Below are 144,179 nucleotides of genomic sequence, written 5' to 3'. Positions count from 1 at the left end.
AGCAAACAAACTAAAACCCCCAATAAACCCACAACAAAGTCACCTGTATTATATAGTAGTTTTATATAATTTTGGTAGACACATCAGGTTGCCAACATTGGAAAGTACCAAGTTATTTTACATATGAATATTTGGTGAATAAAGATACCTAGGACCAGCACAGACTCCTTATTCCCCAATACTCCCCCCAACAAACTCCCAATATGAAATAAAACAACTAAAAGTGAACTTGAATACTTCACAATGTACTGCAACAGGAGTTCAACAGTGATGTCTCAGATCAGACTTTCCATCCCCATGAAAATAGGAATATGAGGTACAATTATACCATACCTTTTAGCATGTATCTCTTTATTAGCTGCCATGTTTTTAAGCAATTCACAATCATTTAATTTTGCTAGTATTGAAATTAAGACACATTTCATATCAAATTATTATCTGAGCTTAGAAGGGGAGTCTTATGTTAATGATCTGTATGAGGTGAAGAAAGAAATCTATGATACTTCCAGTATCTCCTAGTAGGTTCAATAATGCTAGCAGGCAATAGCAGCATGAGGAGACACCACTGGGAAGCCTGCTGAAGCATTCATCCAGAAATAAATGATTTCTTCCAGGAAAAAAAAAAAGAATAAATCTCTTTTTATTTTGAGTATGTGAATTTTGTTGTCATTCCAGCCCATGATCTGATAATGCAACTAAATCTATGGACAATTTACCAGATTTTTACTAGGAAGGAATCAAAAGGAGAGGGGACATGAAACCACTATTCAGCAATCCTCTACGCCATCAAAACAGTCAGAAATAAACAAGTTCCAGGAAGTCAGAACATGTTTCTTGAGAGCACTGGATATTTGCTTTATACTGGCCCAGGAGAAAATCCTTGAAAGGGAAAGATTATTTTAATTAAAACACTCATAATTACTCCTTGGAATGCTGCCTCGACTTAAGGGTCCTATGATAGTTTACCAAATACAGTATGATCTCCTCAATACTGAAATGCCTTGTTATCTCATGTCTATTAACTGCATTGCACATATCCTTGGATAACTGAAGTCTTGATTATCCAGAAGACAGACTGTCTTATTAAATTTTTAGACTTATTACAAAAACTAAGACTTGAGCAAGGAAAAAAAAATGCATTCTGCTTTGGGAAAGATTTAAGTTAAACTTTCTCTCATTTAGAAGCAAATGCCTCTCTGTTAAGATGGTGTTCAATGATGAAGGACATCCAAGATTCATTCCTAGCTACCTCTGTGAGCCACTGTCTTGGATTGTACATACAGACACAGAATAAGATCGGAGTGTGAGTATATCCAAAAAAGGTACCGGGTCAAAAAATCATTGAAACTATACATGCAGTTCACTTCCACTAGCCTTGTATTTTGATTAAATTAGGTTTTAATACTCACCCTTTAGAGATGCTTATTTCCTTATTTTTAAGGGAAAAAAAAAACCAAAACAAACAAACAGAAAAAAAAATAATCTTGGGAAGGGAAGATATTTTCTTCAAGGGTGCCTGAATAATTAAAGCTTAGGTTCTGGTTTCTAGAGCCTAGGCAACTATGCCTATTTCTACAAGATATACTCTCTGTTATACTACCATAAATCCAGAATAACATAAACAATTGCAGCTGTAAGCTAATGTGAGATCAGATGTGTGACCAACAGGTCTCTATACAATCCTTTACTTGAAAGGTAATGCAATAATTTCGTAAATTGTAATTGAACAAAGACACTTCATATTGTTTATATATTGTCTCTTTATCAGGGAAGAGATAACTGGAATAAAGTAACCCATTTGGAAGTTGCTATTCCTAAAGATCTTAAAATAGTAACTTTTCATGCACCATCACTATTAACTCTATACAATAAAATTTTCTAGAGTAGATCTTCACAAAAATTCCATTTTGATTTATTACACCATAGTAGTTACAACTTGTAGAAGGACTTTTGCAAGGAAAATAATATGTTTTCAAAGGCTCTCATCATTGACCCAGAAATTGCACCACCTCACAAAGTTTGCGATTGGTCTGTTGTAAAAAATGTGTAAAAAGTGGTTACAGGGAGTTGTGAGTGATATAACCTATAAAGACAATTTTATTTTTATGATTTAAGAGCTGCTATTGAGGCACTAGCATACTGAATATCATTGTTAAGTTTTCATAGTTAAAGATATAAGCAGTGGTAGCTAAATCTTTAATTCATATAGCATGAACTTTAATGGAAATGTGTAAGTCTTGTATATGTTCTGCCAGGATCTAGATATAGAAATTAATTACATAAAATTAATCAATCTAATTGCTTCCTGAGAGGTTCACCTGAGAAATTGACTTTACTTACCACCCTTAGCATTGTCTTCAAAGGCTTTTGGTTTAAGACTGATTGGAATAGACAAAAATGTATTTAAGAACCCAAAGGGTTACATACAATGTTTTAAATCAGAAATGTGTCAAACATATGCAATCCCTTGATCCTATCATTTTATACTTCATAAGGGATCCCTTTTGATAAGGGCTCATGTGTCCCGACATATTTGGAAATATTCCTTGACAGAACAAATTCTTTGAGGACATAAATCAAAACTACAGCTGGTTCCCTAAAAGCTGTCAGTGATGATAACATCAGGAATTGGATTAAATAAGACCTGTTGAGAGACAGTATGTCCATTTCTACATTCAAAACTCACATGAATTATCAAAGAAAATCATTCCAAGAGTGGGAAACAGATGACTAGTAGGGATAATAAGGCTTTTCAGCATGCAGGAGCCCATTTAAGGTGCTTCCCCAGAGCAGAACTCCTCTCGCTTTCTGTAAACCTGAGTGTTTCTTTGAATAATGTGAACATAAAACCCTAACATATTCTAGAGGGTATGAATAAAACCTAACTGTGATTTCAACCCAGAATGGATAGGACAAACATATTCAGTTGCTCCAAAAACAGTAATCTGTGGTATAAGCAACAAAGGAGAAAGAATTCTACACAGAAGTGATAAATATGTGACTTGGGATTTCCAGGTGACAGCTTGTGTCAGCTCCCTCCCACTGTACTGCCTTTTATTTTCAGAAAAGGATTGCAACAATGTAGCAGTGATTTATACTTATTTACTTGAGAAGGAAAAATGTTGAAGCCTAAACAGACAACACTGGACTACCTAAGCTTATTCTCTTTAGGCTTCATGGTAGACCTCACCACTGCATTAGTTTCAGTATGAATCAATTTTTCAGCCATTTCTCAGTATTGTTGGCAACTGCACCACTACTGTCCTGGCTGACGCACACTTGGCCATTACCTATCAGTTTTATTTTTCTTTTTACCTTGTGTGATCCTATTTACACAAAAAGCAAAGACTTTGGAGAAAAAAACAAACAAACAAAACACCTTCTCTGATATCAGTGTGAGACATGATAAGAAGGAATAAATCTTTTATATGATTTATTAGCAACCACATTCCCTTATATTTCTATTTAGTTTGTCAGAGTGTTATAGACATAATGTACAATAAAATAGATTATTACCATAAATATTTAAATAACAAAATCTGAACATCAACCACAGCCAAGTAATACAGGGCCTGTCGTCTCTGCACTGGGTTGTGCCCACAAATAGGTTTATAGGGTATGCTTGGTTTTCTGCTTACACAGCTACCTAGGAAGGGTTGGACATGCTGCGTATAGACCATGCAGTTGATTTGCATTGCACTTCAGATATAGCTTTGCATTTTCTCCATGCCCCTACAACAATTTGCCTCAGTATGCCACATCATTATAATTACTGAGCTCCATTGCGAAGCATCTGTGTGAATGGGAGTGCTAAGGCCTTTAGTCCCCTCTCTATTGCTCTCCCACTTCAGTTAGCAATGGGTAGCAAAATACTCCTAGCCACATCATGCACCATAGCAGCTGCTCCAGCTCCTTCTCCCATCCTCTTCTTTCTCAGCAAATAGCTGTTTACCTCTGGGAAGTATTCATGCCTAAGGCTGATTGCCTCTGCACTAGAAGTAATTTTGCTTGTGTTAAGGAACCTGCTCTGTTCTTCCAAGATAAAAAACGAGAATCAAACATATATTTACAAAAAAATGTCTGTGATCTGTGTAATGTTTATAGCACAGACAGCTTAGCTGTAAGTTTTAGGATAAAAAAAAGAAAAGGAAAAAAAAGAACTTTTACAGATAAAATATCCTTTATACCTTTATTTGTTTAGCATTTATCAGGATATATGAAGTCAGGAGGATGAAACAGATTTTTATCCTTAGCTATGATGTATGCTTTAGGCTCAGAATCAGCACATTGATAAAATAGTTATTTCTGAATGCATGGACTATCCAAATTTTACCTTATATCTTCAGGGTCACAAGCCAAATGCTCATTTGTTACCCAAATGAAGATTCATTATTCTGACTGAAACAAACAGGATTACTTGTTTATCAATTCAAAAGTAATCTGGTTTTGTTTTTTGGGTTTTTTTTTTTATTTGCCAATATATTAAATTGTTAAGCAAAGAATTATCTTTCCATTGTTTATATGCCCAATATTTAAGAGGATTATTATTGTAGAATAATCATCTTGCTTTAATTACCAAGAGAACCACATCATTTTATTAATTTTAGGATTTATGCCAAGTTGGAAACAGAATGTAAAACACAGAATAAGTCAGTAGCTGACAGCAGCTTTGTTAACGTTTGTGCAAGATTTTTACTGGGAAAAAAAGAACCTAAAATTACAGGCAGAAAAGTAGTAGATATTTTTTAAATAAATCAAGCAGCCTCAGCAAACAATATGAACACACTTTCTTGTACTGTACATACCTAATGCACAAAATGCATGCACGTCTTTTCTTGATTATGAAGAACCAAAGTGACAAAAGAGTGACTAGATTAGTGACAGGGGCAGTACTACAGACTACATTGGCCATAGCAAAATGCATGACCACAGCCATCCCACACACAGTAACTGAGTCAATTCCTACCAAGTTCAGACTTTAGAAAGAACAGAACAACTTCAGCAACCCTCCGGAAACAGCCATTAAAGCAAGTTAAGGCTGATTGCCAGAACCTGCCAAAGCAGTTAAGCAAACACTCTTATTTTACTAATCCTTCAACTTGTCTTTCTCAGGTGGTAGTTGTATTAACTGGGAAATGAAGGTCTCATCCTGCACCTGGCTCAGCTCAAGAGACCATTTTCTTCTCTGGTGCTTTCCAATTGGGGCAGTGTCTTGTCTGATACAGCTGTATCACCAGTTATAGGACCAAGAGTGACCAAAGGCAAATTCTGAACAACAGGGACTACAGTCTCTGCATATCTATACAACTTTTAACCAAATAAGACTATTATTATTGCTTTTAAAAAGTATAACTATTACCATCTTTAAGCAGAAGTCAAACTACTAACTCAGATGACAACATCCTATTATATTCCTTTGAAAAAAAAAATAAAGTAATGCGCATAAAGACTTAGAACCTTGAAGAAAGCAAAATGCATTTTTTTCACCATTGTTCTTTCTTGGCTCAGTTGCTTTACCTAAGCCTTCCTCAATCATAAGGTGTTTGTCATTAGGAGGGCATATAGAATTTTGGGACTGACACTGCTCAAAATCTCTTGTCAGCATCATAGACAGTGAGATTAAGTCCACCTTCAACAAGTCTGCTAGTGACACCAAGCTGTGTGATGCAGTTGACACTCTGGAGGGCAGGGATGCCATCCAGACGGACCTGGACAGGCTGGAGATGTGGGCCTGTGCAAACGTCATCAAGTCCTGGGTCCGGGCAATCCCTAGCACAAAAACAGGCTGGGCAGGGAATGGATTGGGACCAGCCCTGAGGAGAAAGACCTGGGGTTGTTGGTCTATGGGAAGCTCACCATGAGCCGTCAGTGTGCACTTGCAGCCCAGAAAGTCAACCCAACACTAGGCTGTACCAAAAGAAGAGTGATCCGCAGGTTGAGGGAGGTGATTCTTCCCCTCTCCTTTGCTCTTGTGAGACACCACCTGCAGTCCTGTGTTCAGTTCTGGGGCCCGCAACATAAAAAGGACATAGACCTGTTGGAGTGAGTCCAGAGGAAGGCCATGGAGATGATGAGAGAGCTGGAGCGTGTCTTATGTGAAGACAGGCTGAGAGATTTGTGGTTGTTCAGCCTAGAGAAGAGAAGGCTGGGGAGCCAGCAACCTTATAGCAGCCTTCCAGTACCTAAAGTGTGCCTACAAGAAAGATGCAGAGGGACTTTTTACAAAGGCATGTAGGGGTAATAAAGGGGGACTGGCTTTAAACTGAAAGAGTATAGGTTTAGATTAGATATTAGGAAGAAGTTCTTGACTGTGAGGGTGGTAAGGTACTGGCACTGGTTGCCCAGAGATGTTGTGGATTCCTCATCCCTGGAATTACTCAAGGCCAGATTGGATGGGGTTTTGAGCAACCTGGTACAGTAAAAGGTGCCCCTGCCCATGGCAGCGGGGTTGGAACTGGATGATCTTTAAGGTCCCTTCCAATGCAAATCATTCTGTAATTCTAGGATTCAGGATTATGTCTCTCTCACTATTTCATAAAATATTGTAGACAACCTGCAAAATAGCATTTCAGCTCTTGTTTTCAGTGCCATTTTTGCTGGCTGACTCTGAGGAATTGATGTAACTGCACTTATGAATTGATGTAACTGCAACTATCTTCAAAAACAAAGGTATTAAAAAGAGTATTTTTAATCCCTATTTAAAGTCACCTTCTGAATGTCATCTTCTCCTGTTGTATTATATACACACAGGAAGGATCTTTAAAGATGGAGACAAAATAGTTGCCTTTTGTTTTCATGTTTGCCTTCAGCTCAAACCCTGTCAGCTTCAAGGAGCCCATCAGGCAGAGCTGGACTATCTGAGGTTTAAAAGATAATTGCTTAACAGAGGTTGGCACTAGCTGCTGCAGGCTTTTAAGTCCATTTATGCCCTCCCCAAGCCTCCAATTCTCATTTAAAATTCACAAGTTAATTAAATTAGAAGCAACAAGATCTTTGTTTTTATATAAGAAGAAACTATCCTTTAAAATATGAGAGATAGAAGTATTGTGCTGTCGAATTCCATAATCTCCAAGTCATTGAGTCTTCTGTTTCCACAGCCATCTTATGCATACTTTCAGCTAAACATGAAAACTTGATTATTTTTAGTATTTGAAATAGTAAAATAATCTTTGTCTCACATTCAGAAAATTAAGAATTAAAAAGGAGTTTTGTTTCATAAAATTAGGAGGGTTTTAATTCCCTGTTGCTGATTATAAGTGAATAACTGAAAGTTAAAACTTCAGTTTGTTTTTAAAAAATATTTTCCTCAGCTATTGCTTGTTCTCATTGATTTGTTATTTTAGGGTTGCTTATGATTGCTGACTGCTGCCATTGATTTGCATATGTTACATATTAAGAAAAAAAAGAAATGAAACCGTTTTTCTGGTTAAAAAAAAGTTGATTATGATCTTTTCAAAGGGAAAGAGGATTAAGATTTCATAATTCAAGGCCTCCTAAATTTGATGGTGTAAGCTAAGGTCACCTTTTTACTCCTGATTCAGTCCCGGAAAATACCATATTCTGGGTAAGTCTGTTTAGTAGTAATCAAGCAAACCAAAGGTATAATGAAGAGAGCTGAGCAAATAATTCACACTGAATAATTTACTCAAACCTTGTTTTGAGTTGTAGATTGTCAATTAACTGATTCCTTGAATTTTATTTATTCAGAAATATTCAATATATATTATTTTTAGCTGTATACATCAAAAGTTCACGAAGTCTATCTGATTTAAAAAAATTGAAGTCATAGAGCTAAACTACAGTTAATTGCACACATTTTTTCTGCTTCTCCAGATCAAGAAAATAGTGAAGCACCTGACATGAAAAGCAGAATTAAAAAAAAATACATATCCAGGATATTGAACTTCTTTTCTAGGATGTAAAAGAAGGAGCTTTAAAAAAAATTATGCTGTCTCCTTTTCAGACAATGATGCCCTTAGTCAAGAACAACATCTTTGAAGATGATTCTATGATTCTATGATGAAACATTAAGATTCACTGGTGTAAGGTTTTAATATGGTGCTCTCCTGCCACACTTCACACTATGCAGGTGTCCATTTGCTTTCTTCAAAAAGTGCATTTATGTTTTACCTTGATTTATTTAGAGTAGAATAGTTACAATAGAACAGAATATTTCAGTTAGAAGGGACCTACAAAGATCATCTAGTCCAACTATATTTAAATACCTTTGTGCTAGTGTTGTGAGGAAGAACAGGGAACAGTCATCCTCTTATATATGAAGCAGATAATATTACAGGTCTTTATTAATTTCACTGGTCTGAAGTTTTGACTAGCAGTTTTGTTGTGATGCACAGTTCATTGTGCAGTATGTAAAGATCAGTGTCTTATTTGATTGTGTAGCATCTATAGTAAGGCCAAGATTAAAAAAAAAGGTCTAAATCCAGCTATGTTGCTATACAGGACAAATGTCTATCTCATTTCTTCAATGTAGTTAAATTTATCTTTACGTTTTCTTGCATTTAGATATATCTAGACATGCTATATGCTTCACATTGCATGAATATCTACAAACCAACTTCAGCTTAGTGGAGCAAAAAGATTTGCCCATATTCCTAGTTGGATTTTGATTCTATACTCAGCTCTGCCTCAGTGATTACATTGCTGTTGGTAAATAGAGTAAAGCTATATCAAGTTACAGAAGTATGGGACTTCTACTCCATTTAAGTGCTGCACAGTCAAATATATGCAGGTTTAACATCTTGACTTTCTTATACCAAGAGGTACAAAACTGAATCTTATAGCATTTAAATATTGTTCTAAAATAGTAATTATTGAGCATCATTACATCTTTCTCCTACAGAAAATTTTATGGGTTGTGTAATTCTATAGAGAGGCAACGCTTATTAAAATTGATGGATCTTTTCTGTATATGTCAAACTGATATCCTGTGACAAGACATTGAGCTATAAATCAACATTTATCATTCCTTGTCTGAGAAGAGATAAGGCCCAAATTCGCTAATGGTTAAAGGCAACTCTCCTCCTCTCCTGCCCTTCCCCTCTCCCTCCCCCCTCCTTTATTAAATTATATAGAAATGGTTTTGCAAGAAAAGTATGAAACAAAAATACCAGCAGATCAGGTGGCACCAATATACATGCTTAAACACAGGAAAGTAGAGAAAACATGATCTAGTTCAAGATGTCCCTGCTCATTGTAGGGGGGTATCCTGGGTTCAGCAGTAGCAGTCATTCTTCTCCTTCTTAGTAGCTGGTGCAGTGCCGTGGTTTTGACTTTCGGCCTGGGAACAGCGCTGATAACACCGATGTTTTTAGTTACTTCTCAAATGTTTAGCCTGACCAAGGACTTTGTGAGTCTCATGCTGTGCCAGGGAGGAGGGGAAGCCAGGAGGAAGCAGAGACAGGACACCTGACCCAAACTAAACAAAGAGGTATTCCATACCTCAGGATGTAGAACTGTGGGCAGTTACCCGGAAGGGCTAATTCACTGCTGGGTCAGGCTAAATATCGGTCATCGGGTGGTGAGCAGTTGTATTCTCTTCCCTTATTATTTCCTTTATCATTATTATTATTGATGGTAGCAGTAGTGCTTTTGTGTTATACCTGAGTTACTGGACTGTTCTTATTTCAGCCCATGGGAGTTACATTCTTTCGATTCTCCTCTCCATCCCTCTGGGAGCAGGGGGAGGAAGAAAGGGGAGTGAGAGAGCGACTGCATGATTTACCGCTGAGCTTAAACTACGACAGGGGTTTGGACTATATGACTTTTGAAGTTTCCAACCCAAACCATTCTATGATTTTATGATTCTGTTATTCTATTATTTTCAAATTACTATGCTGTTACATTTACCTAGTGATAACAAAATGGATGCTAACATTCAGCTGTTCAAAAGATTGAGCTCTGTTCAATACAGAAAACCAAAAGATAAGGTTTCTATAGTCCTCACTAATGCTTTAGAATCCTAATGGGATTTTCTAAATGATGTAGAAATAAAAACTACCAACCATCTGGAGAAGAAACTAGTCAGAGAAAGCTTTACAGTCACACTGGATTGTATTTAGATTACTGTCTTTAGGCTTTTCATCCTTGGAAATACTGTGGGTTTGTTTATTCAGATAAAACATACAATAATAATTGCATAGTTAAAGACAAAAGATCCATACAGAACATTTTCCTCATTAGGGCTTTATATAGTATTTTCTTTTTCCTGTTTTTGCTTTTATATGCCTTTTATAGAAAAATTATCTGTTTTAGCACTATTGGGCAAAAAAAGCAGATTAACTCCTAAAATCAGGTTTTTAATTTCTCTTTGCAGGTCAGATTGATATCTTTTCTGAAAATTCACTTTATGATAGTTCAATTTCACAGTATTATTTAACTTTAGAATAAATCCAGAATAAATGAGGCCTCTGTTGGGAGACTAGTTTTACTTAAAAGTGTAGGACTAATAATTGTGTAATCTGGGACCCATTTCTTGTTCTGTCAAAGATTTTCTGGGCAATCACTTATATCCAGTCAGGCCCAATCTAATGAAATGAGCTATGGAACACTTCCCACGGGACTTAATCATCAAATCATTATACTGGCACATATAAAATGGAAAAAATAAACACTACTTTTCAGATAAGTTTTAAACATTCATTAAATATTTTAAATTGTTACAAGATACTTAATGTACAAAATATTATAGGAGTAATTTTAATATTTAATGTGCAGTATAGTTTTGGGGTTTTTTTATTCCTTTTTCCCAATCACGTTGCAGATAAGAAGTCCCTTCAGCTATTCATGAAGTCATTGTAAATCCACATGACAAAACAGGTAGCTGAATTTGTGTTAAAAGTTGGAAACATCGTTGGTGCTGCCTTCTCTATAACCCTGTTCTCTAATACAAGAAAATTACATAAATCTTTTTAAGTTTGCAGGGATTGTATATTCCCTGTATTTGCTAGAAAAACAACAAACTGAAGACTAATTACTCATGGAATGGTTTCAAATTATTTTTTTTTTAATTCAGAAAAAAAAATCTAAAAATAAAATATTTTATTAAAAATATGTTTTAAAGAATAAATTTATATCTTTTTTTACTAAAACCTATTTTCCTCCTGTTATACATTTAGCATAGAGTCTCTGAAGATGCACATTTACTTTTGTCAAAGTCATCATGGACCTAGTAGAGATATAAGTGATTCTTATTTGGTTTATCTCCCGAGATACATCATATATTTTCCTTGGATAAAGAATGACAGTGAAACGTAGGAAACTGTATGCAACAAAACCACATTTCTTCTTCAGTATTCAGCTTTTAAAATCAAATTAGCCAGAAATGTATTTGACAACCATGAACTTTATCACATATAATTAATCTACCATCCAAACAATTAGCCTACTAATGAAGTAACACCAAAAGGTAATGGAATTAAGTTTTATAATATTTTTAATATTCAAATTACAAATTTACCCTAAAATGGGCCACAGTGTTATGGAAAACTTTTTCAGTTGTTTAATTTTTGTTCCATGTGTGTTCAGCGCCAATTTATTCAATTCTGCATGATTTTGAAAAAACATTTCCACTGACCTAAGTTTGGCCTGGGAGGTCAGGCAGTGGCTGTGGAGCTAGATACCCCTAACAATATATATATTTATTTTCGTTTTGTGTTAAATAAGACTGACAGGTCTCCAGGCAAAACAGTTCAAGGCTGATTTCTGCAATACAGTACTGTAAGTTCTAAACAAGGTTTACTAAGGCTTACTTAATGAGTACTTGAATATACTTAGGTATATTCAAAAGAAAGATTGGTCAAAATAAATTATTGCTTTAAGCTGTATGAAACCCAAAAAGTGTTTCCTGAAATTTTGTTACTGAAATGTGTTCCATGGATGAATACATGAAAAATACCACAATGCTTTGACAAGTTTGCTTTAGTGAGTGCCAAACAATTGAGGTGTGGGTCACAGTGATTATACTGTGTATAGGGAAAGACTTTACAACAATGAAATAATTGAAAATAAGTTCTCTGATATTGAGGGAACTACCCTGTGCTCTGTTGTGCTGCTTTCATGCCAGTGTAACTGCAGGATAGTCAAAGGACCCACATAAAATGGATAGTGTGAAAAATGGTATTTTCAAAGACCTTTGTAACTTGATGTCAATTGCAGTTTCATCATTGCCTGAACCTGCTGCCATCAAAGCCAGTTCAGCCGTGTTTTCAGTTCCCAGAAGTGATGAAGAAAACAGTGTCTGACCCAGTACTGAGGAGATGCTTTTGATATTTGGCATTGTTAACAATGGACATGGTAATGAGACAAAAGAATAAAGCTTCCTACTGTGCGCAAAACATTTGGGGCACTTGTCTAATCAATGCCTCAACTGAATCCATTAAAAGAGCCCAAACCCTCTAAGAAGACTCAGATGTGGTATGATATTATTGTGCTTAAGAAGTCAAAGATGTGTTTTCCATTTTCTCGGCAAAGAACAGGAAAAGGAATTTTCAGAAGTTCACTAGCAATAGTATGTGTGTTTCTTTCTCCATCATAAACATTCATTTTTATTGTTTTGCATTCAGACAGCAGAGGAAAGCGCAGCTGAGAGATAGGGAGTCAAACAGAGGAAAAGGGATCCCTGGAGGGGTAGTGATGTTCAAGCAGATGGGGGAGGAGGGAAAAGAGAGCAGGAGCAGATGGGAGGGGGGAAGAGACCAGAAGCAGAGCAGATGTGGGGGTGGGAGGGGGCTAATTTTGGTTAAAGACAAAGGAGGACAAATATGAATTAAATTTGTAATTTACGTTTAGAATCCTTTTCTCATAAATACACTTTTTGTGTCTTACACTAGAGGAAAGTTTGAATAGCCTGCAAAACGTAAAAGGTAAAGTTAAATAACATCAATGTCACTTAAGCAAGCACTAGAAAATGGAGGGGTCTGTAAGAGTTACTTAGCCATGAGGTTTTGTCTCTAAAAACCTGGAAACTGAAAGTTTCCACCTGTACCGTACTCCACTGCACAAAGTACACATTTGGAAAGATATGCAGTAGCAGAACAATAAAGAGGAGACTTATGTACGTGGATAATGAATGGAACTTTGAATTTCCTGAATTAAAGAGGCGTAATAATAAATTTGAGTTACTGAGCCATGAGCGAATTACACACAGGTCTTCCTTATATTAATAATAAAAAGGAATAACCCATGTTCAAGTGCAGAACATTTTAATTTCCATGAACCCTCTATATTCTGTATAGTTCTATATTTTAAAGTTGCATTTCATCGCTGTGCTTCCTGGCAGGTTGTATTAGGTTGAGAGCAAAGTCTGACTGAGAATGCAGCTGAAAGTTAATTAGTGTGTTGGCAAGCTGTCAGCTAGACTTTTGTCTGTTTGCTTTTCATACAGAAATGAATGAGAGTGGATTCCAGAGGTGTCTGAGTACAATTAAGTATCTCACTCTCTAAAATAAATATTTTATATTACTGCATGCTTTTAGGAATCAGCCAGAATGTATCCACTGACAGCATTTTCCACTGATATCCTTAAAAGTAAATATATGTAAGTAGGTAGAAAATATGTAGTGCAATTGCATCTGTTTGGTAGAGGATAAAGTGCCAGATTCTGTGTTTCACCTAACGCAGAATAATCTGAAAACCTCCTCCAGGTTTGTAAAGGAATATTGGTGATAAGATTCTTGCCCAGATAAATTTGGCCTAATTTAATTGCTAGTTATAAAGCAGCCAAGTCTGTGTAAGTTGTTAAAAGTAGATTTTCCAATTCTGTGTTGAAAACCTGCTGGAAATCTTGGAATATGGAACAGTCTACACTAGTAATAAACCTTCACCCACAATAATGACCAGGAATGTGACAAAAGGATGGCTAGATTTCACAGCCAAAGATTAAAATGGGAAGCCTGGAATGGGCTCAGCATGGAAAAAGGAGGGCTAAAGGGGCAACCTTAATTCAGGCTGGAAGCAGCTTCCAGAGGGACAGGTTTCATCTGACCAGAAACAAAGAGCAGTTTCTCCATTTGCACGAAGGGAAGTGCTCCAGATATCTCAGTCCTCATGAGAGGATGGCACACACCAGCCCAAAACAACAAAAGTGAGTGCACTCAAATCTCTTCCCTGCTTCCGACTTCTGCATATGCCTTGCTTTTCTGTCTTACCTCTCTCCTTTACTAGAAAGCCCTTGCAGTTCCCCACAGTTTCCTCATAGAGCGTAAACCTCATGTTATGCCTGGAGCGATTACTGTGGGCAGTAGTGTCACAGCGTCAGCAGCCCCGAGGCTATTTCCTAGTGTTTTCACAGACCTTGGCCACTCACACTGGTGGACCTTCACAGGTGACACAGTGCTCCCTTGAGCCTTCTGCAGCTGTTGCCCTTTAGTCTGTGGATGACTGCATAAAGATCCCAGGACAGACTTTAGATTTTTCTTTACAGTGTATTTTATTTGGTTTTGCAAAACCCACACATTTTCACATTCACTTATTCCCCAGCTTGCAGAGCTACGCTCCCAGGACAGGTATTCACATAGTTTGGGCTTCAGACAACTCTTTTTCCATGATCCAAGGATTAGCTTATTCTGAGTGGGATGATCTGATTCCTCCTTCCCTCTTGCACAGCAGTTGTACAGAGGACATGATTATACCCAAACACTTGTGTCAGTTTCCATGTCCGTAGCCTCCCTGTAGGAATCAGCATTAGCTCCATAAATCACAAAACAAAATTCAGTTTTAACTTGTTTCTAGGAGAGTATATTCACCTTGGTTATTTAGGTATGTTTCAGTATGCCGCAAAAGTGCACACATAACCCCTATGGAATAGGAAATGACTGTGAAAAGCAAAGATTGTGCTGCAGCCCACAGTCTAGTTCTAGTGTTGTTTGTCTTGCAGCCAAGACCCCCCAGAATCTGATGTGTCCAGCCACGTGTGAGGCCCTAGTAACTTATGTCTTCCTACCACTGCACTGACAGGAGATGCTGGCCATCCACAGAGCACACTGAGTATCTCTGTGAGTAGAATTAGATTGTCCTGAACTAGTTTTATGGCCCCCTGAAGGAGCAAGCAGATGATACAGGTGAGAAAAATCTGCTACAGACAAGAATATTATCTGGAGGCACCACAGGATACAATTCCCAACAAACCTGAGTATCTGTTGAACAAATGTCTATTGCATGTGGCCGTGGTGTTGCAGGGCAGACAATATGTAGGACCTCAAAACTGGAACTTCTAAGTTCCTTGAATTGACCAGTAGTATTATAGATAGATAGATAGATAGATAGATATGCAATATAGATATATAATATTTTATAGTATAAAATTCTTTTCTGTAATAAAGCTGGCAAAACTTTCTGAAACCTCACAGCAAAGAAAGTCACTGAAACACCTAGGCAAAAGGAACTCGTGTTCTCTTGGGTGCAGTTCTCTTACTGTTTGCTTAGCTGGTTTGTAGATTAGCAGTGACTGGGCTAGATGCTAGTCCCTTTCTGAATCTTATTTCTGCTTTGTTTTGAAGTTCAGTGTGAAAGTGTGTCGTGGTTTAAGCCCAGGCCGTAAATCAGAACCACGCAGTCTACTTCCCCCCCCCCACTCCCCAGAGGGATGGGGAGGAGAATCGAAAGAATGTAACTCCCACGGGTTGAGATAAGAACAGTCCAGTAACTAAGGTATGACACAAATCACTGCTGCTACCACCAATAATAATAATGATAAGAGAAATAACAAGGGAAGAAAATATGATACCGCTCGCCGGAAAAGAGCCCGACCGAAAAGAGGACGTGCCCTTCCGGGTAGCTCCCAGTTACATCCCCGGGCATGACGTGCTGTGGTATGGAATACCTCTTTGGCTAGTTTGGGTCAGGCGTCCTGTCCCTGCTTCCTCCCGGCCCCTCCTCCTCCCTGGCAGAGCATGAGACTCACAAAGTCCTTGGTCAGTCTAAACATCAGTGTTATCAGCTCTGTTCCGAGGCTGAAAGTCAAAAACACAGTGCTGCAACAGCTACTAAGAAGGAGAAAAAATGACTGCTACTGCTGAACCCAGAACAGTATCCACCCCTTATTCCATACCATTCACATCATGCTCAGATCCCGCATTTTCCATATACCCTCACTCTCATTTCAGTGCACTGTTATCTTAGTGCACGGACCAATTCCTATAAAGCTACTGAGTCCGTTCGGTTCATGATGTTGGGCTCCATCTCTTGGAACAGTCTTTCAGAGCAGGAGAAGCTGTGTGCAGTGTTGGATCGTTGTCTGCTGATGCTGATCATTCCTTTACTGTAGAACTCATCCGGTTCTATCAAAGTTCATTCTCTGTTGGGATGATGGTCGGAGGGAAGTCAGGGCCAGTCGCTGGTGCCCTGCAGACTTCTAGTTGATGGCTATAGCAGGCAACAGCGTACAATTGAGTTCATTGTCTGTTTTCCCCTAAAATCAAATCCCCTTGAGGTACGCATCGGACTTCCCCATCTTCCTGCATTACCCACCAAGTATATCCAGGTCCCTGAGCAAAAGCAATCCCACGAGTGGGTTTGCCTTTACCTGAAGCAGGAATAACCCAGACTGTCTTCCCCAGCAAATTCTTCATGTGCACCACAGGAACTTTGTCCCCCTCTACAATATGTAAAAGTTCTGACTGTGCTGGGCCAGCCCTGTTGGCAGATCCTCTGGTGTTGACCAACCAGGTGGCCTTTGGTAAGTGTGTATCCAAATGCTTGAAAGTTCCCCCACCCATTACTCTCAGTGTAGTTTTTAACAGCCCATTATACCGTTCGATTTTCCCAGAGGCTGGTGCATGGTAGGGGATGTGATATACCCACTCAATGCCATGCTCTTTGGCCCAAGTGTCTATAAGGTTATTCCGGAAATGAGTCCCATTGTCTGATTCAATTCTTTCTGGGGTGCCATGTCGCCACAAAATCTGGTTCTCAAGGCCCAGGATAGTGTTCCTGGCAGTGGCATGGGGCACAGCGTATGTTTCCAGCCATCCGGTGGTTGCTTCCACCATGGTAAGCACATGGCGCTTGCCATGGCGGGTTGGTGGGAGTGTGATATAATCAATCTGCCAGGCCTCCCCATATTTGTAATTCAGCCATCGTCCTCCATACCAAAGAGGCTTTAACCGTTTGGCTTGTTTAATTGCAGCACATGTTTCACACTCATGAATAACCTGGGCAATAGTATCCATTGTTAAGTCCACCCCTCGATCACGGGCCCATCTGTATGTTGCATCTCTGCCCTGATGACCTGAAGTGTCATGGGCCCACTGGGCCAAAAATAATTCACCTTTATATTGCCAATCTAAGTCCATCTGAGCCACTTCAATCTTAGCAGCTTTATCCACCTATTGGTTGTTCTGGTGTTCCTCAGTGGCCCGACTCTTGGGTACATGGGCGTCTACATGGCGTACCTTCACCACCAGGTTCTGCACCCGGGCAGCGATATCTTGCCACAGTGCAGCAGCCCAGATGGGTTTACCTCTGCGTTGCCAGTTGCTCTGCTTCCATTGCTGCAACCACCCCCACAGGGCATTTGCCACCATCCATGAGTCAGTATAGAGATAAAGTACTGGCCACTTTTCTCGTTCAGCAATGTCCAGGGCCAGCTGGATGGCTTTCACCTCAGCAAACTGACTCGATTCACCCTCCCCTTCAGCAGTTTCTGCAACTTGTCGTTGAGGACTCCATACAGCTGCCTTCCATCTCTGATGCTTTCCCACAATACGGCAGGACCCATCAGTAAACAGGGCATACTGCTTTTCACTTTCTGACAGTTTATTATATGGTGGGGCCTCTTCAGCACGCATCACCTCCTCCTCTGGTGACATTCCAAAATCTTTGCCCTCTGGCCAGTCCATGATGACTTCTAGAATGCCTGGACGACTGGGATTTCCTATTCGAGCTCGTTGTGTAATTAGTGCAGCCCATTTACTCCATGTCGCATCAGTTGCATGATGTGTAGAGGAGACCCTGCCTTTGAACATCCAGCCCAGAACGGGCAACCGGGGTGCCAGGAGGAGCTGTGCTTCAGTGCCAATCACCTCCGAAGCAGCTCGAACCCCTTCATAGGCTGCCAGTATCTCTTTCTCAGTTGGGGTATAGCTGGCCTCAGATCCTTTGTATCCCCGACTCGAAAAGCCGAGGGGTCGACCTCGAGTCTCCCCTGGAGCTTTCTGCCAGAGGCTCCAGGTAGGACCATTCTCCCCAGCTGCGGTGTACAGTACATTTTTTACATCTGGCCCGTTCCGGACTGGTCCAAGGGCTACTGCATGAACTATCTCACGTTTAATTTGCTCAAAGGCTTGTTGTTGCTCAGGGCCCCATTTAAAATCATTCTTCTTCCGGGTTACATGATAGAGAGGGCTTACAATCGAACTGTAATTTGGGATGTGCATTCTCCAGAACCCCACAGCACCCAAGAAAGCTTGTGTTTCTTTCTTATTAGTTGGTGGAGACATTGCTGTTATTTTGTTGATCACATCTGTAGGGATCTGGCGACGTCCATCTTGCCATTTTATTCCCAAAAACTGAATCTCCTGTGCAGGTCCCTTGACCTTACTCCGTTTTATGGCAAAACCAGCTTTCAGCAGGATTTGGATTATTTCCCTCCCTTTCTCAAAGATTTCTTCCGCTGTATCACCCCACACAATAATGTCATCAATGTACTGCAGGTGTTCTGGAGCTTGCCCCTGTTCCAGTGCATTCTGGATCAGTCCATGGCAAATGGTAGGGCTGTGTTTCCACCCCTGGGGCAGTCGGTTCCAAGTGTACTGGACGCCCCTCCAAGTAAAAGCAAACTGTGGCCTACACTCCGGTCGGATCTGTCGTTATCTCAACCCTTCGTGCCCCACGTTGGGCGCCAAAAAGAACTGTCGTGGTTTAAGCCCAGGCCGTAAATCAGAACCACGCAGTCTACTTCCCCCCCACACACTCCCCAGAGGGATGGGGAGGAGAATCGAAAGAATGTAACTCCCACGGGTTGAGATAAGAACAGTCCAGTAACTCAGGTATAACACAAACCACTACTGCTGCCACCAATAATAATAATGATAAGAGAAATAACAAGGGAAGAAAATATGATACCGCTCGCCGGAAAAGAGCCCGACCGAAAAGAGGACGTGCCCTTCCGGGTAGCTCCCAGTTACATCCCCGGGCATGACGTGCTGTGGTATGGAATACCTCTTTGGCTAGTTTGGGTCAGGCGTCCTGTCCCTGCTTCCTCCCGGCCCCTCCTCCTCCCTGGCAGAGCATGAGACTCACAAAGTCCTTGGTCAGTCTAAACATCAGTGTTATCAGCTCTGTTCCGAGGCTGAAAGTCAAAAACACAGCGCTGCAACAGCTACTAAGAAGGAGAAAAACTGACTGCTACTGCTGAACCCAGGACAAAGTGCCAGCTTACAGCCTTCCCAGGTTGTCTCTACCTTTTACCTGAAGAAGAAAAGCTCCCTTGTGCCCTCATCAGTAAACACATGTGTGAAGTTTAGAGTGTTAGTTTATATACTTTTAGAAAGGATGTAAATTATTTGGAATAGAAATGGTTCCCAAGAGTTCGTATATAGCCCACTAGGATTCATATTCATCCCTATCCCACTAATCCTGCAGTTTTGATAGCTTAAAAGCCTACTACTTTAGAATTCTTTGTGTCTGTATCCCCAGCTGGTCCTTAATTGTTTTTTTTCTCTACACATACTCCAGATCATGTGTTGGTATACAATGTCTTTATCACAAATTGATTTAAATCTGTTCGGCTCCAACTCTCAGAATACATCAGCATAAAACAAAGCATTTATTTCCTGTCCATCACACAATAGTGCTGAAGCAGTCATGACTTCTAAACTCCAAAACACATCAGCACATAAATTATTTAGTGCAATTTATGAGAACAGATTCATAACAAGTACGTTTCTAGCAGCACTGTATTAAATGGGAATGTTTAAGTCAGGGCAGCTTGTCCCTCCAGATTGTCAGTCATTTTCAGTCACAATGAGAAGTGAAAGCAATTTAAGGAAATATAGGATTTTTTTTAGTTTGAGCCTTTTGTTTTAACAAATGTTGCCAAGGTAGAAATGATGCCAACAGAGAATTTGTTAAGGTTTGCCAGTTTGCCTCAGCTGACCCCAAACCATAAGCTTCTGAAAGCACTGAAATAAAGAGAGACCATTGTTAATGCAGCTGAGCTTTCCAGAGGGTCCTAAAGAGACCTCTGTTATCTTTTATAAACACCAGGAAGATCTAATCCAAGTGCCACAAGAGGCAGGTTATCTTCATTACAGGGATGAAGGAGTGAACATGTAACAGCCTGTAGGATTAATACTGCTCAAAAGAAAAGTTACGGCGTACTTTTTGGTATAAGCACCCTGTTAGAACACGTTTTGCCTCAAGTTTAAAGCCCATTAATCTTGTGAAGAGCCAGAAATCTACAATCCATGTCATCTAGCTGGCATGAAACACAAACTGCTTCATGCAATTTAGATCTAGAGAATAAGCTTGTGAATGAAACATGGACAACCTTAGCAGTTTGTTGCTTCTGGTAGCTGCTATCTCTAGCTGCTCTCCCGTTTTTTCTTCCCTATCATTGATTTAGCAACATGCAGTGTATTTTTTCTCGACTCACCTGCAAAGGTAAAAGTGCCATATGAAGTAATACAACAAAGGTTAAAGACAACGTGTTTGCCCTTTAAGTAAGATACGCTACCAAATAATAAGGCCACTTTATCAATGTGCAGGCTTGGAGAATTCTAAAAAGTTGCTCTTTAAAGATTTCTCTGAAGCTGCGTGTGGGCAGCTCTGCAACCTTTGCAAGGCTACCCTGCACCCTGGGACTCCACTCTTGAATGTGTTGGACATTATGTCCCAAACACCTCATGTGGAAGAAAAATAGTGGATCAGAAAGCATCTGATGCAGAGGCACAAGTGTCTTGCAAATGTCTACTAGCTTAAAAGCGAGTACTGTTTCCCAGCCTGGCCATTGCTAATGGTCCCTGATGGGGACTTGCTGTCCCATCCCACCTGCCAGACTAATTTCTACCCTTCACTACCTGCCCTTAAGGCATCAGTAATTTCTGCTGAAGACATCCCTAGACACCCCCACGCACAGCTCAAGATGGGACAGCAAAGGTGACAGAGGCCAGCTGACAGTTTGACCAGGGTCTCACCTGAAACTCGGAACAGCCAATAATTCATTGGTCTTGGGTCCAAACAAGAACACTGCTGATTTGCACAGAAGGGGTAAAAAAGACCAAATAGCCTTTAGAGGGCTGGCTATTTAATACTTCCTCTATCACTTCTCCCAAAGACCTCTGTGCTGTGCAAGAGCAAGTCTGAACTTGCTGTGCAAGTAGCCCTCCACTTTCAAGTATTTACCTCACCGTATTTGGACTTCAAGCATTTCTCTGCTCTGAGATTCCTATGGAGGTTAGCTACACTTTGAAAATGATGCTGAGAACAGGATGCTCAGAAAAGGTTTTCTTATGATACAGTTATTGCACACAAAACCTAAGAACAATTTATATGGTAGACAGCTTCCTATGCCTAGAAAATGCTGCTGCATGCCATTTCCCTGTATTCCTTTGTAAGTTCATTCTTGTCAGAGCTTGTTTGCATGTTGCTATGGGCCGTGAGTGCCACATGTTGCTCCGTGCTGGGCTCTGCAGAATGAAACACCTGAGACTGTGACCTTCCAGATGCTTTCAGGAAAGCAAACAAAACATTTCAGGTCAAGACAAATCAGAGAAGAGAATCAATGGAAAAGGAGATGGAAAACAGTCATTGATCCTAAAACTCGCACAATAAAATTTGTAATAGCTTGACCCAGGTAACCAGGCAGACTGGTTTAACAGCTTTTTTTTTTTTCTTTCCCTTCTCCAAGCACTTTTAGACATATGGTGTCAGAAAATAAAGGACCATGGGTAGATGATAAGAAGTTATTTTAATTTCATATGGTAGAGTCACAAATCACCATATACGAATATTTTTTTCTTAGTGTTGGTAAAATCTCTGAATTTTAAGAACACAGTGGTTTTGGTTTAGTGATATTTTCCCCTATTTTTTAATTTTAATACCAAGAGCCTTTGTTTTCATGTTTAATTCAGTCCTTTCTATCAACTACAGGTGAAACCACAGCTGGAATTAGAAAAGACCAAACCACCAGATTATCAAAAGGTAAACGAATGTTCTCTCCCAAAAGACCATTTTACCCAGCACATCTAGCATTCAGAAAATCCATTTATGTAGGCTATTTTCAGGGGCTTACCTTCCTGTCAGAGAAAATCAATAGCTCTCATCCCAAAAAAACTCAACAGTGGTCAACACACTTTTCAAGAAGCCCATGTCATACAGTAACAGGTAAGGACTGTTACAGGTAAGGGCTGTACTCTGCTGTTCACAATAAGATATTATTGTGTGCACTGAAATTAATTTTTGTGTTATATACAGGTAGTAGAATTCAATTTATACTGTAAAGCTTGCTAATAATCAAAATACTCTCACATTTCTCTTTTTTCTCTCTGTATTTGTGTATATGGATACATGAATTTTACCAGGAAAACATCTTGAAGTTACGGTATTTGGACGGAGAAATATATTCAAATCATAAATTAAGCAGGAATTTTTATGATAATTTACTGAAGAAAAATACATTTACATTTTCAAATGCAATGATTTATTGAAGTAGCTTGTGTTGAGACATTGCCAAGGAGCTGACTGCTTGCTTGAGTTCATATTTCAGCTTGTGAGCACTCATGAATGAACCTTAGAATTTTGTTTTCAGTGCTGCTCAGTACTGTCAGTCTTTTAATTCTTCACAAAGTTCTAATTACTGGAAACACTTTTTGATGAATATCCCTAAGGCTTACTTACAGTAAGTGAAAATCTGTATTTAGAAAAGCTAGTGAATGCAATCGTCCCATTAAGGCATGATTAAAAAGCAGTGTTTTTCCTGTTTGTTGTTTGTTATCAGTTTGCTTATTGTAATAGCTCTTATATCTCTGTGTGTATTTTATGCTCACTATACTCTGTAGTACTTTTGTACTCAATAGCATTGGATAAATCAATACTTTTAATGTTTGTTTTTGCCTTGATATGTATTTGTAAATCTTATTACCATACAGATTGAAGAGGAAAATACACACCAGAATTAATTAAATTAATATTTTATTTGTTATATTTGCTTCTCTTACTGACTGATTCCATATTTGGTCTTTAACCATTATTATTGGTTAAATCAGTTGGCTTAAAAGTATTCAAGACTCTGTCTAAAAGCTCTTTTTACTGCAAATTTAAATATATTATACAGATATATTCCCAGTATCTGGCCAGCTCTATCAGAGGGAAAATACTAATATGGTACACTGAAGCATGCACTTCCCCATGTGTACCAGAAAAGTGACACACTTTCAAAGAAAATTCATCGTACCTACAGGAAGGCAGAATAATCAAGGTCTCTGCATAGCCTTCTTTAGAGACACATGGGGAGGCAGCGAGGCTCTCTTTTCCTTTCCAGAAGACTCAGCTGGATCCTGCACACAGGAACCACAGGATGCTGCAGGCTGGATTCGTCTGAATTCTTCTTCTAAAATGTCTCCTATGGAACTAGTGGAGAATAAAGAGAACACACTGAAGAATAAAAACATCAAACACCACTCTCTTAAGGAAAGGGAAGGTTGCTGTTAGGAACTTCTTTACTTAATGAAATTTAGTTCCAAGAAGAGGGGAAAAAAAAAAATTACAAAATGGGTGACTGTTCAAAGTCTTCTCTCCTATAGATACTTTGCATGTGTATATATTTAGCCACAACAGCTTTAGACTGTGTTTGTAAAAATTAATTAGCAGATGACAGTGCCATGACTTACACTGGAGACTTCTACAAGTTGAAAGCTTTAGGCTTGTAATTTATGTTTAATAATTTAACACATTGATAATATTTTAGATTTGGATTATTGAACATAAGCATGGAGATTATTTAAATGAATATTTAATTTTTATTCACCTTGCAAGAAGACAGAATGTGGTTTTAATTGCCAACAATAAAAAAGTGGAAAAATTATCAGTAAAGAAAGTCTTGTTACAAAGAATTCATGGGTTTGGGTTATTTTTTGCTTTCTGCCAATCAGAACAATTACTGTTATATACAAAATTAATGTGGGATGTGATTTTTGGAAGATGATAAAACAACCTTGTCATAGGAGCTTCAGCATTGAAAGCTGATATCTCTGAAATATTATCAAGATATTTAACTGAATCAGCTTTAAAGTTGTGATAATTTGCATTTGCACAGTTTCCTGCTAATTTGTCTGCATTAGCACAAAATAACGTAGGTTGTTTTTCATATAGATAGTTACCGTCTTTCCCACTTTCTGAAAGTATCTCTCAAGCTTTACATGCTGTGATTCTACCCAAAAGACTGAGTTTCTTGAAAACCAGACAAGCCCTGCTTCTAGCTATTTGCAATGTGTTAAATGTAATCTTGAATCTGACACTTGGGATGAAACTTTGAAAAGTTTCTGAAATTCTTTTGTATGTATATATATATATAATTTTTTTTTCTTATTATGTATTTGTTCTTCTGTTATTGGAGAAGCTATTGGTTTGTGGGTATTTTCCTGAATATTTTTTTTTATTTATTCTTGTCCTTAGGAAGCAATCAAATCAACCTCTGTGGAACAGTATCTTATTTTTAATACTGTTTCTCTGAAGCTATTATTTGAGTGAATTTCAACCCTGTGACCTACCTTTCTTTAGAATTTAGACACTTTAATTTCCACCTTTTGCCTCAAGCTCATACATTTTTGGCTTTACTTGTTCTTAGTTTCTATATTTCTTAGAAATTGAGGGGCATTTTTCTTCCCAGTCTCCTAAACACTGAAACACTGAAACTCCAGAAAAAAAAAAAAAATCTCATCCTTCAGAATTTTGCAGCAGTGTTTACAACCAATTACTGCTAAACTAAATAGCTTGTGATGCAGTATGCCAGAAATCATGCATATCTTTTGTGGGTACCTAATATGAGCCACATATGTGCAGTTTCTATTCAAGTTCCCTTCTGTCTAGCCAAATTATCAGATCATTATCGTTCGCTTGCCTGTTTGGGCTCCCTTCCAATGCATTTTGCATTTGTATATGTTTTTTTTTCCTACTGGTCACTTGCTCTGCTGGAGATTATTTTTAGTATTCCTAACTCCTCCTCTCATTTAATACTTTTCAGGTATGTAAAACTCTGCTGCAAAGAGAAAGGGAATAATCTCTTCCCCATATCCATGGTGGACAGGACAGAAAATAATGAGCTTAAGGAATAGCAATGAAGATTTCAATCAGAAAAGATTTAAAACACAACAAAAACAACAACAAAAAAAAAAAACCAAAATCCAACAAAGTAAGAGAAAAAAAATAATCTTTTCCAACTAAAAGGAAAGTTAAGCATCAGGGTATATTGCTTGGGGAGGATATGGGATGTCTGTCATAGAAGGTTTCAAAAAACATGTTAGACAAACATCTGTCAGGAATGGTTTAGGTATAACTCATTCTGCCTTGGGGCAGAGGGAATGGATGACATGACCTCTCAAGGTCCCTTCCACCTTTATTTTCTATTTATTTCCAATATATATATATATTTTTTTTTCAGCCTGGATTTGGAAGGGTTCTGCAATGCACTTTCCATTTGCAATGGATGGTCAGATTTCTGTTTATAAAATACAGATGGGGTGTTGCTGTGAGGAAAGATTCAGTGAAATAGAAATTATAATTTGGAAAATGTTGATTAAAAATATCATTTAAATGCAAAAGAGGGAAAGAATTTTTAGCAAAATTGGTAGAAACTAACAGGAAAAGACACAGAAGGCAGCACTTGAAACCATTAATTACATAAGGGGTTTCAAACATTCATTAGACTGTACCACTTGTCCTTGTATTGACCCTTTAGAAATGAAGTTGATCCAATACTTTCTACTATAACTCCTCTTAGGGATTAGGAGATTTCAAGTATTTTCTCTTGTGATATTCAGTCCTTGATAGCTTAGAGCCAAAGTGAATTAATTCTTCCCATACAAAGAAACTATCAAATTCCAAGGAACGCGGTTAAGTATATATAGTACATGCGTAACAATCACAGAGTCAAAAAAATATTTTGTGTGCTTAGTTGGAATCATCTGGAGTCATGTAACCCTTTAATTCCTGGAGCATCATTTCAAAAGATTTATTTTTGTTCCTCTAGTACTGCTGTTGGGGGTGAAGGAAACTTGTCACATTCTCTGATTCCTGGTAGAGTCTGTGACGAACACTGATCAATGAGAGACCAAAATTCTTGTAACAGGCTTGTGTAAAACGATTTTTGCCACAAAATATTTGCTGGGGTCTTTCTACCTAAGGAAAGATGAGTAGATTTCTGCCTCAGAAACCCAGAAAGTACTGCCCATGGGTAGAATCAACAAAATTCAGTTGCAGTTGGATCTGCTGACTTCATTCAACTTTCTTTTAATATACTGTAAATATAATTCATTCAAATCAGATGTATTTTAAAGATATTTTAAATATAAATTAGATCATATGAAAAGCAGTTTAGATGCTTTATACATATTTATCATTGTAACATGTCATATGTCCTATTTCAGATTAAAAATTCACAAAGCTCAACATATTTTTTATCTCAATCAGTTTGTGAGTTGTCAGATTGGCTTGTTATTTATTTATAAAGGCTTGTAATTGAGCCACATCATGCAGGTGACTGGTGAGCCAGGAAGTGACACTGCAATACTGCAACGGACAAACATGCTTGTATCACATGAAGTTTGCTGCAATAAGCTGTCAGTTTTATTAGCAAGCACAGAACTCTTATGTATGTAGATGTATTTCTGCTGACAACACAGTGGTTCTGCTCTTGATTTAATGCAGTCTCAATGATGAGAACATACGGTTTCCTTGAATGCTTTGGCTCAGCCCAGATGTTAGACTTTTGTCTGCATGTCTAGTTAAGAAAACCTTTGAAATAACTATGGAATGGTCTCTTTTGTTTTATTTTACTGTTTCAGATCTGCTTTCTACTTCTTTTCCTACATCTTCCTTGAAACACAATGTAATGTTGTACTGCAAGACTTTAAGATACTGGGAGATGCCGCTGATTTCTGTTTCACTGAGGTAATGGTTATGCCTAGTAAATCTTGCATTACACATAATACAGAGAGATTTTGACATTAAAAATATTTTTTCTCAGATTTTAAAAGATATTAGAAATCTGCTGCAATGCTGACATAGTAATTCCCTTTCATTTTAACCTAATTTTTTGTACCTAATTATTACCACACTCATGCATTCCAGGATGACCTAAGAACTAGAATTCCAGATATTTACTATTAATTTATAATTTTTGTTTATTGTTGATTCCAGAGGTGTATTATAATTCCTTCTGTTCCTCTGTATGCAAACACTGGGCTCTGCTGTTCATGAGCTGTTTCTGAGTGTTAGTGAAAAGAGCAATCCAGGCCACAAACAAACTGGAGACACACAAAAATCCAACCCTAATAACTGACACAATTGAGAAGGTGCTAAAAGAATTTTCTTTTCTTGTACTGTAGAACAGCAAACTACTGTATCCTTTCCCATTATTCAATAGACAAATCATTGGTCAGATCATACTTGTTTTCTGACTATTTTTATGCCTATAAATGGGAGCATCCTCTGCACATCAGAGATAAGTTACCAAACAGAGCAAGCCAGTTGTGTAACAAGAACACAAACCCACCATTTCATTTGACCCACACTGTCTACCAAACAGAAATATCATTAACAGGTTTAGATAGATAAATCTCATTTAACTTCTCAATCAGTTTATGCATTTTTCCTAGCATCTAAGCAACCCTCTGCAATTTATGTACTTACTAAAAGTACATACACCTCCACACATAGTCCGTTAACTTTGAAAAATAATGATTGTGACATTAGATTATTCTTTTTACTGAAAGTAGAAATGAGTTTCTTTGAAGAGCTGTTAAAAAGTACATTTATGATTGTTTTCTCTTCTTGATTCTTTGAACAAAGGAAGTAATGTAATTTTGTTCTGAAGATTTTTCAGTTAATATCACATGTGGCATCAGGTATAAACATATTTCTTCCTCTCTTTAATTACAATAGCCATAACTGAACATCTAGATCAGAATCACAACTAGAGACACTATTACTGCTGCTGTTGCAAAATTGCTTTGGTGGTCTTTGCTAAATTTCCACTAACAGGCAAATGAAGCACACTAGAGATTCAAATGCTTTTCTTAAATGCATCTTGTAGTCTAGATTTATTGTTCACTGTATCTGCTTCTCTTTTGAAATTTTAAAGGCTAAAGGAGAATGATAGGCCCTTGGTGTAGAAAATTGTGCTGAAGCAGAAAGTAACTCAACGCTGCAAATGTTATCTGGTAAACACGGCCCACAGGCTCAATGTTTATAACCCAGTACATGCTTTGCAGTGCACTTTTCTGCCGTACGTTTGTGGAGACAAAAGCAAAAAAAGGGATCAATAGGTCAAAACAATCTACTGAAATTTTACCTCAAAGCACAACAAACAAACAAACAAACAACACCTAGCTGAAGACTCATAGACCTGTTAATAGTATTTAAGACTTTCTTATTCTGTCCCTGGCATTAAAAAAATAAGCATCATAATATTTAGTGAGGGGAAAAAAGTGCGGTCACGTGACCCAATTTTACCTCAGATTTACATCAGATACTAGTCTGATATCTTCCCGCCTTTTCACAAATACACTTTATGAAATTGCATGGCTTTTCAGTAAGTTTTATTGAAAATATCCAAACAAAACAAACAAGAAAAAGTTCCAAACAAAAAAGCTTTGTTCAGAAAAGCAGTCCGCACAATTTTGTAAATCACAAAAGAGATTCTTGTTTCTATGTAATAGAAAAGATTGTTTATATATTATTTATTTTTTACTTTCTATTCACAGCATTGAAGTTACAGGAGTCAGTCAGCATTTTCTAATTGTTTGCCTGTTTGTCACGTAAACCTGAGATATAGATTCTTTTTTTTTTCCTTTTAGCTCTGTATATGTCTCATCCAATGAAACTGTAAGATCTCTGGGAAAGGCTTTTTAAGCTAAGTTTATTTACCTAATATTTCTCCAGATATCTACTGGATTTACATGATACCATAATGAAAATAGCAAGTCACAGAAAGTTCTGATATTTCCCATAGTTTTCTGGTAGCCCAGAAGTGCTTATTTGCAGATCATTAACAAAATTGAAGGTGAAATTATTGAGAAGTTGTGCCAAAACCAAAAAAGCTTTCATCCATCAAATTTGATTTGAAGTTCTGTAGTGTTTATTTCTATACTTCAGAGGAAAATCACTGGAAATGCTATACACATTTTGATCTATGATTCAAGTAATTCTCATGTTATCTGCCAAGAAGACACCAAGGAAAAGCACGCTGTTTGACTGGAGAAAACTGGCTGAATCTTGCATGTGTGTTCCTAGAACAGTCAGGAGGATTTCAAGGCTGTACAAAACCAGAAGGTGAATAGCTCCCAAACTTTCCATTTCTTTCTGAAATTAGCTCCAGTGCTGAATTTTGAAGAGCTTATGCACAGCACTGTAATATTTAGTTACCAGAGTGCATATCAGAAATAGTCATTATAGCTAAAATCCATAAGGTATATTTAATAATTTTGTGTTTTCCAAGATTTCCATTTGTGCTGTGGTTTGACAGCAGTCAGCTTACCACGCTTTTACATTAACAGTGCTTATAGTACCTAAATGCCCCATTAGTGATTTCAGGTGAGGAAAGCATATTTTGAGAAGAATTATTTTAGCTCCAAAGACTAAAGATTAGCTAAATGAAAATATTGCAGAAGGAAGGTAGCATGAAGAATGCAAGATTTTTCTAAACACACTATATTTGAAGAAATGACTTTGTCCCTGGTTAATAAAATATATCTCTGCATTCTTAGCATGAGGGAATAGGCAAACTTTATTCTGCCTATGTTCTACTGTATTTAGTGACATGGAAAAATAAAAGTTTCACATGGAAAAAGAAAAGATGATCATGCACAAGTAAAAGCACTGATCTGTAAAAATTTCTTGAAAGCCAACATTTTTACTCCATTACCACATTGTTAGTTCAAGTTGGGTCAAGGCTTACTCAGAAAGGATTATATAATTACTTCAGCAGGGTATTAATCCACTCTAAACTGATATTTACCCACTTTTCTATGCTACTGAGCAAGTTTTTAAGAAGGACTTGAATTAGCAAATGATAGTGGTTTGGCAAATAGGTATACTGTGAATTTGTTAATATTCTTAGTAATGGATATTAGAAAGAGTAGCCATGTATCATAAAAGGAGTAAATCACTTGAAAGGTCAAAGAGTAGAACCACTACCAGGTGAAGCAGACATTCTCCTCAAGCAAAAGTGGAGAGCAAGTTACTTTTGGGAAGAGAAGAAAAATGATATTAGAATAATTTTGAGAATAAATTAAAAATTTCAAATATCTCTACTTTAATGAAAAGAAAACTACTGATTGTGTTACAAGAAAACAAGGTTATTGTTCTCTTTGGAAGGTATCAGAAAATCTGATTAAGTTGTACTTGGCTAGATCTATTATACTTTGAAATCTGCTGAAAGCATCTGAGTAAAAGCTATATGAGACAATGATGCTGGAGAGGGACTCCACTAGGGACTATAGTGATAGGACAAGGGGTAATGGGTTAAAACTTAAACAGGGGAAGTTTAAATTTCATATAAGGAAGAAGTTCTTTACTGTGAGGGTGGTGAGGCACTGGAATGGGTTGCCCAGGGAAGCTGTGAATGCTCCAACCCTGGCGGTGTTCAAGGCCAGGTTGGACATAGCCGTGGCTGGCATGGTTTAGTGTGAGGTGTCGCTGCCCATGGCAGTGGGGTTGGAGCTAGATGATTTTAAAGTCCTTTCCAACCCTAACTATTCTATGATTCTCTGAAATGCATAGAACTTCAAAATCTTCAGCTCACTTATTTCATCTTATCGCCTGTATATAATGAATTCCAATTTACCTATTTCTGGGTCACCTCAGAAAGGGTAGGGAACTGAATTATTTTTATATCACCTACATAAGTCATTTTTCCAGTTGAGCTGAAAGATGGACAGACAGATATAGTGAAATGGAGAAATGTCAAGATCACAAGCACCAATCATTTTGAAGGTCTAAGGGTTTTAGAAAGGTGTTCCTTTATCAAAAACTCTTCTAAATCCAAAATGTTCATGAACATTTAAGTAAATAGAAAAAAACTGTCAGAACTTTTTTTTTTCTTTTCAGAAAGAACCTCAAAGCATTGCTAAGGATTTTCTATTTCCTGCTGATTTTATTTTTCTAAAAATGTGTGTAGATTTCTTCTACCTCAGAGATTCATAAATGCTATTAAAAATGAATAGCGGGCCTGATTTAAATTGAAATGTCAGATGGTTGGTTTCTTACTAGTTAAAAAGTAATGACACCTGCATAAGAAGCAAACTAAAATAAAAAAAGTTTGGGGGTTAAATATGGCAGGGGGGTTGGAACTAGATGATCTTAAGGTCCTTTCCAACCCTAACTATTCTATGATATGAATAACAAACTATACAAATTGAAATAATATTATGCATATAAAACATATTTACCCACATATGTGGATTTAATAATATGACATTATGAAAGCCCAGGTTGACTAATTCTGCAGCCCATTTTGTTCATTAATCATACTGTACTTGCTTTGCTGTTCCTGTTCCAGCACCACACCTCAGAGGGGAAGTATGTTAATTATACCAGCTCTGCTGTGACTGCTGCAGTCACTTAGCACACTGGGAGGTAGCAAGCACAAGCTAGCGCTCCCTTAAGACATTGGTTTGCTTCCCCACTGCTCCTGATAAGGGCAGGAATCAGACTTCACAATATCAGATCTCTTTGGGTAGAAGGGTCACTGTGCAGAGCCCCCAAAGGCAGAACAGACTTTCTCCATATCTAGCTACTTTCACGCTTTGAATATTTCTGCTAAGAGGAACTGAGTTATGTCCCTTTGTATCCGACTTCTGCATTTTAATAAATTGATAGGATCATCTACCAATATGTTCTAAACCTGAATTTAGAGCAGCTTAAATCCTTAAAATATTGGAAACAATTTTATTACTTCTAAAATTAGATTAAAACTGTCACAGCTCTAAGGCCCTCTTTTAGAAGCAAAAACTCCTCTGCATACTGTGAGTTAAAAATAAGATACACAATGTATCCCCCCCTCCATTAAACCAGGGGACCCCATACACCTTTATCAAGGGCAGCTCTTATACAAATACTCTAGAAAAGGGGCAATATGAACATAGACCATTTGCAGGAAAAACTCCAGTACTTAAAGTGGTACAGCTTAGACTACGAGAGTGTGAGATACTGCAGAAAGTCATACCATTAACGTTCACCAGTCTTTCAAGTATTTAAGGTTTAAGAAGTACGTGTAAGACATTACATGCTCTGTGACCTGACTTTTAGCTTGTGCAAGAGAAATGATGCTCTACATTCTAAAGACCTTGAATGCATAGTGAAAAAGTGACCTATTGCTACTATTCCATAGATAGACAGTTAATATCTTGATGTGCTCCAACCTGACATTCTCAGATATTTTATACATACTCACTAGTAATACACAGCTTTTTAAAATATTTATAAACTAAAAATGAATTTTCAATTAGAAATATATTTATGCAAACATAAAGAGTATATCTTATTACTTGGTGAAGCAAGCAGCAAGAATAGCCTTAAGTAACATGTACATACTGTAGAAAATTTTTTTCTACACAGGAAAAAAGAAAAGACTAATAGATCCCAAATAACACATTTATAAACTTACCCTTCTATTTCAATCTTTATCTAAAAGAAAACAAGATTAGAAGCCTTGAGTTAGAAGTGACAGTCGTTGAATACTGAGTAGTAATACGAACTACATAATGTTCTAGAATTTAAGCTACAATTGTTAGTTAAGCATCAGGTGCCATTATCTCAGGAAAATAACCCCCAAAATTAAAAGTTTTAATAGAGAAAGCCATTAAAATATTCCTTCCTGATTAAAAAAAAACAGCATTAAAGCTGGAAGAACAATACCCTAAATTACCTCATAACCCCTTCTAGCCCAAAAGAACAGTGCCTTGCTGAGCCCAGTTTTATAAAATATCCTGGTGAGACTAATTGAGGGGGGACTAATAAAAAGGCTTAGGCCAGCTGTGAGGTGTGTGTACTGAGGAGAAGAAGCTAATCCATCTTGTGTAAGGCACTTAGGAGAAATAGGATGATTGGGATTTTGTCAGCTGTTTTGTAATTCATTCCTTTTTTTTAGAAGATTTTTTGGTTTCTTTGCTTTGTATTACTTATGAAAATATTTACAATTTTAGAGGATGTAAGGGTTTATTCTTTTATAGTATACTCTATAGCCTACTTCTTGCTGAAAATGAAGACTTTTACTGCAGTTGTAGCTAGGCAATATTTAAATTGCTGCTTCCTATGAACAGGTGTTCGTGTTCTTTCTATTCTTCTATATTGTTGAGATAAAAGTTACTAATTCTTTAATTATCCTTATGAAGCTTGTGAGGTGAAAGTTCTGTAGCTGATCATATGAGACTTTGTGAGAAATAGAGTCATTTTGAAAAGGCTTAGGTCTCTTGGTCTATCTTCTGTTTTTCAGGTATAAACAAACTCATTTTTATTCTTAAGTTCTGACTTTGCTTTCCTGTTCATAATTTGGATAACTTAGAACCAGATTAAATAAAACTTTCTATGAAAAAAGAGATCCTGTAGGATCTGTTAAACGTTCCTTCAAAGAGTTTGGCTTTGGTTTTGGTTTTTTGTCACCCTTTTCCTAAAAACTTCACTGTTATGAAACCTAGGTTATTATTAAGTTACCTGAATGGCTGTTTCTTCAGAAAATGAGCTTGTCTTTCTGGCCTTCTCATTACTGTACTGTATTCTGATGTTTTCATAGAGTTGAACAACCAAATGATACCTGGCAATATAATGTGATAAATATAATGGTAATAATGCTGTAAATCTACAAGTCTTGGCTGAATTATCAAGACTGTATCAATCAATGTCACCCTGTAGATCTGCATACATCAGAACAGCAACTTGACCCTGCAGGCAGGACAAAAATTTGAAGGGTAACCTGACATCAGCAAAATATTTTAAAATTGAGCAATCAGAGGTTTTAATTTGAACTGATAAAGGTGGTCTCAGTCAGTTGGAACAGATGTATACAGCTATATCTGTATTTCACAATTCAGAGATAAAAGAGGGCAAAAAGGGCAAAACAGACAGAAGTGAAAAAGTTTCATATTCTAAAGCTTCCTATGGCTTAACTTTTTCGTATATTGTATTATACCAAGGCATTCTGAAAAACTAAGCAAATTCAGTTGAAATTGCTTATGATTATAATGCAGGTTTTTGATATTTCAGACCTGTTATTTATTGAGCATTTGCTGATGTGGTTTTGTTTCTTAGAACTGCATACTCAGGTATATAATAGTGGTGACAGACCGCATTTAAGTTACATCAGCATATCTAGTGAAAAAGTCTTTTAAGGGAAGAAATACATTATTTCACAGTAAAGGATATAAATCTGTCTCTTGATACATAAGTATTAACTTAGGATTGTGAACTTGCACTCTTTTCAAGGCCCAAGGTGAATAGCAGACTCTGTGTAGTGGAACAAATTCTTTAATACCTTCACAAGGCTCCTATTCCTGAGAAGCATTGATAATAGGGAGATATATACCTTGCTTTTCAATTAGTAAAGCTGAAACAGGGTCTTTAGGAAGTGGTGAACAAAAACAATCCCAGTAAGTAGGAGTGAATACAGAAATCTTAACTGACCCAGCTGTGCAGCAGGCTCAACTTTTAATTGCCTTGCTTTATCGCTCCAAATGATTGGAAATTAAGTTGAATGCATATCTTTATTCATCAGAGCACTACATACATAGTGTTAATTTCCAGAGAACTTCAGTATGGACATTACTGACATTATTGAAGAAACGTCAATATCTTTTTATCAATTGATCAATTCAGACAGACTCCTGTTTATTTTATTTGGGTGAGTTTGTGGAGAACAAAAGGAGTCAGGCAAATGTAACTGAAAGGTTTGTATCTGATGTCTGTTTTGCAAAACATCCCAAGGCAGATACAGTTTCCAATTTTCCTTTGTAATAGTTAAAACTTTATACCTGGTTTAGCTAATTAACATATATTTCTATCCCTTCAGGGTTAGTGTGCATTGCTATCATGGAATTTTGCTTTCTTTTTCAACTAAATAATTTGCTTGAAATGTAACTATTTGTTTTCTTTCATTAAAATCTTGGGCTTTTATTCCTGTCCTAATAGACAAAAGTGCACTTGTTACGGAAAAATGTCCAAATTTTTCATAAAGTAGTTCAAGAAAATCTGATGATTAAGACAATCTTCTGAGAAGTAGTCACCTTGACTATTAAGGGTGCATTGGTCTGCTCCTGGTAGTGGTCTACTCTTCCCCTGTATCTATGTGGTCTTAACCATCCCTCAAACCAGAGATACCCTGAACAGTTTTAACTGAGAGGCTCCACATTCCTTTCCTTTTATTTTTTCTGTGAATGAAACTTTCATATTAACACTATCATCTGCTGAAATAGCAGTACCATATAAGATATCTCATTTTTTCATTACTTGCTATTCATCACTCCTTTCATTTATGGATAGGTAAGAAGAACCTAATCCATTAAAATAACATTAGACTAATATAACCACGTAAAAGTTATCTATGCTGTGCTATTAGAATAATTTCCTTTTGAACGCTATATTGATTCTTCTGGCCACCAAGGGAAAAAGTTGCATTGGAGGTAGAGTGTTTGACCGCACAAGTGCTCATTTTCAGATAGTGATGTAGGTGGTACTGTGTAAACAATATACCTATTTGGCTGATTACAATGGGTTATGACAAAATCTATCATTTATCAATTTATCATTTTTACACCATAAATATTAGGAGCTGTACAGCCATGCAGTAAGAAACAGTTGTGAAAAAAACTTAAAATGTGAACAAAAGAAATGCTGTGAGAAAGAAAACATTCTTATGCCTATTGCCCTTGTAGAAAATGGAAAAAATACAGCTTTTACCACTTAAGCACCTGATCCAAAAGATTACACTCTTCCTTGCCTACCTTCCTTAGCGACCTCTTTTGTGTGCTGTGGAAATTAGGCAAGGACGTTTCTTGTCTGAGTGTTTGTTTTCTGCTAGCTTCACCAGTTCTATTAGCTAGTTAGTCTTCAGTAACTGAATTTTCATCTCCAGGGCCCTGTGAAGAACAAAACAAACTGAAACCATGACTGACATCCTGTTGCCTAGTGGTAATTCCTCTTGATTTGCAAAATAACTTGCTAAAATTGTCTCTGTCTAGACATGGGAATTTTTTATATTATTCTGACTTGGTATATGATTTCTTACCTTATTATACTCCAACACTGTTACCTTGGACGGGTAGCTCTGAACTGTCTCACCAAGTAGCCACCAAACTTGAGGGGAACTTTTTTGGTCTATTTGTCTCTTGAATTTCTTCTTTTACACGCAATTCCTCATTTCTTTTTTTTCCTGAATTATGAATTCTTTTGTCCATAGATTCCTTTTTCTATTACAGGATATTTATTTAACCTTCCTCAGTATGAACCCTGACTAGTAGTTGTTTCCATGCTTGATGTTAACTCAGTGATTTGCAAAGATATCTTTTTTAATACTTTTTTAATTTTTTCTGACATAATTTTCCATGCATTAAACTTACAAAATCAAAATTAGCTGTAGCTAGGGAATTCCTAAGGTTCTCTGGATAAAAATGAAGAGCTATATATTGATTCATAATACACATGTGAATTTTATTCTATTTTGATAATTTTTAAATGTGTTTTTCTTGGTCAATATATATAACTGTGTTTAACAGTGCTTTACTGAACCTTTTTACCAGAAACTGCATCTGTACTCAGTACAGATTAGGTTAGGTCAGTAGGTTAGGTCAGAAGTCTAAAGACAGCAAAATGATTAGCACTGTCAAGATTACTACCTCTGAAAAATAGTCTGTCTTAGAATACATCTGATTAAATGAACACTACCATGTCCCAGATCCCAGGATGACATCAACCTTACAGTTGTGTTAGATGATGCTTTTGTGTAGACTTATGTGTCACCACAGATGCCCTGTCAATATTCATGTCCTTGCATGGGAACTTGTTAGTGTACGATGGGAAGAATGAGACTAATGAAATGTTTTCTTGCTAGGGTATCAATAAAAATTTTTCCCCTCACCTCTCCACCTACCACTACTTGCAATGTCTAGCTCAACCAGCTGGACTATTTAACTCCTACACCAAAGGTACTTTTTATTCCTTCTGTATCTTGAGTACACATATGCCTGTGGTCATCCAAAAATTTGGTCCATACTGTGCAACAAGATCAAAGATACAATAAGCAGCAAAGCTACACACTTAAATGTACGTTTCAGATTTGGCTGAAATACACAGTGAAAGTGAGATCAACCATTTTTTTATAAATTAGTCTTATAACTGTTCTGAACTACAGTATTACATAATTACAACTCTGATAGTTAAAAACAAATTCTAAGGTAGGCACAAAACACATTTTCTTTTTTTATAGGTGAGCATTTAATTTCAACTTCACAAACACCAGGTTTGGCATGTGGAGTCTGATTCACTCAGTGCTTTCACGCTGTCACAACTTGTGGAGCTTCAAGTTGGTTGTTCAAGAAGTGAGAATGCTAAAATTGTAATTTCAATTTTTCTGCATTTAATTTTAAATTCTTTTTAATGATGTGGTTACACTGGCCACAGCATAAATAAGAAAACAGGATTTGCATTTAGAATGCTGTAAAATACTGTATTCCTTTGGGTACACTTAGAAAGATACCATATACTCATTCGTATAAATCAAGATAAGAATACTGAAAGCAAAGCAATTTGATTAGATACTAAATCCAAAATGCTACAAGAATGTGGTCTAACAGGCACTAGGAACTTGAGTCAGGCTACTTACACAGCACTGTCTAGAGTGCAAATTAAAATGACAGGTTTAAGAGATAAAGACAATCTCATTCTCATTCAGCTTCAGGGTTCCTGCCAGTTTCTTTCTTATGAGGTGTAATGTAATATTACATACACATCTACTATAAACACTGAGACTTTTATAGATATGTCAAAAGGATACCATCTGATGTAAAATAAAATAAATTACATCTTGTAAAAATTCTATAATTTATTCTTATAGGCATTTCCTTCTAAGAGATATGGAGCAAAAAGTAAAACCTATATATTTTACCCAGTGTATAATCAAGGTAATAAAGTATAGTTTTCAATTATGGGAGATAAAAATTCTGCCCTTAGCTAAACTAATAAACAATGTCATTAGAGCTTATGAAATTTTTATTAATGAATATTCAAAGTTTTAAACCATTTCATTTCTGGTTAATAGGCTCAGTGACACATGCATGAGTATGCAGTTCTTCTCTTCCTCTTTTCCTTTATGTTACTTTCACCTTCTTTAGATTCCAAAGTTGTAAAAAGTTACTCTTCTTTTTTCCCCATTCTTACTCATCTGACTCAGTCATTACTTGATTTTCTCACAATCATGAAGAAATTCCACTTGAGGCGACAATAGATGATTGCAGACTTTCTCTAAAACAACACAGCCTCCTCCCATCTCCTTCTGATAATGACATCAAAAAAACATTTATGGTTTAGAAATACTTGGCAAGTAACTGCATTCCTTTCCTATCAAGTTTTATGGCTTTTATACAGCCGGCATAGCCCATTTAATCTCATACTCATTCTATACATACTCTTTTTACTGGTATTTTCCTGCATACCCTCTTATAATTAGGAACTAGGCCCCTGAGGGCCTAATTAGCCAACATGTGAATGTAATTATAACCCCTGAAATGTTTTTTTCCATGTGTGTCTGTGATATGACTTTGACCATGCATAATGTGAATCTACTCACAAGGAAAGTTAATCTCCTAATCATTTGTAGAGAAAGCCTTTCTCAGATTTATAGAAGGAATACAAATGGTTATAGAATAATCATACTCTAGATAGGGTATTAAATATGTAGTGCTCCTATGGCAGTATTGAAGAAATAATACAAATTTCAGAGCTCTTTACTACCTCTCTATTTCTATTGAATTTTTAAGTTCTGTGATGCTGCTAATGTGTCAATAATACCTGGATTTGCTTTACTTCTGGAATTTTTAAACTTTATTTAAATAGTTGAGATTTAACCTACACATTATTTCAATGTTTCTTTGAGGCAAGGAGTTACAGAAACTCCCATTCTCAGGCTCTAAAGTGTGGGGAACGTAAACCCTAAACTTCTGAAGTGCTATTCCCAATATTTTCTGAAGCCTGTTTTTTAACATTATTTTTGTCGCATTCTCTGAATTAGTGCTGACAAATGTCCCAAGCATCTGGATATTTTTATTTTACTTTCCATGACTGGGCTAAGCCTTTATTGAAATACTTTTCAGATTTTTAAGGACTGATACTGATATGAATAGTAAATATTAACTTGCACGGACAAGAAAGTCTGATACAGAATTGCAAGTATTCTAGGCTAATACCTAGTTATTTTATGCTGGTTTCCTTACTAAATGTCTACACGATATAAAACCTCACAAGAAAATAAATCTCTTCGATTTTAGTGTCTAGTAATGTGTTGGTAATGTCCTGATTGGTTTTGACTTGGTTAGGAAAAAAGCCATGTGCCAGCTGAAAAGAGAAATGACAATTTTCTTTGAAAAGAAGTTTACCTCTGAATGCAGATATTGTACATGCATGGAAAACCAACTAAACCAAATTCATGAGAATATATTGAAGCTAACAGTCTTACATGGAAGCTTAATTGTCAAAATGGCCTGTTATTGGGTCTTTCTTGTTTGTAGGGGTTTTTTTTTTTTTACTTCATCTCTATGGGCATTTAATCATAAACTTACAAACAAGTCCTAGAAATATGTGGCTGCTTAAATTGACTCCTATGAGACACAACAGGCTGGCATTATGGGAAAGACTTGGCATATCAAAACTACTTATGGTTGGCACCTTCCATTTTCATTAAAAATGAAGCACTACAGCAGATGGGCTTCGAAGATATTTTTAAGATTTACATGCCAGCCCATGGGATGGTTCCAGTGCAAACCGTTCCTTTACAGAGAGTCAGAACATGCTAAGTCAAGGGAGGGGACTAGGCAGCCTGTTCGACACACGTTAGGATACTTTCAAGTGTTTGGTGTTGCTAAATTTCATTCTGTCTGTACAAACAAGTAATTTTAATAGGGGAAGCTTACATCTCTCAAGTATTTGTCCTGTACCAAATGTAGAATTTAAAAACACATAATAAAATAAAATTCACTGAAATAACACTCTACAGATATGGGGTTTAGTCATGAGGCATCCTGGCTGCAAATGGCATATTTGATCTCAGGATTAATTTCTCAGTTTGGCTCTCTCCTGAATCCACTGAACAAGATGGGAATATTGCCACTGAATTCATTTGGTGTTAGAAAAATCAGTCCCCTTATGATAAAAACTTCTTTTCAAGGCAGTCTACCAGTGCATGTCACAACATATAAACAAGGGAACTATGGAGCTATTTAAGTATAAATTGTGTCTTAAGCTACAATGTAAAAGCACAGTCCTTTATTAATTTCTCTTTAATTTACTATATAAAGAAGTTGTTTCTTTCCTTGATTTAATTGAATTAATGATTTATACTACCTACAATCCTACAGTATTTAAATAATAAAGCTATTGGGAATCCTTGCAGAGTTTAAAAATGTCACCAATTTTGACAGTTACATCTATGAGTTCTGTTAAGTTTTCACATTAAATATTTACCAGACTGCTGCAACAGGCTGAATTTGCTTGCTGTCTTCAAGGTCTAACAAAAAAATCCCAGTGTCACACCAGTGCATCTCCAAACATCCTCTTTGTGCACCTCTGATGGTATGAGCTTTCTGCTGTACCACTTAAAATGTCATGTTCAATTGGTCTTTGCATAGAGCTTCTGAGAAAATCATTGGTCTTCACCATGTATCTGGATGTAAGCCTCAAAAAAAGGAAAACAAATCACTGATCATGCGAGGATATTCTTTGGGACATCATGGACCTTTTGGGGACATCATGGCCTTTTTGTGCATCTTAGCCTGCATTTTTGAACCTTGCAGTTTTTCATTTCTGATTCTTGCTCCACATTTAAACAACGACCCTCTGTAGTGCTGTGAAAGCAAAATTAGAATTTCCCTCTACAGTCCCAAAATTCTAAATCCTGCCACAAGTCTGTTTTTCAAAGCTTTCAGAGTTTTTATCTTTTTCCTTACCAAAACTTTCAGGGTATTTTTTTCTGTCTTTGGAAATTGTTGTGTGGAAAGACACCAACCTCTTGCAGACAGGCATGAGAAAATTAGCTCTCCTGAGAAGTATACCTTTCATCCAAAGCTGTTTCAGTCTCTACAGACTTCTATTAAGATTTAGTAACATATCTGTGCTCAGATCTGTGAGGGTTTCTAGGAGCCTTGTCTGAGAGTTCAAATACCTAGTTGCACATACTTACAAGAAATACTGTAATGTTCTAATTCTGTCATTAGTTCATTAATTCTACAGAAGTTCCCTAAATTACGACAAATATCAACTGCACTAATGACAGGGGCTTTGTGTGCTGCCGAAGTCTATTAAAAAATGAATAGAAGACAGTGTCGTAGTATCTTGCTAGTCATTAGATCTTTATGATATTAAGCTGCCTATAAATGAGATAATCTATGTCTTGGTTTAAACAGTTGATATCTTTCTAGGTTCCTAAGTTGTTCAGAAGGAGTATTTGTGGCTATGAAGATTTTAGCTACTGGACATAGATCAAAAATATTTGCTTATGTTTTCTGTCTTTTTAAAAATATGTTAATCTTACTTTGTTCTCAGGGGTTTTTAGGGTATCTCTGTTCATTAGACAGAGCCATACAATGTTAAGTGCTCTAAATCACTGCAAAAACCTGGAGTATTTACAAAGGGATAAATCTAAATATGCCTGGGAATCACTTACTGGAAGATAATGCAATAGTCATGACACAGTTTGGCTCTGGTAGTGACCATTTGTGCTACCAACCTCAATTACATCTGAGTCAGAGATGTCAATAAAGCTAAGATCCTTCCTGAATCACTTTTTTAAAAACACATGGCTATATCAGTTAACTTCAAAAATATCCCTAACCAAAACCTAGGTCTTTAAAGAATTAAGACACAGGGGCACTTCCAGGTCTTGTTTCCAGGACTTGCTCACAGTGCTCTGTTGTGGTATACCTCCTTGTGGTATTTGGTGACCACCAGAAATTTTATTTCCTGTTTGTGAAATTACAGGTTTCTTCACTAGACTGCTAAAGAGTTTGTTTGTGTCTATATCTGTGGATTCATCTCACATTATGCAGTTGGACCAACAGCAGTAACTGTAGCAACAATACATCTACCAAGACTGAGGAATCAGCAGAAAGCAACAGCAAAAGCCAGTTATTCGTCATAATCATCGTCAGTAGCAGAAACATAAGATCCAGAATGAATTCCTGAAGGACTCATGTTGTTATAAATAGCGTAAATAGCCAGTGTTTTGGATGGGCAGTGTGTTGTTTTTGTAAGGCTTCCTCATGAACTTAAAGGAAGTAAAATGAATCTGTTTTGGGAAGGGAGGTTGTTGAGTTTTTTTTGTTTTCTTTTTTTTTTTTTTTTTTTGGGGGGGTGGTGGTGGTGGTTGTTTTAAATTAGAACAGGTATTTTAAACCTTTTTATCCGAAGTCATTATTTCTCCATACAAAAACACTAAGTATAAACTGCTGCTTGACTAATAAGAGTTTTGTCTATTAAAATACTAATTTTAGGGAATGTAACATTAATTTGTTGACAGTGAATATTAATTTACTTACGCAATGAGTTGAGAAAAGTTGGATTCTGACTGCCTTGAATCATGGTCTAGGGAAGCCATGCTGTCTCCTTCGGCTATGAAGAGATCTTCACTCTGTTAGATGTCACTAATAATAGCAGAAGTGCTCCTGTTTGCATTAATGAAGTTCTAGCTACGTATGCAAGAACAAATTTTATGAGTGAATCTGTATCAACAATGTACATAGTTTGTAATGCAAGAATAAGGCTCAGCATACTAAATTCTAGGGTACAGTAACACAAAACAAAAGAAGAAAGATGTCAATAGAGCTGAAAAATCTACAACATTGACATTAGATGGGAAAAATGACATCTTAATTGAGGTTTCAGTTGCACAAAAGGTGGAATAGTAAGAAGAGTCTGAAGAGTTACTTCTAGTCATAAAATACCTATATTATTAAAGTATACTAAACAAGTACATAAGGTCTTCTGTGTGAGTTAAGTAAAGGATTCTCCTCCAGACTGCTGAATTGCCAAAGTCCTTAAAACACAGATGAAATAAACAGCAGTTACCAAGGAAGAACCTGACTGGAAAAGAGAAAATTCATGCTGCAGCTACTGGCTCAGTTGTCTCTGCACTACATTGAAAGTGCTACAAAGCAGCCCTCCCTTCATTTGAGTTTGGCTTTTTTGACATAGCATTTCTTTGTTCTTATTTTAAGTAGGGGATGTTTTTTTATATTTGGAGCTGACTTTGACTTACAGCATGGCCAATTCTCATTCCTCCCAAAGGAATGCTTGCCTAGAGGCTTTATTTCCAATCTGAAAATTCATAGAAATGGAAAACCTACACTTTTGCTGCTACAGAATCTCACAAAGTTCTTTTTACCGTTAACCTGTCTGTGGTTAAAATAAAAAATACTGAACTTAACTGGAGACCAAGAATCAAACCACTGGCCTTTCTACTGCAGAGATAGGGTTTGCAATGCATTATTGCCAGGATAAGCATGCATAACTTTTAAATTTGTTGAAGCATTAACATTTTCATTACTGATAATTAGCTATGATCTATAAACATTTACCTGTGATCTATAAATATTTACTAAACTATATTCACTTGTTTTCAGTGTTCTGTGTTCTCACTAGGCCACAGCCTGACCAAAGGGACCTAGTGAACAAGTGTATTCCAGGTGTAAATACTATGCTTTGTCCGAAAAGTGCAGAATTTTAAGTGTTACATGTTGCGTACTTACAGGGTCATGCCATCACTCTCTTCTAGATGAGTACTTTGGAATCAAAGACGAATTACCTCAAAAGGAACATTCTGGAGGAGTAGTTTAAAATTCTTTCTAAGGAAAAGAATCATACCTGATGAATCCTATCAGCTTCCATAGATGCTCTTGAAATTTAAAATGAAACAATTTATCAGCCTCCTAGCAGTGTGAATCACTAAGTACCTTGTGTGATCCTATTTACACGCTTTTCAAAGAATGACAGTTGAAAAAGATTTTTGTCTATTCTAACATGTTATAGAAATATTTGGAAAAAACCCAAACACAAGCAATTGAGTGTTCTCAAGCTCTAATATCTGAATACTGGAGAGACTTCAATTATTGAAAGTGTGGAGAATAAGACACATGATGAAAGTGTGTTCAGAAATATTGAAAGGCGTAGTGAACACTGATCAGTTGTGCTTTCTTCTCTGGTCAAATATTTTATTAGAGTAAGGGGATCTTTACTGAAATAAGTTCACAGCAAAGTTAGAACTGATATTTATTACATGAGCTATAATCACTGTAGAAGTAGCATCTATTGCTTTAGCTATAAAATTTAAAGTGTTTTGATGGCTGTATGAATTTACATACAGCATTCACTGTCTTTAGTAATCTATAGCGACCTTACTCTATACACAGAAAAAGTAGAAATAAAAAGTTAGGTGCAAAAAAATTACTAACATTTTAATAACAATTTTTTTTTTATGCTGTTCCTTAAAGCATAGGAACATATATTCATGAAAACATATTTTATTAAACAGAAAAATAGAAAAAGAGACATAATCCTGAAGCATAGAATCATAGAATGGTTTGAGTTAGAAGGGACCTTGAAGATCATCTAGTTCTAACCCCCCTGCTGTGAGCAGAGACACCTCACATTAGACCATGTCACTCAAGGCTCTGTCCTACCTGGCCTTGAACACTGCCAGGGATGAAGTATTTACCACTTCTTTGGGGAACCTGTTCCAGTGTCTCACCACCCTCACAGTAAAGAACTTCTTAATAACTAATTTAAATTTACCCTCTTCTACTTTAAAGCCATTCCCCCTTGTCTTATTCCTATCTGCCCTTGTAAAAAGTTCCTCTCTAGCTTTCTTGTAGGCACCTTTTAGGTACTGGAAGGCTGCTATAACATCTCCCTGGGGCCTTCTCTTCTCTGGACTGAACTGCAGCTCTCTCAGCCTGTCCTCATAGAAGGGTGCTCCAGCCCTCTGATCTTCTTCATGGCCTTCCTTTGGACTTGCTCCAACAGGTCTATATCCTCTTCATGTTGCAGGCCCCAGAGCTGGACACAGTACTGCAGGTGATGCCTCACAAGAGCAAAGGGGGAGAATCATGTCCCTTGTCCTGCTAGTCACATTTCTTTTAATGCAGCCCAGTGTATGGTTGGCTTTCTGGGCTGCAAGCACACATTGTTGGGTCATATTGAGCTTTTAATCAACCAGCAGCCACAGGTCTTTCTCCTCAGGGCTGCTCCCAATCCACTCCCTGTGCAGCCTGTATTTGTGCTTGGGATTGCCCCGACTCAGGTGCAGGACCTTGCACTTGTCCTTGTTGAATTTGATGAGGTTTGCACAGCCCACCTCTCCAGCCTGTCGAGGTTCCTTTGGATGTCATCCAACAGATATTTTAAAAAAATGTTAAGAATGCTAAACTTGCTGTGAAATTCAACTTTAGCAAATGCAAAATTAAGTAGTACTTGAGAAATGTATTTCTAGTAAGATTCCAGCTATGAACATATTCAGTGATAAGGGGTATCAATCACTTTTAGCATCATAGCAATTTCTCTTCTGCTCACTTTCTTTTCACTTAACTGTCAAGTAAAATAGAATCAAATGTTGAAACCAGCACACCATTGAGATCAAATGCTCCTTTTTTACATCTGTATGCCAAGAAATCTGAAACATGCTCCTTCAAACACAGAGATTGTGTCTATTAAGAGCTCCTGTTTGCCCTAAATAGTTCTTGAATTATATCACAGAGATGTAAGTGGGTTGAGTGAAATGAAATTAAATTAATTATTATGATCAATCATGTTTCAGATGGTAGTGGCCAAGTAGAAACTGTTGCGGTAGATGAGGTACAGAGGCAGAGGAGCAAACACTTTTCCTAAACTGCTTATAATCTAAACAGATGAGATGAAAAATATGGGTTAGGGGAAAGATTTAGTGAATGGGTGGCCACAGATTGTAGAAAGTGGATGTAATTTGCTAAATTTTTAATATTAAAAGAAATTAAGGATTTACCAGGAGGGGATCAAGTGAAAAGAACCCGCAAGAAAAGTGAGTGAGATCTGTAAGGGTAAGGTAGGAGTAGGGAAAATGGAAGACAAAGGCAGCATGGCAGGGATCTGAAGCAAATGGACTGTAAGGAGAATTCTTAAAGTTGTTTGTATTTGCCTGAGTCCATCCAAATACCTTTTCTTATTTGGGTTTTTGTCTAAAGCTGTAAGGAGAAAGATGAGTGGTAAAAGAGGAGTGAATGAAGGAGGTATCACCTTGGTTCCAGTCAAAAAGGGAGTTCTTTGGCATGGTGTCAGCCACAGGTGGTGGGAGTAAAAAAAGAGGCTTACAGAAACACTGATAACATCTCTATTTTATGCATTTTTAAAGGGTATGTGTTCATTGGGAGATCTGCATACACAGTCTGTAAATGTGGCTCAGCTGTCTGTCCAGGATAATATAGGCACTTTTCATTGGGGAAACTTAAGTGGTTCCAAAATATATGCTTTGAAAATTTTGGAGATCTCTTAGCTAAAGCTCAATAATGTTTTACTTTCAGAAGCTGAAAAAGAAACATAAATAATAAATAATATAGTGCTCTATCCATGGTATTTGACTAGCAAGTAGATTAAAATCTTAAAATACTGCTGAAGTTATCAGGGCAAAAAAGAGGCAAATGTAAGGGCTGAAACCAATCAAAGCTTTCAGTGTCAGGCAGCAGTATTTTCTCCAGAGCTAATCTATGCATGTTGCATTTATCATCTAAACGGCTCTAGTACTACATCCAGCGATGACATTATATCACCAAAAGAAAGGGGAGAAAAAAAATCTTAGGGATGATCATTTATCTGTGTTCTCGCTTCTCCTTTTCTTCTTGTAATGCCATTTACATTTAGTTCACATTTTAAAAGAAATGGAAAGCAAAAAGAGGACAAGGTTCCAAATTTGACATCAATCTTTCTATCCCCTCTTTTTTTCTCTTTGTTTTCTGCAACACTGTTTTAATTTTAGAAAGAAATTCTAAATTGACATTTAAATGTTGGCAGGGCAATTCTCATTCTCTGCCTTGTGAAACGGTCTCTGAAATGTACAATTATGCTGTCATCTTTAGCACTCCACATTGGACAGAGTTTAATTATTAATGTGTTTCCCTCAGAGAATGACTCGATCATGTCACAACTCTAGACAAATACAGCTAATGCAAAATCATAAAATATTCACTTGAATACTGCTGAACTGACAGGAAATTAATTCTATGAACACTTTTGATATTACCAGAAAATTAGTTTCAAATGCATAAGACTGAAATAAATGTGTTCATAATTTGCTCAAGGGTAACGCTCATCTTGCAATCAGTTGGTGTCTTTTTATAAATGTTACAAGTATTCAACATGGCTTTATGATAAAGAGGACAGCTAATGTAACGTATTATTTGTAGACAGTATTTCCCTTGTAAACAGGAGGGAGTGAAGAATTGCTCTCTCAGAAATATTTAAACTCTAGAAATATTCTGCAATTTACCATTTTGTGATACCAAAAATACACCTAGTTGTGAGTAGTCCCAGGAGGGTGCAGGAGCTCAGGAATTTTGTTATAATGACATGATAGTCTTTCACATCTAAATTATTGAGCTGAGTTTTATTAGCCAGATTGGAAGTGACTGAAAGGCATTACCACTCTGAAAGTTGCAACCAACATAGTGCAACCAACATGCTCTCCTTACACGCAAATGTTTTTGTAGCAAATGTCACTATCATAGTGTACTCTCCAGCTGGATGAATTTTGACAATTTTCATGAACAGAAACAGCAAGGTCAGTTGTTGTTACTTGTGGTGTATCATTTACCAGAATTTGAAAAGCCTGAAACCTAAAGAAAATAATTTCCAACAAAAATAATTATCATCTAAGATATAGACATGTGTGTGCATTACATGCTTTCACCATTTTCTATGTGTCTGTTTTTAAATGTTTGTTTCTGGTCTGACTTTTTATCTGATTAACCATCCTGACTGATAGTATGTGCAAAATCACATACAATGGGTTATCATCAGGAGCAGGCAAATGCTTGTAACTAAACCAGAGCTGGAGATTTTATCTCTTAATCTACTTGGCAGATAATCCTAAACAACAACAGGACCTGGCTCAGGAGTCATTTTCAACCAGGAAAAAATATTTGGAATAAATATTATTCACAATTAATAATTTAACAGCTTTCATGGGCACCTTTGGAAAGTTTCCTCACAGAGGCCTAGGATTAAATCACCATGGAGACCAAATTGTTTTTCAGGGCTAATCCTGCATTCCTTTTTGCAACACTAACAAAGGTTACGCAAAATGTGAAGGTATGAAAGTAGTGGAGCCACATTAACTGGGAGAGCTGGTATTACAGCTAACAACAGCGCAAGGACCATCCCAGATCCAGTCTGCTGTTCTAGAAGTACATGAGGTGATGTAGCTTACCAAAATATTCAAGAGGAGATGATCACAAAGCATACCAAAGATGGTTGTCATAGAATCATAGAATCATAGAATAGTTAGGGTTGGAAAGGACCTTAAGATCATCTAGTTCCAACCACCCTGCCATGGGCAGGGACACCTCACACTAAACCATGCCACCCAAGGCTCTGTCCAACCTGGCCTTGAATACCGCCAGGGATGGAGCATTCACAACTTCCATGGGCAACCCATTCCAGTGCCTCACCACCCTAACAGTAAAGAATTTCTTCCTTGTATCCACTTTCAGCTTAAAGCCTTTCCCCCTTGTTCTGTCACTACATGATGTTGTAAAAAGTCTCTCTTCAGATTTTTTTGTCAGCCCTGTTAGGAACTGGAAGCTGCTCTAAGGTCTCCCTGGAAGCTTCTCTTCTCCAGGCTGAACAAGCCCAGCTCTCTCAGCCTGTGGAGCATTCACAACTTCCATGGGCCACCCATTCCCATTCCTCACCACCCTTACAGTAAAGAACTTCTTCTTATATCCAATCTGAACTTCCCCTGTTTAAGTTTTAACCCGTTACCCTTTGTCCTGTCACTACAGTCCCTGATGAAGAGTCCCTCCCCAGCATCCTTATAGGATCCTTCAGAAACTCGAAGGCTAGAACTGCACACAATACTCCAAGTGAGGTCTCACGAGAGCAAGTAGAGGGGCAGGATCACCTCCTTCGACCTGCTGGTCACGCTCCTCTTCATGCAGCCCAGGATACAGTTGGCTTTCTGGGCTGCAAGCGCACGCTGCCGGCTCATGTTCATTTTGTCATCGACCAACACCCCCAAGTCCTTCTCCACAGGGCTGCTATGGATTGTCAAGTCAATTGCTTCTGTTCATAGAAGGAGGTGGAGTGGTTGCTTGTGTCCAGTTTTGAAGAGGTAGAGTAGAGCAGAAGGGAATGAGGGCTGATTTCCAATGATGATGTGTCCTACCAACAGAAAAGCCAAATATCTATTTATCCATATTTCTGGAAAACATTTCAATGTCGAAAAAGACGAACCTTCAATTTTCCAAAGCGGTTCATCTGAAAATTTCCTAAACACTACATCTATGTACAAGACAAGGTGTTTTTACATTTTGGCTGTGGTGTTTGGAACTGGAGACTAAAAAAATATCCTCAGAATATCTTTTATCCTCTGTCTGCATGGCTGCATAATAAATACAGCATTAAAATACACATTGCCATTAATGAACACCAGTGGATTGCACAGTTTAACTGCTTAAACTTTTTATTAAAAATTAGAGGAAATGAGAGTATGCATTATACTATAATGCTGATGCCCACCATGACAAATAGGACTAGTTCTTAGGATCAAGATGCCTGTATAATAGGGAAAGTACAGCACAGTAGTGAGGGTATTTACGCTGTGTGGGCACTTTCAGTTAGCATTTCTCAAATAGGGTATCAATAACTAGTAACCTGAATACTAGTCCACACTCGATTCCATATTAGAAGTAAATTATGAAATATCAGGCAATGGATGTCAGTGAGAGACTGGCTAAGAACATTGAAAGTAATTACACACAAGTAATTCTACAGAATTTTTTAATTAAAATAGAGAAATTAAATTTAAAAAATGCAACCACCAAGCACACAACCAAACCAAACCTCTGCCTTTCAAAAGGGGAAAAAAACCACAACCCAAAACCAAACCCTGGAGTGGCTGCTTTGCTCTATGGTGGAAGCAAAGCCTCTCTAATAGGGGAAAAAGAGGTGATATCTGAAGGTGAATATACTGGGCAATAGGCAATAAAGGAATAAGCTGCTACCTACTCGACTAGAAAAACAGCCTCTTATTAACTTCAGCTATCATTCACTCATCTCCCCAGCCTCATAGCCAAGTGAGCGTGGATTTCTAGGCAAAGGAGCATATAGATGGAACCAATATCCCAGTCTTCATGTACTTGAAGCTTCAGTTGAAAGTGCTTGTCACTGTACTTATTTTATAACTCCAAAATATTCCTCAAATGTTTAAATGACTTAATTCTAAGAATAGGTTTCATTAAGAAGTGGGGAAAATTTCCAGTTTATGATTTCATAAAGTTCTGGGTGGAAATTTTTTTCCACCAGACAGTATCTAATTTTCAATGAGTAAACTCAGTATTATAAAACATACAAGTTCAAGAGATTAAATTTGAAAATTATATGTTATATTCAGCATATGCTGTCAGTGATAGAAATGCTTGAAGTAATTTTAAGATATTCTTTTGTTCACATGTCATCTAAGTTATGAAATTAAATGCATATCACAATTCTGCTTAAAGAAAAAAAGAAATTAGTCATTTTGAAAACTTCCTTCAGATTTAGAACAATAATGTATTGAAAGCACAAGATTTTTAGAATAATTATACAAGCTGAAAGAAGAAAAAAGAAAGAATAATTGGTTAGGATTGTATTTAGCTGTCTTTAGGGAGATAAAAACCTCAAGTGGGATGAACTGTCATGTTGCAATCTACTTCAGGCTGACTACTTCTGATAGGAACAGTGTTTCTCATTTCATTTTTCTACAAATTGTGAAACCTCCTGTAATTTCTGAGACTTTCAAATTCATAGAAAGCACTGCTACTCATGTAAAATACTACTATATTGTAATAGGAATGTATATATTTACTCAGAGCGTAGATATCTTCTTAGCAAAATGGGGCTTGTGTCTTAACATGAACAGAGAATATGTATGTAAGATATACTTCCTATAAATGTGAGTCTCAGGACCTCAATGCTTGCTCTTCATTGTTTTTATTCTATTTCCTGGCTTATCATTGCTTTGCCCTCTGTCTCCCTCTTCCCCTCATTTCTTTTCAGATCTCGTTTTCTTTTAACCTCTTTGGATTTCACTGAGAATAAACTTACTGGAACAAATGAGAGGAAGCTGTGAATCGCTCTGCCAAGTGGGAAAAATGAAGTTACAGTCTGGCCACTTTGAATTGCATCAGCATCTCCAGATGTGTATTAGCCAAGGCTGTGGAAGTTCTGACCTGGTTGTCAGCAACATTTCACTAGTCTGCCTTGCTATAGGATCTTAAAAGCATCAGCTGGAAAGTGGCTAGGAGAGTAAAGTTTGGGGCAAATCACGTTCAGTGGCTGTGATGCAGGACATTATATATTGAAAATAGGGAACTGCATATCATAAAACTACTACCAGGACTAAACATTCAAAATAATGTATCATTAATTCAATTGGGAACCTCAAACAACCCCTTCTGATCACTTAGAAAAATGAGTAAGCCTGTTTATAAGGTCTCAAACAAGTTAATTTAGGAGATTCCTACTATATGCTCTTGCTAACTTAATTTCCCATTGATAAGATCTGCATAAACATCCTCCCAAATGATGTTTTTTAATTACTTTTATTTGTTCAGAGTCTGCATGCTACAAAATCAGTGCTGGGTGGCTTGTATTAATGGCTCATGATGCACTGAGGATGAGTCTGAACAGCAGAATTGCCTTGGCCATTCCATGATTTGGCCAGGGCAAACGATCCTGCAGAGATAAGGATGATGGGCTGTGCAGCTGCTCTTCATTGTGCTGTACCACCTCAGAAATGCCAGCCTTTCTAGCCTTCTCTCTCAATAAATCCAACCCAAGCTGAGGCTGAAATTGGCCACTAAAATCAGTATTACACAGAGACTTTCAGAGGGAAAAAAAAAAAAAAAAAAGAAAAAGAAAAAAATAATGTTTTACAGAAAGAGGCTTTCATTCCTCAGTCCAGTTCTGTTTACTCCTTTTCCTACTGTCTTCTGTCATCTTTTGGCAACTTTCTCTCTTATGGTAGAATGACTTTGTGGCCTACTCATCAATTTCACTGCACAGTTTAAAAATCCATGAAGCAAAAATAAAATCTTTACAGATTACTAAGGAAAAAAGCCAGCCTCTGCTTCAGCCCTCTGATGTCAGAACCAGATGGGACTTCAGCATAATGATTTCAGCAAAGGACCAGGGAAGGCATGGCATAGATAACATTAGTGGAAGAGTCATTAAAGGGTTTATTTCTATGTAAGTGACATGTCATAGTTTTAAATACCACCAAAATGTAGGATTTTAATGTACCAAGGGAAGATTTTTATTCAGAAAGAAAAAAAAATTTGCTCATTTTAACAATATTTTTTCATAGAATTCTCACACCAACCTGACCGAATTAGTAGATTGCTGCACTCTTAAGAGGAATATCTTTTAGTATCATGGGCATTTGTTTTGAAGCACATTCCTATTATTTATGGCACATTATTTCATAGTGTGCACTGTTTTGTGAAGAATGAAAAAAACTATAAGATCTCCTTCAGAAAGGCTGGCCCAGAACAGCTGAATGTGCTTCTTAATATACAGTTTGGTTTTGCATGTGGTTTTGGGTGTTGGTTTTTTTTTTTCCTAGTGCTTTTACAGAGTAACTTAAATGTATTACTTGAAAATATAATAACATTCCTATCCTGATATTTCATTTTTAATACTGAAGAAAACTATAGGAAGAATAACAAAACCAAGGGTCTACATAAAAATTTTGATTATGTATGGACTTATTTCTCCTCATAATGGCTGTATCTGAACAAAAAAGACCTGACTTCAACTGGTTGAAATCTCTATTGCCTTATCATAGGGCCAGCTGGGAATATTTTGACAGAACATTTTATCAGAGATTAGAAAATGCCAATGCATCTAAGCAAAATGCTTTACAGAAATTTGACAAATTCGACAATTTTATTTTGGGAAGAAAAAGACATTCTGTTAAGGTCCGAAAATTTTGTTTTGACACTTTCAAACTGAAATGTTTGGCAAGTTATTTTAATGATTTTCATTTGAAAATTTGTTTTATATTGAAGTTCAGCCTTCAAATCAGTGTAAAATGAGAACAAAAACTTGTTTCATGGAAAGTTTTGACAGAATCATCATTATGCTCAGTATGGTATGTGATGAAAAACACTGAAATTCTAGATAGACATTTGCTTCTTGGGGAATTCCATATGAACTTCAAAGTACCTGGATTAATACACCTGAAGATTTAATTCTCCTAAGGCTTCCTTTACACCTAAGAGAGAGAATTTCCTGTATCACTAGGAAGCAGTAACAGGCAACAGCCAGCAAAGACGCTGATTATGAATACTACAAAAAGAGGTGTCTATGAGGACCCATGTGCATGTAAATGTAACTCTACAGCAGATCAACATTTTCTGTTGAACTTTAAAGAGTGGAAATTGCCTTTAAATGCCTCTGTGCAAGGAAAATTTGAAAGGGTGGGTAATACTGACCCTGTTTTGGCTGCAACTTTAATCTTCTATTGGGAAGAAAGATTTTATTTCACTGGTTTGTTAAAGCTTATTTTATATGATGATAAAAGGTTGTGCCAAAGTCTCAGTTTTAATGGGTTATTAATATTGCCAATGCTGTCTCATTCAAAAAGCAAATTGATGGGAGAGTTCTGTCCAGTGAGCACACTGCAGTTAACTCTGTCCCAGAAAGCCACAGCAAAAGGAAAAGTTATTTGGAAAGGTGTTCTACAATTTCCGGAGCTGTACTACATATAAATGTTGCAAGCATTTGAAGTATTTCCATCTCTACTCTTCCTGTCCAAAAAGCCTTTGCAATGAGTGTGTTGAGAGGAAAATGAGCTGAGTATCACAACAAATGCAGGATGGAACTGATAAAAGCATAAAGCATGGTTTCTATTAAAGAATGAAACACTGTAAATTCCATTCATGTGTTTTATCTGAAAAGGCAATCTTGCAAGCAGTAAAAATCCAGCACCAAGTATTAAAATATGTCTGTCTGATATGATGCTCCCTCCCTTAGATGAGTCTGTTGCTCCTCCTTTTCTACAGTTTCCTCTTTCCTTTGGAACCATAGAAGGGATGAGGGTCACTTTTTTTGTTTCAGAATGAGTAGCTTTGTGCTCCCTTTATACAGATTTCCAGACTACACTTTCTGATCCTCTGTCACCTTTTACCTCTAGCCTCCCTTTCACTTTTTCACCTCAGCCTGCTGCTTTGCTTTGTGCTTGAGGCCTGTCTCTTTTCTCTCACTCCTTATAGATCTTCTTTCACTTTTCTGGTGTCACCACCCCACTGTCTCCTAATGCTTTCCCGCCTCTTGTAATGCAAACATGCTTAGTTTTGACACACTTGCCATTGCTCCTATCCTCCACATTGGTGATATATGTGTAAAAGACTGTTCTTAATGAATATAATCCATAATAAAACCTCAGTTATATAAAACTCTACTTATCTAAAATCGGTTTTCTGGCACAAAAATGGAAAATATGTTTCCTGAGTAAATGGGGCAGGAGTTGCACTATTATTTTCATAGCTGGCATTAAAACCAGAAAAAACTCTGACTTGTTTGGGAGGCAGGTGTTTCAGAAGGAAGCATTTTAAGTCCCTGTGAGTTTGGCAACTAAGTTGGAAAGGGCTGTGTCATCAATGTAAGCATTTAGGAACCCCCAGAATATCTGTCTTGTAAATAAATGGATTTCAAAAGAAACCCAGTTTCATTTCTGTTAGTTACAAATGTAGGTTGATGAGAGTTAATATTTTAGTTTCTAGATATTTTGGAGACCACCTGGGTCATAGAACATTCAGCTAGCTTCAAAAAGAAAAAAACAACCAACAGTCTAAAGTTTCTTATTTTATGTAAAACTCAGTTTTGTTTTGGCCTGCAAATCCCATGGAATATTGCAGCTAGATCTAGTCAAATAATTTGGACACCCAGGAAATATGATCATTCTGATGTTTCATGAAATCAGTATGCAGGAATAATTAGACATGTTTCACTTGTATTTGTTCAAAAATCTAAGTTTGCATTAGGTTAAGTCCTGATTTATTAAACTTGAACTTTTTAGTTTCTTTCATTGGGAAGGATCATACTTTCTGTATTTTCCACTTCTCCTTCCTATCCTTTGAAAAAAACATTTCCTGAAAACATGTTAATGAAATCATGATATTGTCATTTTAATATTGTTCTTGATATTGTAATATCAGTTCTCCTAGGAATGCGTACTGTAGATATCTATATTTTTATTAAAAACCAGACATGTACATATATGTATATATATAACTATACTTATATAAAATTGTAGCCATTTGTGACTTACTCCATATTTCAGATGACTGAACTTTTAATGGCACTATTTTAAACTAAAAGGTAATCAGACAGATGAACCCTGTTAGCTTGCAAGAAAAAAAGGACTTCCATGATTAATGTATAGATTAATGCTAAATTTGGAGGCAGCCATTAACACAGTTTATCATAAAAATATGCACTGTTTGTTAGAAATGCTGGTTTTCACACATTCCTAAAATGATTGAGATGATTGCAAAAAATCGTCCTTTAACTATGGTTTTCACAGAACTGAGGATCCTGCAGCAAATTAATAGATTATTTTCCCTATTCAAGTATGTGTAGTGAAGTTATTGTATAAAGGCTTAAAGTTTCATTCTGTTTAAAATTATCAAAATGCATCTGCTTTGGGAATTAAATTGCAGTAACTATTTTGAAGCAAGCAGCATAGTAGGTTAGGACAGTAGATGTGAACAACTGTCTTTATTTTGAACCACAGATTTAGGCTTCAGCTCAAGGCATTAACTACCTTCACTGCACCCAAGACATTAGGTCTGAACACTAAAGTTGTTTCTTGTTTAGTAACTTTAAGTAATTACATGCTTTTTATACATCTTATCTAAAATACCAGAAGATACCAGCGTGGTGTTAGTGTCCACTAAGTATTATTATATTTTCATGTTTATGGAACCAGACAGTAAGTAGCATGTTATGAAGACAGGCTAAGAAAATTGGGGCTGTTCAGCCTGGAGAAGAGAAGGCTGCGTGGAGACCTCATAGCAGCCTTCCAGTATCTGAAGGGGGCCTACAAGGATGCTGGAGAGGGACTCTTCATCAGGGACAGTAGCAATAGGACAAAGGGTAATGACTTTAAACTGAAAGAGGGGAAGTTCAGGTTTGATACAAGGAACAAGTTCTTTACTGTGAGGGTGGTGAGGCAATGGAATGGGTTGCCCAAGGATGTTGGGAATGTTCCACCCCTGGCAGTGTTCAAGGCCAGGTTGGACAGAGCCTTGGGTGACATGGTCTAGTGTGAGGCATCCCTGTCCATGGCAGTGGGGCTGGAATTAGATGATCTTAAGGTCCTTTCCAATCCTAACCCTTCTATGATTCTATGACTCTGTGGTGTGTTGGATTACCTATATTGCTGTTCACTATCCTTATAGGTCCTGAATGAAAACTTCAGTAACTCAACTTCTGACCTTACAACAGGATCATAGCAAAAAATTCTGTAGCTGTAAGACACTGTTTGAAGAAATATTTATGCTTTATTTTCAAATAGCTTAAAAACTATCACTGTCTTTCATAATAGACAATTATTGGGAACAGCAGTCAGAAACACTAGTCTGCACAATGACAGTAAGTCACAACTGATGTTACAACTTTTCATGGATTTCAGGAGAATTTTATTTAGGACTTCTACAGTCATCTCAAAAAACAATCTAAATTAATGAAATTAATTACACCACTGAAATAAAATTTTATTTCAGAACATGTGTTTGAATTAATTATTTCAGTTTAGGAATACCTGTTGTTGGAGGACATGACATATGACTCAACATAATACAGAGCTGAAACATTCTGGGACTTACTCCATGCAGTTCAGATTATTGAACTATTATTTTCATGATGTTAAAATAATAGTTGTGATTTTTAATCACAAATTAACATCAGATGCAAATTTACGGTAGATAGATGCTAAAAAAGTAGTTCATAGTTACCCTGCAGATTAAGGTGGTCCTGCATTTGAGACAGAATAATTTTACTCTATTCTGTTCCTGCACTCAGGCTGATCACCTCAGCCTCATTATGGATGTTGTCATACAAGACTGTGGTGCTAGGCTCAGTGCCTATAAATATCTAACTCTTTCTTCCCAAGGGTAGGAAACTGAAGTAATTTGAGAACCCAACTATTTTCCAGCGCAAGCACAATTATGAAAGACAAAGCAGCTGGAGGAAACCGATTAATATAGTAATCCATGGAATAAAATCATAATTATTAGATAAGGAATAGCCAGGTTTCCATTGTTCTGTTTCATCTGCTAATTTATGATTACTTCAGACAGTATTAAAAAGAATAGCAAATAAAATTGAGAAATGGTGCCTAATGAGTGAACAAAGAAACGTGCGTTACAATGTCTTAGAACTCTGCTTGGTTCTGCCATCCCCTTACTGCGTAACCTTCACTGAATTGTTCAGCCTGTGTTGCCCTACAGCGTTGATGGTAGCCATCAGACTTTTTAAAATTAATACTCTGTCATGAAAGTCTCTCAACATAGGCAAATGGTTGGTTTTTATATAATAATAATGCCATTTCTTGTCTGTCACATCTCTGATGTTAATGTAACTGCATTTTTTTCATGTGTTGATGTGAAAAACATTTCATGTGTTGATGGCACTGTTAATGAGATAGATATACAGATCTACTCAGAAGAAAAATAGGTGAAATAATAACCTATTCTGAGCTAAGTAACTCCCCCAAAAGGGTTTATTAAGCTGGGTTATGGCTCTTACTATGTTAACAGAAAACTCTGTTCAGGTTATAATTGCACCAAAATAACTGATGACTGGGATACTTCTGAGAAATAATTGTGTTGGATTATTGTATAAGGAGGTTATAAATGGGAGAAAAATCTTTTAAGGGTTTGGATAAAACAAGCTGAGATGGTTGTATTTGCTTTGATTAGAGTATAAAGGAGAGTAATTAGTGACTCATAGTGCATGGCTGTACAGAGTGGTTCAATGTTTTGAAACTCCCATACAGCTTTGTCTGTAATTGGTAAAGTTTACTTAGAACCAGTTTGGCTGCTCCTACCTCCTATTAGTGCAATAAAACGATGTTATTCTTTGGATATAGATATGGGAACATTTTTGTTATTGAAATAAACAGTGTTTTGGTGGCATAGTTATACAAATGTTCAGAAATGGTCTATTATCGTTCTATGTACTTTTTTTTTTCAAGTAGACTGCACCTTCCCCCAGATGGACAGATTTTTTGTGGATTCCCAGCATCGCAGTCCTAGAACTGCATCATAGTGAGAAGGACAGAAATGCCAGAGCAACCTTGGATCTGCAGGCAGAACAGGTGGCTGTGACACAAATTAGAGAAACACTGATATTGCTCAAGCTTATCCATTAGGGATACCCCTGAAACTAGAAGCTGCCAAAATCATCCTTTGCCTTTCAACAGACTGCATGACCATGCCAAGCAAATGTACTCTATGATTCAATGGGATCTTTACACCATATTCTATGTTTAAAACAGGATGCAAAGAAAACCACTCCATTTTCTGTGCTATTCCTTCAGTACCTGGTGTTCTGACAAATTGCCTGAATTATCTGAAAAGCTGCTTACTTCCAATGTTTTAACAAACTTCTCATTTACTTTCAAGTTTGCTTAGCTATTGTTCTTTTCCCTTTTAGCTGTTTTAACATCCATCTTCCATTTAAAATGTCACTTCCTTTTTGTGCTGATTTTCAATGTCTAAAATTTCCATAATTTCTTTTTCTACTGGAAATTAATTAATGTCTTTTCAAATGACAACATGTCTTCCTAGCCTGTGTATTGATTATTGATGTTCCTCTATATGTGTGAAATATCAATCGTTGACAGTCTCAATCTTTCAGAAGACCCATTTTTTCAAGATCACCTCATATATTCACAACCAGGCAGTCTCAATAGAAAGCCCTAAAGAGAGCTGTCCACTTGACCGGAGTCCAGAAACACTAGATATCTTGCTAGTTCATTATCTTTCTTGTCAATGGCCAAAAAAAATTTAGATCTTGGAATACGAATGAGATTGCAAAACATGCTGTTACTAGCTTACTAGGGTACAACAAACTCCCATTTTCCTTGCCATGAACTAGCAGGCATCAGACTGAACTTTGTTTGTTTGGTATTTTTTTCCTCTGATGACCTAAGCAAAATGAAAACTATTAGAACAAAACTTGAAAACAACCATATTCTTTGTCTTGCTCTTTCATATCAAGCCCCAAACATTTTAAATAATTGGAAGCTTGGAAGCTGAATCATAAATTCAGGTAAGGACATCTATGTTCCAGGTTTGTGTTTTCTTTGCTTGTCTTTCCTCTTTTCATTACACAACTTCTTAGCTCCCTTTGCAGTAAGCCTTGCTGTTGTACATTTAAAGTGACTTTACACAGATCATTTTCAACTTACTGTGTAAAATTTTACAACTTACACATTCCCATTTATATCTAAAATTGATTTCCTTCAGGCTTGATATGTTGAACCTCTTGACACTTTTTACAAGTAATATCAATTTTGGCATTAAGTATATGACCTGTGATAGGGTCAAAGATAAATATATAGAAAACAGGAGAATGTGTCATATGAACTCACTTAATGATTTTAAAAGAAGCATTAAGAGATTCCATGTGAGGAAGAGGATGGGGAAGAGCATGTTTGGAATTAAAAATAGTCCTCTGTGACAGATTAGGTCAAGGTCATTCCCAAAAAATGAAAACAGCCCTAGTCCAAAGATTTAAAACACGCTGAAAATTACTTGCAAACCAGGCTTAATGAAACTACTGTACTTTATGTTCCACTTTTAGCAAAGAAAGAAGCTAAGTTTCTTGCATTGGTTACTGGTGGTGTACTTCTCATACTGTATTGTTCTCATATTATACCAGACAACTAGGATTTTCACTGAGTAGTCCCATCAGAAATTCTACTGGCACCATAGCCTAGAGTCTGAAAAAAAATAACTGTTTTGAAGATAGAGTAAGAATTTCATATTAAATGGCATATAATATCTTTAGAGTCCTTATTTTATCATATAATGATATTCCATCCAACATCAGTCTATAGTCAACTATAATGTATTTCAAAGAATTGAACTGAAATAACATTGCAGTGGGGAACTACAATTCACTTTCACAGGTAGCGCATTCATATCTGGTCTGCACTGACTGCCTGCTAGTGGTTTTTTATAGACCAGGTTGAAAATAGACTAGGGACTACATAGAAAAACATGAAAATCTGAGCTGAAGTATAAGTGATTATTTATGGCATGCACTTGTTTTCTCATATAGGGCAAAATACAAGGTAGCCTTGGGAAGCCTGTGTTGATTCTATACATTTATAGTTCTTTCATCCAGCCACCTAGAAGGACAAGTCATGGGCAGATTTTGATAGATTCCTGCAAATTAGATAGGTTGTCTAGATCTTGGTAGAATTACATGTAAATGTTATTTTTTTTTCTACTAAATTTGGACTGGAAAATTAAACAGAAATGCTTGAACTTTATGCTTTTTGATTTACTTCATTGTATGGATTCTCAGATTAATCATGTGTGAAAGATTTTGCAGGATTGAATTTGCTTACAGTGTGTTTGCATTACATATTTTGAATCTCATCTTAACATACCTTCCAGAAATAAAATACTACCACTCTACTTAGAGCCATGTATTTGTAAAATTCCAGCCTAATGAGCAATTCCTGAAAAACTGATCCTTCTGTGTCACCATATTTTCTGACATCTCTATTACGAGTTATATCACTTAGGAATTTACCACTGCAGTGGGAACACCTGCTAGCAAAACAGTTTAAGTGCAGGCTCTTCTATTACTCAGTTCAGCTAACAAGGTGCTTTTAAATTGCCTTCAGATAGTAGTGTAACACTAGTGGTTTTTTTTCTGTTCCTCCTTTCGGGACATATAGTGGAGAGCTATTCATCAGTTACAAGGGTTTCACCCTGTTGATGCCTGCTGTGAAAGCTAGGGGAACATAGAACATTGTATCTATGGTTTCTGTTTTTAAAAAAATAAATTTAATATAATGATCAGAGGCATACATCTGCATAGAAATAGAGAATGACCTGCCATGATATAAATCTTGATTTTAACTCCCACATTTGTCAGTTTTCAGTGTTAATATCTAGTCTATTTTTATAGTGCACATCAGGATATCGCAGTTATCTTATTAATAACATGCATAACTACAAAGAATAAAATCCTGAATTTTCACTGCCATTTTAAAATCTATTTGTTCACCATGAAACTTCTCTTAAATTATTCTATACTTTTTTGCAACACTGAATACACAAGCAGAGGATACAAATGTTGAAGCCAATAATAAACCATTTGTTTACAAAGAGATTCTGCAATGTAAACTGCATTTCTGAACTTTAATGTTTTCCACTTAGACATGTGCAAGTGTGATTCATGCTTCAAGACTGCTCACCTCACACAGAGTGATGTACTGTCACTATTTCATTCATTCTTAATGCAGTATCCATAAGGATTTAGAGAGTAGACATCACCATAAATCAATGTTATTGGACAATATTTTCAAACAAAACATTTTACAGACACAGACATCCTACATTCCATACTGATCATGAAACACTTGCATGAAGGTCAGCTAAAGTCAGAAACAACTTATGGATTCATTTTCTGGAGGAATAAAAGAGGCCCATGTAATTTTTTTTCTGAGTACATTAATAGTAGCTTAAATCTATGCAGGATTTCTGTGTAGAATTTCTAATGGTCATAAGAGCTTTGTAAGGGCTGTAAAAGAAACAATATTAAGGAAACATGTAAGCATTTGAGGTTGTCTTTTCTGATAAAGCTCAGAAGGAACTCAGACACTATGCTGGATTATATCACCACTTTGTAAAGCATGTAGGAACATTAATAGCAGTAAAATTTACTCCTCTGTGAACTTTGATTCGTTTGAAGACACTTGTAAAATATGTTGCTCAGAAACATAAAGAAAATCCAATTAACTTAAATATGTGGTACCTTATCACATCAGTGAATCCTTTGTATAAAAAGCAGGGCTGTGCTGTCAGACTTGGGAGCTCTTTCCTGCTTCTGCAACATTGTGTGCTCTGATGGTGTGTGCCTTCTTGTTAAATTGAGAGGTAGCCCAGCTGCTTGGTTTGCATAGGAAGAGTCCACAGATCACATCAATAACTGGTGTCTGGGAACCAGATTGTGCTGCACAGCATGCCAACCTGCATTTTGTTCTGTCAGTGGTCCCCTGTTATTTTGCAGTCTTGGTTGGGTTTTTTTCTGGTAAAGATACCTGGAGAGTTGGGCATGGATCTATCTCTCTTGATACTAGGCTAGGCCAAAAGTAGGCTTTTGTCTACTTGCCTACATTTTTTATCCAGACTGATGGGGACTTATGAAGACATGAACAAGCTGTTGTGAATAGCTATTTCAGATAGGTTACCCCCTCATCCCAGAGTAGCCCTTACTGTTATTTAGCAAAACTTGTCTGGTTGCACTGAAGTCTGACAACTCCTGCCTTGGTCTACACTGAGTAGCGAATTGAAATTTCTGCTTTGTGTGGCCTTACGTAGAAATTTTCTAGACCAAAATCCAATTGTTTTTCCAGTTTTAATGGTGCTTTGACCTGATGTTTCTCACTGGGGTACTCTGAAGACTGCTTTGAAGATCCGAAAACGAGGTCAATGAGGTCTTTGTATTAAAAAATCCCCAACTTCTTAATGTATTCAGATACACCTAAGCAAATCCTAGAGCTAGATGTAAGTGTTCATATTTCTAAAGCTTGAACTAAAAGACCTACTTTTATGGCTAGTGAATGTATTGAGCCTATTATTACAGGCTGCAAGAAGGTTACACAATAGAGTTTGTAACACTTTGGGCTAGTATGACAGTGGCAAGGGAAACCAAACTTAACTTACTTTAAAAAGAGCAAGGATTCACTTGTGCAAAAATATCATGACATGTACAGAGCCATTAATGTAGAAAATCTTAAAAATATGTTGACCAGATTTTATTTTCTTAAAGTTTTACCTCAAAAAGCAATTCATGAATGACTCTCTTTAAACGCTGAAATCTTTAAAGTAACGAAGTAGGGTAGTATTAAATGACACTGCTAGGGATTAGATCTTGGCAGATCAGTAAATATGCTGTTTTACCGATTCTTAATATGTATTTATTGCTTTTCTAATCTATACACACAGTCTGGAAGCAGATTGGAGAACACAGAGTCTGGTTTTCTTCTACTAAAGAACTTTGATCCATCTTTATAGAGTTGAGTACAGATATTTATGCCAGAACAGATCTTAGGAGCAGCCTTGGGCTATAAAAGCTATTTCATTGGAAGAATCCTCAGCCGTCTAGTTAATTTGGTCTTCCCAGAGCATAGGTCAAGATCTGTCCTTTATAACTGAGCAAAAGAGAAATGTCTGCTTGTGTGTAACAACTAGTAGTAAAATTTCTTGAAAAGCTCTCAGGCTGGACAGTCATCTCTGATCCATGAGAACATGGAAAGTTTAATAATAAATTTTCTATCTTTGCATTTTTAGCCCAAAATTATGTTAGGTTATCTTGTAGCATTAAAAAAAAATCAACAAACAAAAATCTATAACAGCAAAAAAAAAAAAAAAAATCATTTACTATAAGATAAAAAGACTTCTCTATAATGGAATTCATAAACTGTAATTTAATGAAAGGTCTGACTAGAATAATACATTATTTTTGTAAAGAATATTGCAGTACATTGGAGGTACAGAAATTTATCATATACTGGAATTTATATGTTACATAGTGATGAAATCCATCTGTTAGTTGCTCACTTATACCACATAATGTAGTGAAAGCAGCCATCATCAATCACACATTACTCTAATCCTACCTCCATATTCTACTACTCCTGGGTCACTGAAGAAAGGCAATGGTAATGATCAGACCTGTAATTACAGAGTAAAGTAAGTATACTGCGTTCCAGTGAGGATAATGATGTTTACTTTTCATCTCAAGATAAATCTGGTGCAATCAAAATTCTAATAATGAAGTGCCAGCTACAGAATATCTACTATGGACAACACTGTTATACCCAGGTATTGCAATTATTATAAAAAAAAAAAAAAGCAGTCAACTTCATTTTGTGAAGTGCTGCTGTTACGAGAAGTTAGAGGCAGGCATCAAAAAAAAAGGATTTTTGAAGACCTGATGTTATTCCTGACATTTATGTTATTCCTGACACTTGCACTACCTAGAGGAACTATACCAAAAGGAAAGGAGTTACACAGAGATAAAAACAGTATAGATTTTCTGGGAATCCGACTTGCCATCTGGCATGTTTAAGTAAATGTGTTACAACACTGAATACATTTTAGCAATTCAAAACTAGCAACGTATTTTCATGGCACAAATTTGTACAAAAGGATGCAATATTAGGGCAGCTTCAAGAACAAAAATAAATCTCACTGAATCCAAAATTTAAACCCAGGTAATGAAAATAAAATATTTAAAGACCAAACTTAAAACCAGAATTTCCAGGATGTGGTGAAATGGAGGGGAGGAGAGAAAGCCCATTATTCATTTTAGGTAATCTTTACTTTTCTCCTGAAAATAAGTGCTCTGGGTTTAATGCTTTTAATTAGTTTTTTTTTTTCTTTTTACATTTGGGTTAGTTTGTAACAAAGGGGTTGTTTTTAATGAAAAGCAGTGAAGTTTTAGGGCTTTTTTAAAGATCTTTTTGTACTTTTTTTTTTTTTTTTTTGCAGTAGGAGGGCATAAAAAGCAGCTGTTGAATGACTAACAGTATCCCTCCTGAAACTCAATTTATTAATCAGCAAAATGATTCACCCAGCATTTGTTCCCATTGAGAGACATTTGTATCATGCCTTAGTTGGTGCTATAAAATCAATTGGTTCTCATCAAGTGTGCTCTGTGCAAAACAGTGATAATGAACATATGCTTGCAATAGTGTGCAGTGATAATTGCATTAGCCTCAGCCTCCAGCGGTATTCTGGACATTGAGGCCAGCAGTGTGTCAGAAAACATGCTTGAAAAGAAAATACCGGCAGGCCAGGTAGAAGAAAAATTAAAGTTGTGGCATAAACGTTAACCAGTGGCTGTTTAAAACCAACAGGTCTTGTCCAACACAAACTACATGGCTAAAGTACTGAACAGCTTTTCATGCATTTAGAGGTTACGCAGACCTGCACAACCTGTAGAAGTAACTCAGGAAAGGTTAATTCTTGGGCATAAGTATTTAAAATTTCATCATTAGAGTCAACTTTAGCAATTTCACCATCCTTACTGCAATATCATATGTAGCAGTGTTATTACAGGTTTAGGAGAACCAAAAAGTAAATTGATGGGCACATGTATATGTGCCTCTGTGAACTGATGCATCTTTCTGTCTCTTAAAAAGCAACTACTGATTTTATTTGCAAATCACTTGGAGATTACAAGACAGAAGAACAGATCACAAAACATGATATGTATCTTCAAGATTTTTTGAAGGGGAAAGTGTTCAGAAAGCAGTGGGAAAGGATGAGGGGAAGGTGACTGAGGCAGAAACCTGCAGGGAGAAGAAATGGCGCCTCTGTTCATCCAAGGTCTCCTGGTGAATGAGATTTCTTCCCTCAACTCCCTATCCTGCAAGGACCAGAAGAAGGGACCCAGGCCAGAATTTAGGATTTTGTGGCTGAGAACAGTGAGACACATTCAGGACTTCCAGCTGACTCTGATTGTTTTGGCTTTCTGCACTACCCATGCTTGCTCCCCTATAAAATCCTGCATCCCATGTTCCCCGAAACTCTGCTATCACCAATTAAAAAAAAGAAAAGAGTAACAAAATAACAAAATAAAAAAAAAAAAAGATGCAATTTTCAAACAGGGAGAGAAGGTGACTGGAAGAGGCACATAGGGGAAAGAATTAAAACTCGTGGCACAGAGAGAGCAGACTATATAAAAGTTTGTGGACAAATATTAAAAGCCCTTGTAACTGAGATTTGGCTTAGAACACTGCACAAGTATGTACTTTTATTTCCTATGAACAAACTCAGATTGTGATCTCAATGATGTGTGATAGGATGTGTGCCAAGGAGGGTTTTTCACTGAAGTCATGTCAGACATTCAGGACGTCTACAGGGCATTCTTTGTGACAAGACCCATGGTCCATATAGCAAGAGCCACCAAACAGGTCTCAGTCCCACCAGGAACCCCTGGACAGGCTGCTGGAGAAGCAGCAACTGATGCAGAAATTGGGGAGAAGTGGAAAAAGCTGCACTCCACTACAGGGTTCTTTGACAAACCCCATGTCTGGAAATAGGGCTGGAAGTCATCTGAAAACAGGCAGCTCAGTGAGATTCCCCCTGCTGCCTCTCTCATTTGAGTGGGAAACACTGTGAGAACAGCCCTTAGACTGATTATTTGTGCTTTCAGTTCTTATCTAGGCCAGGAGCCAAAAATGCAGAGGCGTGGACATATGCTACCAGAAAGTTTCGTAACCTTGAGAAAGGTTCAGCCCAAGTTCAGTTCTAAAAATACACGAATGATCAGTGGGGGTTATTATTCTATATGAGCAGTCATCTCCATCCTATGGACAGAATCTTCCCTTTTGCAGTAGTTTTACATTCATGCAACTCCACTAATTGGAAGGCAATTATTCATTCTTAATATGAGGGTAAATGTGAACACACTCAGGCTTTCAGCATTATGCAGCTTTATTGGCAGTATGCCTAAACCCTGTAGACCCTCTAATCTGAGCCCCCACTCACCTCTGTCAGTAGCTTTGCCTGACACAGGACTGTGTGCTGTGGTTGTATCAAGGCTGACAATGTTGTGAAAAGTTTCATCTCACCTTTACTGAAGTTTACAGCTTTATTAAAAAGTCCTGTACTAACACATCCTGAAAAATCCAGCCTTTCTTCAGAGTTGTTCTGCCAACCACACTGAGGATTGTCTGGTTTTATTTTGCTGGTTCAGAGTGGAAAAGAAGGAGGTAGATTAAAATGCTAAAATAAAATGGCACTTTAAATCTTCAGGTTTTAGAGATTCCCTTGCTCTTATAGTTTCTACAGGATGGAGTTGTTATTCCTAAGATATCACTTTTAGCAGTTAAATCTCTTTTATCCTCTGAAGAGAATAATACTCCCTAGATTGAGGATATCCCCACAGAAGTTGCATAATTCTAAAACAAAGAACTCTAGATTAGGTTTTATTTTGTTATTTGGAAAGCATACAGTACAATTTGCACTCAGCTTTGTGTTTTCTGAGACGCTGTAGTGAAAATTTTGAAGTATCTGGAACCTGTAAAACATTTTGAGCTTCAATAGCCATTACAATAGTATATTATGCTGAACAAAGGATTTGAAAACTCCCCTTGCTTTGCCAGACAATTCCAGGTAATTAATTTCTATGTCCAAACAAGATGCACAGATGTGCTGACGTAATGTTCAGTTTCCAAACCTTTGCAGATATTGCTTTTCTTATTACTTGTGCATTCTTAGCATTTTCTCCTAGGAAGGATTAAGAGCCCTATACTGTCTTGGTATAAATTCAAGGTAATTACAGTTAAATCATGGTGGCTGCATTGTGAAGAATTGGTATGAAAGCAATTAGGTTTCATAGTTCACAATTTGCGACCTCAGCTTTACTTTATGTCATTGTGCAAAACTGAATTTGCTTTAAAACTGCTAGGTGCATTCTCGCCATGTATTCATGCTAGAAATGACTTGCATACTTTCATAAATATGTGAAAGTTTGGTGTTAAAAATGGCTGTTTTCTCTGATCAGATTTGGTGAATTTGTATCTTATCATGTCAGCCTAACAAACCGACTAGGCATCAGCTTTGACAGGCTGCCTGACATTGTACAAGATGGAAATAAAAGACTCAGGGCAAAACTGCGACCCCATACAAGTCAATGGCAAAACTCCTTTTGCTTTAATGGGTCCAGGATTTCATCTATGGCTCTCTGCCTCATCTTTCACTCCCAGAGACAAAAAGCACACAGAGTATAGCAGGGACTGCAGATATGAGGCTTTCTTCAGTGTATAATGAGGCATTAAGTGAGTGAAGTCAGAGCTTTTAGGATCTCAGCGGAGAAGGGGTTTTTTTTAGAAGAGAGTGAATGAAGAAAAGACAAACACATAACTGACTGGAAGGAAAAGCCACTCCAGTGTATACCAAGGGAAAGTAAGAGATTGCTTAGGTTTTATTTTCATTTGGTTTTTCTCTAGCTTCTTGAAGTCACTTGACAGCCTACTAGAAAAGACTCACAACCATTCATAGGCAAAACACAGAATAATATCACTATTGAAAAATACTCCTTCAATGAAACTCCCACATGCAGAATTCAGATGGTGCCATAACTTAGGGGAATTTACAACAGCCTCTGTCAAACATCCTCCTCTCCCCCTGCTGATGATCACTTCATTCCAGGATAAAGTGTTTTAATTATGGGGACTTCAGAGGGCAAAGGTGGGTTAGTAGCTTGCTTTGTTTTATGGAACATATGTATCACTGTGTTACAAAATATTCCCTCCTGGCCCATTACTCTGTTCAGAGTTTTGGTGCTAAATAAGTGTGAGATAAAGATCTCTTCCTGCACTGCCTTCACCTCTGCCACCCTGAAGCTCCTCCTGAACAAGCACCAGATCCTAACACAGTGCAATCAAACCATTAATATGGTCAAGATATTTCAGGGTTTTCTTAACCTGGAGTTGTCTTTTTCCTCATAAAATTGCTTCAGATTGCTCCTCCAACCACCTCCCTTTGGTTGCATGGGGGTGGTTTGCTGGGCAGCAATACAGACGGCAAGAATAAAGGATTGGTGCTGGACCCAGGAGCCCCCAGCTGGTTTCAGCCTGGAGCCCCCTGTGGACAGATGCCAGGATAGAACCGTGTGGTGGGCAGCAGCAGGGGAAGACCCCAAGAGGGAAATCAAATGTGCATCTCCTGTTAATGATGCCTTTGCTCATTATTTTTTATATAAACAGTGGGGGCCTTTACTCATATTACTCTTAGTTGATGTTCCCTGACTGAGGAGGGACCAAGTCCAGGCTTCAGGAGCAGCCTGATCAGTATTCATCTCCGTTTACACATCAGATTTTTAAATCAATTTGAATGAAAGAAAATAGGTGGGATAGTACCCTTCGCCTCCTGATTTCCACTTATATGGGACCTTTTATAGAAAGGTTTCCACCCCTCTTGTGGTGTGGAAAGGGATAAAAGAAGTGGGGTGGACTGGCAGGGCAGGAGCCACAGCCTCACCATTCCTGACTTTCTCCTCACAGAGTATCTCAGGGAAGACATCTCCTGCTATGCAGACAGCTGAACCCTGCTGACATGGGGTTCACAGAGGCAGCTGATCAAATATTTGCAGAGAGTAGAGTGTCCCTTCACCCTCCTGCCTGAATGCCCTGCCTGAATGCCCTGCCCGAATGCCCTGCCCACCCCTCAGCCTCACACATGCACATGTGCACACAGAGAGGTCTCCATAGCAATCTGCACGCTTTTGTCCAGCTCTATGTTCAAACCTATCCCTGCCCCATTCAATTAAATAAACACATGTGCTATTTGTGCTGAAAGGACATCCAGAAAAATGTATATACGAGTAGCTGTATGCTGAGCTGGAAGCCTAAATCTTGCTTTATCCACCTGATGGAGGAACAAATAAGAAATTACATGAGATGTTTGGCAAATCTCCCAGAAAATGAAATATGGAGTTTCTTAGTGAAGTTTTCCTTGCTAGTCTTTAGGTAACTTCCCATTGGCTCTGAGGCAGTAGGACTTGAACCTCTGAGTAAAACTGAAGCTGCAGGGTAAGTCTTAACATTACCCATACAAGTCTAAGTAACATTGATTTCACCTCAATTTACAGCAGAATAGCCAGCATCAGAATCTGGTGCTGAACAGTACCTTTGGAAGTTGAAGCTGTGAAATGGAGAGGGCCATGTCTTTAGCTGTTGTTAACCTGAGGTCAGTGGGTCTCTGCCCACTTTAAATCAATTGTGGCACTGACACAGTCTTTCGTTCTTGGGATAAAGTCAGTTAACTGTGTTTGAATGAGTGATTTCTTTCCCTTTGACATGGACCAGGCACTAAACAAGGAATGTTTTAAAAACTAAAACTGAGAGTTAGATAAGGCCAGAATTAGGAGGACAATTTCTGTCAGTGGAGTACTCGTGCCCTTCTAAGATAGCAGTGCAACTTCTGAGGCACCTGTGTTCTCAGACTTCAAAAATATTGGAACATACATTCTTAGCAGAAGCACAAAAGACATTTTTTTTAACTTCGTGTCATATCTCATCACATTATGAAGGACTGTGCTGCATAATGTAATGAGATGCACATTTTAACACACAGGCCTTTTCTTGCTATGTCAAGCAGGAGAGACTCTTAGGGAGCAAATTAGGTCACTCACTGCCGAACTAACTGGTCAGCAAACCAATGTAATGACTATTTTCAAGTTTGCTCTTAAATTTGTCACTTTCCTGCCTCCCATTAAATCAGGCAGAAAATATAGCTGTATCAAAAATTAGGTACTTGCCAAGAAATTGCTCCTCTTTTTGTTCATTTTTCTTTGGCATTCATCATAGGGAAAGGAAAGAAAAAAGTCCTTTTACCTAGGATATTTTCACCACTTTGACCATAAATGAAAAGCAGCTTCTGTCAGCAAAGTGCTTTTTGCTGCCTGATGGGTAATGTAATGTGTGAGTCAGTGTGGAAAAAGAGTTGAAGGTCAAAGCTGTAAGAGTATTTGCTGTGTCACTTGGTGTCCTGATCTGAATGTTACGTATGTCATTTCCCTAGCTCACTGTCAAAGAAGAGAAGCCATGCCATGGCTAGAAGTTTGCATGAGTACTGAAGAATAAGTCAAGAAAATTATTCCTTCAAAATGTGCCAAAAATAAGGAAAAGAATAATTACTTATTTACATTTCTCACAGAGTGTGTGGAAATTTGCACATTGTCTTCCCTGAACACCATTACCTGTCTTTTCCATTTGTGAAAGCTTGCAACAAATACTAAAAAGTGAAATACTAATGAATTTGCCACTGACTTGGGAGAGGTTGGGACTTATCTAGAAACAGCTCACAGAGCAAAGGAAGGCTTGCAAGAGAGTAATAGAAAGTTTAAAGCACTTGAAAAATCCCTGTGAATTCCTTTAATCGGCATTGCTATTATGAGTGCAATTTTGAATGAGATTCTCTTTCATAGAATCATAGAATCATAGAATAGTTAGGGTTGGAAAGGACCTTAAGATCATCTAGTTCCAACCACCCTGCCATGGGCAGGGACACCTCACACTAAACCATGCCACCCAAGGCCTCATCCAACCTGGCCTTGAACACCACCAAGGATGGAGCACTCAACCTCTCTGGGCAACCCATTCCAGTGCCTCACCACCCTCTCAGTAAACAATTTCTATATCCAATTTAAACTTCCCCTGTTTAAGTTTGAACCCGTTACCCCTTGTCCTGTCACTACAGTCCCTGATGAATAGTGCATTCCAGCACCGTTGTAGGCCCCCTTCAGATACTGGAAGGCTGCTATGAGGTCTCCACGCAGCCTTCTCTTCTCCAGGCTGAACACCCCCAACTTTCTCAGCCTATCTTCATGCGGGAGGTGCTCCAGGTCCCTGATCATCCTCGTGGCCCTCCTCTGGACTTGTTCCAACAGTTTCATGTCCTTTTTATGTTGAGGACACCAGAACTGCACACAGTACTCCAAGTGAGGTCTCATGAGAGCAGAGTAGAGGGGCAGGATCACCTCCTTCGACCTGCTGGTCACGCTCCTTTTGATGCAGCCCAGGATACGGTTGGCTTTCTGGGCTGCGAGCGCACACTGAAGCCGGCTCATGTTCATTTTCTCATCAACCAACACCCCCAAGTCCTTCTCTGCACGGCTGCTCTGAATCTCTTCTCTGCCCAACCTGTAGCTCTGCCTCGGATTGCTCTGACCCAGGTGTAGGACCTTGCACTTGGCATGGTTAAACTTCATAAGGTTGGCATCAGCCCACCTCACAAGCGTGTCAAGGTCCCTCTGGATGGCATCCCTTCCCTCCAGCGTATCAACTGAACCACACAGCTTGGTGTCATTGGCAAACTTGCTGAGGGCACACTCAATCCCACTGTCCATGTCACCGACAAAGATGTTGAACAAGACCGGTCCCAACACTGATCCCTGAGGGACACCACTCGTTACCGGTCTCCAGCCAGACATGGAGCCATTGACCACAACTCTTTGGGTGCGGCCATTTTTCCATGGAAAATATTGCTGCAAATACTCTGTTTGTTGTTCAGCAACATTAACCTTTTAAAAATTACACTTATGCTCTAAAATGAAGCGTGCCTATGCACGCTGATTTCCTTGTTTTTCAGCAGGACCTTTTATTACCCAGGCTCTGGGGGTTTTTAACACTGAAAAATGTAGAATGAAAGGTTATTTTAAAGAACCTTATCTTATTTACTGTGCACAACTGGACATCAGTAAGTTTGCCCACTCTTTTTTCTGGTTTTGGAGATTGGGTTAAAATATTGGTTTTGACATTTAAAGCCCTTAACTGACTAGGTTTCAACAACGTGTCCTCCTGAGCTTCTGGCACTTTGCATACCACTCCCTCCTTTTGGGTCAGAAGGGGCAAAACTCTTGGTTTTGAAGGTCTGCAGAAGTAGAAAGGGCAGTGTTAACATTTCTGCATGTTCAGCTACAGATCACAGAACAGTCACCTAGCTGACTTTTCCCAGGATTTCGTATTTCCTTTTAAGGGGGGAATTGCAATCTTTTTTACTTCAGAGAGCTCTGACTGGTCTTTGTTTAACCTGGTATCACAAAATCATTTTGCAATTTGTGATAAATAGCAATTGCGAGTTTTTTCTCCCCCCCCGCCCCCCTTTTAAATTACCAGAATGTGAAAACCTGTAATCAAAGGAAAGCAGCATACATTTGTCTTGGCTCCTAGTGTGATTTCACTTGATTAATTCTGCAGCTCCTAAATGCTTTCTCTCAGAAACAGATCCAGCACAATTTTTTCAGGTTTCCTGTTTCGTAGTTTTCCTCATCTGGGATCTGCCCTTGCGAATGTCTCAGTATGTAACTAACTCAACTCTATTTCTTGTGTAGAAACTCCCCATGCTCCTAAACCCAAATAGGTGGATCTCATAAACAATTGCATGTCTTATTTTTCAGGCTACTGATGCAAACTGCATATCTGAGAGATTTATTTTCAAGGGCCTTAGATATCAGAGAGTTAGACGAATGTGTTAAACTCATCAATGTTTTTGTTCTGCCTTGATGTTTCAGTTTATTTTCCTATTAATAGTTCATGACTTTTTGTAGCAATGTAAAGTAAGACTGAGACTAGTAAAGAATCATTTTAAGTTACAACAATAGTAAGCAGACTTGCAACAGATATCAGTATTATAAATCACAAGATGTCTTCCCTCATGGCTTATAGCATTTTTCACAACTTACTGGCACTGAGGAAGAAACATAATTTAATAGTGAAGTTAGGTTTACAGGCATTTAGTGAAAATGTTTCATAAACTGAAGTTTTAATAGACTGTTTCCATAGATTGCTTAAGCACCTTTTGTAGATATCCATTTGAAAAACATAATTTTCATCAATGAATTTCCTAGCACTGTATCTTAATGTAATTTTATTTTAAAGTTACTGAGAGAAAGAGACATAATTATAACTGAAGTCTTTCAAAATCACTCTGTTATAATTAAAAAAATTACTAATCCATGTATCTTGGTCATATACTAAAGAAAAGCATACTAATTCTGTAAAATCTTGCACACAGAGCCTGTCTGAAATCCATACACACCAAATATAAACTGTGCAATATAACTTAAGAAGAAAACTCCCTCATTTCTATCAAAAGACTGAATCATTCATAATGGTTCTGTCTATGTTAGGCATACTCAAGCATGATAGTAGAACTATAGAACAACAGCTGGTGTGGATGTCTACATTTGGGGAGGGGTTGTTGGCAGTTCCAATGAACTGTATGCCCATTATCAGCCAGAGTGCATTGGATTTGCTCGTGGAGCTTTGCTTCTGGTTTATTTTTCATTTGAAAGGAATCCAGCTCATAAGCTCCAAGACCACTCAGTGATGTGACTCAAATCTCAGCAAATGGGAACAAAGGAGGTATTTACTTGAAAAACTGCATTCTTGATCTAAATCAAAATGTTAATGTAGATTCAGCCATTTACTACATTTTGGAGATTGTGAAGAGACTTTTCCCAATAAGGAATAAAGACAGAACTACTAGAATAATAGTAAAACATTTTGTCCTGCTCAGCACATGTTAATATCTCTGGACTGTTCCTTTCTTCCTTCCTAAAAAGTTTTAAAACCCAAACTGCTTACAGATGATCTCAAGTGCTTGTCTTTGGCTTTATTGTGCTCCTGGGAGAACGAAAGCCCTTCACTGCAGGTACGTGCAAAGAATGCACAAGCAGATAACTTATTTATCAAGGAATTTATCAAGGTATCTCAGTTTCATATGCTTGAGCTGCGTAAAAAATTTCTAAGGACGTATACTACAGTACACGTGCAGCAGTGCTGCAAGAAAGTGGATGAAGCCATCTCCATCATTATTGAATTATATGAATCACATTATCTCCCATGCAAGCTTATAATCTAAGACTTACTGTACCTCTTCCCCTGTAGGGGTTAAGTTTGCAAAACATTTTGTGATGGAGTAGTAAGAACCACGTTTACTGAAGCCTGTAGAAATCTTGGTACAGAGAGATGCGAGTGTGAAGCTGAAGTAAATGCAGGGCTCTCACTCAGTTTGTGTCTGCCAAGGAACTGCAAGAGGGAGGTCCTCTGCAAGGGAGGGCACTGACCAGGACCATGTCCACACCAAAATGAGCACAGGCTGGAAGGACCCTGATGTTTGGTAATTACAGACAGTTCAGTAGCTGCAGACAGTGGATGTGAGACACACCCTGCACAGACATTAACCCTGCCACCAGCTGATATTGATTGTGGAAAACCTCTGGCTAAAAAAAAATCAGCATGATTGGAAATGTGGCATTCTCAGCTCAACACAGCAACAGCTGAAACGTCTGGCTGAAAATGAACATTGATGTGCTGCACTCTTATCTCAGGTTCAGTACAGCCAACATAAGCCAATCTGAAGATGCTTCAGTTCAGAACCTGAGAAAGGATAGCAGAACAAAGTTAATGTGGAAATGCCGCTACTCTGCTGTCACAGAAATGTTATTTGGAAGAAGTAAGGAAAGATAATACACGTTTTCTAATTTGTGCAGCTCTATGATTTCCAAATACTTCCCCCAGCCAACCAGAAAAGAAGATGCTGCAAAATCTTACTAAAATACAGAATCTTTTTCTGCAAGAGGTGGCTATATACTTCTGTTGGAATGTTATTTTGATCACATGACTGTCAAATTTTAAGGGTTATTCAACCTTTATTAAACAGCAGAGTAAATATTTATTGAAGGCTTGGATTAATTCTTCAGTACACAGGGCTGGTCCTATCCAATGTACTGTAACATATAGAGAGCTTCTTTTCTTCAGAAATTATATGCTCTTTATTTGCCTGGAATTCTGTGCACAGATTTTCTTTTACAACTAGGAAGTACCTCTACTTTCCTAACTCCAAATTCCCTCCTACTTGAGTCAATTTTTGATTAACCCCAAGGGAAAAAATCCTCTGTAAATCTGTATAGTGCAGCATGCAACTTGACCTATTGTTTCTTCATTCTTGAAACAGCTGTGACTCTGGTAACAATAATAAAAAGAATCCATGACTTTTCCATCCTAATAGTTCCTTCAGGTTTGATAGATTACAATGAATTAATCATGTTAGGATTTTCCTAACATTTTTTATTATGTTGATTGAAGGGATTCACTTGAGATGACAGTTAACATGGCTCACTAGCCAAAAGCTTTTTAGCACAACTGTAAGTCTATTCACTGTAGCTGCCATTCTTGAACAACCCAGAGGAAGGGGCTAGAGTGAACGATATATCACTGGTGACGTGTTTCACTCTACAACTATGTAATATTCCAGTAACTGCAATTAAGCAAACACAGTTTCAGAAGAAAAACATTTTGTTTAATTTGAGACTAATCCCCCCAAACTATCTGCCACATTAAAAATTAGTATATGGTAGTTGACTCTTTCAAACTTATGTTATTTAATTGCTTTGTGTGAAGTAACCCTTAGTTCTTCTTGGCTAGTAGCAGTACTCTTCAGCTTGTAGTCTGTAGCTAGAATATCAGATCCAGCTTTACGTACCATATTTAATAAAAATGTGGACCAATTAGAGCTAGTCAGAAGATTATAACTAGAAGTCTTAGATGTTTATACAACATGACCTTGGAGAACAAAATGAATGAACTGGATTGTTTAACCTGAGGAGTAGAAGACTGAGTGTGACAAGATAACAGTCTCCAGATACACAGAAAGGTGCTGCAAAGAAGCAGGGAACAATCTGTTGTCCATGCTTGTGACAGATAGAAAAAGAAATAAGGAATTTAAATTGTGTTAAAGATAATTCAAGTTACATATTAAGAAGAATTTTTGAACAGCGATGATACTGAAGGAAACGTTAGGGTAGATTGCCTCGGGAAGAATGTCCATCAATGAAAGCCTTTAAGAAATAGTTAGACAAATATCTGTCAGGAGTGACATAGAATCGATCCTGCTTTGACATAGAAAGAGATCTATGTTATGCTTTTAAAAATTCATAGGTTATTAGTCATTACAGCTGTATATAGCCTGCAATGTGTTTGCATCACTTTTGTATATACATTTCAATATGTTAAAAACCTGTTGAGTTCCAAATCTCATCCTTAAAGGATTATATAGCAGAATTAAGGCCAGCTGTTTAACCCTTATTTATTTCCCCACTATGTTTTCACTATGATACAGTCTTTAATTTCCTTGTCACACGTTGGTTTATTTCCACAACCCCTCTCTTTCATTAGTCTGTTGTATAAATTCTACTCAGGGAAAGCACGTTAGTTTACATATACTGTAATGTCCAGTGGGTGTTTCCAATATTTTACTACCACACACTGTCCAGACTTGCTCTGAAGACAAAATTGCTGTATTTTCAGGAAGATTTATAAGGCTGTTTTCAGCGCGGTGTTTGAGTGATATTTTAACATTAACTTACCCTCCCAGCATTGCTCTGACATCTGTACAGTCAGTTGGGAGCTCAGTCTGACACTGATTTTTCAGTGTAATCACTATTACATAACACCACAGATGTTCAGAATAGAATTATAATACAAATTGTTTAAAGCTCAGCAACTTTAATAGACCTGTTCCTAACTTTTCAATGGTGATATTACAGTCTCATTGTACTCAACAAGAACTTCTGTATACGTATTCTTCTTGATGCTGAGCTACTAATTTAGGTTTTTAATAGCAAACTCTTTTACGCAATATCACTTTGACAACAAGCAGGGTTCCTCAGCAAAGCAAAAACTTTTGGATTCACAACATGGCTGATTTCTAGCAATACAAGACTGTCATTCTCCATATGTATCATCATTAGTGTGGAATGAGATACATGTTTGGTTATTTAGCTTTCACCTACACTTATTACAGCAGACTACAGGAATCTCAGACTACAATCTTGATTTGGCAAGAAAGTATATTCTATTGAGTGCAGGCAAGAGATAGCCTACCAACCCTTTTCAAACTTCAGCATCACTTGCTGCTAAGATCTCTTATGACAACCCTGGATCTTTTCAAACACATGTGAGAACTAGGAATAGTAATAAATAGGGCTGAGATCTGCTAGTGTCAAGAAGGAACTAGGAGTGGCAGGATATAGATTTAGGACTGAAGAGAAGATGGCAGAGTACTTCTGAGAAGAGATGACCCCAAGTCATTCTGCCTCTGCAGAAACTGCAGCTGCTGGTTGTGTTAATCTTCTTGTCCTTGGGACTGTGAGAGGCTGATCAGCCCTAAAGTAGAACTGTTCCTCCTCCATTCCTTAAATTTTGATGCTCTTTGTAACTCTGTTCTACCCACTGATGCTACTGATTCTTTTATCATTGACTTTCTTTTCTGGTTTCTCTGATACATGATCCCCAATTTCTTTTTCAAGACTGTTCTATGCTTTAGAGTCCTTATATATCTCTTACTTTTATCTACAGCCTCCTTGCCTAGCCATGTCCCCTGTCCTTCAACAGCTCTTCATCAGACACTGATCTTTCACCTATCTGGCCTCTTGGTGATCTGCTGTATTCTCCTGAAGAAATCACCTAATAGGAACCTTTTAAACATAAATACTTGAAGTTAAGTTGTTTTAAGAAACAAAAACATGACCACTTTATCTACAGGCAGCACTGTAAGTCTCACTTGTGCCATACAATTTTTACAAAGTTGAGTATGTGTGTCAGTTTTACATGTGTGAACTGCTATTGACCTTAAATGCACACCATATTGCTTCTGTATGGGTAAGCAGAAGAAAGGAATTTCAATTAGCTTCAATGGGTCCAGCTCTTGTGTATCTGAGGTCATGATTCTGGAAAAGTTACCCATGTAGTCTCTATGTTAAAAATTCAGTTGAGTTGTTCAAATGTCTTGTAGTTTCCTGAACACTCATTGCTTTCTCAGAGCACGCCCGTGGAATAATCAGTTGTGTTGTATTATTTTTCTTGCCTAGAATTGAAATGCTTTATTTGTATAAGGTGTTCTGTGCATTTGCATTTTCTTTTTTTTTTAATACATCACACTTAATTTGATATGTTCTAGACCTGCATATGCAAGCCTAATTTGTATATTTAATGGTCCTTTGTGAAACAAATATTTAAACCTTTAATGTAATAGATACACTTGATTTATTAAACAATGTATGTGCTGACTGCAATATGGAAAAATATATATAGTCAAACATTGTAGTTTTGCAATATTAAAATTGCAACCAATTTCCTTGTATGTAATTTAAAAAAAAATGTAGCAAATAAAAATGAATAACAGGTCAAATTCAGGATGTTTTATAGTTGTAAACATATGATGTACAGGTAAATCTGGGGTGTCATTAATTCAGTATTTATGAATGGGAAAGTTATACTCTTGACTTTATGTATATAAACCAGATATATTTTTGTTTGATCTGAGTCATATTTGTTGTACCTTTTCATATCCAAGCAGCAGAAGGTCTTCTACTTTTTCCTGACCTGGGAAAAATAATTAGTTTGAAACTACGTTTCTCAGAAAGAGCTTGATTTAGGATTAAACATGAATACTTGATGCAATCTTTTCTTGCCTGGAGTCTGGCTATCCTTTCAGCCTGTAGAGGAAATATTAATACAGTAGCTGGAACAACTTTCCAGTATTCTCAATAGATAACCATCACCTACCACTACTTATGAAGTGTTCAAGAGGTCAAGGAATCTGTACCTTGAAATATAGATGGATGGTTTTCTTTCCTTCTATTCTACCTCTTGATATGTTATATATCCTTCCCTTCCATACAGAATATACTGTTGACATTTTAAAGTAGTATGGTGCGGATTAGCTACATTATAATTAAATTTATAAGAACAATATAAGTATTAGCAGAGTCATGAGCTGACTTTTCTGCTGTTTATTCACAATCTCATTTTGTAGGTTAGTTTTGTTTTCTGTTTGAGCAGCTCTGAAGAGGAGAATTGTTATGATGGAAATATTTTTGAGCTCTCAAATGCCAGCAGGTAACGGGTAATTTGTCATATGAAGTGGGTAGGATCTTTAACCTGTTAGTTACCCCCACAAATTTAGTAGTATTATTTGTGGCTAAAATTATTTCTTTAGTTGACAAAAGAGATCACAAAAGGAAATTCTTAGCAAGAAAGCCATAAAAGCATTACCTTGAAAGTGGCTTCTTTTATGCTGCAGAACCACTTATCATTCAAGTGTATATTTATTAGAAATGCCATAGGTTAGAGAAAGAATAGAAGAAAATAAAAGAAGATAAAATGCCCCATACCAGGATTTGGATACTAAACCTTTAAAAGGAAAGTGAAATGAAGGTACCAGGCTACAAGCTCCTATGGGAAGGATGCAAGCAATTATTAGGAACCAGTGAATAATACAGCATAAATATAAGACAGAAAATATGGGTCATGGGAATTGTTACAAAAAAATCCAGAAATAAAAAGTGTTCTGTTGACTTATTATTCTGTTCATGTTTTGTTATCTCATAAAAAGATTTAAAAACCCTTCTCTTTTTAGAATGCAAGTAAATTGTGATGGAGATAGAAAACTAGAAACACATGATATGAATTAGTCATCATAAAACAAGCAGTCTTATTTTCATCAAAAAGTAACAAATCACAACTCCCAAACCACTTCATCTGTACCTCTTCATTCCATAATTTTCCAATTTTAAATATAGTCAATAATAAAAAAATGTCCAGTTATAATGACTGCCTTCACAAAATAAAATCTTAAGCATTTGATTAGGAGTGTTCTTTGGTTGCAAGAAGCGGAATTCAAATAAAACCCTTAAAAATGTTTTGCATGGGATTCTGAAAAGTATCCTGAACTGTCCTAAATCTATTCCCACTGAAATAAATAACAAAACTTCACAGCCTCTCTGAAAACTTAATTAAACTGTTATGAGGGCCGCCAAAATTCCCACTTTTTATAAATGAGAAAAATAGAATATATGATCTGTAAAACTCAATTATGTAGGTCTACAGGTATTATTAATGACTAATGAGTACTAGTTACATTTTGGACAAAGACCTATGAATAATCCAGTGCCATGAATAAAAATGGATGTAGCTGTAAGGAGAACTGGCTACCCTGGATTTAGAGAAGGCTGAGGTTCTTAATGACTTCGTTACCTTGGTCTTCACTGGCAAATGCTCTGACTGCACCACCCAAGTCTTGGAAGGCAGACACAGGGACTGTGAGAATGAAGACCCTAGGCCCACTGTAGGAGAGGATCTGGTTCGAGACCATCTTAAGAACCTGAACATGCACAAGTCCATGGGACCTGATGAAATCCATGTGCGGGTCCTGAAGGAGCTGGCAAATGGAGTTGCTAAGCCACTGGCCATCATATTTGAAAAATCATGGCAGCTGGGTGAAGTTCCCAAAGACTGGCAAAAGAGAAACATAACCCCGATTTTCAAGAAGGGGAAAATGGATGACCCAGGGAATTACAGACCAGTCAGTCTCACCTCTGTGCCTGGCAAACTCTTGGAGCAGATTCTCCTGGAAGACGTGCTAAGGCACATGAAAAATAAGGAGGTGGTTGGTGACAGCCAGCATGGCTTCACTAAGGGGAAATCCTGCCAGACCAATTTGGTGGCCTTCTATGATGGGGCTACGAAACTGATAGACAGGGGCAGAGCAGTTGACATCATCTACCTGGACTTGTGCAAAGCGTTTGACACTGTCCCACATGACATCCTTGTCTCTAAATTGGAGAGACATCAATTTGATGGGTGGACCACTCAGTGGATAAAGAACTGGCTGGATGGCCGCACCCAAAGAGTTGTGGTCAATGGCTCCATGTCCAGCTGGAGACCAGTAACGAGTGGTGTCCCTCAGGTATCGGTGTTGGGACCGGTCTTGTTCAACATCTTTGTCAGTGACATGGACAGTGGGATTGAGTGCGCCCTCAGCAAGTTTGCCAATGACACCAAGCTGTGTGGTTCAGTTGATACGCTGGAGGGAAGGGATGCCATCCAGAGGGACCTTGACACGCTTGTGAGGTGGGCTGATGCCAACCTTATGAAGTTTAACCATGACAAGTGCAAGGTTCTACACCTGGGTCAGAGCAATCCCAGGCAGAGCTGCAGGTTGGGCAGAGAAGAGATTCAGAGCAGCCCTGAGGAGAAGGACTTGGGGGTGTTGGTCGATGAGAAAATGAACATGAGCCGGCAGTGTGTGCTCGCAGCCCAGAAAGCCAACCGTATCCTGGGCTGCATCAAAAGGAGCGTGACCAGCAGGTCGAAGGAGGTGATCCTGCCCCTCTGCTCTCATGAGACCTCACTTGGAGTATTGTGTGCAGTTCTGGTGTCCTCAACATAAAAAGGACATGGAACTGTTGGAACAAGTCCAGAGGAGGGCCACGAGGATGATCAGGGGACTGGAGCACCTCCCGTATGAAGACAGGCTGAGAAAGTTGGGGCTGTTCAGCCTGAAGAAGAGAAGGCTGTGTGGAGACCTCATAGCAGCCTTCCAGTATCTGAAGGGGACCTATATGCTGGGGATGGACTCTTCATTAGAGACTGTAGTGACAGGACAAGGGGTAACAGGTTAAAACTTAAACAGGGGAAGTTTAGATTGGATGTAAGGAAGAAATTCTTTACCATAAGGATGGTGAGGCACTGGAATGGGTTGCCCAGGGAAGTTGTGAATGCTCCATCCTTGGCGGTGTTCAAGGCCAGGTTGGATGAGGCCTTGGGTGGCATGGTTTAGTGTGAGATGTCCCTGCCCATGGCAGGGTGGTTGGAACTAGATGATCTTAAGGTCCTTTCCAACCCTAACTATTCTATGATTCTACGATTCTATATCAACAATTAAGAAGTATCTTTGATATCACAGCAGTAGAAAAGACTTTCATTCTAATAGTACCAATCCTTTCCACTTTCAGTTTTGTTTAAGGAAGGCTTTGTGTCTTCAGAGACCCTTAAGGCAAGGTGTCTAAATATTTGCCATGTTGCAGATTCCACAGTTGCATTTTTCTAGCTTTCTTTTTATTTTACAACTGTGTGTATTCTGGTTTTGGTAAGATATTTTTGTAGTGATTTCCCTTACTTAATACTTTTTCCTTTCTAAAGTTTAATGTCAGGTTATTGTACAGTCCCTCCCACAAGGATCTGAATGTAATTGTGTTTTAGGCACTATTATTTAGTGGCTCAGTTATAGTTCTTGAAATAACTCTCTGTGTGTTACTCAGGGCCATAACCTCTCCCCTTGTGTGCTCTAGAACAAGCTGTTCCAAGAAACAATTGCTTAATATGTCAAGAAATTTATTCCTAAGCCTCGTCCCAATATGACATATGACCAGTTTATACAGTGACAGTTGAAGCCCGCCATTACTACTGTTTTATTAGATTTAGCTTCCTCCATGGTCTTAGCATTGCACATACAGTATTGTTTTCCTGATCTGGAAGTGGGTAGTTACATGTCTTCTCTCTGCACAGAGAACAGCACAAAACTATGCATCATTAAATTCTATACATCTCTTTTTTTAAGGATGAAGTGGAACATGAGCTGTCTAGATTTTTTACAGGCATTCTGAACAAATGTGTACTTGAATTTGTGTGGATATACAAACCAAACCATAAAACACACTTGTGTATTAAAGCCTATTTTTGGGTGATTTTAATGCACTAATTATACTTTAAGCCTTTCATTTTCCTGGGGCTAATCTAAGACTCTGTTAAGTCTTGCCGAACTAAGGATAGATATAAATCTGATATTACAGATTTATAAATGCCAATATGAGTCCTTTCCAAAGAAAATACACCTCTGTTCCTTCAATTTTCTGCTTCTGCAACTGGGATAAAGAAGGATAGAGATATTACATCCCTATTAAAGTTATCAACATTGACATTTCACCGTTGTAGGACTACAGTTCCCCATTGTCCACATAACAAATTATAGCTTAGGTCACAACTTGATTGTTGTTCAGCTCATTGAAATGTCTTACTGGATTAACTAATCATATTACAAACAAATAGCAGATTTGGGAAGACTACCAAGTTGTTAAATTACCTCACTGCAAAACTCTTATTTGCTTCAGAATAGGCAGATTTCCACTGTGGTCTTCTGAATGTTAGACTTACGTTTTGTTCCTTGGAGTATCTCAGCTGGATGTTTTGGACCAGAGCTATTCATTAGACTGATTTTCAATCATCACCTCAGCTACTTACACAACTGAACTTTTTTCATTATTCTATCTTTGCATCTGAAGGCCTCATCCAGTATCTCATCTAGTGCAGCTGTCTTTGCATTTTCCCTCAGCCCACCTCTGTTCTGATACTCCCTTCTCAGTAGCTGAATACCTGAGGCCAATTTTGCAGTTCAATGTACTTAAACCAACTCTTTAGTAGTAACAGTGTTGATTTCTCTGAAGTGCAAGCACTTACTTTTACATTAGCAAAACATTTGTTAAAGAGTCCTAAAGGATCTGTGGAAATTTATAACAGGTTCTTTCAAGTCAAAACTCTAAAACTTTTTTTTTGTGTGTGTGTGTAAAAGTTATGCCAAGAATAAGGACATAACTCCTGCTAGGAAATATTCTCAATCTCTACTTTTACTAACTAATTGATGTAGAGTAGTTAATTCTCAGCAAAATAGTGGAACATATCTTTGAAAGCAGGAGGAAAAATAAGGATTAATAAAAACAGTTTTCTTTTGTTTGAAGTAAAGGATGTATACTGCAATAATGGAAGAATGGTAGCTATTACTTTTTAGGAATAACAAATAACTAATTGTTTCTCTTAGTCTTATGGAACAATTTTTAAAGTTGTGTTTCCTTTTTTAGTACTAGAACTTAGGAAATCAATATTTTTTTCAGGTATAAGCCAAGTGTTACATTAATAAGTACAGAAATTATCCAAGGAATTTAACTTCAATCTTTTTAGTACCTTGTAATTCATCAAAAGGAAATACTCGTCTTTTTGAAATGTGAAAAATTACTTGTGGTTTTCTCTTACACTTATTTTCCATATTCTGAGATTGTACACTTCATTTTTATATATATTTATGACATCCTATTTATAGATGATTGTGTTTTCTCTGGCTAGCTCTTGTGCTAAAGGGTGATTTTGTTTGTATTTTACTCAGTGGACCATGAATCCTAATTGTCACATGCCATGCATGTTTCTGTTCATAAAATAAGGTGTTTTCAATATTACCAACAATTAATCTAAATAATGTGATTTAAGAATTACATTTTAAAGTACTTTGCTTTAAGTTCAAAAAACAGTCATGAACTTTTTATTTTTAAAATCATGACTGAATTGAGGAACTGTTTATCTCTGACCATATATTGCCCATTTTAAGTTTCACAAAAAAAATCCTTTTAATTAAAACCAAAAGATTTTAAATCATTATGAAATTGTAAGCAAAAGCATGGACTGAGAGAAGTCTTAGCTAATAGCAACAGCAGGTTTAAGAATAAGACACATTTGCAAGCTTTGCAAACACTTCTTTGCATCTTGATTTCATGAAAATAAAACCCTGCCAATGTGTGCCCTACTATGTGCCAGGACAATCATGTTGATAGGAGCAAGCAATATACTTGCCCTGTCATGGGAGTAAGAGGTAAGAATCAGTTTTGTTTGTCCCTATGCCTGAGGCTTCTAAAATGTGGGGGGCTTTTGAGGCAATAAGCAAGAGAGTGAAGCTGTGGTATGAGGGGTGGCGTTGTCCATAGGTGATGATCCCAAAAAAGAGTGCCACATATTTCACTTATGGTTGATTAAATTTAAACATTGGACTATTCTTTATTAGAGCTCAAATTAATGAGTCTCAGTAGCCCAGTGTTATTCAGCCTCAGAATAAAGGAAATCAGGAACTCTCAAGGGTAATGGACTAGGGGAAAACTCAGGTTTACAAGACAATTTTCTGAAGACCTGCACTATATGCACCATGGAAAGACTGGCCATACCATATTTATTAAGGAATCTCCCAGGGATATGAAAAGAAAATGTTTGATGTAATCTGGCCATTTTAAGTCCATTGAGGCTAAGTGTGCTACTTTGGGGGATTGCTTTTGTTCCAGACAGCTTTCATCTTAGCTCCAGTAAACTGTGTTGTGCTATTTCTCTTGTTCTTTTTCTTTTGGTGCGTTTGGTACTACTCTATAATCTACTGGGGTCTAGAACAAACTTCTCTTTAACTTCTGTACTTGAAAATGAAGACTCTTGTGTCTTGTTGACCTACAAGGAACAACAATCACCAGTCTCTGAAGGATTTCTTGGAGGTTCAAGACTATATGCAAAACAAACGGTAAGAACCAGAGATACATCTGCTTCACTGAATTTAAAATTAAAATTTTCTAAAATAGTTTAGGAAAGACTAAGTTTATATGATTTAAATGCAAGGATCAGCCATGTAAAACACACTCAGGATCTACTTGGTGGTGCTTTTGTCTGTGAATATTATGGGCTTAATCTGCTGTGTCCTAAGAACAGATACAGGCATCTCATGTAATTATTGACTCATGTACTTACTGTTTTCGTAACACTGCCATGGAACTGTAATAACATTTTAGGAGGAGGACTTTTGCAGGGCTTTAAGAATATGAGAATCCAAGCTGCAAATGAAAAAAATACTTTGTGATTTGCAGAAGCATTTTACATCATTAATGAGTAATACTGCTACAATGCTAGGAGATAGAGAAAAGCAGAGAGCAAAGTGCAAGTACACCATCTTCTTAGTACTCTCAGTAAACCACCTACCATTTTAGCAAAGCAGATTTTTCAATTTTATTCCCATGAACATACAACATTTTATCCTGATTAAATATCTGACTTTAGATTATAGTATGTAAACAAAATCTCCCTCTCTCTCTCTTTCACACAAACACTTCAGTGAAAGGGACTTCTCAGGTGCAAACTTATTATTGTCAGGCATAAAACATGTGGAGCAGTCAAAACCAATAACTAATATATGTAACACATTATTTCTATTGAAATGAAGAAAATAAACAGAATCAAATGTCTATACAAGTAGGTTTAAATGTCTTTGTTAATTTCTGCCTGCTTGAAGTATAATTAAATGTAAGAAATTATTATGTGAAATGAGGACTGGGAAGTAAAAAGGAAAGAGGTTCCAGTGCCCATGATTCCTTTACATCAAGTGTATTAGATAAGTCAAGATTTTAAGTCCAAAGATAGGAATGCATTGCATAAAATATATGTATGGTCATTTTCCACTGAAACAAATTAAATGAGTTTTCAAGGAATATTATTTAGGTTGAAGAAATGAACACCCAGAAGTTCAGAGACAAAGCTAAAGCATTCCTTTAGCTACCGCCTTTCTTTGCATGTGTTTTACAATGCAGTCCTCAGTGCTGGTGAGCCTGGGTTTAGGCAGTCATATTTAGTTATTCTTTTAGATACTACCACTGTTTTCCTGAAAAGTCTGGGTGACAAAACAGGAATGACAGTTTTAAAATATTGATTCTTGCACTGAAGCTCACTGAAGAAACATGGTTATTTTTCAAGGCATTTCTCCATGCTGAAGTTCAAAGTAGGATTGTAAAACTCTCTCAAAAGGGTTTACAAATAAAAATAAAAACTGGAAGGTTTTAAATTTTAGCAGAATTTGGTTCCAATGTAAAAGAAACAGAAGTTCCTGATGTTCTTTCAGAAGTTTGGCATACTTAGCCAGGATAAACTGTAGAAATTGTTCTGGAAAATACCTCAGAAAATTCCATAAATGTTTGTTATTATAATAATGGCAATGATAATAAGTAAGTTTCCTTGTTTGATAAGTACTGACAATATGCTTCTGGTGAACTTGAATCGTCTGTGTTTACTCCTTTTGTGATTACATTTCGCAAATGTTCTTTTGGATTATTATTCTCACAGGAATGTTTACTGAAATGTTCATTTGAAAGAGAATATTAGAGGACATTCTAAAATTGTAAATTTTAAACTCATAAATATTACAGCCGTTCCAGAAGATTGATCTACCTCTGAATCATGTTTATCTTTTTAAGAACAAAAGGAATGTTATTTATCCAGTCATAATTAACACAAGTGACAATACCAGATTTTTCTTGTAATCTATCAAGTAAGATATTTTTTTTAATACTCAGGTAGTGATTCTTGTCAACTAATGGACATATGTGACAAATATTATAAGTATTTAACTAATTGTGTATTATGGTTCCTGATGGCATCCTTCTGCAGGATATAGGATTCCAATGCAATCTTAACTAGAGATGAGATAATTTTATGAATTGGTCTTTTTCTTGGTTTTTGGTTTTGTTTTTTTTGTTTGTTTGTTTGTTTTTTGGTTTTTTTTTTTTTTATCTTTTATGTTTATGCTGCTTATAAAAAGAGATCCTTAATAAGTAGGATGAATGGCCATAATGCATCATTGTTAATCTCCTTGTGCAAAACACAATTCATTCATGTAGCAAACAGCAGTAACTTGCAGCTTTTTTTTCCTGGGGCCCTGTGTTCTGACAGCGAGAAAACCATCAATACTACTCTCTCTTCTACCCATCATGAAAAGTTGGGTGGTCTTACCCCTTCTGTGTTTACTTCTATGCCATCCCTGCACTGTGACTGTTGTTGTCAGTGATTGTTCCATGCTTATCAGCAACCTATGCCTTCTGGCTAGCTCTAATCATCTTTGGTGAGCAAGAACTTCATGGGAGATAGATTGAAAGTTAGAGCCCTTAATAGGTAAACACAGGGAGTGAGCTCATGGACTGCGCTGGAAAAGACATAGCAAACTTCCTTTTGCACCCAAAAATGTGGGAGATAAAAACAAACAAAAACTTACAGAGCTAAAGCAACTGAAAGCTTTCAAATAATAATAAAAGAATAATAATTAAAAAAAATAAAAGAGAAAGGGCTGTATCTGTTGCTTTCAATTTTTAGATTGTGGTAATTTGTTACGATGTTTATTTAAATGCATTTAAAAACAAAACCAAGCAAAAAACCCAAAACAAAACAAAACAAACACAAAACAAACTCAACAAAATGAAGCAAAGCTTAAAAGCATAAGTAAAATAACCTGCCCACAAATATGAGCAAGAACATTTATCAGAAAACAGATGGTCTCTTATACACAGAACTAAACACTTCTAGAAACATAGCAATCCATTTATCTTGATGAATGCATCCTCTAGCAGATAGCTCAAATAGCAGGAGCTACTGGTTACCTGTGGGCCTGGAAATGCACTTCTGTGAAGAAACATGATGTAGGGATAAATTCTGGATTTCAGGGGTTTTTACATGTAAACCAGGAATATCATGGTGAGTCTTCCCTTCTGATCTGATCATCAGGGAGAAAAACTTTCTCTCTGAGTCCTGAAGCTTAATAGCACCAAATTTAACTGCAGAGCACAATTTAAGCAACTGCAGAACTCCTTTAGGTAATATTTGCATTAGCTTCCACTATGTCATCTGGAAATCAGACCTGGGTCCTGCACATGCTTTCTCTAATAAAGAATCTGTAAGAAATCAAATTATCAGACTTTCCACCCCCTTTGTATCACTGAAGGAATTAAATAACAAAGTTTTAGTAATGGTCAATAGTGGACAATTTTCAAAAAGTCTTTTGAACGCACTGAAAATGAATTGTTTACAGTGCAATATTCTTATACAGAATCTCCCCGAGAAATTGTTAGCTAGGTCAAAGATTTCTCAAAGAGACAGAGAACTCCTCTTAACCAGAAAATTCTGGAAAACAACAGAGCAATATATATGCTGACAATTTTAACATATTATTCCCAGGAATTCACTGCAGCACTAAAAGCTATAAACATTAGTGCCATAAATTGTCTCTGGCTTGACTTTTGTGGCATTTACAACTGCTTTTAAGTTAGAATACTTCTAATGACCTTCTGTAGTAACTTTTATTACCACTGAGCATTCCTAAATGATTAACAACGCTCTTGTAGCATTGACAGGGTCACATAAATAGATAGATATCAACCTACATATTTATATTTAGTCCTCTGAACTTAAAAGGAAATGAACATAGAAATATTAAAACAAAGCTTTCATGCAGTAAGGAAAAATATTATCATAGATCTCAACAAATCAGTATTTGTTGCATACTGGATTTATAACATTTATACATGCTGGATCTAGAGTTAGTTTCCAGACATCTCCTCATCAATGCATATAGTGGTTTCCATAGGAGGAGCCTACACTGTGATGTAGACAACACATTGGAAATGTCAAATCCAATTATTTTACTAAGCACTTACATTAGCTAATGAATTGAGTTGGTGAAAACTTGGTGGCATTTTAAAAATATAATTCAGGTTTGTCATAGGTTAACCTGCTTCTGTTGTCAGAACAGTGGTGTTACATTTCGGTCATCAGATTACTAATATGGAAAGATCCACTGTTCCCCAGGCAGTTAGAAAATGGGAAGAACTATGAGAGCTGGAATGTAGGTGGGAACTCGGGGGATTTGTAATGCAGTATTATAAATTGCTTTGCTATTTATGTACATTTAAATAATAAAATATCTCCATAACCTTTCTTATTGGCTACATTAAGCATGTTTTCAAAGAAAGTACTAAGCCAGCCTGCATTTAAAAATCCTCACTACCTTTACATCCTATCATAACTGTGGGATTTGCATTTCTCCATACACTCTCCACAAGCGCTGTCTAACAGTGTGTGCAGAGGCACCTAAAGTGGGTTATTGAGAGCCAAGAAGGGGTATCTGTTGTAGAAGCTTGAGATCTTTTCCAGACAGGGCAAGACTTGCCAGCTCGCTCTCTTTTATTATAAGCAATTCATCTTGAGTGCCTTTTCTGACTATCACCAAGGCAGAACAGGGCAGGAAAAGAGGCAATACATCAGGTGGAGGGTCTCAGGATACTAATGATTTTTTCAGAATACTAACATCTTAAATTCTAGCCTAAGACTGGTAAGCAAATCATGCAGATCCATTCAAGAAAATTTATTAGGTATGTGAAAGAAACATGCAGAAAAAGGAAAGATGCTTTTAGCACATACTGACCAATTCATTAATTGCCTTTCACAATGTGTTATCATTAACTAAGAGATTTAATCAAGTGTGACTGCAAAACAAAGTGTTTTCTCAGAAAGTCTATATTTACATGTATCTCTCATACGTGTGAGACACAGTCCAGAAGATGGATCTTCATCACTAGCTCACAGCTAAGTAGAAGTGTTAAAAAAAAATGAGTTCTGACAAAGTACACAGTGTCTCTGTGGATAAATTCCATAAGACTTTTACCATCTTCTGTAGTTAAGTTGAAACACCATGTAAAAAATAAGAGAAAGAAAAAAAAAGACCTTAGAGACAATTACAAAATGTTTGGGGACCCATTTTGAATCAATTCTATCAAAAATGTCTTTATCTCAGGTTTTTTAAATGTAGCTAATATAACATAAATACTGAATAACATTGTCAATTTTCTTGCCAAACCAAGTTATTTTCTATAAAACTTTGATTTATGCTCTTCTTAACCGTTCTTTCCTTTCTGAGCTGCTACCTACTGTCTCATTGACTTTGGGTGTGGCCTGACATCTTATTTCACAGCCATCTCTCTTAAGCAGACAAGACATAAGAAAGAAACCTCTGTCCCTCATGTGTAAAATTTTGTTTTGGAAAAAAGCTCTAAGAAGTTTTTAAAAGGTCAATTAATCAATCAGGGAAAAGTAAAAATGTTACTTGACTCAGAATCCTCGCCACACCACTCAAATAATGAATGATGAATACCAAGCCTTTGAGTGAATTCTTGCAATCAACAGTCCATGACTAATCAATAGGCTGACATTTTCACACAGTTGCAGAAAGTGATCAAATTTCATAAATATCAAGGATTGTTGTTGGAAAAAATCATGCACTGAGGAAACAAAAAAAAAAAATTAATTAAAATGGAGATCCAAATTTGCCTATACCCTGTCTGTCCATCGTCAGCTGTGAGCCCCGGTGTAGGTGCAGCCATGCCACCTACAGACCTGCCAAGCCTGCTGCTGCTGTGGGTTGCAAAGCTACCAGTTTGGGTGGTGTAATGTGGCTGGGGTTGTGAAAGGATTGCACTCACAGCCGTGCCACACTGTTGCTCAAATATTAGTTGTATATGACATCAACAGCATACACATTACATGAATTAAGATCTCGTTGGTATCTCAAAAAGCAGGTTATTCATGCTTATTCATCTGGTTGTTGAGGGCATTTCTGAATCACTACACACCAAACTTACAAAGGACAGCCTGCTTAGGAGAATGACAAATAACAGAGAGCAGTTAAACAGTGATCAGGATTGCTTGATGATCTAGGCTAAGTAGAAAAACTGTAGTTTAAGGTTATGCAAAAGTTATTCATCAAGAACAAAGGGTGAAAAGCACTGTGTGCTGGAAAGCTGAGGCTAAAAAGAATAATTAACATGAAATTCAAAAGTGATGTCATGGCAAAAGCAGTTGATACTGCTTGTGACTGAACAGGAGCATGCAAGCAGGCATGTACTTTTTATCTTTGTAGTCAGTGTAGTCAAGAAGGTATGCAAGCTTAAGTGCACAACAGGATGAGAACATGAAGAAAAAAAAGTCACAGAAATTATTCAAGTCTTCGAGTAAATGCCTGGAATCTGGTCTGTTTAGTTTTTCAAAAAGAAGTTTGAAAGCTGATTTGATCGCAGTATGCATTTACTTTCCGGAGCTAAACATGCTCTTTTGAGCTAGAAGAATGAAGACACAGTTAGTGGTGGAAATCTTATGCCAGGATAAATCACATTAGAAATTCTAGGTATTTTATTTTTCCATTTCTTTGTTTTTTGGAGGTTTTGTTGTTCTGTGTACGTTTTTTTGTTTTGGTGGGGTTTTTTTGTTTGGTTGGTTGGTTTTGGTTTGTTTTTTTTTTTGGATGATTGTGTTACTAATTATCCACTGAAAACAGATAACAAAGGAAGGGGGCTACTCTCCAGTTTCTGACATCTTCAAATATGGATTTTTTTCTGAAGATTTAGTGACATACAACTGCGTTTTAAGGACCCATAATTAGGTGTACAAAATGCAAAATGTTAACTTGATAATCTTGCTGGTTACTTCTAACTTTGAAATGTGTTGACCCAAATACTGAGTTTAAACCCTGAGCTCTCTTGCCACATTCCCAGCTTCATCTTCAGTAGAAAATCTAGGTAGCAATCAGGAGGTCAGTCTTATCTGTGCCCATATTAAATGCAAGGTAGATGAATTTGCTATGAAAGCAGCTACATCCTGATGACTTGTTACATCTGCAGATTGCTGCAAATACTTCTGCCTGGTTCACCGTCATGGCTAGACCTGTTCCCAGAGATGGCTTCAGATACAGCCCTCCATTTACTTTCTGATTTAATATATGTGAACCGTCTTCGGTCTTACAATCATGTGGCTGTGTTAACATGTTTAATGTGAGCTTATCTGAGCTATGACCCATGCCATCAAATTTAAGGCACGAAACATGTTTTTCTCACTAAAAGATCACTTGAAAATTCAAAGGCAGTATCTATAAAGCCTCTAGAGACCATCAGGCAGTACACTGGCTTAACCTGGGTCCTGTCCAAGCTAGAAAAGGAAAATGAATGTGAAGATGTCTAGGTGACATCTCCTTTTGTTTGTTTTAACACACTTACCAACTCACACCAAAGATGGTCACAGTAAGCAAAATTTTTGAAATGTTCCTAGTACTGGGATAGTTACTTCAACATAAGGTTAGTGACTCTAGGTTCAGAAGGATGCTGGCACCATGCCCTCCTAGGGGAAATGTGAATGAAATCAGGCCATAACAGAGTCAGCATGCACTGTTTTCTTTGGTTTGGTTTTTCTACAAGCCAAGATAGAAACCTTCCACACACATCTTCAGCTAATATAAAGAAAGAAAGAAATTACTGATAATTAACTACTTAGGATTTTTTATTTTCCTCTTATCTTGGTTTGTGTACCTTGAAGCCAGTCAGTTTCATATAAATTAAACTGATTTTGTTCTGATCAATGACCAAAATGTATTACTTGGAAATTAAATATTTTGCATAAATATTATTGCTGTTATTGTAGAGAAGAAATATTTTTTTTTTAAACAGTAAAGTTTATTATTTGAAGAGGAGAGGGGAGCAAACAAAAATCTGAACTTTTTAATCCAAAACCATTACAGTTTTGTGTGGGTTTTTTCATAATCTTTTCATTAGCGTTTCTCTCAGGTTCTAAGCAATCAAGAAGGATTAGAATTTTTTTAAATTAATTCTTTTTTCTGTTGAAATAATGGTTGAGTGTGTAGCAATACTTAACACCGTATTCCTAGTTCAATTTTTCAACAAGCATATTATCTGTGGAACAAAAGCTGTATATCGGCAGAACAAAAATATTTTTTAAAAGCAAAGCAGTATGCAGTCATACACTTTCATAACTCCAGCAGAAATCTTTAGTTTTAGTTTGTACCTGCCATTTTTTTCATTGTAAAGTTTGTCACCCCACTGCAGTATCTCCAGTGCTTAACTTGTCTCCAAACACATTAATATCTTTTTATGTTGTGGCTTTCCTTCAGTCATTTGTACCCTCCAGCTACAGGGTGTGTTATCAAAATCCTAAGGCTTGGAGTTATCCTGTGCCTTAGATGTGGGAAATAATCAAATATTAACCTGTTAGTTTCATGAGGAACAACTTCCAATTTCAAAACTATATCTGAATCACTATGATTAAAAAAATAAACAGAGAAAAACTTGGTCACTAACATCATTCCTATGATCAATTTGCCCTGGAAAGGGCTATAAACTTGTATTTTTGCAAGGTATCTCATCTCAGTTTTATTGAAATATAATTATTGATTTCATATCTTTACTGTTTCTCTTGCAGTTTACAGGTGTATACTTTTGTCTTTTTAATCCCTGACTAGCTTCCAGAGGCCAACTTGCAGCACCAGATTTTGTTAGGAAAATGTTTATGAAGAGCGATTTATTTCTGAAATATAATCTGAAATTCACCTTATAATATGCTTCAGAGAAACAGATAATGGGCTAAGGATTAATTACTCTTAGAAATGAAATAAAAGCTTGGTCATAAGTAGTTGTTCTGAAACAAGAGAAATAGCTCTTAAAAAAAAAGAAGCAGAAGGGTTGAACAAAAATTGCTTTAAAAAAACCCAAACCAAACCAAACAAAACCCACAAAAAAGCCGAGAGCTCACCTAGAGTTAGCAAGTAGAATCACCTTCTAGAAATCTGTCATTATCTGAAGTATTTTTTTAAAGTACTGATCCACAGCATTAGACGACTGGTTAGAACTGAGGACTTCTACTAGTAAACAACTGTAACTCTCTTCATTCCTGAAACCTACTACAGTACTGGAATATAATAGTTATCTACCCTTTAGAAATTTTCTACTCATTTTAGAATTATCTTCCATTTTATATACATATATGGGATTTCTCCCAAAGCAGTAACATCTCTGTATAAAATGAAAGAAATAAAAATCCCAGAAGATTCACCTTTGTCTACTGGAAGGTCATACTCATTTTTTTCTTTGTAGCAAAAGAAAATTAAATCAATCTGGTAAATATCTATAGGAAACCATCAAAAAGAAAAGTGGCTCCTCTGCTCTAAGAAAAAAGGGAAGTAAATTCAGATCTGACAAAACTTCGACTAGCCAGAGCCTGCCAGTCCTGCTTATCTTTAAATCAAACAGCCAGTTATAATGAGGTGATGAGAGTCTCAGGAAGCAAAATCAAACAGTAAAAGCTACATCTTAGGAAACATTCTCAGTTAGCCTGGTGGCCTATAAGGGTGCAGAAAAGCAAACCTTTCTGCTTTCAAGACCTTGAAAAGTTTATCTCTTACCAGGAGTAAAAATCTTTGTCAGTCCCCACTGAAATAGGTGGAAGGTTTCAAGCTGTTTACAGTGGGAAATAGCCTGCTCAGGAGAAGAGTAAATATCTGGGTGGGTCTTTCAGAAATGCTCACTAGGAGCAAGCCTACTATTCAAATTGATGAATTCATCCTAAAATTTCCTTTTTTTTTTTTTTTCAGACCTTTTTACTGAAGCCAAAATAGTTTTAACATCTGTAATTTTGTGCTTCTGTATTTAGAAACTGTTTTTCTTGAAGTGCAAACATTCCCACGTAAACATTCTTCTTCCTGTGCATATACTGTAAATCTTATCAGAACTAGGCAATTTCTTTTTATCATCTACATAAATGTTTCATAAATGTTTCTGGAAATTAATAGTTATCACTTATATCAAATCAAAGTTAAAAAGAGGATTTCAGTAAAGATGTGGATAAGCATTATAGCAGTATTTTCATTAGATTTTTTGGAAAGAAACCACAAAACTAATAATAGCTTAGAAAAAATAACTTTAAAGAAAAAAAAGTCCACAGTTTGTTTCATTTCTGTAAAAGAAAATAACTTGGCATCAGATCAGTATCTGCTCAAGTGTACTCCACAGCATGTTTTACAAATATTGCACACATTTACTAATCAATGGATATTTGCTGCACCGTGTTCACCTCAAGTGACCTTCATCCCCACCGAAGTCATATTCCTCATGGAACCAGTCCCACTGAGCAAGGGCACGCTCAGATGTACATTAAGCTGATCTTTCCATGGTTATGTGATCTATTTTCATAGTATGTTTGCTGTGATTACTGTGAACTGAGTTGTACTAGACAGAGCAGCAAAAGCCTCCAAGGAGCTGTCTAGACACCTGAAGCAATAACTGGAAGGCAAGGGCACATGAGCTTTTATTTACTGAAAGATACTGTTTAAAGATTTTTGAGAAAAGTGGTTTTATAAACCCTGAGAGGTAATATTCCAGAAAGCAAGACAGCCTCGAGGCTTTATTCTGCACCCACTTACACACACTGTAACTCTGAATTAAATGGTATTATTCCAGTGAAAAAGATAGATTTAAGATCAAAATCAGGAAAGTCATATGAGAACAAACAAAGCATTTTTTTCTTAAATTTCTAGATTTCTAGATTAAACACATGAATAATTTGAGAAATTCTTTCAAGCTTTGAGACTGTTTAATCCTTTGTTTTTATAATTCTTGTACAGTTAATTAGTTTGTAGTTAAATAAAACATTATCTCAAAAGCATTGAAATGTAGCCTATCTTTTCCTGAAGCACAATAATTTGATACAAAAGAGAAAAGAGCTTGTAAAACTGCAATAAAATCAGAGGAATCACTTCTTGTTCAGGACTTCTACTCTTGATGATAGGTTCTCTCTGAAGTGATATTAGTTTGGTATTTGCACCTAAGCATAAAAATTGCTTCTTATCAGAAAAGGTTAAAATTTTTGTGTTAAAATATCTGTATTAAAATCACAGACTAATCATCACCACACAATTAATTCCAAAGGGGAGCTGAGCTTTGCCTTCATTCTAAGGGGTGAGTAAAGCCAAACAATAACTTCTCCCTTTTTTACTTAACCAAAATCTCATTAAAAACTATAGTGTTTAAATACATCCAGAAGAAATCAGTAATGCAGAGGCAGACCAGGCTGCACTTCCAGCCTTCCACAGGATTTTTCCTTGACAGCATCCTAAGATATAGCATACCAACCTTCAACCACACGTTGCCTTATAAAGTGTGGCTTGGAAATGGTCATATAATTGAATACAGCATGAATGCCACTCCAAGTAAGAATTGTTGCTTACCCTGGAAACTTTCATGCTGGTCTTACACAAGTCAAAAATGCTTTAAAATGAGCAAATGGATTAGCCATTCCATTATTTCCCCTTTCCCTACTGAAAGTTGTTGGGTAGATATGACTATGCTAAGTAACATTTTAGACTTAAACCTACTTGCTGAAGTATAATAGAATGCTCAATCATGATTAGTAAATAATAATGAAAAAGCTATTTTTCAGTGAGTCCAAAAAAAAAAAAAAAGGAACATCTTAAAGAATATATCAAACAGGAGAATGTTAAAAGAACAAATACATCAGATGAAATGTACCCTCTGCCAATGTAGTTTAGTATTCATACCCTGCCAAGATGTCAGTAGTTGGAAGGAGAAAGACTCATCAGCTTTCAGAATGTGTGTGAGTAGGGTTGTTCAGGTGAATAAGATTTGATTCAAAATCTTCCAGGTGACAAAGATGACCTTTGCACTCCCTGGAAATCACAATGGTTTTGTGGGAAATAATAAGCCTTTCAAGAAATTGTGAGCTTAAAGAACTGATCCCAGTTTTCTTTATACCAGTAATATAATGCCCAACTTTTTTGACTTGGTGAAATTAGTCCTGCCTGACACAAATGGGAGACAGCCTAAGATTGTCTATTACCTACAAGATGAGGATAAATAAGCTAGACTGTGAGCAGTGTACCCCAACACAGTAGAGGATTTCAGTACATCACTCAAATAATAAAGCCATAATCAATGTGTGCAGCAAAGGAAGTTTCCTCCAGCTGTGCAGCCTGAAAAAATTTTTTGAGGCTCATAGTCCACTTACTGGTTTAGACAATCTTAAAGATGAATGAGAAGTTTTACTTTAATGCAGAAGAACATAGCAAGTTCAAAGAAAAAAAAATAAACAGAATAAAGGGATATATACGTAATGCACATTAGAAATAATCTTTGTGTAACCCATCAGACTTTATGAAGCAAGGAAGAACAGATTCAAAGAATAAATCCTATGTTTTTTTTCTGACTGATGATGGGAACTTATAAGGAGAGTCACTTTACCTTGTGTTGATCCTATTTACCAAAGTAAAAATTGAGCTGTTCATACTTGCGTATGTAGCCAGACCAAAATTTGCGTGGAGATTGCTCTCTAGTCAGATTTTCACCCGTTAGGTGTCAAACCTCAATTATAACATGCCTGGTGGGAATTGAGCCCTTAAAGAGCCAAGTGAAAGGAGGTAGCTAAATGAGGTGTCGAAGCCACTCAGAGGATGGTGAAGCTGAAGGAAAAGTTGGGGTAATGGAGGAAGAGGTTTAGACATAGAAGTAGCTTATGTTATTGCTTCTGGGTGATGAACCAGAGCAAGGGACTTCCCTTTCTCTGGGATATATATTTGTAAACAGGCTTTCAGAGATCAATATTCAAGCCATATTGATTATCTAAGGCATCAAAGCTACAGCCCTTCCCCCCCCTCCAATATGCAAGATTCTCCAGCATTTATCACCATGCTTCCCACTTTCTGTTACCTATTCCTGCTATGCCACCATATCCTCGTTCTTAGTTTGGGAATATACGATACATGTAAGGTGAGCTTTGAATATAATTTCAGGACTCTGGTTTGGAGAGGTGTATTTCGATATTTAACCTAACCATCTCATCTCACAAGGTTTAAATAGATTTTCACTTGAACTAGGGGCCTAAGCACCTTGCTAGTGGGGAAAAACATCATTCCTTTTAAAGTATTGGTCTAAATCTTAATCAGGTTTTCCAATTAGAATAATCCAAAATTTCTTTTGAATTTTCATTTCATGGTACTGTTCAGGACTCAGTGGATTTTCTTGGCATAAGAGTATGAGGAGAGGTCAAAATCCAATAGTTTCTAATCAGTCCTACTGAAGAATTTATCTCACATTCATACAGATCTTCATGGCCTTGAGCCAGGGAATTAAGAAGCATCCCATGTTAAACCCACAAATATCTCATACAGAATCAATTTCTTTAATTCAGATTATTTCACTTCTCTGCTTTTTAAATATATTTTATATGCTTTTTCAAATTGCACCTTAGAATTACTTAAACGTTGTCATTTTGATGATTTATGTATGAACTTTTGTGCAGCATTCTTCAACTAGTTGGAGTTCTCATTTTTCCCCCACAGTACACTGTTGTGTATTTGGGGTAGACTACATATTATCTTGATTCCTTTTGTTATGAACACAGTATCAGATGAGGGCAAGAAAGGAGCAGGTGACCTTCCCAGGGTCATACAGAGAGATTTACATACACCAGCTAGTAAAGCATCTAAAATTCCTACTTCACTGCTTTATCAGAACACTACTCATTTATTACTCAGAAAGTTATTCCGCAGTGTATTAAAACTCCTATCTTGGAGGACACAATTTGTTTAAGTCATAGCTCACTTTTTCACTCGAGGCTTTACTTATGTATTTTATAGTAATGAAAATGATAATAATCATAATATAAATTATGTAATGAGCAAGCAGATTGATTAAGAAATCACATGCCAAAACAAATGTAGTGAAAGAGGTAAGATAGTTCTTCAACTGCTCCACTTAACGAAGCTGGTATTTTAATGGTCCCAACTAGGATTAGAAGTTAACACCTCATTAAGATGAATGGAGGATATAGTTTGCACCTTTACTGTTGCTTCTATGTTGTGTGGCTTGCAGGGTCCTTCTGCTGTTTCTGGAGGGCAGGTTTAAGAAGTAAGAGTGTATTTATATAGGGAAGTCTCTTTGTCAAAGAAAGGACTAGTGACAGTATTTTTAATGAAACTCTTTCAGCAGATTGCCAGTGTGAAGACCAAAACACCAAGGGGTTCATGATCTTTTCGTACCCACTCTTTTCCACTGTTAGGTTTCATGGCATAAGAGAAATATTATCACTCACTTTTATTTTATACGGGTTTTTATACATTTTTATTTTATACGGGTGCAGTTCTATAAAAGTGCAGTCAGTAAAATTTAAGCCCTTCCCATATAGGAGGAAAACCAGATGTTTCTCTCATGGTCATATGTGCATTCACTACTAAAATGAGTAAAAATTTAAAGCCCACCTAGAGGCAGAATCACAGGTGTGCTTTTAATAATAAAATCTAGTGTGAGTGGGCTTAGTTCCTTTTCCTCTGTCTCCTGCATTAAAATATACATACTGTGTACAGATAAATAATTTGCTTTAGTAGACCTTACATGTGTTTTTACAAGGAGATTGGTATCATACTCCAAATTAAACTGATGAAGGAAGGCAGAGAATGGTCTAATAATTTGCCAATATTTATCAAATGATACAGTTGCAGGCACTCCTGGGTGCCAACTTAATGTGTTTGCATGACACCTCACTGCCTCTGTTTATGTTTGCTTGAAGCCATATAGCTTTGAGATAAAACAGGTACGGAGAATTCCAGGTGGGTCATGATAGCTCTAAGATAAGGGCCTAAAAAGATAAAAATAACCTTTAACCTTAGTACACATATATACAAACATGTACACATGCATACTCAGGCATATTCTGACCTACTAATTCACACTAAGGACGGGTTTATATATTAATATTATTTACTTGAAATAACTTGCAGAAATAGTGGAATTTTTTTTCTGTATAAGTATTTATACTTTCCCTGTTTTGACATATTTCTATAATTTTAATTAACTTTCCAGTGGAATTACAGATGCTCACTTTAAATGGAGAAGCCTTTTAAATATAAATGCCCCCACATTTACAGAAACAGAACTGGATCTGAAATAATACAGTATGCCATAAATCCAATATTTAAGAGTCTACAGCAGCCTTTTTAATTCAAAAGACAAAATTCCCATAGATGCAGTAAATTCTGCAACAGAGTATGCAAGAGATCAGTAGGATATAGCCTGCAGTGATTAATGCTAATTGCTAGCCAAGGTTTCGGAAGGGATTAGTGATTTTAGAGATCCAACCTTGAAAAAAATGTCTGATAAGAGGAACAGCCTTTTCTTTCTGCAAATTGAAACCCTTTAAATTACCTGTGCTTTGGTATTCCACAACAAACATACTTAAAATTGCCATTTACTTTTGGAAATCTTGTCCAGAATTTAGCAATGTTATTACTCATTCAATATATATTTTATTTTCTGATTCCTTAAAATTCCATTTTGCTTGCTCCCTTTTTGAATCTATTATACTTTGGATCACGAACTTGTCCATGTTGCTGAACAATCAACAGGCAATATATTAATCCAAATATAATTCCTAAGCATCTATGGAGATATTTGCAATGTGAAGGGCTTGAAGCCTACAACACATATACATGAAAGTTCAGTAAGCACTGTATCAAACTACTCATTTTCCAAACCGTCTGCAGGATTGATTTATTTCTAAGTAATCTAACTGTATATTTGCTTAAGTAATACAGCCGAAATACTTTGTTGCTTTCTTGCAACCAGGAATGAGTTAACAGCATACATGAAAGTGGTTAGGTTGTTTCTAAATAACCCTAAATGTGTATTTAAGCAAAAAAAATTTCATAATATTTTCACTCTATGCTCTTAGGAATTTTGAAACAACTAATTATTGGTGATATGCAAATTTAGTGAAACCCAATTAAATAAATATCAGATATATGGACAAATCTGCTGGCGAAGACATGCTTTATATCAGCTTGTACACATTCAGTGTTTGCTATAGAACCTGTTTGAACAATAAATGATAAAAGACCAAATGAGTCAATGAAAAAAATCCCCTAAGTCCCAAATTGTGAATTGTATGCTATTAAATCTCTCCATGGGTAAATGTGTTGCTTGCTCTTCTGTAATTGACAAGCTCCCTCTTAAGTAAATACTGTCTTTTTTAAAAGAAAAGATCTAATAAAGGCCTAGATTTTCTGTATATCAAGGAAATATATTTAAAAGCTGCTTTTATTGTTTCACAACAAAGCCAAAAAACATTCAGCTGTCAAAACCATGATGGCATTTGCATACTTTAGGTTTTTTTATCTGGCAAAATAATATATGAATGGAAAAAGGAAACTAAACTGATTATGTCCAAGCTCATGACTGTAAAATCTCTGCTACCAGAGATATTTTAACTAGCTAGACTCCATTGATCTACAGCAAAGCTTTGTCAACGAAACCTTTTTTCTTAAATTGATTCTCCATCTTGTCTTCTCATTCTTTCGACAGCACACAGCAGGAAGCTCTGTCTACATACAGAAAACAGGATCTTGCTGTAGGCATGGGTATAAAACAAAAAGACAGTGATTAAAGAAAAAAACAGACTGCTGTTAGTATTTGATCTTAAAATTATTGATCTTGTCGATCACTTACAGGCAGAGAGTGCCCATTTAAATCTGTAATACCTATTAATGTTACCACAAAAATGCTGACCACTTGAAAAACCAAATAAATCTATATGATAATGCAATGCAATATTTATTCGGCTGTATAGCTATTTGTAGTATGTGAAAGTAAGTGCAACATTCCACTTGGCAAAGTATCCCACTTGACAATGATCATATCTCTAAAATTTCTTTTAAAAATTATACGATATCAGAATATGAGGTTCACATGACAGACAATTTTGAACAGTTTGTTAACAGAGGACTTCTGATTCTGATCAAATTGTTCTGATTAACAGCATAACATTTTTTCTTACAAGTGACTCAAACTCAAGAATTATATTAGGATACTGTTAAAAATCTACTCAGCTAAGCCAGCATCAGGCTATATTTGTTCTTTATGTAAAATTATATGTTTATTCTGTCTCCTGAGTTTGCATTCCTACTATGATTGTACCAATAGTGCCTCTAAACATACTTGTGTGTAAATATAATTCAAAAATATTAAAAAAATTGTAAATCTTATTTCAACTTCAGTTGCTGTTTACATCAAAAGGAAAAAAATATTTGACCATTTGGAACAAAACAAAATCCCAAAGATCTTGAACCAATCTCCATACATGCTTTAATTTATAGTCAAATGTAAATCACTAAAGCTTGTCACCTTAAGATAACGTGGATATTTTCAAAGGCAGCAGTTGTTGTACACAACGTCCCAGGATGAACAGAAATGTTCATGAAATTTACAGTATTGTCCTTCTCTCTATGAAGAGTGGAAGGCATTTACTAACAATTTGATGATGTCTCTGGGACCAGAAAAACATACAAATAACACAGACAGCTGCATCTAATCTGTAACTAGTAAAAATATGTAGGAAGGTTAATTTACATAACAGACAAGTAGGAATGTATTGTAATTTTGTGCCAGCCAAAGGGTTTATAGAAAGCCTTTGCCCATCTCTAATGTATGTGTAAATTAAATTTTATGAAATGCATTTTAAATGGACTTTATTGATCTTCTGAATTTATCATAAGCCTTTAGTTCACATTTGGTGCCAGTCTAGTGTGTCACATGGTTTTCAAACCAATAGAGGCTCATATTGAAGGTTTTTTCTTTGTTTGAACTACTTTATTCGTTGAGTGGAAGGATTAAAGATAGACTAAAAAGTCATTATGATGATGTACTAAAGCACACATTGGTTGCTCCTTCACTATAAAATCTGCTTTTTAAGCACATTCTTCTGTTAGAAGGCAGAATGAAATGTCTTTAAGCATCTGGGCATAACAGTAATTATTTAATTTTGTTTGTTTGTTTTTCTTTTAATCTAGGCAACACTGAAGTAAAAAAAAATAATTAAAGATTTCATATAGAAATTATTATGAATTACTCATCTTTCCTTATTATAGATAAAATATAGCACTCTCAATGATTTTTAGAGTGACAGTTGGATGGAAAATGCAATAACTTCCTAACCTTACTTTTTGTCATCGGGTTGAGACTTGATTCACGTTAAAAAATAAAATCCTCAAGCATGCTTTTTTGTGCTTTTATATTATGTATTAAGTGCTGAGCTTTCTGTGTAAGAAAAGATACATGTGGAACTCTAGAATAATAATAAGAAAAAAAAAGCTTAAATAATATATCAATGGAAAAAAAAAATAAAAGAATGCACATCATATTATGCCATAGAACCTAAAAATGCTTGTTTTCCTGCAATGGGAAAAATAATGTGAAACCTTTTCCCCTTGCTCCCCAAGAAAGACATTTTTGTTTCTTTGTATTTTTGACTAAGTATTTTTTTCTAATCAGAAAGGAACTTTTTAATGCTGGAATCCACTTCATAACACTAGAGACAAATACACAAAAATCTCTCACATTCTTACCAGTTAAATTATTTATCTAGTGATGGTGCTTTTCTTTTAAGACAGTAGGACTTCACCCTTCACTCCTACACTATTTTCAAGCCCTTGAATTTACTCTTCCTTTGAATTGCTGGTTATTGGCATTGAGGCATTTCTCTGCTCTTCTCCAGGACTTTGAAGTGTGTCAGGAATTAATGTCAGGGTTTGGCATACAGGAACTCTGCCTGGATGGAAGGGAAGGGCTCTGTCCCTCCTAGAAGTGATTGAATATGCATGGTTGTGTGCTGGGACTTGTTCTCAACCACTCTACTCCCAGGAGAAAGCTGCTTGTGCTGATATGGGGAGACAGGAGGTGTTCCCAAAAATGCCCAAAGGAAACATATACCTGTCCTCCTGCTTGAGATCAAGCCCTGATTGCTCTAGAAGATACATGTTGCTATAGCTGAGCAGCAAAGGGTTTGCTTTGGATCCTCCTTTGAGTGGAGGCTGGAAACCCAGACTGGGAATTCAAGGCCCTGATGAAGTTTATAGTTTCCTACACAGGGAAAATTATTATTTCTGGTGTAGAGACCTTTATGGTTCTATTACGCTATAGAATTGCATACGTGTCTGAATGCTGTTTATCTCTGTATCTCAGGATAGGCTGCATATCAAGGACAGGAAACGCAGAATGTGAGCAAGGTGCAAAATCACCTCTCTCCATTTACACCCAGATGAAATGCTGATTACTTGCTGATTAATATCACTGGCAAGAATATAAAAACAAATAACTATGTCTTCCTCTGCAACTGTTACCTCCATCCTTCCTAGTCCAACAATTTTAGCATTTATTTTCAGCATGATGTACTCCACTAGGTTTTCTGTTCAAATGAAAAAAGGAAACCAAAACATGGGATCCTGCTCTTTGCAAGGATTTTTCTCTTACATATATGTATATATATTCCATAGCATATATAATATGCTAATTCTCTCCTTTCACTTGAGCTTGCTCTATTGATTTTAAATAGGCTTTGTCCTTATTTCACAAGATCTGAAAATTTCAAGCATTGTTTATTACTGGGTATAAAAAATGATGTAAATATTAGATTTTCAGAAGGTTATCTTACTGGGAGTTTGAAGCAGATTTTCAGATTAGCCACGTTCCATTTTGATCTGGCACAGAATTAATTTTGGTCTGTGATGTGCAGGCATGCATCAGTATTTATCTTGTCAAGTTCTCTGTTGTTCACGCACATACTTGTGCATGTGGGATGGAGTGTGAGCAGCCTGGAACAACAGATAGCAGTAAAAGTATTTAATACCTTGCAAAATGATTGTAACCTAAAAAATTGTCAATAATGCAAAGCAAGAGAGCTATAAGTATAGGTTTCCAAAAAACTAGCTTTTTTTAGACTTATTTATATATTAACATCAGGCACACAAAAACCTGAAGATTGCTTTATCACAGATACATTGAAGGAAATGTACAGTTTGAAATGGATTAAGGTGGCCATGAGAACCCTCTGCTAATTATGCAGGACTTTTGTATCAGTTAGACTGGGTGCTTGCTTGGTTACAAAGCTTTGTTCACCTCATCATCAATTCTTCAGTGAGGGGCAAGATGAACCTTCCGCTGCTCTGATGCCAGCTACCGTAGAGGGTGTGTTTCAGAGCTGAACTTCATCACTTGTCAGCATCACCAACTGGCTTATACCCAACCATGGACAACAAAAGGCACTTAGCAGCAAAACAAACACTTGTACACCCTGTTCTTCATTCACACATCATACAGGAGATGTTAAGACAGGATTGGGCTTCCAGTAGCATTGTAGCCATATATAATGCTCCCACTTCGTCAGCCTGCTCTGAAATTTCATTCATTGGAAAATGTAGGAGGGTTTTTTGGCTCTATTACCTCAGTAACCTCCAAATTTTGGTTCTTAAAGTCATTGGTCAGTCTACACTGCCAAGTCTTCAATATTCCACCATTGAAACAGCCAGCCATGATTTGATCCCTAGATAAAAACCCGGAATGCTGCTAATTACTTCTACTGAAAATTAGTACAGCTGAGACACAACCCACTGATCCAGAATCGTGTCCTCTGCGACTACAGTCAGAACTTGATTTACACGACAAGCTCTCTTGGCTCTCTAGAAGATGATGGCTGCCCTCTAGTGACAAAGATATTTCTGCTGACACATTGCAGTAGATACGTTAATAAATACTGTCTTGTAGATCAATATATAAGAAGACATTTGGATATGGTAAAGAATCTTAAGATCATAAGCAAATGCACTGGGCTTAGAGGCATTAGAAAAAGAAGCATTCCAGGTTGAACAGACAAGCCATACTCAGTTACAGCAAATTTTTAAGTTAACCTTTTGTTTGATCAGAATTTATGGATTTTTTAAAAATTTATATTTCTTTTATCAGCTGAACAAACTATGATGATTATAACAAGACCAGAATAAGAGTTCTGCATTGCAGAGAGATTCTAATTCCTGCTAAAAGCATCCATCTGACTTATGCTCTTACTGACACGTGTGCATGTATGTGTGTGTGTGCATCTGCACATGGTAACAGAATCATGTTTTCATGGTTTCCTAGATGAAATCACAAACTGAACTGAAGCAATAGTTATTGAGTTCATTTTTTAAATAGTGCAAACAATATCAAATGCTAGAAACATTGCTAGAAACATTACTAGAAATCATGAAGGACTATACTGAGAATGAATAAAGAACTGTGTTGAATGTTTACATCAGTGTCTTATTTCATTAACTACGAGATAGCCTACAGAACATAATGTTGTGATTCAGAACAAATATATTAAAGAATATTCCATGTAAACTGAGTCTAGTTGCACTGGGAGAAACTAAAATCTCATCTAAAGGAAAACCACAGGGAAAAAAATATCACATTTCTACATGATGGTGCATCTCAGAGTAAGAGATTTGAGGGTAGAAGTTTTCCCCTCCATTCTCCTGTCTGTGAGAATCTAAGTTCATATTTCTGAAGTGAAGTGTGTGTCTTTCAATTGTAATAATTGTAATTTTGTTTCTAGATTTTTTAATTTTTTTTTTCCCAGATGTGGTGGTTTTAAGATCTGAAAGCTTGCCTTCCTTAACTAATGCTCTGCGCTCCCTGATACTGAGAGAATATTGTCATGTCACCTGCCACTCACTCACTTATCTGTGGTATTTACCTCTTTCCTGTTCAGCAAGCTTGTTCTTATGTGCCATCATTCCTCTTATTGCCGATCTACCAATGAGGGGTGACACCATGGACTTTTAAAAAATGTAAAACTTCCCATTCCAAATTTGCTCAAATCCTGATACCAATCCTGAAGCCCAGATCTGCAAATCAAGTTGGCATCTCATACTTCAAAAGTAGTGAAGTGTTAGTCATGGATTTGGCAAACACAAACTAGATTCTCACCTAGGAATAACTGCTGAGGAAAGCCGTTATGCATATGCTTAATTCACATTCTAATGTCATACTGCCAAAGAATATAGCCTTTAATAACAAAGATAATTTTCTATCCAAATTAAATAATAGGACATAGTGACTATCAGATTTATTGTCCTTAGTATAATGCAGAAGGAAAACATTTCCTTGTTGACAAAAGTACTTACTATATGCTGAAGAGTTCCATTGACTTCAGTGGGATTTAAACAAATTAGAAATGTTTTCCAAACTTTAGATATTTCCAGAAGTAGAACTTGAGAGAGGATAAACGTAAACCCCTCTTTCCTGGTGTATGTATTTATTCTTCATACTTACATGGTAGATTCAGTTTAGCAGCAGATGTTCTACCAAAAAAGTTTCTTTTTAGCATGGCAAAATATTTCTGAGAGGTCAATTTCTACTTTTGGCAAAGTTATAAGACTGAATTATTTAATTTTGTACATAGGAAGAATGTAACAACTTTTTATTGTAAGAAATCACATGGACTGCCTGGAATGTAACATTTTAACATAGATAAAATTCATGGACTAGTCTGGCATTGCACCTGAACAAATAGAAAGTTGATTATTTCACACATCTTTGTATAATAATGAACCCTTCACATGAAGAAAGCTGTGGTCTTGAGAGACTTCTCGAGCTATTGTCTTCTACCTATGGGAGATGTTGAAAACTGTAACAGCGCTGTCACTGTTCCCCTGCAGCTGGCCAACAAGAAATAGTGGAAGATCCATAAAGGTGAAAATTTCTCTAGCCTTGAATAAAACACCTCATTTCTTGACACCCACTCTCAACAGATCTCACTGCTTCACTCCAAGCTTATTATAACCTGCAGTTTTACTTAAAGGAAGAGAGTTGTTTTTCCTTGTTATCCACAGGTTTTGATAAAGCTTTTACAGAACACATTTGCTGTATTGTTGTCATCCCCTTTAACATTATACCATGAAAAAAAATACATTCATGAAGTGGCTGGAATATCCATTTCAGCATTTCATGGCAAAAGAAACAGGTGTTTCCAATTTTTATATAGTGTGATCATTTGTCATGGCCTTTCCAACTTTTTTTAGGCAATGGGTGTCTGAACTATCCCACAATTTACCTTATAAAATGTAATTGTGACATTGTTCATTAATTACTTGTAGTGGTAAAAATTATGGGTTTTCCTACATAGAGTCTCTACATGCAACTTCTCCTATTGTTAAGATTGTCCAAAGGACCCAGGTAGCCTCAGTGTAAAAAGGCACTGTCACTGTTGTAGAACTGATCTACTTTAGGCAGATATTGATTGGGCAACCTGATAGAGTTGAAGATGTCCCTGCTTATTGCAGGGGGTTTGGACTAGATGACCTTTGAAGGTCCCTTCCAACCTAAACTGTTCTATGATTCTATGATTCTATGATGATTCTACTTCTGCTGACAACATGGTGTTTTGGTTCTGTTTCTTTCTGGAGAAAGCTGAACTCCTCCTTTCATGTGTAACAGAAAATCCTGGTTTGATATTGTACTGCTGGCTAACATTCAATGCCAATCAAACTGTATCTTATGTCATTGCCTTCCTAGACTTCTCTAAACCTCTTCCCCTCTTGCCATGCGTTTGCTTTGCTGAAATCATGCAAGAGACCTATATGAAAGGAAACCAAATCCAATCCACCCGTTATGAACTTTATGTGCTTATAGAATACAACCTTTGTAAACATACACAATGATTGCTTAAAATCATTCCAAAGGATTGTGGGGAATACATTCATCTGACTTTCATTCCCTTCCAGAATTTAATGACCCTGAAGATTAGTTTCTCATGAAAATACTTCCATGAAAACATTTTGAAACTCCTAATTCTGTTCATTTTGCTGAACTTCTGTATCTTATTTTGCTTTCTTTTTTATGCTTTGGGTCAGGAAGCAATACTGCATTGGGTTATACCAGCTGACTCTTTGGCCTTGAATCTGTCTCATACTTTTCCCTGATAATGTTTCCAGATAATAAAATCTGGATCCAGATGCTGAGTTCTTTAAATAGGTGCATTTTATCATCTTAAGTCTTACCAAATCGAGGAAAGCATACTCAGAGTTAATGTAATAGTTGATTTCAAAACTATGTATGAATGCCTTGTATAGGAGATCAGTGTATTTCACTTACAGCTGCATCAGCATCTGCCTGTGGAAACCACAGTCACCTCAGATATGGATCAAGCTGTGTAAGATGTCCTTAATAACTTTCTGCCACTGAAGCAGGTACAGGTTCTTCTTCCACACTCCTCAGTGGCATTCATTTGATGGTCTCACAATTGACTCAGTTCTACTACTTCACACTCCAGTAAAAAACAAACAAGCAGATTTCCACTGAGTTAGTGATCTGCATTGCACTGAGCTGAACAGTGAGCTCATTCTGAAGGGCCTGACAAGCACCAGAACCACCACAAAGCAGGGCAGCTCAAAGTGCAAGGGCAGTGGGAGCCAGGGAGGGAAAAAGAAGAAAGCTTTTCATTTTGAGGGGCTATAAGCTGTTTTCCATCTCATGTACTTAACTCTAAAGGTTCTTCATGTTAATTCTTTTTTATATGCCAGATTATTTTATTGCTGTGGTTTGGTTGTGTTGAGCTTTTTTTGGCTTTTGGGGTTTTTTTGGTTGGTTTTCATTTTTCATCCACCTCTGATATGTTTGAATTTTAGGCTGTTATGTTTAAATTTTGAAAAGTATGCTATTTTATCAATGTCAAAATATGTCCTTTAGTCAAGACATTTTTGTTGAAAATCTATAGAAAGTGAAGAGGGGTGGATGGAATATCATTCTGGCATATCCAAACCAAGACAATAGCAAGAAAAGAGTAGGAATATTACCATACTGGTGAGAAGTATCGCAATAACAATATCACATCTAGGATCCCTACATCCTGCTGTAACTCCACACACATTCATCAGATGTTTTGATGTAGTGCCATTCTCTTGATCTTATTTTTTTCCCACGCATAGTGAAAGCAAATTATGAAATCTCAGAAATCGCTATGAACAGCTCTTAAGTTAGGTCTTTTTCAAGGGACTGTCACTGAATTTGTGCCACAATTAGAACTGTAACCCAGCTGATCTCTAGGCGCTAGAGATATGAATGTTTAATCATGATGATCAGCATTGAAAACATAATATTTTGAAATATTAGGTGTTTTGTATATAGACTGTCTTTCTAATGGAGTGTCTAAATTTCATTCTTTGTCTTGGACCTTGATTTTGCAGGATTGTGTAGGTTTTTTCTAATAAAGCAAAATTTTAGTAATTTCTTCTGATGTTGTCATCATCGGTTAACAACACCTGGCTGGATTTGTAACATCTCTTCCAACCAAGTAAGCCCATCTACAGAGCAATTTATCAGTAGAACTGCCTTGAACTGTGTCCCAGAGATTTTATTTTAGACCAATTCTGCCCTTTCAGAAGTGTCTCATAAAGTCCACTGCTGGATCATATCTACTTTTGCACTGACCTGTTTATCTTAGCACTTCAGCAAACAGGGAAACTTTGCATGACATCAGTATGAAAACTTACAACTTATTCCATGCTGGAAAGCCATTTGGAAGAATTTAACACTGAAAAAACACTACATGAATCTCTGAAGATGTCACTCACAAAAAAAAATAGTGCCAGTAGTAGAGAAGAGCTAATATTAAAAATTTCTGTGGAGGAAAAAAGCTAGGGATAGAGAAATTGAGCTATACAGCTTGCAGAAGGGCAAAGAAGATCAATGTGTTTATTATCAATAAATCAATTTGCTAATCCAGGTGGAATTCTACAGCTGTAGGATGTAGAGGGTAAAAGGAGGTGAGTGGGTTGATTTTTATTTTTTTCTTAATAAGAGGAAATCGATATCCTAATCAAATATCGGATGGGAGATGATGAGTAGAGAAGAGAATCTACATAATGTATGGTTCTAAATTGGTTTCCTAAAATACTCATGTTAATGATGAAGGAACTCATTCTAAATTAGTGTATATTGACATCGTTTAATATAACTGCCATAACTTAACTTGCACCAGCTGGGAAAATGGCTTAGCATATCCAAAGATAACACTAGGGTGGAATTGCCTATTTTCCTCAGTGATGTTTGTTCCATATGGATAACAGTACATTTATACAGGTTTTAAGTAAAATCAAGCCCATAGTGAGGATAGTTTAGAATAGCAGGGAAGTCTGATGAAGCTTTTCTAGCCTGGGCTACAAAAAAAGCCCTCTGTCTGCCTCTCTGTTCAGAATAGAGATTCCTCACTAGCAGGATAACTCTAAGCTATTGGAGTTGAAGACCTCACATTAACATGAATACCCACTTCAGCATATCATGGTGCTCCTATTGCTATACTGTCTAAAGTACCCAACTCAGACACATCATATAAATGCTTTTGAACCATTTGAATTTAAAAAAACTCCTTGGGCAAAAGAGTTCACAACACGGTTCTTAGATTTTGCAGAAAACATTTTGGAACAATCCACAACAAGAATCATTAAATACATGGCACATTCTTTGTGTTCTATATATAACTCAAACATTCTTATTAGTTTATTAAAACATCATGTTTATTAAACATGCAAGTTTCTGATTAATGTGGACCTCATTGCATATATACAATATTAAAAAAAATCAAAACCTTTAAAGAATCTTTATAGAAGCTGTCATGTTTTCATCATGAATATTCCCAGACTTGTACTTTAGTACAAGTTAGATTGGCTTTGATGATATATGGGGTATTGGAACAAAACCAGGAGAAATTAACAGACTCCTTCATGGGTATGTGTCGTGGTTTAAGCCCAAGCTGTAAATCAGAACCACGCAGTCTACTGCCTCCCACCCCCCCACACCTTTCTTCCCTCCGCTTCTGGAGGGACGGGGAGGAGAATCAAAAGAATGCAGCTCCCACGGGTTGAGATAAGAACAGTTTAATAACTAAGGTATAACACAAATCACCACTGCCGCCACCAACAATAACAACGACGAGAAAATAACAAGGGAAGAGAACACGATACCGCCCGCCGGAAAAGACAGCCCGGCCGAAAAAAGGGACGTGCCCTTCCGGGTAGCTCCCAGTTCCATCCCCTGGCATGACGTGCTGTGGTATGGAACACCTCCTTGGCCAGTCTGGGTCAGGTGTCCTGTCCCCGCTTCCTCCTGGCCCCTCCTCCTCCCTGGCAGAGCATGAGACTCACAAAGTCCTTGGTCAGTCTAAACATCAGTGTTATCAGTTTTTTGTTCCCAAGCCAAAAGTCAAAAACACAGTGCTGCAACAGCTACTAAGAAGGAGAAAAAAAAAAAAAAACTGACTGTCACTGCTGAACCCAGGACAGTATCCACCCCTTGTTCCATACCATTCACGTCATGCTCAGATCCCATATTTTCCATATACCCTCACTCTCATCTTGGTGCACTGTTAGCTTAGTGCACGGACCAATTCCTATAAAGCTACTGAGTCCATTCGGTTCATGATGTTGGGCTCCATCTCTTGAAACAGTTTTTCAGGGCAGAAGAAGCTGTGTGCAATGTTGGATCGTTGCCTGCTGATGCTGATCATTCCTTTACTGTAGAACTCGTCCGGTTCTATCAAAGTTCATTCTCTGTTGGGATGATGGTCGGAGGGAAGTCAGAGCCAGTCGCTGGTGCCCTGCAGACTTCTAGTTGATGGCTATAGCAGGCAACAGCGTACAATTGAGTTCATTGTCTGTTTTCCCCTAAAATCAAATCCCCTTGAGGTACGCATCGGACTTCCCCATCTTCCTGCATTACCCACCAAGTATATCCAGGTCCCTGAGCAAAAGCAATCCCACGAGTGGGTTTGCCTTTACCTGAAGCAGGAATAACCCAGATTGTCTTCCCCAGCAAATTCTTCATGTGCACCACAGGAACTTTGTCCCCCTCTACAATATGTAAAAGTTCTGACTGTGCTGGGCCAGCCCTGTTGGCAGATCCTCTGGTGTTGACCAACCAGGTGGCCTTTGGTAAGTGTGTATCCCAATGCTTGAAAGTTCCCCCACCCATTGCTCTCAGTGTAGTTTTTAACAGCCCATTATACCGTTCGATTTTCCCAGAGGCTGGTGCATGGTAGGGGATGTGATATACCCACTCAATGCCATGCTCTTTGGCCCAAGTGTCTATAAGGTTATTCCGGAAATGAGTCCCATTGTCTGATTCAATTCTTTCTGGGGTGCCATGTCGCCACAAAATCTGGTTCTCAAGGCCCAGGATAGTGTTCCGGGCAGTGGCGTGGGGCACAGCGTATGTTTCCAGCCATCCGGTGGTTGCTTCCACCATGGTAAGCACATGGCACTTGCCTTGGCGGGTTGGTGGGAGTGTGATATAGTCAATTTGCCAGGCCTCCCCATATTTATACGTCAGCCATCGTCCTCCATACCAAAGAGGCTTTAACCGTTTGGCTTGTTTAATTGCAGCACATGTTTCACACTCATGAATAACCCGGGCAATAGTGTCCATTGTTAAGTCCACCCCTCGATCACGGGCCCATCTGTATGTTGCATCTCTGCCCTGATGACCTGAAGTGTCATGGGCCCACTGGGCCAAAAATAATTCACCTTTATATTGCCAATCTAAGTCCATCTGAGCCACTTCAATCTTAGCAGCTTTGTCCACTTGTTGGTTGTTCTGGTGTTCCTCAGTGGCCCGACTCTTGGGTACATGGGCGTCTACATGGCGTACCTTCACCACCAGGTTCTGCACCCGGGCAGCGATATCTTGCCACAGTGCAGCAGCCCAGATGGGTTTACCTCTGCGTTGCCAGTTGCTCTGTTTCCATTGCTGCAACCACCCCCACAGGGCATTTGCCACCATCCATGAGTCAGTATAGAGATAAAGTACTGGCCACTTTTCTCGTTCAGCAATGTCCAGGGCCAGCTGGATGGCTTTCACCTCGGCAAACTGACTCGATTCACCCTCTCCTTCAGCAGTTTCTGCAACTTGTCGTTGAGGACTCCATACGGCTGCCTTCCATCTCCGATGCTTTCCCACAATACGGCAGGACCCATCAGTAAACAGGGCATACTGCTTTTCACTTTCTGATAGTTTATTGTATGGTGGGGCCTCTTCAGCACGCATCACCTCCTCCTCTGGTGACATTCCAAAATCTTTGCCCTCTGGCCAGTCCATGATGACTTCTAGAATGCCTGGACGACTGGGATTTCCTATTCGAGCTCGTTGTGTAATCAGTGCAGCCCATTTACTCCATGTCGCATCAGTTGCATGATGTGTAGAGGAGACCCTGCCTTTGAACATCCAGCCCAGAACGGGCAACCGGGGTGCCAGGAGGAGCTGTGCTTCAGTGCCAATCACCTCCGAAGCAGCTCGAACCCCTTCATAGGCTGCCAGTATCTCTTTCTCAGTTGGGGTATAGCTGGCCTCAGATCCTTTGTATCCCCGACTCCAAAAGCCGAGGGGTCAACCTCGAGTCTCCCCTGGAGCTTTCTGCCAGAGGCTCCAGGTAGGACCATTCTCCCCGGCTGCGGTGTACAGTACATTTTTTACATCTGGCCCATTCCGGACTGGTCCAAGGGCTACTGCATGAACTATCTCACGTTTAATTTGCTCAAAGGCTTGTTGTTGCTCAGGGCCCCATTTAAAATCATTCTTCTTCCGGGTTACATGATAGAGAGGGCTTACAATCGAACTGTAATTTGGGATGTGCATTCTCCAGAACCCCACAGCACCCAAGAAAGCTTGTGTTTCTTTCTTATTAGTTGGTGGAGACATTGCTATTATTTTGTTGATCACATCTGTAGGGATCTGGCGACGTCCATCTTGCCATTTTATTCCCAAAAATTGAATCTCCTGTGCAGGTCCCTTGACCTTACTCCGTTTTATGGCAAAACCAGCTTTCAGCAGGATTTGGATTATTTCCCTCCCTTTCTCAAAGACTTCTTCCGCTGTATCACCCCACACAATAATGTCATCAATGTACTGCAGGTGTTCTGGAGCTTGCCCCTGTTCCAGTGCATTCTGGATCAGTCCATGGCAGATGGTAGGGCTGTGTTTCCACCCCTGGGGCAGTCAGTTCCAAGTGTACTGGACGCCCCTCCAAGTAAAAGCAAACTGTGGCCTGCACTCTGCTGCCAAAGGAATTGAGAAGAATGCATTGGCAATATCAATCGTGGCATACCACTTGGCTGCCTTTGACTCCAGTTCATACTGAAGTTCTAGCATGTCCGGTACGGCAGCACTCAATGGTGGTGTGACTTCATTCAGGCCACAATAGTCTACTGTTAGTCTCCACTCTCCATTAGACTTTCGCACTGGCCATATGGGGCTATTAAAGGGTGAGCGGGTCCTGCTGATCACTCCCTGACTCTCCAGACTACGGATCAGTTTATGGATGGGAATCAGGGAGTCTCGGTTGGTGCGATACTGCCGCCGGTGCACTGTTGTGGTTGCGATTGGCACTTGTTGTTCTTCGACCTTCAGCAACCCCACAACAGAGGGATCCTCTGAGAGACCAGGCAAGGTGGACAGCTGTTCATTTTCCTCAGTCTCCAAAGCAGCAATACCAAAAGCCCATCGGTACCCTTTTGGGTCTTTGAAGTACCCTCTCCTGAGGTAATCTATGCCGAGGATGCATGGAGCCTCTGGACCAGTCACAATGGGGTGCTTTTGCCATTTCCTTCCAGTCAGGCTGATCTCAGCCTCCAGTACAGTCAACTCTTGGGAACCTCCTGTCACTCCAGAGATATAGATGGGTTCCACCCCTTGACAGCTTGACGGCATCAGGGTACACTGTGCACCGGTATCTACGAGAGCTTTATACTTCTGCGGGACTGATGTGCCAGGCCATCTGACCCACACAGTCCAGTAAATCCGATTGTCCCCTACCTCCACCTGGCTGGAGGCAGGGTCCTGTTAGAGTAACAGTCATCACAACGTTGGACACCTAAGTCATGTTGAAAGGGATTATTCTTCGTTATCACAGGAGCTGGAGTAAAATCAGCTCTTTCGCTCCATCTGGGAACCTGCTCACCAGAGACTGAAGCCGCAGCTCTCATGGGATGATTAGTCTTGACCCTTGTTGCTATTTTCAATTCATGCACCCGTTCCTCCAAAGCTGAAGTAGGTTTTCCATCCCACTTCGTCATGTCTTCTCCATGATCCCGCAGGTAAAACCATAGGGTGGCCCGTGGTGTTTGCCTTCTATATCTTCTGTCTTGAACAATAGGACGTCTTTTGTTAGCAGCTGAGACGTATGTTGGTACACGTGAGGAGCTGGATAAATCAGATAGATCGTCCCTCAATTGTTTGACATCCTGGGACAGTTTTTCCACAGCTGAGATGATGGAAGGGGTGAGATTGTCTTCGAACTCTCGGAGTTTGTGAATCATTTCATCCACTGTTGGTGCTACTATGTCACCCCAGGTTACTGTTGCCAATGAATGGGCATATGATGACGGTGCATTCCGTGTAAGTTTTCGCCACATGGGTCGTGTACATTCGACTTCATCTGGGTCTATGGGTATATCTCCGTTATTCGGTTTGGTGTGATAGATCATCTCTACGATGGCTGATTCCCTCAGAGACTGGATGCCTTTGTCTAAAGTAGTCCACTTGGCCGAACGACTCGTAACATCATCCTTGTATGGAAACCTTTCTTTCACAGCTGCCAAGAGCCGCCTCCAAAGACTGAGGGACTTTTTCTCTCTTGCAATTGCTTTGTCAATTCCCCCTTCTCTAGCAAGTGATCCCAGCTGCTTGGCTTCCATACCTCCTAGTTCGTGACCATCAGCCCCATTGTCCCAGCATCGTAGCAACCAGGTGATGATGTGCTCCCCTGGTTGACGGGTAAAATCTTTTCGCACATTCCGTAGCTCGGTTGAGGTCCGAGGTCGAGAAGTCACCTCTTCTTCTTCTTCTTCATCATGGGATGATGACTCCTGATCAGATGGTGGCCCGGGTGGTGAATACATTGTTTCTTCATCTTGCTTCACCCTTCTTGCCTCTTTTTTGCTTTTTCTCTTGCGTATGGGGGCAATCGATATTGGTACGAATTGGTCCTCTGGTTTAGCTGCAGTCATTATCACTGTGCTTTGAGTAGCAACAGTACTTGTCGCGGGGCGTGGTGTAGCTGCTGTGCTCGGAGCTGGGGTAGCTTCGCTATCTGTTGCAGTTGAAGTTTGAGTAGCGGCTGTACTTGTCGCTGGGGGTGGTGTAGCTGCTGTGGTTGGAGCTGGGGTAGCTTCGCTGTCTGTTGCAGTTGAAGTTTGAGTAGTGGCTGTACTTGTCGCTGGGGTAGCTGCACTGTCTGTTGCAGTTGAAGTTTGAGTAGTGGCTGTACTTGTCGCTAGGGGTGGTGTAGCTGCTGTGCTCGGAGCTGGAGTAGCTGCGCTGTCTGTTGCTTCGCCCTCAGATCCAGGGACATTTTTTCCCTTTTGAAGGTGCTGGATAGTGTTGAACAAGGCCCGGTAAGCATAGGCCAAGCCCCAGCACGTTGACATGATTTGTCCCTCTCTGGTATGACCAGGATGACAGCACACCTCATTTAAGTGTTTTACTAATTCTTCTGGATTTTGCACTTGTTCGGTGGTGAAGTTCCAAAACACTGGAGGGGCCCACTGACCTAGATACTTGCCCATACTATCCCACACACCCTGCCACTCATGGCTGTCCAGCCTCGGGGAAAATCTCTCTGTCCCCCTATTTTGTCGTCTAACCCCAGACAAGGCCCAAACCCGACTCTGCTTAACTCTTGAGATCAGACGTAATGGTTGTGGACAAAACAGACTCTGTATGCGTGCCAACATGGTGACCCCCATCACAATCAGCAAACAGGTCTCAACAATATTAAAAGGCCACTCAAAAACTTCAAAACTCTCAAACGATGCTGTAAACGGTCTGGAAGGGGCACTGGGAGGGTAAAAGAATGTCTCCTTCACAGGTTGACCACCCAGGAAGGAGAAAAAAGATGTATAGTTGCTAAGCATTTGTATTATATACCTCCCAAAGTATAAAGGTGGTGACCACACTGGGAACATAAGCCAGACCAGTTTCATGATCAATTTTTCTATTGTATTACAAGTCATTACCATAAAATACAATGAGACAATAACCTTAGCCCAAGCCCCACACTTGAAAAACACTAACACAGCAAATACTGGCTCTAAGTAACCTACAGCATATTGAGACTGTGAGATCAAAAACAACAACTTTGAGAGCCAATAAATCAGCATTGTGACAAGTGACTATCAATCCAAAACACTGAATGCTTATCACAAATACGATTAGACACACTCCGGTCAGATCTGTCGTTATCTCAACCCTTCGAGCCCCACGTTGGGCGCCAAAATAGAACTGTTGTGGTTTAAGCCCAAGCTGTAAATCAGAACCACGCAGTCTACTGCCTCCCACCCCCCCACACCTTTCTTCCCTCCGCTTCTGGAGGGACGGGGAGGAGAATCAAAAGAATGCAGCTCCCACGGGTTGAGATAAGAACAGTTTAATAACTAAGGTATAACACAAATCACCACTGCCGCCACCAACAATAACAACGACAAGAGAAAATAACAAGGGAAAAGAACACGATAACGCCCGCCGGAAAAGACAGCCCGGCCAAAAAAAGGGATGTGCCCTTCCGGGTAGCTCCCAGTTCCATCCCCTGGCATGACGTGCTGTGGTATGGAACACCTCCTTGGCCAGTCTGGGTCAGGTGTCCTGTCCCCGCTTCCTCCTGGCCCCTCCTCCTCCCTGGCAGAGCATGAGACTCACAAAGTCCTTGGTCAGTCTAAACATCAGTGTTATCAGTTTTTTGTTCCCAAGCCAAAAGTCAAAAACACAGTGCTGCAACAGCTACTAAGAAGGAGAAAAAAAAAAAAAACAACTGACTGCCACTGCTGAACCCAGGACAGTATGTAAAGAAATAAATAAAATTGCATCTTGATACAGGAAAAATAAAGCAAAGCAGCAAATATGATGGATGTAATGTCTTCATTTTTCTTTTATTCTTAAATTAACTATTCATTCTTAAGAAAACCTTTTGAACATTCGCATATGACTGGAGCTGTCTTTGAATACATCAGTTAAAAACCTTCTGTGGACTAGAAAAAAACAGTTATTTCTTGATGCACTGGGCAACTTAAAATTGTTTCCAAACCGATCAGTTCGATCCATGTTCATATATAATTGTGTAAAATAAACCGGCTTGCATCTGCCATGTGCATTACATTTTTTGAGGGTCTCTCTCTTTGGCTGTCATCCTCTAAGTATCTACTGGTACAGTTTGCTCATGCAAGAATGAATTTTTAATTTAGAAAATTTTAAAACATATAGTTTCACATTGCAGGAAAAAGCAGCAAAATGGCTTGTCAGATTCATCTCCTGAAATGTACAGTTCTGTATTTTTCCATATATGGAAAAAATAGTTATTATTTTATTACAATCAAACCTACAAAGCTTTTTTAAATAAAAGAGTGTAGTTACTAAGTTCTCATTCTTATCATTTTCACATTTCAAAATAAATTGATCATAGATAATTTGAAGATCACCAGTACTGAAAAATCATTCTTATTAAAGGACAATCTGAAATATGATTGAAGTTCAAAAGCAAAAGAACAATAATCAGGTTGTCCATTCATCCAGGTTAACAGTGAAATAAGTGGATTATTCAAGCTGATCATCTGCTATATATATTTGCATTTACATATATGATGTAAACTAAAAGCTGAATCCACAACTTTCTTCCCTGAAGTGTGCAGAAATTCTATCAAGGTTCTTGCTGTCTCTTGCAAAAAGACGATTGCTTTTAACACATCTCAGAACTGTTTAAAATGGAAGATGGTCTGTTTTCTGCATCTTATTGTTCAGTTATTTAAAGTATTTTCTTAAGTGCCAAAATTCAGTATATGTAGATTTTTTATTTCAAGGTGAAATTATTGGTCATGAAAGATTCAAAATGGTTATTACACGAAAACTAACACTTCCCCACAATAAATGTATCACAAAAAGTATGTTACACCTCACTTTGGGTTGTCTGGCACAGTCAGGATGCACAAAATCACTGGTTCCCAAGCTAACTTGACTTCTCATATATATAGGTAATAAAAGTGATCCTTTCAACTTGAATACCCTTGATTAGATCAGGTACCCAAATATTATCAAAAGTTGTATCTGTTTAGTTTTGGTGTCATCCTGGTATCTCTTATCCCTTCCAAGCAATTGAAGAGAGCAATTTATATTGATTTGGCCTCTTTCCTGGGGTAGCAGTTGTTTTCATACATCTGTGAGGGAAGAACAGAGGGAATAAATTATTGTAAATGCTTTCATGCCTATAGTGTAAAATATTTTGCTTTTTATATAGGCTGAATTTATGACTATACTGGTGGAGGGTCTATATCACCTTGCTGCTACTACTAAGCTTTATAATGTCCAAGCATAATACATGTGGAACATGTTGTTTTCACCTTATTAAATTTTGAATTTTCTTACCTGTTCTTAAACTCTAGTTATGTTTGTCTAAAACTTGTAATTTAAATGTTGTGGCCTTGGGCCAGGTTTTCAGATACTAGGAACTGTTTCTGATATCAGCAAAATTATGACAATTTATACTGACTAAGGGTCTATTTTCTTAAAATCACTGGAAAGTAAAGTACAATAATTAAAATTTAGATATGAATGAATTAAATTACCTTTGGAATCATTTGCTGCTGGCTGATATGGGAATAACCAGATAGAGAGTCTTATGTGTGCAGTCAGAATACAGAACACTAAAGAATGTTGCTGATGGTTTGAATAGATGAGTGATATTGCTGGTAATAGGGAACCTGAAGTCTTAATTGGCTTGCTGTAAACATTACAAACACATTTACATGCTTCCATTCACTTTCTGCTCTGTGTATTAGATAGATGGTATTCACACTGATAGCTGCAATTTAATTACAGGTAGTCTGTTATTCAATTTCAGTTGTGTCATCCCATTATGCTGGCTATGAAGCATTGCAAGGTTCAATACAGCATGTATCATGATGTCGAAGAGATAATGCCACTCAATGGCTTGATTTTGGTTGTAAGGATTTTTATCCAGATTGGAATTAATGTTGTAAATGGTTATTAAATCCACACATTCTGGCTAACTGAAACAAGTGAAAGATCTGAGGAAGCACATTATTTTTTATTAGAAAGAACAATTTCAATGAATAGTAAAATTGGTCACCATTGGTGAATCCATCAATATGAATAAACATATCAAACCTCAAATGACTGAAGACCCTGCCCACAGGCTGTCTTCTGAGGCTTAATGAATTCACAGTATGAACAAATTGATTCAGCCATTCCAGTTACTCAATTTACTACAGCTGCCAAGCAAGTGACTGGAGCAATACTCCAGGCTGTTGGGAGCAGATTTGCTTCTTCCTCATCTATTACTATGGATTGTCCACAGACTTTGAAAATGCCATTGCACTTTCTTTTTTATGATTTTGTGGAATACATTTTCCAACCAACAAAACCTGCTTGAGTGAGGACCACAATCATCACTTTCTCAAGGGTTAGGAAAGCATAAGGCATTTGGATGCTGCCTTGTGAGAGTGGATTTGCCAGAGGATATTAAAGAAAAAGGGTGTTAGGGTAATGCAAAGGTCTGTGAGACAAGTTTGAGAAGAGGCCTCGTCCAAATATTTCCTTGTTTTATATGGTTCTTAAGACTTTCTAGGATTAAGTATTTGAAAAGAGAGGAGGACTTTCCTAAGCACATTCATATAAGCTTCCTTATTTAAGGGAAACAATGCTCCTTGCACCTCAGAAGGAACACATGGATTCTAGGATGGGAAACTTAATACAGCAGATATTGGGGTGAATGTATTGGGCATGAGATAGATTAGAAACTACTGATTTATAGAAAACAAATCTGTAATACATCTGAGGATTACAGGAAGCTGTAAATCTCTGGGACAAGATTATGGGTAGCATAGGTGGGTCATTAGGTGGGAAGGTGCTATAATTCTTTTGTTGGGTGAAATAAAACAGAGGGTCAGATAAGACATGAATAAGCAGTAAAATCTATTTACACTGGCCCTGATTATTCTGGATAAGTGTTTCTATTAATTTGTACTGCTGATTTCCTAGCTAAAAATGGATATGAAACACTATTTATTGAATAGTTGATTAGAAGACTGGTTTACAAGTGGTTCTTAATCCACCCTTCAGTTTGACAGATAGTCTCCTATACCTACAACCTTACAGAAGGAAAAGAAAAAAACAAATCTTAAACCCCACATTCTTATAAATGGCCCCTCAAGGTCTCAAGAGTATTTACTAACTCTCCACCACCTCTCCACAGTGGCATGTATTAAATGGTGCTTCTTTCATTATCATATTGAATTTAGAAAAGAAATCTCTTAGTAAAATGCAGATTGTTCATGCTGTGAGTTTTAGGGGCGCTAATTTCAATGAAAAGTTTTGTAAAATGTGGATGTTAGACAAGCAGAATAAAACAACTGAGGAATCCTGCTATTTGGGAAATTACTTTTTTTTATGTTAAATGCGGGAAAATGGTGAACCTAATAAAGTAAAAGGTAGAGGAACTATCAATGACTCCCTTTAAGGCAGTCTGCCAGGCAGCCTTGGCCAGATTTTCACAGTACTACCTTCAGATTTTATTAAATTAAAATAAAACCTGTCATCTTGGCTTTCACTGGCACAGTCAAATGCACAGTTTTTTAGTCAGTTCCAACATCAGCCTTGCACTTCCAGCTAGCATTAATATTTCACAATGTAATATACATAGTTCTGTGGCATTTTTTACATATCTGGCAAAGAGATACTGTAAAAATATTCCACTAAAAGTTAAAAAGCAGTGTTACTAACTATTTGATCATGTCAACTCCTTTTCACTGCTGTTCCTCAGGGACCAAAGCATTTGGAAATGTAAATCAAAGTATCAAAGAAATAAGAAATGGAAAAGTCCCATTAGGTCATCTAATCCAATCCTCTAGTAGCACATAATTTTCCCCATAATACATTTTCCACAGTTTTGTTCAGTCTGGTTTCAGATATTTGGGAACACTTCTCACTGACATGCTTTTTGAAAGCTGAATGGGTAGAGTTCATACAGACTCAGCATCACCTCTAAGGTCACCTCTTGCTTCTTCTAATTTGTCCTGGCAGTCACAGCTCTGTAGGGGCTTATATAGGGACTGGGGACTGCCAAAATGGAAAGGAAAAGCTGCAGCTGCGTGCTCTCCATCATCTTCCCCATGGGATTTAACTTACATAGAAGGCTAAAGTAATGCAAACCAGAACTACTTCACATGTTGATGTGAGCAGTTTTATCACTTAGTTCTACCACTGCTTTCAGAGACTTCAGCTGTGAATCTGGCCTGGAGGATTCCTTGTCTGAGTCCTAAGGGATGAAAGCTCCTACTAGATAGATTCCACCATTAGTCACAGTGTTGTCTGACACATATCTTAACAATATGAAAACCCAGCAGCTGTCAATGATTTATATTATTCCTTGCCTTTCCCTTTCAAGGCCTTGAACAGCCTCTGGTAAGAATGACAGCATCAGAGGAACATGGTTGGCCTGGAGATGCAGTAGTTCACAAAGTGTGGCAGTGAGTTAGAGTCTTTCCCAGAGCAATATCTGAGACATTCCAGTTTTATTCCAGTAATGCAAATAGCCTAAATTATTGGGCTACTATCAAAGATCTGCAGAAAGCTCTTCCTCACATTTCTGCCCATTCAGAAAGGTAGATACATGCCTACTATCTGAAGGACAGAGGACCATACTGCCAAATTTGTGAGGACTTAAAAAATCTTTCTCTTAGGTAGATCAGGGAAACTGGAAGCCAAGCAAATAGAGTAGCTTGAAGACCTGGAGTTGTTATTGTTCCCTACTTCTCCTGAACATATGTCTGGCTAGTTCTTGAGTGTCAGCTGCTCATGAGACACCTGTGATATGCTTCTCCTTCCGTGTCAGAAGTACTTAGCAAGTCCATTTTCTGGTCAGGAATTGCTTATGCTATTTTGCACATTTTCCATTGATTTAACGAATAGATATATTTCCATCAGTCACAATGGATATATATCTTTTTCATCCAGTTCCCAAGATGATTTCTTACATTCTTTGAGTAAAGCCCAAAGGAGACATGATCATTCATATACTCAAACAAAAGTCAATCAGCTCCTCTCTCTATTTTTATTAGGAATATTTATCAGAATAGCCCTGTTTAGGATCTTACCTGACCCTGACCTATTCTGAAGTGTCCAGAAGGTACATCACACAATGTGAATGACAGTTTGCACATGACCACAAGATCATGCTTGGATATGTTTTTCTAACAAGTCTCAGAAACATCTTCTTTTATCATGCTTGTGCATTTGAGATTAACTAGGTCCCACCAGCAAAAGAAGACAATATTTTAGTTGACACTTGCATACTTTCTGTGCAAATTGAAGGTAAATCGGATCCTGAGGATGACCCCTGATACAGAGAATAAACATACTTACCTTGTATTTGTCTTTTGTCATCTTTTGAGCACCTTTTCCCTGAAAGTCATGACTTTTAACACCATTGCGTACTTTTAATCTTAGTTACTGACCTTGGAAAAGAATGCCTGTTAAGTGGGCTCATGACAGGCGGCTTGGGAATTTTAAGGGACTAGTTCACAGTCCTAAGGACCGTGGGTATTGTCCCTGGAGATACATTATGCCTGCCAGTGTTTTATTCCTGCCTACACATTCCTTTAACACCATGAATTGAGAATGCCACCATAAAATAAATCAAACTATATATTATTTCCCATATAAAATAGTATAGCTATTATCCTTATTCTCACATTTAGATATATGTAAGAGTACAGTGTATAAGTATAAGCAACATGCCAGTAGTCAGAAATAAATGTAAAAAAAAAAAAAAGTATGCATTCTTTTCAATGTATATGTGCTGCATCTATTACAAAACAAGTTGACTTATATATGGATGTAAAAATACATATGTTTTCATTTTGTGGCAGAGACCCTATTTATTTCATTGTAGATTCACTGCAGAAACTTGACATGCAAGTGAATAACTTAGCATCATTGGGGGGATTTTAAGATTCTCTAGCTATGGAGGTTTATGCAAACTGTTTATGGAAATGTAGAAAAGACTTTTTCACTACTAAATGTCTACATACATAGTCACCTACAAAATATGTCATGGGGTTGTTTATTTACAGGTATGAGATGAAATCTGTGTATGAAGCCTTGAATTTTGCAAACTATGTCCTATAAACAAATGTACACTGAGAAGTCTTTCAATTATCTATACCAGCTGACACTGTTTCAGAATTTCTAAACAATGGCTGTAGCTTTGGTCAGAGCTCATTTTACTGTTCCTGTGAGAATCCACAAAATGTGGCCAGCACAGATTCTCCCTCATGCAAAGAATTCACCTCAAGAATGAGAAACTAAGCTGTGAGCATATTACCATCTAATTATTCCACAATCCATTATGTTACACTTTTGAATTCCTGTTGACTTCAGTAATTACTTGCAGTTTTGTTTCAGAAGCAGGACTTTGAAATGCAAGAATGCAATATACAGTCCACTCCAAGCAAAGTTTATTAAAAAAAAAAATATTCACATGAAAGCACTTTCAAAATACTAAGCTAAATGATGAGTAGAGGTGCCAAAACAGGTTGATAAACCCTTCAGTCATCCTGTATCTTTTCCAAAAGTTTTCAAGTCATACTTGAATTTCTTGCCTTTCAGCACAATGCACATACCTTCTACTTTTTTTCTATGAACAACACAATTAACCATGCATCTTAATGAGAAATGCTCAGTAAATCTTACTCTCATTTATGAAGGCATTTCCAGAGAAAACTCATTTCCATAGCATTCAGGGCTGAGAGAAAAAAGGTATCATATTTTCTAAGGAAACAAAATTCTATCATCTTTCTTCAATTGTTTTAAAAACGATTGCATGAGCCAGTGTATCAATCACATGATTTTTGTGGTTGGTTGTTTTGATTTGTTTTCTTTCTTTTTTAAAGTGTGGCTAGAAGTTTTGGTCCTTCTCCTGCTCATGGCTCCTGCTTTTATTCAAACTAATAGAGATGTGCTGCTGGTATTTGGGGGTATAAGGTTTGAAGGATAGTTGTTCAGATTTCTGCCACTGAATTAATTCTAGAAAAAACTGTTGTTTCTTTGAGACTGCTGACTTAAGAGTCAGAAGAAAAAATGTTAAGTAGTATGGAGACAGAAAGGATGTCCTTAGACTGAAAGAACTAGAATTTCCTTCTGAATTGGGAGCTTTGTCAAGCAAAAGCAAAGATAAAGCAGGTTAAGATAAGCAGGTTAAGATGTTTGTTTATTCTGTGTTAATAGACAAACTTCTCCAGGATTAAGTTTCTTCTGTCTAGATTATATCTTCTTGCTAATATACTCTCAGTGAAGCCAAATGGAACACAAATAATATTTTGTTTATTCAGTTTTTAAAAGGCAAAATATATTGTAGTCTGCATAACTTTTTTGTTTTATTTCTCCAAAAAGGATTTCCTGATGACAAAAAGAATACATAACTAACATCCCAAATTGTTTGGAGTGTAAATGTTCTTTCATTAAATCTCCTCATCTACCATGTTCAGATGAGGAGAATTGGTCTCAACTGAAAAAATAATATTGTAAATATACAAGCCCATGAAGTGGCTGGAATTGTAATGAGAATGTACTGTTCTCATGGCACTTTCTGTACCATGTGATAATTTTTGTATAAAATTCATATAGAAACCAACGTAATACAGGTTGCCTGTATAATCACAATCAATTACAAACTTTGGCTGAGTTTTCAGTGTCTGCAATGACAGAACTCATTTGTCTCATGGTTCCCTGTTAACTTTAGCACTCCATCTGTGCAGTGTTAGGATCTATACTGCTGTATATTTCTCATATTTCTCTGTGTTTCTAAGTGAATATTAAATGGTAAGGCCTGATCCTGTAAAATTCATTCATGTCAATGTGATGACCGCTCCGATTTGATTCCCTAAGACAGGACACCTACTGAATCGTACTATCACTTTAGAATATGCCTAATGCCTCTGTTTGGGATGACCTAAAAGAATGACTGCCAGAGAAAAAGAAGCAATTTTTCCAGTTTTCTTCTTGCAAATGTGTCTTTTCTGTAGGTAAGCAGAAAATGTAAAATAACAGCAATTTTTCTTCTAATTTACTAGTCAATCTTGTTCAGTTTGGGGAACATTCGTTTAGTATATACCATTTAAGAGAAAGCAAATCTATGTTTGTCGTGCTCCCTTCACACTGTTACATTTTTATTGATTGCATACTGACAATTAAATTATTGTGCTTTAAGCCACAGTAGGCACATTTATTTCCCCCTCTCCTCTTCCCTCTGCTTCTCTCTTCCCACCCATTTCCCCACCCTTTTTCAATAGACTTCTTTGATTACTGCCAGATATAGGCATTAGGCTGTTCTAAACCTCTGTATTTCCTGGCCTGATTGAGTGCATGGCTGTCCTGTGAAGAAAGCCATTTGAATAGGCTGCAGTATTTTTTTGAACTTCAAAAATGTCAGTACACTTTGACCATTTCACCTGTGCAAGAGTTAGAAAGTGTAAAATGTCTTCTACATTTATGCAGAAGTTACCCTCACAACCCATAAACAATACCTTAATCAACACGTGTGTGTAGATGCATTTAGCTGCTCAAAGGCATGATCCAAAACTTGATGAAATCAACGGAATCCTTTCAGCTGAATTTAGTGGACTTTGATTAGTATCATGTGCACCAGATTTACCGACTAAATAGGTGCAGTTGAAAAGTCATCTCTAATATCCGCAGGTACTGTGTTATTTAATCGGGAGCTATGCAGTGGCAATGAATTAACTACTGCATTGTGAATATGTTAATATATAAACTGAAAGGTTTTATTGTTTGAGAGATGTACTTTTGAGTGTGATTTTAAGGTTCAAAATATGCAGAGTAGGTTAAAGCAAGTATGGACAAACTTGGCGACAACCTTCAAATTTCTACCTTTCAAAATTCAGATACCAAGTGGTTTCTGCCATTAAAATTTACAATTTTCTCATTCTCCATAGCAGAGCTAGTGTGACAACCTCTTTCCTCTGACATACTGGCACTGCACAAGCTGGGGCATGCTGGCACTGCTGAACCTGCTTGATGAACAGAGGATTTCACTTTTCATGGCTGTCAGTCCAGCCACATACCTGGTGATTCTAAGTTCATAGTTTAAATTATCCTTCTTTTCTGTATTCATTAAAAAATACATAGAACTGTTCTTTAAAGCCAGAGGGTTTTGGGTTTGGTTTTTTGGTCCTTTTTCAAATTCCAAATGCTGTAGTTTAAAACTCTTTTAAATCATCAGTCTGGATTTCAATGTTTCTAAGCCAACTCAAACATGTCATTACTATAAACCTTTGACCTGTTATCACCTTTCAGGGAGTGATAATAGAACTACATTCCCAAATCTTCAGAGTATCACAAAGTATCACAAAGATGATACTATGGTTTAGGGGTTTCTTCACAGAATATTCATGTGGAAAGAAAAAGTGCCTAATAAAATAATCTTCAAGCCATTCAAATAATCCATTAAGTTCTCATAGTGGTTAAGAAAGGTTGCCTATAAGTGAATCTCCTCAAAGTTATCAAATATTCCTTTTTCTTTTTTTTCTGTTTATTTCCAAGTAAAATGTTTCCGATAAATGTGTTGCTTCCACTAAAAAAAAAAAAAAAGGCACTTTTTTGTTGTGATTCCTGTAAAGTGTCAGTCTTAGCTTTTAAAAGCTCAGAAAAAAATGAACTCTTGGCATAAATAAATTACCAGATGCTGTGACTCGTAGATTATTCAATGAAAGAAGTACAATTTTTTTTTTAAAAAACACCCGTGTTCTTTTTCAACTGCATCTTTTCATTCTCCCTGCACAATAAAGGTAAAGACTGCCAAGCCTATTTTCTACTATGAGACAAGATCACCAATGAGACAAAATGTTAAAACACGGTTGTTTCAACTATACAGAAAAGATTTATCACTGAGCCCGAATGGACAATAATAACCTTGTTGTCATGATCTTAGGTTCATTTTTCTCTTATGGAAATGAAACATAATTATACCTAAAGAGAAATCTGTTCCTGGGAGCTTAATTTCTGTTAGAATTTCACAGAAGCAGCAGCTCATAACTACCTTAGGTTAAGTGCTTTGAGATCCTAGGTAGAACTATAAGCTTTCAGATCCGTAGAAGTATATTATTATCATACCAGTCACACAATCTAGAATAAAAAACCTGCAAGTAAACACTAATGCCAATTAGGGAATGGAGGAAAGAGCAAAGCACTGTGCCTGTTCTTTCATTGAAAAATAGAGTATGTGATTATTGTCCTACAAACAATGGTTTAGAGACAGTGGAGGACATTTCGTTCCTGGTGGAAAAGAATATAACATGACAGCTGCTATTTTTAGTTCTGTTTAAAAATGTTAATTGAAATCTAAACTAGCAATAGGAACCCCTTAGGCTTTAACAGACTAAGACAAATATATGATGTAGTGTCAAAGTATAAAGGCTAGGCCTAGCATAATGTGCTGGAAAGAAAAGTAACAATGTGTAATTATTATTCCCAAGAGGAAAAGAAGAAAACACACTTGTTCAATCTGTGTTTCTGTAATGAACACTAAGAACAGGACTGAAGAAGACAAAAATCTACAATATCTTTGCTATTGAAGCAGATAATGGTTTATAATGCATGTATCTCTGGAGTCATGGTGTAAAAATCATAACAGGGCACTGTTATCCATAAATCCCAAGTTATTTCTGGTCCTAAAGCTGGACATGTGAACTTCATTAAGCAACCAAAACCTAGATCCAAGGAAAATTTTGGATACTGAGAAAGTAAATTAGACTATAAATTAGAATAAAAGAAAACCTTTTCCAGACAGGCACATACATAACATGCAGAGAGAGAGAGGGACATGAGGTGAGGAGAGAACTAAAACCAGCAGCCCACAGAGAAGGATGTAGCTGAGAGCAGCTTACAGAGAGGACATACTGAACACAGGATAAATAATTACTCCTGCCTCCTCTGTTTGTTTTTTTCTTTTTCAGAACTGGGTATCCGACACTCTCTCCTGGTTACTTGCTTTCTACAATTGCTTAGGTCCATTATTTTAATTTTAAGGACTGCTAGAACATAGGATGGTGGTAATGGTTGCAACGTGTACCAGCCAAATTATTATAATGATCATAATAAGTGTTCTGTGTCAGTGTCTTCCACAGCCTGAGGCTAGGTAGCTTGCTGTGCTGGTTTTGGCTGGGATAGAGCTCATTTTCTTCACAGTAGCTAGTATGGGCTATGTTTTGGGTTTGTACTGAAAACATGCTGGTAACACAGGGATGTTTTAGTTATCGCTGAGCAGTACTTACACAGAAGCAAGGCCTTTTCTGCCTCTTATCTCACTCCAACGACAAGTAGGCTGGGGATGCATAAGAAGTTGGGAGGCAACATAGCTGGCACAGCTGACCTCAGCTGACCCAAGAGTTATTCCATACTTATGGTGGAATATGCTCAGCAACAAAACTAGGTGGGAAGTTGGAGGGGGAACACTGCTGGGGGATTAACTGGAGGTCACTCAGTGGTTGGTGAGCAATTGTCCTAATTTGAACCACTTGTATTTCTTGGGGTTTATTTCTCTCTGTTGTTTTCATTGCTTTTATCCTTATCCTTATATTTTATTTAAATTCTAAAGATGGTTTCATCTCAACCTATGAGTTTTCTCAGTTCTACACTTCTGATTCTCTTCCCCCTGAGCAGGGGGAATCTTCTGATTCCCATCCAGGTGCAGGGGAGTAGCAAGTGGCTGTGTTGTGCTTAGCTGCTGGCTGCGGTTAAGCCATTACACTTGCGTATCTGGTCTCCTCTCCTCTCCACTAAAATATAGCTAAGGTTAGCAGTCATTCCCCTTGTTTAAATTGGCTGGTATTTAGAAAAGGCTGCAAAATAAATTGCACCAGAAAGATAGAAGAAAAATAAGTACAAGTCTGTGGACCAGTGATAAATAGCATTTATCCAGGAAACGGTAGTCTGGATTTCACGTTTTGAGTGCATCACTTTATATAATAAAATATAAATTATCTTGTGTGTTGTAATTTCTTAGCTGGCATTTCATTTAGCACTTAGAATTTGTAGTCTTTTCACCATGTGTTTTTTAATGCCAAGAGGCCCCTTCTTGCCTCTGGCAATTAATATTGATGTTCACGAGAGACAAGCTTGGGACTAGAAGGTTTTTTCTGAATGAGGATAGAGTGAACTATTAGTTGCAGAAATTTAAAACTAGTGTTAACTTCTGTTGATAGTAGGCTGAGCTCAAGGGAACTTGAAAAAAGTTTTCAGCCTAACCATAGTCTTCCACAAGCTGCTGACCATATCTCCCTATTTTTGACCAGTGGTTTATCACATAAGTTAATATAAACAACATTTTCAATTAACTGCTCTAATTAACATTAAAAGACTTTGTGGTCATTTCTCATGAAAGCCAAGAAGAGTTTTTATATATATAAATATATAAATATAATTTAACTTAAGCAATAAAATGTCTAGTATTTAAACAAGAGCCAGAAACCCTACTTCAAATATAATCATCTCAAAACCAGCTGATCATCTTAAGATAGTTTAATGCTGAGCTATCCCAAGGAGACTTACACTCTAGTCAAGTGAAATCTGAAGGGAAGTTTGGGTTGCAGTCAGGCTGGTCCACTGAGAAAAATTGCCAAACAATACCCTCATATAGATTACCAGTTTCTGAACTTCACTGTCATTTCAAGGTTAAGATATGTTTAGGATTACTAATATTACACTGAATTACTGAATTAGTATATTTATGAAGCATGTATATGACTGTTTTTAATACTGTCACCTCAATTTATGTGTTGCCTTGCAAAACTCTATTATCAGAGTTTATAGTGCTGCCCAGAAATTTCATACTGCAAAGCAATCGCAACAAATGGTAGGTTTCTCATTAAAATCTTTTTCAAAGATTAAAAAAAAGTTTTCTTTGTTACAGACAAAATAAAGATGTAAAGAGTGAGGATAATGTTTAGTTCTACAGATTATATCAGATTATTTTATGCTAGTGATTTTGCTCCATACTTATACAACTTTGAGTCAAATCTGTTCTATTTCACACACATTTTCCTGCTCCTGAAACACAAATCCCTTTTTTTCTTTAAAATCTGTTAGTTTTCTTTAAAATCTAGTATTCTCCTGTTTCTGCAAGGAGACAAAGGACAATACACTTGTTACTCCATGATAATCTCTTATTTCTTTTAAATTATGATGATGGATGTTATTCACAAAAGTCAAGCATCAGGTTAGCTATCTGACTTCCTAAGTATGTATCTATAACAATATATACACAGGCAGCTGCATTAAATATTCAAAAGTGCATAAAGACAAATTTAGTAAAAAATTTTAACAGTATTACATGGTAATATATATTGCATGCATACATTTCTGCTATTTCAGAAGTCATGTTCTTTAAAAAGTCATTGAATTATATAATACAGTAGTAGAATTTACTAAATTACTGTATTTAAAAATATTATAATTGAAACTAGGTGAAAGTGGTTATAACAATTGGAATCACCAACATGCAAGTTTCTAGTGCTTTGCAGTGATTATTTGTAGTATGTTAGCACTGGAAGGCCCTAACCAGGACTGGGCCTTATTACGCTAGTCAATATTTAAACAAATAATAAGAGACAGTCCATACCCTGAGAGACACACAGTAAACACATAGGTTAGAAGGAAAAAAAAGGTAACAGAGGTAGGAAAACATTTGCCTAAGGGGATTGAAAGTGGGAATGGTAGAAATGCCAAGGTTAACATACTGGTTTCCACAATGTATCACATCCTGCCTTTCATAGCAATAATTCTTCTTTGAATAATGTGCTTTTTGGCATGTCTGTCAGCACAGATAGCATTCGCAGATAGAAGTGAGCATGGAGACAGCAGCATGGAGAAGGTAGGCTGGCTAAGTATTTTAAATTTTTGATTTTGATTCACTCAAAATTTCAAGGGTTTTACAGAGATATGAAACCAATGCAAAATATACAAAAAAAATACTGAAATTACCAGAAAACTTTGAAAGAGAGTGCTTAAGAAAATTATGCAGAATTAAAGGATAAGAAGTATCTGGTGAATACTTGGTTTAAGCTGGCTAGCTATGTGATTCAGGGCCTTAACTAGTAGGCTGTGGCCTTTATCTGCAAGAATAAGCACTCATAATTAGTAAAACAAATTCTGCAGGAGAGACCAAAAGTTGTTTTTTGGCAAAGTTTAGTCTCTGTTCTAAATAAGGCAAAGCAAAATCTTGACCATAGACACCTGAGGGAAGCAGCATATAGTTCACTGGATATTCTTTGTTTCTATGGTATTTTAACTATAAATTCCATCCTTGACCCAAGGAAAGCATTATCAAAATGTAGTATGCTTATGAAAATGTTAGGATGATCTCTATTTTCCTATGCAGAAACGCCTTTTTGTAAATCAGATCCTCTCAATGCAACTCTATGGAGATTTATTTGCAGATAACTTAAGGTCTGTCTTCACTGCCCCATCAACCCAGTGATGATTCAATTGGCACAAGGGTGTTTTTTTCTCTTGTCAGTTTTTCTGTGGGTGTCTTTATATTAAAGATATATAAAATTCTGTATTTCTAATGCCTTACTCTTTATGCTACGACTCTCCATTTCCCCAGTTTATGTGAGTTAACTTTAAAATGAGATTCGCAATCAGAAAGATGGTGCTTATAATAACAGAGTGCACAAAAATGAACAGATTTTCAAAGCAGTGGCAGAGACAGAGTAGATCCCTCTTTGTCGTGGTTTAAGCTCAGCAGCAACTCAGAACCACGCAGCTGCTCTCTTACTCACTCCCCTTCCTCTCCCCCCCTGCTCCTGGAGGGATGGGGAAGAGAATCGAAAGAATGTAACTCCCATGGGTTGAGATAAGAACAGCCCAGTAACTAAGGTATAACACAAACCACTACTGCTACCACCAATACTAATAATGATAAGGGAAATAACAAGAGAAGAGAATACAACCGCTCACAACCCACAGACAGATACCCAGCCTGACCGAGCAGTGATCTAACCCTTCTGGGTAACTGCCCTCAGTTTATATAGTGGGCATGACATGCTGTGGTATGGAATACCTCTTTGGTTAGTTTGGGTCAGGTGTCCCATCTCTGCTTCCTCCTGGCTTCCCCTCCTCCCTGGCACAGCATGAGACTCAGAAAGTCCTTGGTCAGAGTAAGCATTACTGAGAAGCAACTAAAAACATCGGTGTTATCAGCGTTGTTCCCAGGCTGAAAGTCAAAACCACAGCACTGCACCAGCTACTAAGAAGGAGAAAAAATGACTGCTACTGCTGAACCCAGGACACTTCAAAGGTGAAAAGTTCAAGCATCTCCTGAAATGACAAAAAAAAAAAAAAAAAAAAAAAAAAGCTTCAAATGAATGAGAAGTTTCTTATCCATTTGCACGCTGGTTGGGTAACAACGCTTGTTGACATGAAAGAAAGCTCAGACCTCCTCACACTGGGGGTCATGAGAACTATTTTCTGACTAAGTGCCAGTCATTGGTTGTTCTAAAAGCTTATTTCTCCAAGAGCTCTTCTAATATAAGTGCAGAGCAAGATACAGTCATCTCCAGGATTTTATGTGCTCAGGATGCTTTGTGAACCATTGTAAAGGGGAAATCTATAGACTACTTACAAAATAGGATAAAAAACATTTTAAGTTCAAGATCCAATTTTAAGAAATTTTTCTTATCCTAATCCTGATCTCCTTATCAAGAATTTTATTTGTGTTAGGAAACCAGTATGATGAACTATAAAGCCTTTATTTACAAAAATTGCAAGTATTAGCAAGTTATAGGTAGTGTATGATAGGTTAACAAGTGAGTATTTATGTCTGGTTTAGACACTTTTATCCAAACAAGGATAGAAAATAGTCACATTTTGGTTTTAGCATTCTTGATGACAATATAAGATAGTGAAAGTGAATTAAATATTTTAATATAAAACAAGTGCTAAAAACACCAGCATGGTGGAAAATAAGAGCTCTTTAGATTATTCAGGCAACTGTTTATTCTCTCTTCAGGAATATTATGATAACCCTGTAGCTTACACTGCAGTTTCTTATCCAGAAAGAGTGTAAAAAATTGAGTCAAATATTGCATGAACTAACTCACATCATTAAAAAGGATGAATGAAACCCCAAATCTGGCAGGTTAAAAGTTCTTTATTAGCCATACATACACAATGGTTTCATTTTCAGATCATTCTCAAAAATCACAAAACTCCAAATGCTCTGAATTTTGTTGGGTTTGAATGACGGTACAATTACTTGGGTGCGTACCTAATCCTATCTGAATGATCAGAAACTCTCACTTTTAGAAATGGAAATACCAAATGGCAAGGACAGCCACTCAGGGCTTTGACTCACATGAGAACCAGGAAATGTATGAAATTAAGATAAAGGCACAAAGGAGAAATAGTCCAGTTTTGTTTGTTTTTTTTTTTTCCAATGTGATTGGTATGGGTCTAGGACAAGCATGCTCATTTGCTCTTCTGTTAATCCAAGTAATTTACCCAGCTTGCTAAATGATTTTACTAAAATCTTGGGACCTTTACAGAAAAAGTAAAGAAAATTAAAGACAAGAAGACATTTGCTTGATTTTTTTCATTATAGACGTCTAAGTTTATCATACTTTACCAGATTGTTGTAATGTCTTATAAGCCCATAGGTTTAACTGCTGGCTAATATACATCATCTTTGCATCTGTGTTTGTTTCTGCACTTTCTTATTGCATTTACAGTCCAAAAGGAAAGTAACGTAACATGCTTTAAGTGAAACACAGCTAACAGCAAAGCTTCTGAAGCCATTTTCTGTAGCTCCATATTTGCTATCATTTAAAAAATGACAACTATTTTATATGAATCATTTCCCATTACTTTACAAAACAGGTATTTCATAAAAATAATCTATTTGGTAATATCCATGGAAGCTTTCTGAACATGGATATTTTAATGATAAGAAGGATTCTTTATTCTTCCTTTGCTTTTTCTGCTAAATAGATTTTGAGAGCTCTGTGGTCCCCAAATACCATAACCTTGCAGTTAACACAAGCAGACATCTTTGAAAAACTGAAAGTAGTTGACTTTTTAGTGACTCTGTTGCTAGGATAAAGACAGTATAACTCCACAAAAGCTATCCTTCCAGCCATAAATTGCAATAAAATATTTTATTTTATTATTTCTAGGAAAATAAATTAAAAAATACATTGAGAAAATGCCATTTTTTTCTCATGAGCTCTTACTTCATATTTTCACTTTTAAATGTCTAATACTGTTGACATGAGTCACTTTGAAGAGCACCCAAATGTTCAGGAAGCTGACAGGTCTCAAGCATCCATCTTAAATAATATTTATACTTTGTCAGTCACTAAATACAAAATTCTCTCCTCTTCTGCTTATATGATTTTAGACAGTTAGTTATTTGACCTGATATGTATATGTATGCACCACCTTTTTTTATTCTATAAGCTCACATTTTAGAAACATTTAGAAAAAGGTGATCATTAAATAACATTATTTGCAAAATAACGCTATTTGCAAAATAGAAGCAATGCATGAAATTTTGCCCCACAGTTCCCTTCCCTACCTCTACCTGGGCTTTCTGTCAAGTATAAAACAACGAGAAGATGGCACAGAATGAGTTTTGCCCGGTCACAGACAGTCCTTGATACGCCAGTCTCTAGCTTGCCTAATAGGCAAGATGTTGTATTTTAGACAAAGTCTTTTGAGGTTTTAACTAATGTAGAATTATTTAGAAGACTTTTGATGGTGCCACAGTTGCTGGAAATAACACATCACTTTGGGATAAAGTCCGGATTTAAACAACTATCTACAGTACACATCTGTCATCGTTATGTTGCAACTGCTCTAACTCGCAGTTTATTTCAGTGGTTGACAGAACTGAGACATACTGTAGTAGTTATCTTTTAAAATATTAATACCAGAGAAGGCTGTGTTCTTTGCTCTACAGACATACAAGAGAGAGGGGAGGAGTGTTTCTCTATTCTAGTCTAGCTGGACAGTTAGCAGAAAGCAGAAAGAGTACATGAGCACTCATTTACAGAGCACGTAAGTGTCTATACTCTCACAGTGGCTTGTAACAGGTCAGTATAATTAGATATGTCAATGTGTAATAAAGGACATTAAAACCCACAGCACTTCCCACCACAACAGGCAGGGTCCTTGGATAATTAAATTCTTGGCAGTTTTCCACATCAAAAGGTAGAAAATTCATTCTCTAAAAGAGGATGTTAATGGGACAGCTTCCTTGTTAGCTCTTCTGAGGAAATCCGTACTTGTGATACAGAAGTGTTCTTAAAATGGATCATCAGGGGACCTAAAAAGTGATCTGCTCAGGTAAATGGTGGTGACACTTTTGTTGTCCTTTTGAAGGGCATATAAAAATCTCTTGAGGGGATAAGAAAAGCTCAGCTTCTGAAATATGCAAGAGGGTTAAATATTTGGACTGTCGCTGCATTACTCTACATGCAAAGTGAGCAGTTTTCTGTTTGGGCACATCAATACTAAAACTTTACCAGTTTCTTCAGCAATCTTTGAGCGTAGTCCCAGTGGACAGCTGAAGGGTAAGACTGTAGAAAACTTCTCCTGATGAAGCTTTAGAAAATACATTTTTTGAAAGCGTTTCTGGTTTGAGATTTCATTTGTGGTGAATGGACAAAAAAACCCCACCTGCACTAATCTGTATGCACTCAAAGGAAAACATAATGATAAGTCTGCTAATATCAGCTTACAGTAGTCTTCTTTCCAAGAAAACTAAGGGGTCTTCCTTTCCACCAGGAGCTGTCTAATTATGTAAAGGAAAAGTGATTAACTGATTATGATGAATAAATTAATCTCTGAGGACTGGTATGTATTCAGACATTTCTAATTAGTATGGTTTTCATGAAGAAATTCAAGGCAGTCCTCTGTTCCTATTAGTATAATGATTAACAGAACAATAAGTAATTTTTGGCAGTTCCTTGCAAAATTATTAGAATTAACATGGGATTAAGGATTTGTGAAAAATTTGTCACTGATTAATGATGTGAGACTGACAAGTACCACAGACCTCCCTGTAAAAGCACCCATATCTAATGATTTCAGTAAGCAACAATGGAGCAGGTAAAATACAGGCGTTTCCTGTCAGCTGTGCCAGGAATGTTGATTCCCTTTTCAAGTACTCAAGTCTTCACTTTTCCTAATGACAATCACCAGTTATTACATGCAAGAACAGTATGGTTCTGTTCCTGAATCTCAGGGCATTTCACAATGCATTTTCAAATTCATTTTATAAATACATTAGCTACCAAATATTTTTGCAGTTCATTGTTTCTCTTTATTGAAATTTACTTTATAAGATTTGCCAAAATTGTGCCTTAATGACTGCTTTTTGTATGCAGCCTTTTAAAATAAAAATCAGTGTTTAACAACAGCAATTTGAATTCTGAATACTTTATCATGGTCATAAGGAGACAGAGGTCTGAGCAGATTAGTTAAGACAGCTGTGAGATGGCTGTGAAAAAAAAAAAGGGTATAAATCCAGGGTACATAGAGAAAGCTATTTCTACCAAACAAGTACATGCCTCTGCACAAAGCACTCATTCATATTATCTTGAAAGTACTCATAATATCAGTGAAGAAACATGAATTTAAACTAAAACAGGCATAAGGAAGAACTAAGAGTTGCCTGGGGAAAAGAGAACCCATGAGATGAAATTGATGGCATGTCTATCCAGTAAAATAAAGTACAATGGAGACAGCCAGGCAGATACTTTTACACATCATGATGCAGTTCTGTCTAGGGGTAATAACTTGTACCTTAAAAAGTAGTGTAATGTGGTATTTTATTTGAGCTAGGTAGCCTGCCTCTGAAAAGGCTTCATTAACCCATGCAGAGCACTGTGTGGATACACTGGTTCCAGTTTGGGGGAGCACACTAGCTGGGTCTGCTCGGGGGCTCTGCTGTACCCTGCAAGCAATGCACCGGCCTAGGAGACCATACCTGGCCTTGTGAAAGGAATGGGGAATCAGTGGTGCAGCTGCTCTGAAAGGCTGATCTGAGAAGGCCTATAGACTTCTCATTTTGCATCTGTTTTCTACTAAGAGTAGTAAAGTACAAATACCCACATTTCAGAAGGAAAGTGATCCATTTGCAAATAAGATTAAATCCCATTAATGGCAGAAATGACCACCTGCATAGGATGATCGGAGGCATTTAAGCCCTTCACTGACCACACTGTATGTTCTGTTAAAAGAAGTCAGCTATAGGCAGAAACTTATAATACGTGGTTTGGTAAACCCTCAAAATATGCCAAATGTATAGTGTATGATAGAGTTTTGCTATCAATTCTAGTCCCATGAACGTGTTTTGAGTAATATGAACATGCTGAAAAGATATCTGTGTTTCCAAATAAGCAAATATGTTGTTTTATAAAGAAGGATTTTCACTTTATGTCACCCGCTGTCATGAGAATAAATGGAGAGTTCATGACAAGCGTATACTCACAAAATGTTGAAACCATTCTGAGACATTTGTGAGTTTGAAAAAGTCATAATTAAGAAAAGAATTAAAAGGAAAACACTAATCAAGTAACTTAATTGCAATAAAAGTGTTGGTCAAATCTAGTTTAGAGAATCTCTCTTCAATATTTGGGGACATCCAGAATTACAGCAAAATTCATCACTATGTTCAATACTTGATCTGTGTTCTCTTTGTCTCTTTCTGCCTCATTTTGCTTTGGATGAAAAATGAGAAAATTCTGTCTATATATTTATTTATTTTAATAAACAATGGAGAGAGAGTTGTGAACACCTGGTTTTCCTTATACATAATTTTCCTTGCTCGCTTCCCACCTACACATACAAAAGCTTTTTCATTTAAAGGAGGCTGAACATAATGAGGTGGAAGACAAAGTTGTCAAAGCAAAAGCCATGCAGAAATGCTAGCAAGTGAAAAAGCATATCTACTTGAAGTTACATCTCCTTTCCCCCCACACCAGAGTCAGCAGGACTGCAGTTAATCCCTCTGTTTCTTCAGTAATAGCCAATTTCACTATAACCAACCATGATGCCACAAAGCAGGGATTATGACTTCAAGTGGGGAAATAAACACTGGAAGTATCTGGATTCTTCTAAAACAAAGTCCTTGTTCTCATGCAAATGTCTTTAGTTATGAAGAAGAAGAAAACATCACATGCAAAGGGATTTGTTTCTGAAGATACTATTTTTCAGTTTTCTGTGAGGCAAGAGCTGCCTTACAAAGCGTACCAGGATATTACAGCTCTGTAGTAGTGGGTGGCATTGTTTCAATATCCATCGCTGGAAATCCATAGTCCAGGCAGAAATCTGACTCACACAAATGATTGGTGCTGAATAAGTGGTCAATACAGAAGGCCCCTTTATTTGGATGTGAAATGTTTTTGTTCAGAGCCTTTCATTTCAAGAATTTGTTATTTTCCAGGATATACGATTCTTTCCCTTGAAATTGCTCATACATATTCTTGTGTGGGTATGTATATGTAAATGTTGGCAAAATTCCTGTTCACTCATTTATAAATTTACTGAAGCAGGATGAAGTAGTGTCCTTATTTGCTGTCATTTCGCAGACACTTAATTTGCACTCAAATGCCTCAAAAATGTCTTCACTTGAAATCTACAAGGCTGCAATGAATTCAGCTTGAAAACAATGTACTAAGAGAAAAATAAAGATCTGAGTGTTTAAGCACACAATGACAAAGCATCATTAGTGAGGAAATTGTATTATTTCCTGAAATTAGGTTTGCTGCAAGCATATATTTATAAATAGCCTGCTTTTAAATTTTGCTATAAAAGAGTGTTGCTCCTATTTAATTAGGAAGCCTAAAAATGTATTCACTGCAAACTATGCAACTCTCATTTGCACTAAGCAGATTCCTTTACCTTGCCCTGACCTAACTGCAATGGTTGTAAAGTGCCTTTATCTTATTTAAGTAGGGTATGGGAGTTCGGAGCATAATGTAGCATATTGGCAACTGAAGCTGAAGCACTGGCAGATCTCCCTTCTTCCTTACAGATCATTTTACCAAACAAAAGCCCATCAAACAAACAACTTTCACTCCTTCCTAGCTTCAACATTGCATTTTGACAAGCTCTGGGGCTCAGAAAATGACATCCTCTCTAAGCCATCGACACCACTGATTTCGACAAATGTTGGATGAGACATTAAGACTGAAGAAAAATGCAAATAAACATTGAGGTGATGTCTATAGCAGCACTGACAGTACAGAACAAGAGACAGCCTGCTCCCTTGTGATGTCTTCAGAAAGATTACTGGGTAAGCAGTGTGGGAAATGTTGGTGTTCTTTAGGATTCTGCTTGTATTTCACTATCGGTATACACAGAAGACCAAAAAATGAGCAGCCCTTTCTGACAAATAATGAACTTAAAACTTGTCGCTGATATTGTAAGATATCTTTTGTCCATGGCTTCAGTGGAATCTTTCACTGAATTAGAAAAACTGGATACTTGGTTTTTTTGTTTTGGTTTTTTTTTTTAACCTGAGAATTTAACGGAAATCTGAAGTTCACAGACAAAGCTTCATATTCTGACACTGATTAAGTAGTACGCAGGCTGCATCGATAAATGTATCTGAGGGACAAATGCTAAGCTGCATCACTGAAGGATCCACTTCATATCACTGATTCAGAATTTGCTACTATTTTGTTTCACAATAATAAAAGAAAAATATTTAAAAAATTATAATTAAACTGTATTTTATTTCATCTAGAGAAAACAGCTATATTATTTACAATGAGAATAAATTGAGCATTTCCATGAGTAATAAATATCATTAGGAATGCAATGGTTATTGCTGAAAAAATATGGGTAGTCCCTAATGTTATGCTGAAACCCATAAGATTATGTTCTTTCACAGAGAACCATCATTCCTGGTATATAAACTAGTCTGCAAAAATAGGTGTTCTATGCTTTATACCAACAAGATATATCTTTGTCAGCATCACTGAGGAAAAGAGCAAACAGAGTGCCGACATTCCATTTCTTATCAGTTATTGAAAATAGACATTTTAATGGGTATGGCACTCTGCAGACCTCAAGACTTTCTTTTTATAGCTTTGAATTGCCACCCTGTAATTCAGTACTATTAGCCTCCACCTCTTTCATTTTATCATCCACAGGTGAATACATTTGTTGAAAACATGATTTTTAGATGCTCTATGCAAGTTAAAGCTGTCAAAAATACAAAGGAAGAGAGAAATATATGACAGTTATGCAAGTGAAAGGACATTTGTAAAAGTGATTTATACTTCCACTAAATAACAAAGTCCTGCCTAAAGAGCAAATCCTGCAGTTCTTAGGAAAAGAAAGGCTTTTTAACTGAATTACAAATTTTGTCTAACTCCTAAAGCCGTAATTCAGCAAAGTGATTAAGCACATACCTAAATTTAAATATAATAATAGGCTCTATCTTCCTTGGGAGAACTCGC

Source organism: Psittacula echo (assembly GCF_963264785.1).
Source record: "Psittacula echo genome assembly, chromosome: 7".
Classification (NCBI taxonomy): Eukaryota; Metazoa; Chordata; class Aves; order Psittaciformes; family Psittacidae; genus Psittacula; species Psittacula echo.
The sequence above is the reverse complement of the archived record's forward strand: the minus strand, read 5'-3'. Positions refer to the sequence as shown.